Source organism: Xenopus laevis, chromosome 3S (genome assembly GCF_017654675.1).
Source record: "Xenopus laevis strain J_2021 chromosome 3S, Xenopus_laevis_v10.1, whole genome shotgun sequence".
NCBI lineage: Eukaryota > Metazoa > Chordata > Amphibia > Anura > Pipidae > Xenopus > Xenopus laevis.
Window position 1 is genome coordinate 88066559 of NC_054376.1, and position 144179 is coordinate 88210737.

A 144179-nucleotide genomic window follows, 5' to 3' on the forward strand; every position below is an offset into this window, starting at 1 on the left:
CAACATTTATGGGCAATATTTGATGAATATTTGATGTTTTTATAAACCTCCCCTGTAATCCTTATACATGACTTAATGCCACGCATCGTGATTTTGGAACTCATCCATTATAAAGAGCTAATCTGTGTATATCTAAAGACATGTATTTAGTTTTACGCCAGACGAAGCATCACTCCTTATGACATGATTGCACAGAAGTCAAAAAATTCTTCGAAGGCCTTTTTTTTGTAGTCGAGCGATTTCTCTATACCAGATGCCTAGAGTAGTTCCTCTCTTTTATTCTACAATTAGAAACAAATGTAAACAATTACACGTTCACCTTATAATATGCAAATACAAAATTAACAATTAAAAGAGAACTAAAGTTTAAAGGAGAGCTAAAGTTTAAATAAAGACATAGGGAGTCGTAACTAACATACAGTATAATTAATCCTTATTTGAGGCAAGACAATTAGTATAAAAAATGAATGTTTAATGATTCTTGAGGAGACAAGATATGAAGATTTAATTTACGTAAATAGCCCTTATCATTAATACCCCAGATAATTCTGGATAACAAGTCTTATACCTGTAGTTTCTACTCTCTTTGTGTCACCTTTTACTTTCATTTTCTGTAGTTTCTACTTTCTTTGTGACCCCTTTTCACAAATTGGTAATTGTTTGAAAGATTATTTGCATTGGAGATCATCATTCAATTTGATTCCCATTTTTGGACCAGCTCCATTTAGGCAAGAAAGACTTATCTCCCTAGATTTTCCCTTATACTTCAATTGACTTTTCTTGTGATCAACAATGACATAAAATTTTCTCATCAAATTGAATCTGGTCCATTATTTGAAAAGTATTTATTGTATTACAGTACCTGTACTGTGTAGTTTGCTTAACTGAAAGCATATGGGTAAAAAATAAGGAACACAACTTTAGAATTGCTTACTTAATCTTTTTGAAGCCAGGCATTGCTTCTATTCAAGAAAAAGTAATAAGTCATTTTGAAAGGACAACTGATAGGTCAAATTATTTCATTCTTTATTGATTTCCCTTAAGTATACACCAAAGCAAATATTTTAAACATAATATTTATGTATTACCAATAATTCTATGTCTTTTTGTTCTGGAAATCTGGATGTGTGGGAAAAAAAGCATCAGCAATTACATATAATTTGGGGATTAATGCAGAAAATATACATCCAGGCCAGCTCAATATTCAGGTTGCGGTACCTAAAAACTGGTTGGGAATTGTCAGTTTTTAGTTGTCATCTCTGGTGTGGGTAAATCTATTCATGTAAACATAAGGCAGCCTGAAGCAATTACACACTCACTTTAATCGTTAATTGTCAATCATTTCTTCTCTTACACTACAGCTGTGTCATAACATCCAAATGTGTGTGATGTCACCGGAGTGAACTATTACATAATGTATGTGTGTGTGGCTTTCTGTGGTTTATCAGCAACTGTCATGCCCTAGTGGAGAATAATCAAGAGCTACCGTGACAGGTCACCTGTACACCACATGATGGTCAGCAGGCAAAACTGTTTCTAAATGCAACCAGGGTGAGTAGAGCAGATGTCTGATTGAAGGGAATACTTACAGTATGTACCTTGCTTTTGTTTTCAAAAACACCTCCATACAAAACTACAGACCTACCAACCTCATATGCCTTATATGAGTTAAAGCAATAGTAAACCTTGATATACTGTAACAAGTTGTTAACAGAATAAGCACTTATAGATGTATTCAAATTCATTATCTATAGCTATTATATAAAAGTGTGTGAAGAAAAGGCAGCAGCTGCCATTTTTTTCCTTTGTAGATAGTGACTTTCTTTGGCTAGTGAGATTACAAACTAGTATTTCCACGTACAAAATAAACCTATGTTAATGAATAGAGTTGAGACCAGGTTGCTTGTACGGAAAATGTACCAGTGCATCCAGCCTTACCTTGTCTCAGCTGGCAGTTAGTTTGCACAGCAGGCTTAACATTTTATATCCTTTGCTTCTCTCTCAACAGCCCATATTGGAAAATACATGTACCTGTGCTCATCAGAGATGTGTTCTGGTTCTATTTTGTTATTGTGCCCTGTAACTTTTACATGGTCTAAATGTTTTCCTGTAGTCTATGGTCCACCCGATGCCATGTCTGCCAGTTCATACTAAAAATGGGTTGGAAAACAGTGGAATAGAAGTCCACATATGAGTACAGAAGAGCAGAACTCAGAAGACTGAGGTAAACCTATTGTAAGGCCTCAAGCATCAGATTACACAGTACTCCATCATTAAAAGTCATCCATCTTAAAAGTATAACCCCTAAAAGTTACAAAAGGTACTAAGTTTGCCAAACTTGGTGCCTTTTAATAGTGGCCAGCCTGCCTACCCTTTTAAAAAATATTCAATAAAAAGAACAAAACCCTTAATATTTTCAAATCCTAACAAATGCTTTATTTTTAGTGTTGTATATATTTTCTTTGGTTGTAGCTATTTCTCCTCCTAGTGAGCAGTAATACTACTGTGTATCACCCGCAATCAACTTTCATATTGATATCCAGAAAGAAAAAAAAAAGAGTACGTGTATTTGGATTATCTTGTAAGAGTCAAGAAGAAAAACGTTTTTTTATTTCATCAGATATTTTATTATAAATTGTATATATTTGTTGTATCCAATAAAAAAAAGCAACCAAGCATATCATCTATGTACAGCCACTAGACTTATATATATATACAACATATACACATACAGTAACAGCCTCAAATAGAAAGACTGAGCAGAGAACACATTTTGAAGATATCCATTCCATGTGTGTCTTTTGATGTTAATGCACCTTTATTAAAGTAATAAATACGGTTCTATATTTACAAATCCCATAAAAAAATTCTGATTTTTTTTTTGTTATAACATCTAAGCACAATACTTCAAACATGCTTATAAAAATAAAACTTAGAGTATCTATTTATATGAATAGAGCTTAAAGTGTGGTACAACTTTAAGTGATTTACATGTTTCTACAAAAAAGTTAATCCTGTTTACATGGCGTAAAAATGTTAAACGATCCCTTAGCTTTGGATTGTATCAAACAGCAAATCCTCCAGTACCCTCCCTATATTTATTGGGGTTCTAAGTTTCCTTGCAATCTCCACATTTGTTTGTCTTATACCCCTGCAGAATAAGGTTTACTCAGCCTTTAAGGTCTCTGTGAGCGTACTTATACTTATATTCCAATTCTATATTATGAAGTAGATGGCCAATCGTCACTGACATTGGGGAAAATATTTCTACAGTTCCAACCATGCAGGACATACCAGATGGCCACAATAATTTCAACTCATATTATATGTCCCACCATCCAATAACTGCAGCTTACAGAGTGACAATAAACACTGAAAATTGGATTCTATTTACAGAAACCGTAAAATATTTCTGGTTAATTGGCAATTTGCTAACATTACTAAGGACAGACATTCCATGATAGTCTCGAGGGGGTTTTGACATTAAATGTTCAATAAAAAAGTGGTTTTGGAAAATATTTAGTAGGACCCATGAGATAAAATAGGAATTAAAGCTTTCTACCATTGGTAAGTATTCTTTAGTGCTGGAATAATGCAACATGAAACAGGATTACAATACAAAGTACAGCTAAATGTTGCTTTGAGGGATCTAAAGCAAATAAAACATGATCTTAAGCAATCACTGTCATGAGCGTAATAAGATGAGATCATCAGTGATTACAACCTCAAGGCATGATTTTCGAACTACATTGGATGTTGCTGTCACCAGTGGACAGAGTTCAACAACTCCAAAGTCGTATATAAAAAGCTATAGGTGTCATCCTTCTGACTGGTGGAGCCAATATTTCATGTGTTAATAATTTTACAGTGAAGATTAATTAGCTTTGAAACAAATTAGATTGCTTCAGTTTTTCTCTCTGCAAATATCTAAACAATTAAATAGAAATTGTTGAAACATTCTGTAAATATTCTAAAGATTACAGAGTCTGAAATCGCGGGCGTCCATTTTCAAAAGCCAAAACTGTTGTTACTTTACTCCTATTTCAAAACATTTATGAAATGCACTTTTTTTTTGGGAGGTAAATACGCCTTTTTAAGGAGGAATGTGAATATGATCAAGCCACATTCCTTATTATTTATACAAATATGGAACATTTGAAATATGCAGCAGAAAAGGAACTTATAACATATTAAACAGATGGACCATGTTAAAGTAAAACTAAACAAACAGAGCAATATATTTGTGCAATGATCTGTTGAGCACACTCATTACCCAGAATTATTTCTAGAAGCATGTTCAGTAAGGCACAGAAAGCTCTCGTAGATCCTGCTTTTCGAAAAAGTGGAAAGCCAGGCTATATTGCATGTGGTCATTTTGGTTGTCCTTTAAAGCCATAATAAAAGAGAGCAGAATCACCCACGTTTCAAAAAAAGGATTTCATTAATGAAACCTTAAAGTGGATGTATCCTGTTTTGTTTTTCTATATCCATAACACTTTAGATAAATAAATTTGATGATTAATAGCAAGATACATAACACCTGATGGTCATGTGTTGTGTGAGGAACGCAAGTACATCTTTTGGAACCCTCCATGCACTCAACAAGCAACTTACCAAACAGTCAATCTGTCCCTGGCTACAACATTTGGCAGTATTATTGAGGTTCAACTGTGGAGAGCAGCACATGCATGAATAAGTTAGGCCCCATCTGTTTTGTGTCTACACTGAATTGCGACCTCTCTGAAATGCCTAAGGTTTAATTTTATTTCATTTCAATTTCAGGATATTATTTAACTCCTCTGACACTCAGAGATGTGGCAGATGGAGGAAGCAGTGTAGTGTCCTAAATAGTTGGCCAAAATGATTTTAATCAACCACCATGCTTTGCACAGTAAGTTGAAAGGTTTTTTATTACTCCTGAGTAGTAAATGTTGCTACTAAATTATATTTTGAGTGAATAACTCCCTTAGTGTGTGTAAAACAAACTGAAACAGTTATTACTCACTTAAATTTGTACTTTTGTCTTTTCACAAACTTGGATGCAGCTAACCTCTTCCAAAAGATTTTATTGTTGTTATTATTATTATTATGGGGCCATGTCTATCTAGCTGGGTGAAAACTATGTTGAGAAATAGTATGTAGAGTCATGTAGTGGTTATCTTATTTGTTTTATAATATAAAAAGTCAACACGTTCAATATGAAAACAACACTGGAGTTGCAACACCATTATTCTTCTGACCAGAAAAATAGAAATCAGAGTCATAGATATTCTATTAATTTTCTGGAGATCATTTTTGGTATGCTTTACTTCAATAAATGGCAAGGTGAAACGCAAGCTAAAGCTGAAAAACAATGAAGAATTCTAGGTGTCAGATTGTGAACCAATTTTAACGATGACTGATAGGAGAAGGAAAAAGGCGTTCTTGATATTTTTCCCCAGTGGCATAACTATAGTGGAAGCAGTCTGCGCAGTTGCAGGGAGGCCCAGTCTGCTTCCTCTATAGCCAACAAGAACCCTTCCTCAGCCGTTCTCTTACCCGCAGTGGGGAAAGAGAGCGAATCAGCATAGTGGGTGGAGTCTGGGTGGGGCGGGTGGAGTCTGGGTGGGCAGGTAAGGTCTGGGCATCGACAGAGTCTGAACTGTGCAGGGGCGGAGTCAGGATGAGAAGTGGTTGGAGGCAGGAAGTGGGCGGGAGGATGGGGATTGGAGTGCGCTGGGTGTAACTGGGCCAGGCGCACTCTAGTTACGCCACTGTTTTTCCCCATTTATATTTACAGGCACTTTTCTGCAAGGCATTCATTATACTTAGCATGAGCACCTAGGAAACAAGTATTATGGTAACTCACAACTGATTTTAGTGACAAGGAACAAATGCCACTGCTGAAAGTTTATAGTTGTTAGACGTTTGATAGGAAGATGATTTGCTGCTTGCTGGCAAATCATATGATATGCTGGAGCTTGCAAAGGTTACAAGAGCTTGTGTAGAATCACACGACTGCTTTTCAGCATCTTCAGAACTGACTGAGGCCAAACTTGTGTGTGTAGATCTACTCCACAGCATGTCTTCATTTTTAAGACTTCCAATATCTTCTTTGAAATGTGGATTAAAAAGTATGTAAAGCAGAGGGTTCAAACATGCAGGGAGTGGGATTATCAACAACAGTATTGACTTATTCACTTCCGGGCTGATGAATGTTAGATTTAAGAGTGAGGAGAAAGACAGTAAGGCTACAGGGCAGTATAGGATGCAGTTTGAGAAGAGCAGCAAAGCTATATGTTTTACCATTGAGCACTCCCATACATTTTCCAATTCGCTTTTTTCTAAAGAGCAGTAGAGTTTTGTATAGGCAACAGTCATCACAAGAAAGCATAATGAGTTTAGAAGAACCAAAGCTACCATAAAGCCCATAGAAGAGGAATCCCCAAAGAGCAAGGGAAAGCACAATGGAGAAGTCCCATAGGTACTTCCACTCAGCAATGGTGAAACTGCAATAACAATGGATAGGAGAAAGCAAAAGACAATAGAAAGTTTGACACTTATGAATGAAGATTTTGTTTCAAATTTTGTCGCACATTTAATGGAGAAACCCCGCTCTAATGCTGCAATGGTAAGAAGAAAGATTGAGGTCTCTGCTGCGAAAACTGACAGAAAACCAGTTATCTGGCAGCCCACACCACTTTCCCACCATGCACCGTACTGAGCAAAGTTGCCAAAGGTTAAGGCATCAACAGTTGCTAGCACACCACTGGACAAGCCCATCAGTGTATTCATAACGGCTATTAGGCCAATCAGAAGCTTTATGGAAGGTACATATGATAGAGGTCGGAAGACTGTAGCAATCACCAAAGCATTACAAACAAAAGATAGGAGCACTATAAGCCACACTCCAATTCGGGTCAGCCAACTTCCAAAAAGGTGATCGCAAGGCTTGAAAGGTCCTATAGAGAAAAGGAAATAATTAACTTTAGAAAGCCTTTAGTTATCTAGGGGTAGTAACAATATTTACAAATATATCTAGTATAGGTAAATCTAAAAACAACTGGACTTGCTAAGTAGATTACTCAGCAAGTCCAGTTGTTTTTGATTTACCTATACTAGATATACCATGACCTGGATGAATGAAAATCTTCATAGTAATATTTACAAATATTTATATTTCTCTGTAATAATAAAACAGTACCTTGTACTTGATCTTAACTAAAATAACTAATCCTTGTTAATTTTTTATTATATGATTTTTTTTAGCAGGCTTAAGAATGGAGATCCAAATTAGGGAAAGACCTCTTATATGGAAAACCCTAAGTCCGGAGCATTCTGGTTAATAGGTCCCATACTACATGTCCCTTATCTACTTTTACTTGCAACTGTTATTTGAAATAACTTTTTTATTTTTTTCAAACGGATTTATTGGGACATTTGCTTAGTGTTAGAAAACACGTTGTGTATGTCAGCTTTATTGATTATGCTTAAAATTATCATTTTTAATCAGTAGCCTTGCTTCTCTTATCTGTTTACTATTGTGGGAAATTCTGTGGTTCAAGGTCCATGATTTGCGATTTATGCTTCCAATGCCAAAAAACCCCCAAAAAACCCTTTGCCAGTCTGACACAGGAAAAATTAAGCAATGTATAAAAAGATGTAGAAATTAGCCTTTATTTTTGACACATTGGGACAGATTCAATTTGATGAGAAAAGCTCATGTTCTAATTGAGTTCCAGATTCAGATTCCCATAGAGCCAAAGGCAATTAAAAGAGAAAAACTTATCTCACTGTTTATCTCATGATAATTCTATGAAAGTTTATGGGGGAAAAATTTGAACTGAATTAGGAGAAAATTAGTTTTTCCTCAATTTGAATCTTGCCCATAAGTTTTCATGTGATAAACTATAAAATAAAATTTTATTTGTATTAAATCTGGCCCTTTCATCTTTCTACTTAGTAAATGTATCGCTACCTGCACTGTTAAAGAGCACAGTTTTTACGTTTCAGATTTGGAGTTTACCTGCAGAAGGTGTGCATTGTACTGAATGAAGCACTTTTACATCTTCTTCAAAGTCGAGCAGAAAATCCTCAAAGTCTCGGTCATCTGAAAAGATAGAAATGTTGCCCGTTATTCTCTCTTCCTTGAAGTTTCAACATACTTTATGTAGTCCCTGACCTGAAACTCAATGCAGGTTCATCTAAATAAAGGATGAACGTAAATAAAACCAGACCTGTGACTGCTGTACAGTAAAATGCTTAGATTGATGAAATGAACACATGATATCTGTCAGTCTTAAGCTGTGGACAATTTTACAGTTATAGAATGCAGGTGCAGAATGTATGCAATTGCTATTGAATGGATGTGAGTGGGCTAACTGTCGATCTGTTCTTACATGAGTGGGACTATTAAATCCACCCTACTGCTCATCTCAGAGTCAACCAGAGCAACTAAGAAAATATGTCTGATTGCTGAGCAGCTGAAAATCTTCTTACAGACGCAGAGGCTTATTTGTTGAGGGTCGGAGGATTTTAGTGGTTTAAGAGGTCTTTGGAACCACAACTAAACTCACAAACTCTAAGGGGCAGATTTATCAAGGGTTGAATTTTGAAGTGTAAAATACTTCGAAATTAGACCATTGAATTAAAATACTTTGAATATCGAAGTATTGTACACTGAATTTGGGCATCGACCAATCGAAGTAAATCGAACGTTTCGGACGATTTTAGCGTACGAACGAACGATTTAACGTCGATGTGTAAATACTTAGAAAATGGTTGTAGAAGGTCCCCATAGGCTTACATAGCACTTCGGCAGGTTTAATTTGGCGAAGTATTGAAGTCGAAGTTTTTTTTTAAAGAGACAGTACTTCGATTATCGAATGGTCGAATATTCAAACTATTTTTACTTCGAATCGAATTCAAAGTAAATTCAAAGTCGTAGTATCCTATTCGATGGTCAAAGTATCCAAAAAATTACTTAGAATTTCAAATTTTTTTATTACGAAAACTCCCTCGAATTCACTTCGACCCTTGATAAATCTGCCCCTAAAACTACGAATGTTGTAAGATTTATAAAAAAATTTATAAAAAAGTACGAATGAAAAAAAAAGCACTGAACGATGCGCTAAAGAATAAGAATACCTAAAAAACCTTAAAAAATTTAAGTTTTTTAGACAATTTCTAGTGGAGACATGGCAGTGGTTTGTAGACTAATTCAGCTGAATATCCCCCCTTTGTGGTACAGATATGGGATCTGTTATCCAGAAAATCATCAAAACAATCCTATTGGGTTTATTTAATGTTTAAATAATTTTTAGTAGACTTAAGGTATAGAAATCCGCATTACAGAAAGACCCGCTATCTGGAAAACCCTAGGTTCCAAACGTTCTGGATAACTGGTCCTATATCTGTACAAATAGTACAGCCCCCACATATTAACAGTCACCAAAACATATTATACACCATATATACCAATTATATGACATTTTCTATTCGCTGGAAAGCATAATAAACATTATAGACAGCACACACAAGGGGGAATGTAATTAAAAATCACAAGTGAAGTTTTTGCAAATGTTTAGCGCTGCTCGCAATGTAAGATCATTCGCTGGTGAATATTACATCGCTAAGCAACGGTTAGCGTTAACACCTGCCCTGGACTTTCCGACTGTGAAATATTATTCAATACACTGCGTATGTTCGCAAAAGCCATTTGATCGAAAACTTGGTAAGGAAGTTGTTGAGGTCTGGAATTTGTCAGAAAGGACCAAACATGGTCGCTAAAATTCACAAAGGTCGAAACATATTATATTCCCTCCAACAGAATTTTATATGCAAACCACAACAACCCATAGTTCCATTTTCTACCAACAGCTGCTCTGACTAGTCTGGTTCACTCAGCTTAAAAGGAACAGTTCAGTGTAAAAATAAAAACTGTGTAAATAGACTGTGAAAAATAAAAAATGTTTCTAATATAGTTAGTTAGGCAAAAATGTAATGTATAAAGGCTGGAGTGACTGGATGTCTAACATAATAGCCAGAACACTACTTCCTGCTTTTCAGCTCTTTAAAGGAAAACTATACCCCCCAAACAATGTAGGTCTCTATTAAAAGATACTGAGTAAAACAGCTCATGTGTAAAACCCTGCTTCATGTAAATGAACCATTATCATAATAATATACTTTTTTAGTAGTATGTACCATTGGGTAATCATAAATAGAAAATTGCCATTTTAAAAAATAAGGGCCGCCCCCTGAGATCATAAGATTCACTGTGCACACATACAGACCACATGTAAGGTCACATGAGCCAATTAACAGACAGAGTTCTGCCTTTTGCTTCCTCACTTCTTCCTGTTACAGTTAGTGTTGTAGTATTTCTGGTCAGGTGATCTCTGAGGCAGCACAGATAGAGTCACGAAATGGTGGATTAAGGCAAGAGATGTAAAAGGGCAATATTTATGTAAATATATATTCCAGTTTGGTAAGATTCTTTAATATGTCATTCAATTTGATATAAACTATCTGTTGCTCAAGTATTCATTTTGAGGGTATAGTTTTCCTTTAACTCTGAGTTAGTCAGTGAGGGGGGACCACATGGGACATAATTGTTCAGTGAGTTTGCAATTGATCCTCTGAGCATTCAGCTCAGATTCAAAAGCAACAGTTATGAGCCATGTGGCTCCCCCTCAAGATACATCTCAACATTCTGGAAACAGAAAGAGGGACAAAAATATTTGCTGCAACATTTTTTTGACCGCACTTCTTTGGGCGGCCGCACCACCTAATTACCATGCCCATTTTACAAAGTTTGCCAGGTTATGAAAGTTTGCACACATTTCTGTAGTTTTTATGTTTTATTACAGTTTTACTAATGAAGGTGAATTGCTCTTTAAGCTGTGAGTCTAACTTTTCCCAAGAGACAAAACTGTTACAAATGTATCTTAAAGGGGAAGGAAACCTAGTTGGCGCAAAAACCCTACCCCCCTCCCATGTGTTGCCCACCCTCTCTCCTCCCCCCTGGCCTACCCGTACCGCTGGGCAAATGCCCCTAACTTGTTACTTACCCTTCTGCGCAGGTCCAGTCCAGGGAGTTCACAGACGACATCTTCTTCCACGCGATCTTCTTCCTGCTTTGACCGGCGCATGCGCAGTAGGAGCATTTCGCCGGTACGATCTACTGCGCATGCGCCAAAAGTACATCGTGACTTTTGGAGCATGCGCAGTAGATCCGTACCAGCGAAATGCTCCTACTGCGCATGCGACAAAACGCCTTCCCCTTTAAGTATCTACTCTGGGCTCTCTGCCAATAACCAATTAAGTTAGAAACATTCTATCTTTTTTGGCTGTTCAGTTCAGAGAAATCTGGACTTTCCAGTACAAACGCGTGACTGCGGGTTGAGCTGTCAAAAGAGGGACTGTCCCGCTGAAAACAGGACAGTTGGGAGGTAAGCCCTCAAATCACTGATTGGTTACTGCTTGGAAACCAAGAGAGCTGCAAACCAGGAAGTAGTGTTCTGGCTATTATGTTACACATCCAGTCACTCCAGCTTTTATACATTCCATTTTTGCCTAACTAACTATATTATACACATTTTTTTATTGTGCACAGCCTATCTATTTACCTGGTTTTTATTGTTATACTGAACAATTCCTTTAACTATGAGTGAAGCACAGAGTAACTGTAAGATTAAGCACCAAGTATTGTGCCAAACAATATATATGTATACTGTGGCACAATACATGGATAATACAGAGCAGGGATCATTTCCTTAAATAAATGCAAAGGCATACCCCAGGGGGACTGACCGTGCTCTGCACTTTGTGGCAAGTTTTTTTATATGGTTTGTGGTGCAGAACGCAGAGCAGAGTGCAGCATTGGCAGGAGCAAGGCAGTTCGGTACTTTTTCCCTGCATTGCAGAGTTACAAAAATTATGGGGCAGATTTACTAAAAATGTTCTTTTTTCTTTAATGAATCACATTTGTTCTCTAAAAATTCATGTTTTTTTTATTTCTCTAAAACTCTAAAAATTTTAAATTTATGAAGTGTAAAGACCACAAAAACCTTTAATACAAAACTGCTCCAAGTAAAATCTGTTGAGGCCCCATATAAGTCAACAGGAGCTGCGCTGATCCTATTGGACCAGTTTAAATTCCGATTTTTAGAGGTTTTCTAATAATTTCTAATAATTGCCCCAAAAAACTAGGTTTAGAGTGTTATGTATTATTTAGCTCATCGTTCAGCCTTTTTTGCTGTTCTTACTTTTATATTTGCATTTTTTAATAAATTCCATGGCATTGGTATTTTTAGAGGAATTGAGTTAAATGGTAGTTTCAAACACCTCTAGAACCACTAAAATGTGAGCTTTAATAAAGAGGCCTCCACCTGTTTGTTCAAACTTTTGCTTAATATATTTAACGCTTCCTCTGGATTAACACTTAGGAATAATTCATTTAGACAAAAATGTTGAACTCAATGGACGTGTCTTTTTTGAACCTCCTCTACTATGTTACTGTTTGACAGGTTTAAATGTTACCTTGAAGGTGCAGCAATCCTATGTCTTTGCGATAGAAATCATCAGCACTGCTGTTTTCATCTTTGTTCATCTGCCCTAAATGCTTTAGATTTTCACAAACTGCAAAGGCGCAACACTGGTAGGCATACGGCATCTCCATGACCCTGTTGATAGAATTAATGTCAATTATTTCGACTAGGCATGGTAACAAAATAAAAGACCTGGGCTTATGAACTTATGACACTATCAATGCAAATTTAGCTTAAAGGGGTTGTTCACCTTTAAGTAAACTTTCAATATGTTCTAGATTGGCTAATTCTAAGCAACTTTTCAATTTGTCTTCATTATTTAATTTTCTATAGTTTTTGAATTATTTGTCTTTTTCTTCTGACTCTTTCCAGCTTTCAAATGGGGGCCACTGACCCCATCTAAAACAAATGCTCTGTAAGGCTACACATGTATTGTTATTACTACTTTTTATTACTCATCTTTTAATTCAGACCCTCTCCTATTCATATCCCAGTCTCTTATTCAAAGAAATGCATGGTTGCTAGGGTAATTTGGGCCCTAGCAACCAGATTTCTGAAACTGCAAACTGAAGAGCTGCTGCATAAAAAGCTAAATGAGTCAAAAACCACAAATAATATTTCAGTCTATGGAAAAACGGTGTTTTCAAAGGAATGCAAACAAGTTGCTTTGATGGATTTATAAAAGTGTTATAAATAGACAGATAACAGGGTAAGAGTGTTTTTTAAACCATAAGTGGACAGTAAATGGTTCCTGTTGGTTACAAGACAAGTAGCAAATTTTGCACCATTTAGTACATACCCCCTTGGTATATTGCTGAATTATATACAGCAACGTATTTTGTTATCCTGGTTCTTGTGATGGTTTTGTCATGGTGGTTCAGATTTTAATAAACGTAACGTAAATGGACATAAGGAATGCATAGACTTACCTAATTGAGTTTTTTTGCAATAGAATATGTGAAACCTCCCCTTTGATTTTTTTTTTAAACTGTGACTTCCATATGCCCCTTTTAATTGCAGCTATTTTATGTAATCTGTAGGTTTAAAGAGCTGTAATAACTGCTATTCCGGTTTCAAGTTGTAATAAATCTCAGCCCTATCTTTTACATGCTTTCAGCAAGTGGCTGATTTACTGTATCATCATTTACTTAAATGTACAGAGGCACAGAAAGAATGTGTCCATCTTGCTGCATTCCTCGTCTGAATTATGGGTCAGATCAGATAATTGCAATGAATGGACACAGGAAGCAATTATTCTGATTTTACAAGCCCTCCCTCTCCTACTGATGTTATTTTTTCTGTGTTACCATTATTAATAGGCTGTGGGACTATAATACAAGATTCAGACAGCAGTTATCTGAAGCAAGACCAGTGAGACATCCAATAAATCAACCACATCATTGCAAATACCTTTCTCTAGCAGGTTTTTTTTTTTCATTTTTGAAAGAGCTTTGCCTGTAGATTACCAAGGAGAAGCTTCTGCTAGTGCATTTGTGGGTTTAATAATTTATTGCACCCTCTATAAAATAATCTCTAGGCTTTTATAAGTGCTGAAAAGCAATAATTTTAACAAATATTTCACTTAATAGGGTAATACCATATCATAACAACTAAGGTGGCATTGTAGTAAACAGCATCTCAAAGAGTAAAAGGCGACCACTATATAACAAGTGTTCCAGTTGCTTAGGTGAAAAATTTAACCAGTAAATGTTTTTACGGCATTAGCTCACAAATATGTTAGAAACTAAAAATCTAAAATTATAAAATAGTCTCTCTTGCTTTTAATGTGTGCAATCTCAACTAATATTTGAACAATCTTAAATTGAGCGTCAAAACCCCAGTTTGTTGTTGGGTAGAAAAAACCAGAAGGCTCTGGTGTTACATGGTATAACCTTTAGCTTTAGTAGCTATTTTTCTGCAGTTCAAGAATCCAAATTTGTTGTGATTTTAAAGTAGGACAAATGAACACATGGCAGCAGCATAAATGGAATTTAGCTTTTCCAAGCTAAAAAAAAAACTTAAAGGAGAACTAAACCACCGGCTATGTTAAGTCCTGACTGGCCCCCCTCAGTTGGCCCACTTCCCTGCCTCCCCTCTGCACAGTCTTACCCCTGAATTCTGTCCCCTCTAGAAATAGTGACCGCACATTCAGAGTGAGCGCTGCGGAGCTCACGGGCGGCATCTTCTTCGATTAGCTTCATGAAGTGAGAGGCTTATTGGCACATGCGCAGTTGGAGCAAACATCCGGTTCGCAACAACTGCGCATGTGCCAAAAGAGACCAAAATTGCCAAAGGGGAGGAAGAAGACATGAAGATTACAGAAAGCCCGTGAGCTCTGCTGCGCTCGCTCTGCATGTGCGGTCACTATTTCAAGAGGGGACAGAATTCTGGGGTAAGACTGTGCAGAGGGGAGGCAGGGAGGGGGGCCAGTGGAGACTTAACATCGCGGGGGGTTTAGTTCTCCTTTAAAGGCTTTTCTCACTTTATATAATGTCATTGATTTTGGTTGGTCCTTATAGACAGATTAAAAAACACAATTTCTTTGCAAACTCTGATGGATCTTTTCACACAATCTATCGGGACTCTGGGTGCATTAGTCTGAAAGGATGTATTGCCTTCTCATCTGAATCAGATGTGACCAAGCTATAGAGCAGGGGTCCCCAACCTTTTTTACTTGTGAGCAACATTCAAATGTAAAAACAGTTGGGGCGAAACGCAAGCATGAAAGAGTCCCTTGGGGTGTCAAATAAAGTCTATGATTGGCTATTTTGTAGCCCCTTTGTGGACTGGCAGCCTATAAGAGGCTCAACTTGGCAGTATACTTAGTTTTTATACAATTAAAACTTGCTTTCAAGCTTGGAATTCAAAAATAAGCACCTGCTTTGAGGACCATGAGAGCAACATCCAAGGGGTTGGAGAGCAAAGTAAAGAGTAAAGATCCATTTTTGGCTGCAAAAATGCTTCCCTCATCCATTTCCCCACACAAAAACATTTGTCTTTAGTCTCTTGTCTAATAACCAACTATGCTGGAGAGATCAGTTGGATGAGCAAATCATTATAAGGGCTGTTTAGCATAAGTTGTACTTTTATTAATATTGAACACAATGTACTTGTCTACACCTCCTTTCTAATTACCACTCTTCTTTTGCATGAAGCCGTCCCCCACTCCACAGCCAACCAATAAGGATGACAAACAAAACACTACGTTGTGAGATACTGCAGTGGGGTTTCAAGGTTAATGTTCAAGAACTTTGGGATTGTGCATAGTGGGGTAGTTTAGTGGAAAAAAGGTTGCCAAGGACAGCAAAATAGTCAGCACTAGTGTGCAGTGGCATGATTACCATTTATTGCACCTATGGGTATTCAGTTTTATAGCATAAAAACAATACTGATTTTTTTCCATCGATTTTTAAAATATATTTATTTGTATTGCGGTGTGCTGTGATCTGTTCAGGCTGAAAACATTCCACATTCCACTTCTTTATATTTGTTTTGATCTCATCAATGCTGGAAGCAGAACAAACTGAGTGAATTTCTAAAGTGAGTAATTAAATGGAGTTTCATTTTACCTAATTCATCTGATTTTTTTGGGTCCAATGAAATTAGACTGAGTAAACCGCCAATGTGAGCACACCCTAAAGCTGAAGTTACAGATGAAAATTTGTGACTGCCTAATTAATGTTTCAAATACGGCACCAAGAATTTATTTTTTCTTTTGTGCTTTGTGTTTAGACATATAACTTTACAGTATATTAAGGAAGTATATTTTAGAATGAGACTATAAATAAATAGGCGACAGCTCTATGAATAGTATATGTTTCCAAAAAATATTCTTACAGCATTCTACAAATCATATTATTAGAAACCATTCAACCCTATAGTTTTAGGCTTTTCTTCTTTTTGGAATAGTTCCATTCTATTGTTTATTCTTCTTTTCATTGAAACAAGCCAGGTAAACTGCGTAACTGGATTGATCCATTGTACCATTTGCACCATAATTTATCACCTTTATAATACTAGACTACATATTCCAAGAATAATGTGCTCCAGCATATCATTTTATGTGTATGCTCATGAATCTACAGCATCAGACCCTATACTCACCAAAGATTCTTAAAATATTCATTTGCAGTAGCTAAAGGGATATGTAGCTGAAACCTACTGAAGAGTTATTTGAACTAATTATGAAAAGGGAAACATGCACGCAGGGCACCATTTATATAAAAAATAGGAATATATAATATATATTACTCTCTGCTGTACATTTTCTTTTCATGGTGGGTGGTTCATAGATTCTCCATAAAGCCAAGGGTATTTTTTTCCCTTTAAGCTATAACAATATTAGATGTTTTAGCTGATATATTCATTAGCTGAGGGCAGTGTCAGCACTTACTTTGTGCAAAGTATGAACAATTAAGTAAACCAGTTTCTATGGCTTCAATATGTAAATTAAGAACACATAGAAATCTTTCCTTTTCTTTTAATCTGTCTTCATCAGTGACATTTAAGGAAGTATAGTAGGATGGAGGGTATGGTATGTTAAAGTGATACTGACACTAAAAAACTACTTTTTAAAATATGAATGTACATTAAGGGGGTTATTTACTAAACTCCAAATGCAAAAATCACGAAAAATTCCTGATTTTTTTTTAACAAAATCTGACTTTTTAAAAAATCAATAATTTTTTGGAATTTATTAAACCCAGAGGATGGAAAAGTCAGAATCTGAAAATCTGGCATCTCAGACCTGTCGAGGTTGATTTTTTGATGTGCGCTGGATTTTTGGCAATACCCTGAAGTTTTCCGAGTTTTCGGGTGAAAAGTTTGAAAAAATCCTGAAAATCGGATGACAAGTCCTAAAAAATCATGAAAATCGTATTTTTCAAGATTTTTCCGGATTTTTTCCCGCGAACAAAATTTTTGGGAAAGTGTATTAATAAATAAGACCAAAAAACCTGGTCGGATTTGGTCAGAGTTTTTTTCAGAAGATATTGAGATAAATTCGGACTTTTATAAATAACCCCCTAAAAGTTACCTATAGGGCTTGCTGTTACTTTATGAGAAAATTATAAGAAGCATGCAAAGTCAATTTATGATAATCTTCAATTTCTGGTGTCAGTATGTCTTTAAGGTAAGTGTTCCTCTATAGCAGTTATGTGAATTGAAAGGCAGAGTTAACCTGAGTTATAAAATGCCCCCCCCACCATTCCCATTACTTTTGTTTGAAACAAGATTTCAATAATATTAAGCTTACCTGAGCTTTGGGAAATGTTCAGATGGAATCAGATCCTGAAGGGCAGAGTTTCCTGTGAGCTTTAGATGAGTCAAACCATGAAGGCCTGTCACAGGGAATGAGGTCAGATGATTGGATGACAGATCCCTTTATAGAAATAGGACAACATTGTTAAAGACACCTCACTATTATCACCTTTATAACATTTAACAATATTGTCAATACAATCTTTCTAACCAGTTGTGTGACATGTTTCCATGAACATGAATGTGTATAATATTAACAGTTTAGTAGAAGGAGAAAGTTTGATTGTCTACTTTGTGTCTAACAGAGTCACTACTTGCATAGTGCATATGAGAAGCAGTCAGAAATGGCAGAATCTTTCCTATGCTTAACCAGTAATCTTATGTTTCACATAGATCATTTCCATGCTTCCAAAATTTCCTCCCTAATTTATAAGGACAGTTCCAGTTTTGAAAACTGATCCGGGCTATTATTTTTCATTGAAATCTCCCAGGTTTTTAAACCAGATAATTGCACTGAAGTATTTGATGCTCCTTTGCCTAAAGGCAATTCTCACATCTACCCTCTTTCTAGAATCTATGTTCTTCTGTGTGTCTGTGACTGAGTTATGGGTGTGAGAAAACTAATGATAATGTGCATGAGAGAGACAGGGAGAGAGCAGGTGTATGTCTGTTGAAAACATGAGCAAAAAACAGCTTTGTGGGCAAGCGTCAAGGCATTTGAAATCACTCCCCATTGATTTAAACACCAATTGCATGAAATCATGGATGCACTAGTGTGTCAAGTGATTGCTACAAGATTGCAGTTCAAATGAATGGGAAGTGATTCCAAGCTTGTTTTTCCTCTGCAAATAGAGCTAGTGCAACTTTCAGACTTCCAATGTTGACAGACATCCAGTTGGTAGGGCTACCCTAGCAACTAGGTTGAACTTGTGAAATCAATAAAAACAACTTGACAAAATATAATAACAGAAATAATTTAAAAGTTGCTTAGAACAGGCCAACCTATAACAAACATAATATTTAATAAATTGACAAAAAAAAGGTGAAGATCGACTTTAATGAATTATTCATAATAAGATCTATATTTGAGATCTAAAAGTAACAGGAAAAGCAGAAACAAAATCAAAAACACAATTATAAGACTGTAATGTTGCAAATGACACATGATTACTCACAATTTGACTAAAGACGGCAAAGAAGAAAAAGAGTTAGGATGGATGACAGCGATCTTGTTCCATGCCAAGTCTCTGAGGATCAAAGAAATTATTGTAAATACTTGCTGATTAAATGGGTGCCATCAAATACATTACAAGCAGTCTAATTTGAGTAAAAGGAAAATAAAACAATATATTAACTGCTGTGTCAGCCTTGCATTGTATTGAACCTTGGTGAAGCAGACACAATAAATAGCAAGAGGGCTGCATTTATCATCCTCTCAGGTCCACAAGGCAGTTCCCTTATGGGTGAGACAATAATCTTCACCTCCTGCATGTTCTGTATAATTCTCTATAACAGGCCAGCGTTCCTGTGCTGTTCAGCTATGATAACAAACATTCATTCAAAATAGCTGACTCAATGTGGCATAGAGAAAGGCTGCTCTGTACTATGTGGCTCACTGGAGATCTAATACAGGAGTTGCATTAAGATGCCTGGCGGACCTAACAGAGGTGCAGTTTCCCTTTGGTTCTGACAAAAAGACAGCTGGTAAGAAGCAGAGTAGAAAGGAAAATGTATTAAAGGCCGCACAAATAAAAGGTCATAGCGCAACATGTGCACAGAATCTTTCTTTTCTGATTTTATATTATCTATAAATGAGATGAGCAATACTAGGGCTCATTATTTAATTTTTGCGGGGCAGGGTGCAAAGTGCAAGAAATGAATGCAAGCTGTCCTGTTTTTCAATCTTTGTGGACACAGACCCTCATGCTCCAGATCTGCGCTTTTCAAATACATAGAGTGCTTCCAGTGCTGTATTCACGAGCAGTAGGCTCATAGATGCACATAAGTGTCCCCCATCCTGATCCCTGCTCACTCCCTAACTTCAGACCTAAATATGTAGAGGTAGGTGTAGGGCGCAAAGGAGCTTTGCATTTACCACTGCTGCACTCTGAGCCTTGTGCAACAATGACCCAGATGTTGTGGCCATTAGTAAATATCATGCACTGTTTTTAAGGCCATTCTGTAGTTATAGACACTAATATCAACACCTAATAATGTTACTTTCTAGATGTATATAAAATGTCCTTATATATACTGCTATTAAAAATAATGTGACTTTTACAAAGATGAGTTGTAGAATAAGAGTAATTGTGCTTACAAGGCAAAGGCAACGTTATACCTTTGTATTAGCCCTTGGAACATTGAATGATAGTGTTTAGTTGACAGGAGCAATAGAAGGATCAAGGAATTTGGGGTTAGTGGAGTACTTACAGGGAACGAAGGCCAACCAGCTGCTGAAAGGTGGTGGATCTAATTTCATAGACTTCGTTATGACGCAGATCTCTGAATAGACAGAAACAATATGAAAGATTTCAAATTGCATGAAATTGTGTGGCTTTTAAAGAGCAAAACAATCCTTTTGTTTTTAACCATCACATAATTTGACCCCAGACGAGGCCCACCATGCTCAGTTCTCTGAAGCCCTTAAACCCCATCAAAATGAAGCTATTTAAAGATTTGATTTTCAAAGCCATTTGGCATAACAAACTTCAAATAACTGAAATCTCTATATGAATACAACTCCCGCATATGTAATAAAATTAAGAATAAAAAACGTTTCAAGATGGATTCCACTTGGAATGCCACGACTCATTTATAAACACATATATGTAATACTGTCTAATACTTACATTTTCTGCAGTCGCTGACAACCAGAGAAACTTGGTAAATCCTTTATGAGATTGTATGACAAGTCTCTAAAACAAGAGATATGTATAAGTGTAGGGAAATGGAATAGTGCATTATAATGTACAAAGAACATAGCCCCTGCAAAACAAAATTGCATTATAAACGCTAACGAATGGTAAGGGTAACTTGATAGGTATTCTGGGAAAAATGGAAAATCTGTAGTCACGATGTCTATCAATAGGAAAGTCACACCTGTGCTTTATATAAAAAATGCACTGTCCGAAATGTACCACTAACATTTTGCATTTAAAAAATGTATTGGTACAGTATCTGTATCAATTGGCTAATGGTTTTGTAAAAGGTATACTATCATTATATAATTAATGGTTTTTATTGTAACACCATATTTTTTCTTTATATACAGGATTGGGACCTGTTATCCAAAATGTTCAGGTCCTGGGGTTTTCCGGATAAGGGGTCTTTCCATAATCTGGATCTCCATAATTTAAATCTACTAAAAATCATTTAAACATTAAAGGAACCTAATAAGCTTGTTTTGCCTTCATTAAGGATTAATTATATCTTGGTTGGGATTAAGTACAAGCTACTGTTTTATTATTACAGACATTTTATTAAAATGGAGTCCATGGGTGATGGCCTTCCCCCAATTCAGAGCTTTCTGGATAAAGGTTTTCCAGATAATGGATTCAGATGTATTATACCTATAGACTGTTAAACCAACCACAGATACCGCATACAGTAGTGTAGTAAATGTTAATGAGCTATTCAATGGCTTTGTCTTGAGGGATGCTAGCTTTGATTCTGAGAAGGCTGCCATAAATCTAGATAAGATAGGACATATAGGATGTATTGGTTGCTGCTAGTTGTGGAGGTGATCAAAGTGCAACTATTCACCCCCAATTTCTGCCCACTCACTTGAATGTAATGCACTGTGGGTCCTCCGTCCACACACCATTGGGAAGAAATTGGGGGTCAAGCAGCTGCCTTTATATCAGTACAACAAATGGAGAACATTTTCTATTGCCTTGGAGTCCTGAGTTTGATTCTGTCAGGGGCACTATCTGCAAGGAGTTTATATGTTCTCCCTGTGTGGTTTTCCTCTGGGTACTTTGGATTCCTTCCATAATCTCAAAATTTAAAAACAGGTTGACTAGTTCCTTATGAATTAGACCCTTATGTGTGATATGCAAATGTGTTTAGGAGCTTATATTCTACGCTCCACTGGGGGGCAAGGACTGATGTGAATGAACAGTCTCTATAAAGCGCAGTTTAACATGCTGGTGCTATATAAATGAAGGATAATAATAAAACAATAACATTTTAAAAAAAAAAAGTAACACAAATGGAAATAGGCTGGCATAGATTCAAACTGTTATCCTTAAGTGCTCAGGTTTTTGTATTTTTAGTACTATATTGTTTTAATAAAAAATGACACAGCCTTTTCAGATTAGACAATTTAGGGCTTCCATACTGATTTATTTTCGTTTTTAAGAACTTGATTATTTATGGTCTTATGTTACCAGGCATATTTTGTGTATGCTGTTAACTCTTAATCAAATAATACATTTCTACTTCAGTAACAGATTGTTTTAGGTTTACTATTGAAATGTGTTCTCCATGTGTTCTCCATATGGGGCTTAAAGACAAGGAAGCTATATTCTTAAGAAAATCTCACTTTTCCTCTCCTGGTTTAGAGATGTTAAACCTTTTTCCATCCAGTTGACACTGCCCTAGAACTTTGGCAAAGCCTGGGATTGTCGGGTGAAACGCGCATCAGACATAGACAGGATGTCAGAATTTTATTTAAAATGGGATGGTGATCGGTGGGAGGTGAGCTACTAGTGTTGGGTGGATACAGGGTGCTTCAAAGGCAGTGATGGAAGATTACTAGCCTCATACTCTGACAATCAGACACCGCTATGCTGCAGAAAAGTTTGTAAAAGATCTGGTTAGGCTCAATTGTCACCACTACACGGTGGTGAGGGCAGGCTACTGTCGGTGGGAGGCGACGGAGAGATCCGATGTAAGGGGTTAAGAAAATATTAGCCTCACATTCACTCCAATAGATGCTGCCGATGCTGTAGACATACACGCTTAATGAACCTGTCTGACTTCAATATCTATCACCAGTACATTGTGGGAGGGCGAGCTACAGGTGGTGGGGGGCTACTATGTGAACCATTTAAGGGTACAATTGATTATTAGCCCTGTGCCTACCCTGTCAAGTGCTGTAGATACCGCTCACTAGCACAGCTGACCTGGGAGCTGTGTACCATTCTTACATGTTCCTGAACACGCCACTGCCTATGCGATTCCTTATCTACACATAATAGACATCCGGTTTTTAATACATTAATAAAAGTTACGTTTTATTCATCCAATATAAGCAAATAAGGTGGGGTGGTGCAACTACAATGGGCCGCTCCACTCCTTTCTTTTTTTATTATTCAGTATATCTGACCCTGCACACCACCTGTGCTTCTCCCGATGATTGGTGCTTTATTCTGCACTAGAACTTTACCTGCCAAGAGTCAGTCTTTCTAATAGATGTTGATGAACATCACTTGTCCTAATGAATATATAGCAAATCATAGGTTTCCAAAACAATTCATATTATAGAAAACTGGTCAGACAAGTGTAGATTAACAAATTACAACTTCATCTGGACTATTTACTTACTTTAAAATTATTAAAACATGTATATGAATACATATAATTACAACTGTGTTTTTCGTTATATATAACCTATGAATTCAAATAAAGTGCATGTGTAGTGCCGCTCTAGAAGATCCATACTTCTACACAATGTCCATTGTGTACACAATAACTGTCTTTCGTGAGGTCACGTGACTGATAACTCCCATGAAGCAAAGACTAATAACTCTCACGAAAACAGCAGTTGATCTCATCTGGGCCAAAATATGAAATAAAATGCATCAGTTTATATGGAAAACATATGGTGTAAAGATTCGGAAGCCCGTGAAAGCAAGGAGCCTGCCTTTCTTCAAATAATTGCAGTTAAAATATAATTTTGTCACTTTTTGTATGTTCACTCCACTGGCAAATGTAGACGAACTATAAAAAGATGTGCGCAAGTTCAATTATTTGAAGTGGAATAACTATCTCATGATCATTCTATTGTAAATAACAGTATCCTCATATTTAACAGCAGGAATAATTCTATAACATAACTTTTGCTAGTACAAAAAAACAAAGACCTAAACAGCATGCGGGGGGGGGGGGGGGGATAAATATTCCACAATAGAAACATGCCAGCTAGGAAAAAAACAGCATGATACCTAAATGGATTAGATAACTTTTGATGGATATTAACAGAAATGTCTAGGCGTGTATAGAATCTATTATCCATAATGCTAGGGATTCTGGATAAAGGTCTTTCAGTAATTTATTCTACTAAAAAAGCATTAAACAATAATTAAACCCAACAAGATTGTTTTGCCTCCAATAAGATTAATTATATCTGTTTTATTATAAGAGAGGATAAGGAAATCACTTTTTAAAATTCTAAATATTTAATTAAGTCTATGGAGGGTGACTTTCTGGATAATGGGTTTCCGAATGATGGACCCCATACCTATATAATCTTGGGAAACCACACTGATTGAGACCTGTTTTTTTTTTAATATTGAGTAGCAACAATCCTTATTGCTCAGTAAAAAGATACAAGCGCTGTCATACATAAGAAGTTCTACTCCATAACGTAACTTGAAAATTAGAACTAAAATAGCAATGCTTTAAAAAAATAAATAAATAAATAAAGTTTTTCAAAACATTAAGGGAAAAAATTCATCTGAAAGTGGAAGTTTAAAGCTTCCCACACAGAGGAAGACCTGCCAGCTTTTTAAGGTCGGCCCAAGTGGTACACTGTCATCTCTTATCGCTTACCATACTACTATGGCACATACTATTCTACAAATTAAGCAATCAAATTAAATGCATAGTTTTTTTGTATAATTATCATAAGCACAAGCTTGACCCAGTAGGCGATCCCTTACTCATCAGCAATAAACTCTGATCAGCTTAGAATGCTGAAAGCAAACAATCCTGCTTGTTCTAGGTCACTGGACCTGCAAACATTTTTTAACTATGTTACTATTACATAATTATAACAGAAATCAGCTCCAATGTATTATTGTCTGTATATGGTATATGCACAACATATCACTGCTAATGAAAGCAAGAAAACTTGATCTGCCAGGAAATGCAAAAAAAATAACAATAAAAGGCATCAGTAATAAAAGCGTTATTTAAAAGGAGAGCTCGACAATAAAATTAAAAAGCAGGGCTATGATCTCCTCCCAACTATTCCCAGTTTTGTGAACGTTCCACGCTTCTAACTGGTGCTATTCATCTGATTTTAAAGTTTTATTTACAAAGTTTGTTTTTGATTTGGGATATGGAATTTAAAAAGAGACAACTTGCATTTTTTATTCAAATACAAGAGGAAGACAAGGGAAAAACACTGCAACTATAAACATAAAAATTCTTATAAGAAAGAAATGTTTATGATATATTAGTGGAAAGTTTTTACAACATTCACATTGGTAATAAAGCAATAAATTGTAATCAAGTGTTAATATACTGAGAGCTAAGTAAAAAAAACATCTCACCCATCTGCTATGATCTAATAGTTGCTGTTATAAATTACACATTTTATTTTTTAAGAGCAAATAAGCCATAACTTGGTGGTTTAAATGGGATGTCGAGGCTTTAGTCATGCATGTCTAATTCTTATCAAACGTCATTTGTACTGGAAAACCCAAGTACATTGTGTACTCAGTTTCAATCTTTTCCCAAATCCGGGTCACCAGGGTAGAATTTTGTGTAGCTTAAATTTGACATACATATATTAGAGTCCTGAATCGAGTTGAGTACCCACGGAATACCCTCAAAGTAGTCGTGTTTTGGGCAGTAAGTTCAAATTTCCTTTTTGTGTGGCTAGTCCACGGGTTACCAGCATGAATACTATCTAATTAGGGCAAGGAATGATGTCACTTCCGGTCAACATCGGTTCACTTCCAGTTTATCGACTCCTGGGTTGGTATCAAAAAGTTGGTAACTTTTATTGGCTAACTGTGGTGGTTGTAATTGCAAGCCTTCAGGACTAAATCAGGCTAAACATGTATTTCGTTTAATACAGATTTTCACACTTGTATGGTGGCCTACCCATCCCAAATGATATTCATCAGGGGACCAGACATGCTGCAACATTAATCTGCTAATGAACCATGTTTATTGAAGGCTGTGCCTGAGACAGACCTGCAACGCACACAATTGCACAATGTTTGATAAACAGGCTGAAACCTAATGGATACACTACTTTCATCATCATCTTTTATTAGTGCTGCACTTGAATAATGCAGAGTAACTCAGTTGTACATTTTCTTATTTTTAGGTGTCAAGTCTATCAACTGTCACACAAGTCCATTATATAAAAACAGATGTCTTGTATTATTATTGCATGAGGAATATAATAAGCTGTTTTATCAATTTTTTTCAGCAGTTCTAATCTTTTTGAGGAACAATAAATAACAGAAGCAAAATGTGCTTATGAGATAATAGGTCTCCGTAACAGATGCAGCTGTGGTCACGCAAAAATAAAACTTGCACCTAAACACCTGCGCAAATCTGTTTGGATGAAATTCATGCAAGTGCGCCAATTGACACAGAAAAGCACTCAAGCGGCCACCTGCTCAGAGGTGGTGGTATTTCCAGCGTCCCCACTATGGGCTGCGTGAGATCGTGCTTGATTGGTTAAACTGTGTTCAACAGTGTATGTTTTGATGCATAGTATACAATTGTGCAATATACATGGAATTGTGCGGGGAACAATTTGCATATGGCTAAAAAAACATGGCAAATTGTGTCAGAAAATGCTCTTTGCAATTAGTAAATGAGCACTTTTGACTTGTAGTTACAGTTAGAACATTTCAGCCATGAATAACATGCAAAATATCTTATATATTAATGGTGCTTAGTGGTTGATTATAATCACTGGTTATCAGTGAACCACAAGTCACCTACAGTGGTGTAACTTTAGAGGTAGAGGACCACAGAGTCTGCTTCCTCTGTGTGATACTTATATATATATATATATATATATATATATACTGTATATATATATATAATATCTCAAAATGATCTCGCACCATGCAGCTCTGCACCCATCTCACATACTTTACAATTGTAATATTTATTTAGACACAGTTTTTTAAATAGTCCAATTACTTCAAAAATATAATTTTAATTGCAACATATTCAACACCCCCAGTGCAAATAGACCATAGTGCAACCAATCCCCCAACCTCAATTAGTACACACTTGCCCTGAATGCCATTCAGTAGAGCAGAAGTATGAACATTGTTTTCTTCAATCAAGGTTATTATAACATGTACTTCTCCGCTAGAGACATCTGTCCCAACTGAGGAAGGACGGGGATCTTGCAAAACTCAGGATTAAATGTATAGATTAATACAAAATTGGATCACCGTACCAGAGGTCAGTGAGGTTGTGGAATGCACTGCCGGGTGATGTTGTGATGCTGATTCAGTTAATGCCTATAAGAATGGCTTGGATGATTTCTTGGACAGACATAATAACAAAGGCTATTGTGATACTAAGCTCTATAGTTAGTATAGTTATGGGTATATAGAATTTATGTGAAAGTAGGGAGGGGTGTGTGTATGGATGCTGGGTTTTCATTTGGAGGGGTTGAACTTGATGGACTTTGTCTTTTTTCAACTTAATTTAATTATGTAACTATGTAAAAGCTAAGAATAACATGTAACAGAGCATGTCATGATGTAATGTAATTATTATGTAATGAGTTATGATCTATTCTTACCTATGTTTCTTGCGCCAAAGAAGAAATATTGATTAGTCAACACTAAAGTGCCATGACACTGTCTCTCATATATAGTAAAAGGCATTAATTTGCTCATATGCAGTAAGAAATCTCAACCAATAAGGTGTTTGCTTCTAAAGAGGTCACCAGTTAATGCTACCTGCTGTTTGGTTGATGTGTGCTACTGCACATGGCCAAATGAACGCCTTTTACTACATATCCCCATTTGTGCCTAAATAATGGTCATGAAACTCCATCGTGAAATGTCTTCCAATATCTTTATAATTTACAATAGCTGGTACAGTTCTTTATATAATGCATGGGTCAGGGCTAGTTTCATGTTCGCAGACTTACTAAAACATTCCAGTTAATTTAGGGCAAATATATTTATATGAGTTCTGCAGCTGGAAAGTTGCATCTCCAGAGAATTTTAATTGCTGCATAAGAATAGCAAATGTCACCATGGAACAAGTTACAAAAAGAAAACTTTATGATGTGGAGAAAGCCCAGTAACAGTCAATGATTTTCATACACAATACTCTTTAGCACACAATATGTCTCCAGTAAATGAGCTACTCAGTCTTCTGCATCCTGTGCTACTCATTTTCTTGCTTTTAATTGCTTGGAAGAAAGAACAAGTTATGTCCTTTCATAGCTGCTCTCAACATTTCTTGGCCCATTCATTGCCTTTGAACCGTATCTTAACAAGCAGAGATAGATTCCATAAAAAGATTTCCCTGCTCCGCTGAGACTTTGCATGCATGTAGTAGGGCTTAGCATTTAATGGAGGGCAGATATTTTATAAAACGTCATCAGCGAAGCTTAAAGACAACCTGCACCCAATAGAGATTCCCCACTCTTGTGTAGCCCACATGCCAACTTCAGATTATTAGAAAAAATTCTTTCACATCAAACCATTTGTCAAATAAATTGGATCTGATGATTTTTTATTTATTTTTGCATTTTTTATCAGGTAGCAAGAATTTTACTGTCTATTTTTTATGAGAATCACAAGCAACTCACTGCTAGAATATACTCAGCGATTACTTTTACTATTCATTATTCCTAAAAATTGACTCCAGGTTTATTTATCTGGAATAAGAAACCACTGAAAGCACGGGGCTCATTTCTCATCAGTTATTTATATTTAGCTCACAAGAAAACTTACAGCACTTGCAGGTTAGGCAGCTGACTGCAGACTGCGCTGGGAAGGTAGACAAGCTGTGCTCCTGTCAGTGTCCTGTGGGAAGACAGGGAATGCAATCAAAATTACTGATTTAAACTTTATATTCCCTTTTGATTTTATTACATGAAGAAATAATAACGTACAGACTTTCCAGGCTTGTAGTTCCAGTCAGATCAGGAAATTCTGTGATTTGTGAAGCCCCATTAAGAATCCTTAATATAAAAAAAAAGCAGAAAACAAAAACAATTTTCTCAGTTAAAGGACGAATAATAATTGTAGTGTTAATTATAGGCAAGTGGGCCTAATTAATTCAAACTGAAAAACATGTGGAAAGGACATGCTAATTATGTGGTGTGTAATAGCCAACTGGTTATTTTGTTTAACTAATGTGCATTAGATTAGGCAGCATCAGTGTGCATAAGAAAAAGACATTTTAATAACTACCTTTATAGTGCCATCGCCTGGAATGCTCATGCATTAACCCTAGTGATGAATTAGTGGAGATGTGTGGCTGTTGTTCTGTGTCAATACCAAATCTGATATCGCGGCATACCAATTAGTATCTAAATCATTAATATAGATTCCTTTAGAACCTGACAACATAAAATGCCCTTGATCCACAGAAATCACCTTGTTGTGTTGAAAAAAAAAATGAATATATTACAAATTTGGAGTATTATGCCTATGACCCTACTGCCTACTGGTGGTAATGATATAAAAGAGCTGAAGCCCAAGGGAGCACCTGTCTCCACAAGGGAGATACAGTACTCTAACAGAATAGGCAAATGTGGAGTCAAAGTTTATTTATAACAGACACTCTTTTGGGCACAAGGTATTGAGCTGGCAGTCCAGGGCATGACCCCAAGCTTAGAAAATATGGTACCAAAAATCCAGACGGCACTCGGGTAAAAAGAAGGCAGATTTAATGTAGTTACTGCCTTCCTTTTAACGGAGTGCCGTCTGAATTCTTGGTACCATATATTATGTGCAGTGGGGATTTAGTTTATTAGGCAACAACAAATAGACATCCTGTTTATGGCACCTAGGGGCTTAATCTGCATGATGGATTTATTTACAAAAACACAATAACATAACAATACAAAATTAGCCCTTCATTAGCAAATGTTATGTTTTAAAAATAAGAACTCACAATGTTCTAAGCTCGGGCAAATGTTGAAAGGCCGATCTTCCCACATGTTGAATAGGGTTGTCATAGAAGTGACTGTAAAAAAAAAAATATTTTAATATTAAAAGGACGTGGTTGGTTACGATGTTTTCAGTCAACACTTTTAAAAGTATGATTTGCAATTCATGAAATAGCTTTATTACAATATTTGGGAAAAACAAAGTAATATTTAGCCGCTAACCGCACTTTCTAAAATGTCCACTGTGTCCACAACCCCCCTCCTTATAACTTTCTTGTTTTCCTTCAATAAAAGCAGAGCCTTCTCTGCACTTCATGTATGTAATGGCTAACAAACCCTATCAGGAAAAACTTAAAGAGCATAACATGTAAAGCTTACAAGAGAAAAGGATGATACGATAACAGTTTGAAAGGGCAGCATTTTCAGGATGTAAAAAATTGCAAGAACCATGGGACATTATATAAGAGGGATAACAGCGTAATTTTGTAATATTCAGAAAGGTAAATACAATAAATATGCTTTCAGTGCACACATGATGAATATACACAACTTTAATCAATTAAAACTGGATTGGAAGGACCAACTGCTTCTGTTATGCTGCCAAATTCTACGGTTTGTACTGAACTCTATTAGTTCATTTTCTCTTAATAATAAAACACATTTCACTTGATTCTAGCTAAGATGAATATACTGTAGCTCCATTTAAAATAAAAACTATTTAACAGACTTAAGGTATGGTGATTCGAATTACAGAAAAATACACCTTGTATGGAAAACCTCAGATACAAAGAATTCCTGATAATAGATCTTTTATCTGTGTATGGTTAATGCCACACCTTGGGTTCCACGGAAATGCCAGAAACCACCCATGTCACCCGCAAGTGGTTTAATAAGTTGTTTTAACTAAAACAAAAATGCATAAACACCATTTTTTCTATAAATACTGGGTAGATTTGCAACTGTCAGTAATGGCAATGAATCAGATCTTTGCTTTAATTGTTTTACCTGCACATGGCTGAAAAATAATGATCACTTATTGGTTGAGATGGTTTATTGCCTAGGTGCAAATTTGCCTATTGTTTATAAATGACCGTCTGTAAGGGTTGTTATAATGGTGGCTGTAAAATTATTATAAAGACAAAAGTGTGAGCTTTACACAATCTACACAATCTAATTTAAAGAAGAGAGATAGCCATTGGTTATGGGTAATCTTCTCTAAAATCTTAGGAGATCATAACACTTGAAAAATTAGGAGAGAATCAAATAAAACTTTTTCAGGAAAATGCTAAATGAAGGGTACCACTATAAAGATAAGTTCCAGGTGAATGCAAAAACAACATTGTGAGAGAAGGCATGAACAATAATAATTGTTAGGGTGCATGCATATGGTGTGGCTAAAAGAATACATTAATTAAGGTTCCAAATGTTTTGTAGTGTTTTTCATAGGGCCAGTATTTTGCCACAAACTGTTTCACCACAGTCACTGATAAATTAGTAGAACATTATAACTGCATTTAAAGAAAAGCTTAAACTACCAAAAAAAATTATTATTCAAGAAAACACACAGAGACTCCCAATTTGGTATATCTATAGATAAAATTGCTCAAAAATCTGTAGAAAAAAATGTCCACTGTGTCCACAACCCCCCTCCTTATAACTTTCTTGTTTTCCTTCAATAGAAGCAGAGCCTTCTCTGCACTTCATGTATGTTATGGCTAACAAATGTATAGCCATAATGTATGTTTCCTTATTTTTGTAGACATATTACATTTGAGAATTGATATCAGCACATGCATAACATCTCCAATGGGGAATGTTTTCTTAAGACAGGGTGCAGAGAGAAATGACAGCTGCAGCACGCGGCTATTTGATAACTCTCAGGTGATGGAATTCACCAAACACATATGATACAATGTGGGAGTCCCATTTTTTTGATGGTTTGTGTCATTTTACAAAATAAAAAACTATTTTAAACTTTTACCATATGATCTATTAAACATTAGAATGCAATATCAAGCTTAACATGCTCTGCTTCTGTGGGGAATCAAGTCTGAGACAGTTACAAATGGTTGAGTTATCTTGGCTATATATTATAATTATAATAGAGTTCAATAGGATATATTATAATGATCTGTACAGGCTTTAAATGTGCAGTGTGTAGCCCTTAAGATGACCCACACTGCATTGACTACTAAGTGGACTAATATATTGGGCTCATGTGCTGATATCTTATGTTTTCTCCATTTTCCCAAGGTTCATTCGCATGAACAACTTTTCTTTTAATCATATTGTTAAGCTTCTCTTTTCTATATTTATACTGTATTAGGAATTATTTATAATTCAATGGAGTTTTATGTGTATGAACTTTCTGTGCAATTCCACTGTTTTAACCAGTCATGCAGGCATTACACAACAGTAAGCTTTCACTTTTAAGCTACCAGGAAGTATGCACGGTATAAGTCTGAGCACAGTGACATCTACAGGCCATTTGTATAAACACCACATATTCCCCCTATAGTAGGAAAGCATTTGGACAACTATAATAAACAGCAATAATTAAACAGTATGCATTTTAAAACAATATTATACATTCTTCACATAAAGTCCTTGGTCCATGCAGGTAGTTTTCTGATCCTCTCAGTAAGCATTATAGGTTCACTTTCTTCAGACCTATTGCAGTTGATACCAGGAGTAGGAAAATGTCCTTCATCAAATGGAGCTTCTCCAAAGTCATTCCTAACAGGAGCAAGACGACTTGCATTCCATATGCGACCATCAGACAGTTCATATGTGTATGGTCCTCGCTGGCGTCTCACTTCAAGTGGTGTAGTAAATTTAGATTGTCCTTGTTTCAGTATTCCTGGTTTCTTAATTCTGACTAAAGATCCAGGTTGAAAGTGTACTTCTCTGGCACCATGTTTTGTGTCAGTATAAGCCTTGCATTTGGCTTGCTGACGTTTCACAATGTCAGCAGTAGATGATTTTGTAGGCACAGTATTTTCTGGAAGTTTGATGTCTGCAACATGTACCTTAGTGCGCATCTGTCTGCCATGTAATAATTCAGCTGGAGATGATTGGGTTGTTGCATGGCGCATTGCTCTATAGTTATGTAGGAACTCTGTTGTAAATACTTTCCAAGATTTCCCAGTAAGATTTGCTGTCTGTAGTGCTTTTTTGAGACTTCTGTTGAATCGCTCAATTTCTCCATTTGCTTCTGGGTAATACACTGAAGATTTCCTATGCACAATATTCCTCTCTCTCAGAAAGGATTCAAACTCATATGAGACAAACTGTGGATTACCTACTCTGCTGAAGACTGTAGACAGAAATGTTATTGCTGGAGCTTTCCAGGTAATAAAATGGGCATGCCCCCGAAACATTGTTTTTTGTTTGGCTTGACATATTAAACACAGGGTTTATCCCCATTCTGCAATTTTCCTGTGTGCTGGAGTTTTTTTTTTTTGCTCTACCGGTAGGGGTGCCATCCCCCTAGAATCCTTTAGCACTGGGTATATTATTTAGAGAGGCCAGGTGTGCTTGTGAATTCTCCTTGAAGCTTTCCAGTTAAGAGTCAGATCACAACTTTGGGAGTGCAGGTGGTCAGAGCAATGACCACATCAATGAACCAAAGCAGTCCTCAATCTGACAGGATTTTTAAAACTGCTGGATCGACATCTGGGCAATTTTCAATTAGATATCGATTGGGGAAGTCTGTCCCCCATACACTGGCCAATAATCCGTAGACTTGGTCTGTCGGCAGCTTTATTCGGCCTGTGTATGGCCACCTTTAGTTGGAATCAAGTACAAGCTACTGTTTTATTATTAAAAAGAAAAAGGAAATCATTTTTAACATCTGGATTATTTGTTTAAAATTGAGTCTATGGGAGATGGCCTTCCAGTAAATTGGAGATTTCTGGATAACATGTCCGGATAATGGTTCCCATAACAGTATATGATCTACTTGAGTGTTTAATATTATATTTTATATAGAATCATTGAATGATTTCCTTTTTGTGTGCATGTGTAATATTTAGTATGTCGTTTAATTTCAAAGCATTGGTGATCTGTTCATTAGCTTGTATGCTTTTTTTTATAATAAGATCCTCAGGGTATACACAGAGCCAAGTTTTGTGATGGAACATACTTAAGTGTATTTTCTAAAGTTGATTTATATATTGTTTCTATATTGTGATTAGGCAGCTTTATATTTGGCGATTGGTTCAATATTTTTATATTTTATTTCATTACGTGCAATGATTGCTAAAAACTATGGCAACATTTAAAGGAGATTGCAACATAAGGTACCCACACGCCAAGGCAATTTAAATAGGACACCTAACATTTATTGTCGATCCAAAATTGAATCATCTGATCTGGTGCACATCTCCATTTGTAGTTTGATTTCCGGTTGCCTTAATAAACATGAAAGTCTCTTCCCCTTTTTGAGTTGCTTTGGAGTGCGGGTAACTTATTTTGCAAGCAGGGTCTCCCCAGAGGATTGCACATTAAGCAGTATATTACTTTAGTTGACATTTAACAAAGCAGCCATATGCAACCCCTGTGTATATTTATGTTAAAATCAATAGCAGCCCTTGTATTGATGGGCTAAAATGGTTTTCAATTTACATTTGGGTGTTCTGACCTTGGGGTTATACTTTTCAACATTGTGTGCTGTTCAGCATCCGAATTACAATTGTCTTCTTTGATTTACCAGTATTGTGAACTGTTTAATGTCTTGCTCAATTGTCTAATCATTCCAGTGTGGAATGTGGTTTTGGTTATAGGATAATCCAGCCACACTAAGGCAAATTTATTGTTTTTTTTTCTTTTGGTTTCTGCCTCAGTCTCTTAGAGTTGTGTTCATGAATAATGCAAAGCACGCGTTTATTGTCATTAAGATTAAATTGAATATGCCATTTGTATTTCCTATTTGTCTTGTATGCCAGTTAGATTTCTATTTAACCCCTTTTCATACATAGATGGAAATCAGCCTAAAACATTTAAAATTTTGTTTGGTTATGCACCTATGGCATATGTATTATTCTAGCAACTGGACTGGCTGTTCCAATATAACAATTCTCATATTTTTCTCTACTCTGCCTTTGTCCCTTTTTCTTTGGTTGTCCCCTTGTGTTCTAATTTCCACATTCGGTTTTCACATTTACTTGGTAACTGCATAGATGCAAACTCCATTCATTCCAACTATATTTTGTTTTACTTACATTGTGATTAGCCAAGGGTTGCCAATGAATGCTTGTTCAGGGATAGATCTGATGTTGTTACTATGAAATCCCCTAAAAAAAGATGGATGGTAAATAATGAAAGTAAAATTATATGTTGAGAAATAATGAATGCAGGTATGGGACCTGTTATCTAGAATAGGGTTTTTCAGATAAGGGATCTTTCTGTAACTTGGATCTCTGTACCCTAAGTCTACTAAAAATCATTTAAACATTAATTAAACGCAATATGATTGTTTTGCCACCAATAAGGATTAATTGTAACTTAGTTGGGATCAAGTACAAGGTATTGCTTTATTATTACAGCGAAAAAGGAAATCATTTAAAAAATATATATTAATTATTTGTATAAAATGGAACCTATGGGAGATGACCTTCCTGTAATTCGGAGCTTTTCTGGATAACAGGTTTTCAAAAAAATGAATCCTATAACTTTATCTGAAAACTTTATGGGGCAAATTTACTAAAGGGCAAATTTTCGCCAGGGGGCCACTTTGCCACACTTCGCCAGTCGCAGATTCATTACTACACTATACTAATTCACTAAAATCCGAAGTTGCGTCTCCGAACACTGGTGAATCTTCACTAGTGTTACTTCTGCAGTGCGAGAATTTCATTGCGAAGTTTCGCTAGTGTTCATTTCTGCCTAGAGAAACTTCGCTCGCACTCTTAGGCCACTTTTTCAAACACATGTACAATGAGCCATAATAAAGACAGAAGAGATCCTGTAATGCCCTAGACATGAACCCACCCTTAAAAAAATGTGGCATGCCCCTCAAAGTAGTTTTAAAAAATTGCTCACACATAAATCTTTAATAGTCTAAATAGTTCGGACTTTTGAAGGCAATCCCGCTTTTTTACAACTTAAATGCATTTCCGGAATACCGGATATGATGTCACTGACAAAAGATTGAGAAAGATGTAGCTTCATATTATCAGGTTCGCCTGGTCTGAGGTTGCGAAGTAAACTCTGGTGAAAGAAGTAATGTTCAGTAAAATTCGCATGTTAGAGAATTTGCGGAGTAACGACCGTTCGCCAGAGCGCAAAGTCGCTTGGCGATAGGGTGCGAATGCTAGCGATGGTCTTGTTCGCTAGCGAATTGTCCTTTACGCCTGTTAGTAAATTGGTGATGTCCCTGCAGATGAAATTTCTGGCGAATTGTCGCTAGTGATGGCCACTTCGCCCTTTAGTGAATCTGCTCCCATGTCTGATACAATTGTACTCCTTGTTTTTTATGCTTTGTAATGCTGTTTATTTCTGTTATATATATTATAATTTAATCATATATTATCACTGAAATCAAGGCCTGAGTTCCATAACAATACATACAGTAGTTTGTTTAGCAATTTACACTTACAGTTCCTTAAGGTTCTTCAGGGTTTTGATAGCAGCAGGAAATTCATCTAGATTATTATAGTTCAAGTCTCTAAAAACAGTGAAAAAAGCATAATGATAATCAAGTCATTTTAAACCCAAAGGAGTCATTTAACATAGAGTATATCAACAAGCAGTAAGTAAATTTCAAACCTATCCCTGGCTAATGTGAATAAACTCAAAAGCTGATAACTGCTGCTATGTCGTTTTATGTAGCAGCAATGTAAACTAAAGTACTTGCTGCTTTTTGATAACTAACCCTAATCTGTAAGAGTTTCAAAGCAAAGCAGGCCTGTGCAAGGTAAGTTCTACCTATGGGCATGCTCTTTCCGGCCATCCCCTTCCTATATCTGTAGATCCTGAGTGCAAGCAGTCTCAGCAGCATAAGAAAAGCATAAGAAAAGCTAAAGGGCAGAAGGTTGTTCACATAAATCCCGCTTGAGCATTATATATTCTGAGCACTAATAACTGCCTCTTGAATGGTCCCCACATAGTTTTTGAATGTCTGTAGATACCATCTCCAGAATTAATATACAGAGAGTAGTTCCAGGATGTCAAGCTATTGGCTCACTTTTGAGGATCTGAGCAGTTTTAACTAGTCAAATCTGGGCCTCAGCTCATTGCTGTTCCATGAAGTACTGCACCAAAGTATTGAAATGGATGTATTTCAGTAGTGTATTATTTTTGTTCGAATACAATTAACATACTAAATCCTTATTGGTGAATAAATACTATAAGGATCTGGGATGTCCAATTATATGAATTATATTAAACAACACCAAAACACATTAAGGACTTAAACCCCCAGATGCTTACACTTAGGGGCAGATTTATCAAGTGTCAAATTTCGAAGTACAAACGACTTCGAAATTCGACCATCAAATTGAAAAACTTCAAATTCGAATATCGAATTCAAATTTTTTTTCACCGAATTTGGCAATCGTACAATCGAATAAAAATCGTTCGACCGAACGATTAAATCATTCGAATCGAACGATGCGAATGATTTTAGCGTACGATCGAAGGCTTTTTATTCGATGTGTAAAGACTTTAAAAAAGTTTGTAGAAGGTCCCCATAGGCTAACAAAGCAAGAAGTATTGAAGTCGAAGGCTTTTTAAAGAGACTGTACTTCGATTATCGAACGGTCGAATATTCGAACGATTTTTACTTTGAATTGAAGTCGAAGTAAATTCAAAGTCATAGTATCCTATTCGATGGTCGAAGTATCCAGAAAATGACTTCAAATTTCGAATTTTTTTACTTAGAAAATTCCCTCGAATTCACTTGATAAATCTGCCCCTTACATATTTATTGTTAAAGAAATAGTCATATTTATTAATCATTTATACCTTTAGCCATAATTAAAAACCCCCTAAACCATACAAATAAAGACAATGCAGATTCGATTGTATTATTTTCGTTATCTCTTTTTATAATAAACAAGCATATATTGTAAAGCTGAAAACGTTTGGCTTGAAATCAATGAAGCTTTTAAAATAAATATGTGGGTATAAGATTTGTGGGGCATTATTTATAAAATACTGGATGAAGCTGCAAGTAAATCATTATTGCAATGTCTTTCCCTGCTTCAGCTAATTTTAGGTTAGAGACTTGAAGTCTCTAATATTACATAAAGCTTTCCCGTTGTACAGTGAGCTTACCATATGCTCCATAAGGAAATTGCAGACCAAAACTAACCCTGTAATTTTTTTTTTCCTCTCTTCTGGCTGGCTTCATGATATTTTTACTACACAGGAAAACACTAGTCATCTCTGCATTTAACTAACATATTATTACGAACATGGTTAAAAACATTACTTTTCAAAGTCTGTCAGAAGCCTTGAAGAACTGTCAGAGGTTTTTTTATGTGCAGAATCCTCCTCAGGAAAAAATGTGAGAACGGAGGACAAGTTGCCAAATAAACGAAATATGTACTTTCTGTTAAACCTTTCTAAGCTTACTGGTGCCAGTTTAGAAGACAGACCCAATTATGAGTATAGATATTAACTGTATCCCAATTCAACATGTCTGTTTTTCCATAAGATGTAAAAAAGGAAAATTATTGCTATTGTACGCCAGCACTAAAGACAAGTCAAACAAGGAGGAGAGAGGAAGATATAAGTAACACGGCACATAGAATGTACCTGTGCACCACTTCTCACTTGCATATGAATCTGTTTTTCGTACAGTATGGAGAATAAGTACCCGATGGTGGTTGTGCAGCTTGTATGTATGGAATCTGCACTAGTGGCGAAACCCAGAAAACCCAGCTGATTCCATTCATGCAAATGACAGTTTGCACTGCCATATTCAGGCCATGTGCCATTGCTCTTACAAGTCAATTCTACACAAAGACTCACACTGGGCAACAGAAGTGTGGTCCTAGCTAAAGGAAAGACCTTTAAAGTATCAGTATATAAAACTGTAAAAGAGTGTATTAAAGGACAAGGAAAGGCAAAACATAATAATGGGTCTATGGAAAGGAATACTTGAATAATGTGTAACAGTGCTATTTTGCTCAACCTCTAAGCCCTTTACTAGATCCAAATCTGTAGTCTTCACTTAGTACAGAAAAAAATGCTATGCTATAAAGTATCAAGAAGACCAAGACCAAATGAATGCGCAGTGCATAGTCTTCAGAATTGGCGCATGCTCACATCATCCTCGTGCACTGCTGCTCTTGCGCTGTTGCTTGTGCACTTGTTGTTTCATCAGCTATAACAGCTCAAAGAAGATAGTATGCGCAATGGAAGTGAGCACGCATGGGCAGTTCAGAAAACCCATTGCTCATCGTGATGTATGCTCTATAAAGATGGCGGCCGTGACTGAAGTGTGCATAAAAAGTTTAATCAATTAAGCAGCCATTATGGGAAGATGAATTTAGTTAAACATAGGGATCTGGGAGAGGAACGGGTAACAACTTATTGTGATTTCTTGAAAAAAATGTGTTTCCTTCGATCCATTTTATTTTCTTTTCTGTTGTTCTATTATGTTTTCTCTTTTCTGATATCTCCTCTCACTCTGCTTGTTGATTGTGTAATTTGCTTATGATGGTACTCGATGCTTGTGTCATTTGCGTTACTGACCTGTTTATACTTTCTCAGTATGTACATTTTGACTCTTGCTGTTTCACAATAAACTTGCAAGTTATAAAAAAAAAATGTGTTTCCTTGTTGTTAAATCAATTCACTTTCTCAAACTATATTAGTAGATGTCAATGGAAATTGAACACAACCTCTCCTGCAAAAACAGTTTTTCCTTAACACAAATATAAAATGTATACAATTTATATTTTTTTCATGGAAGCTTGGAATTTCTGCAGATTGTGATATTAAGTTAAATTGTAACACAGAGGGGCCGATTCACTAACTTCGAGTGAAGGATTCGAAGTAAAAAAACTTTGAATTTCGAAGGTTTTTTTGGGCTACTTCGACCATCGAATGGGCTACTTCGACCTTCGACTACGACTTCGAATCGAAGGATTCGTAGTAAAAATCGTTCGACTATTCGACCATTCGATAGTCGAAGTACTGTCTCTTTAAAAAAAACTTCGACCCCCTAGTTCGGCATCTAAAAGCTACCGAAGTCAATGTTAGCCTATGGGGAAGGTCCCCATAGGCTTGGCTAACTTTTTTTGATCGAAGGATATTCCTTCGATCGTTGGATTTAAATCCTTCGAATCGTTCGATTCAAAGGATTTAATCGTTCGATCGAAGGAATAATCCTTCGATCGTTCGATCGAACTATCTGCGCTAAATCCTTCGACTTCGATATTCGAAGTCGAAGGATTTCAATTCCTAGTCGATTATCGAGGGTTAATTAACCCTCGATATTTGACCCTAACTGAATCAGCCCCAGAATGTATAATACCCCTCCAAATCTATACATAGAGGTCATATTTATCAAAGGGAAAAAATAGAGCTCACCATGCTTTGCCAGAGGGATATTGCAGAGTTGTCTTTTCACGTTTATAGGATTTATAGGGGGAGGGGGTGAAAACAGAGCAAACTTTCTTTTCATCCTTTAATAAATAAACCCTGAAAATCCTATACAGGTGAACAGGGAGCAAGGGAGTTCCCCTCTAGGAGAACTGTATTAAATTCTACTTTCACTCTGATAAATATACATCAGGCAATTAATAAAAAAATATAGATAAATCATTTCAGAAACTGAAAATCAATATTACTTACATAAATACTGGCACAGAGCATTTAATGTGAGTGTCTCTTCATCTCCTCCAGTTTTATACACATTATTAAAAGGTTTGTAAAGTTAAATGTCTAATCTAATTTATAGCATACCTTATCCCTTAAATATTAAATTACCATATATTAAGACATTGTTGTTGTTCATATGATGAGAAACAGGCAAATAGGGTTACAGTGGAACATTTTAATTTATTTTCTGGCACCACATTGAAGTACACAAATACAGTATACTGTTTCTACTTTTGCCTTGATAGACCTTCGTAGGGAACATCATATCATTAAGAGCAGAAAGAATAAAGCATTGTAACTGACTGGTTAACTTTTTGAAACATAAGCCTCTAATGGAATTAGCAACTAGACTAGTGTATTGACTTTTCCATTAGTCACACACTATGGGGCTAATAGGTAAAATAGTACCAACATGTAACATACTCTTCATTTACACCAGCTAAAAAGTCAATTAGGTGGAAATGTATATAGTTGTATGTGGGGTTTTGTTGCACTAATGGACCCTTTTTAGCATGAATAATGGTTGAGATAGCTAGAGAAGGCATAACTCAAAGGTACTGTGAATAGGTACAGCATTTGTTTTATACAGTCATCACAAGAACAATAATAACAAACAGTTGGCAATTAGGCAAGCCAGAAAGCACATTTGCCTTTTGAGCTATTTTTTATTCTTTTTTTGAATATCAATGAAAACAGTGAAAAGGTTGAAACAAATAAGAGGTCAACTCACAAAGTCTCCAGACTGTGGAGCCCGTCAAAGCATTTCTTTCCCAGGGAGTAGATTCTATTGTTATGGAGATGGCTGCAGGGGAACATTAAAAGCACAGTCAGAAAGCATGCTGCGCACGGTGAACCTATGCAAACTTCCTCAATGGATGCTTCTAAAGAAACGTGTTTTCAAGCATGCATGTATTGTATACAAGTCAAGCCCTGCCAAAGAATTTATTAGAGGGCAAGCACCTCAGGTTTTCACGTTCCTCTGGCAAGAAGATTGGCAGCTGTTTTATGATTTGGAATTGCTGCATAAGATGCCTTTAATGTCTTCTGTTTTTCAGCCACATCTTTAATAAAGAGGTAACCTTGCATGCTGCGTTGAAGCAGAAGGCAGATGACCATGAGACCACAGAAATCGGGATACTAGTTAGCTCACATTTTAGGCATTATGGGCTTCCTACTGCTTTTTCTACATTAAGAACTATAATTTTACACTGAATTTCACATGATCAATACAGAAGATGTTAGACTTGCTAAACAGAAGACATTCACGTATTTTTATATATATATATATATAATTATAAGTATGATTTACTCTGCCAAAACTATTATACAAAAAAGTACTTAGATAAATTATTCCACCCTTGAATATACATTAAGAATACTATTTAGAAAAAAAACCCAGCAGTTAGAGAAAAGACAAGCTCGTTCACTTCATTAACAATCCAACACTGTGTCTGGTTTTCCAATCTCAACCTCTTTTATTAAGAACTTATTAAAGTCAAGTGTTAAAATACTCTGTTATGGTATTTGGAGAGAGAGGAAATGTTGTTATGCCGTGTTAAAAAGCTACACAGAATTATTATGTGCCTCATGGGACTCACTACAACAAGACATATTGGGAATTTATATGAGAAAGGAGATGAAAAAAAAAATCAAATGTAATATTTGCCTGTGGCACATTTTACATGGTGGACTATTTCCGCCAGTGAGAGATGGAAATTCCTGCTAGGCATACAATTTCCTGAAAGCTGAGAAATTCGGATTTAAAATAAAGCAGAATATTCTGCAAGCCAGCATGTTCTGCAGTTTTAAGGTGCAGTTTTATTTTACTGGTCAAAGCAGCAATGTTTTCATCCTATGATTGTCAGTGGTTCCCTTGGAATTCTTTGTGTGCTGGTAAAGGTTCAAGATTTAATTGAATGACAAATTGGATTTATATCCAGACCCTAATGCTGAACGCGTGTATTTTGTATATTATCCTGTACTTCCAATTACAAGACTAACACAATTTGGAAATTTCAGCTTTGATGTCCCCAGGAACTGATATCTTGTGGATGCCACATTTTTGTTCAGAGCATCATATTTTTGGACTAGAGCCTCACAAAAGTCTACGTCTAAGTCACTACAAAAACACCAAAAATCATGCTGCTGCTGTTCCGCCCACAAAAAAGTGTGAGCCCCAGTAAACTGGGCTGGCACAGATGACATTTCATAATTTTGAACGACAGTATGCCATTAAAATGGCCCGAATAAAAATGGCCATGCATGCTATGATCTGCTCAAGGGTCATGGAAGGAACAGATATTTGTTTCCCAAGCCTATAACAACATAAACTGTTAGGGGTCTGCACAGTATGGTTGACTACACCTGATCATACAGTATTTTCCACACAGACCTATGAATATCTGTACCATTCAGAATAGCTGGATAAACAATTATGTTGCCCACTTGGTCTGGAGTATTTGTAAAAGCAATATTTCCTAGTGGCACATGCACCTTTACTCAAAGAGTAATTCTGGTTTGTATGGAAACCAGGAGCATTCCACTTACTGTTCCCACTATACTTATGGTGAGGCTTTTGTACACGACAGGTGATTATTAATCTAGCTGACATTGAGAATGGTGCATAGATGGTTAAAGGAAGCATATTTCTAAATCTAACAAAAAATACACAGTCAGTAAGAAATATAATACAGCATAAAGCTGGCCATAGACGCAAAGATCCGATCGTACGAATCAACGTACGATCGGACTTTCCCATCTCCCGACCCTCCACTAACCATTCAGATCAAAGTCTTTACCATTCCGATCAAATAAGAACAGATCACCCAATGTTCTGCCCCTGACAGCAATCGTACGATACTTATGTCTGACAACACTAGTGACAGTCTCCCACTGAAAATCGTACGATCGGCAATACACGCAGAGATATTATCGGCAGGCGACAGAAATTTTCTAACCTGTCCGATCGACCAAACGACCGATCTCCGACGGACGAAAAATGTCGGGACTCTCCACACACGGTCCGAAAATCGTACGAATCCACGATTCGTACGATCGGATCTTTGCGTCTATGGCCAGCTTAAAAGGTATTTTTTTTATTTACATCTTTTCTTGGTGCCCTATCATTAAGAGAGATAAAATATATGCAAACTGGAATGATCATGGGAAGATAAGCAATCCCTTTAAAGGAGAAAGAAAGGCTTTGTGCACTTGGGGGTGCACCCCCAAGTGATTGTATTGACTTACCTGAAACCCCGGGCTGGTGCTCCTATCAGCAGAAAACGGCACCAGCCCGGGGTGAAACCAGTGAGCATCACAGAGTGATCCTCTTCCGGCTTCTTCTTGCTTCAAATTTCCCAGGGCAAACCATGCACCGTTGAATGAAATAGCCGACTTTTTAGTTAAAGCAAGGCTTTTCGTTCTACTGAGAAGAAGCCAGATGAGGATCGCTCTGTGGTGCTGACTGGTATAACCCTGGGCCAGTGCAGTTTTCTGCTGATAGGAGCACCTGCTCAGGGTTATAAGCCTTAAATATCTCTTTATTTGTGATGTTGTGAAATTGGCTATATTATTAAAAATGTTCAAGGAAACAAAATAAAGGCAAAAGAGAACCTCTATTGTCCTAGACATGAGCCCAATCTAACACAAATGTGGCATGCCCCTCAAATGGTTAAAAAATATATTAACAGATAAAAAATTTTAACAGTTACAATTTTTTTTAAACTTTTCGGCATATAGGATATGATGTCACTGACATAAGATTAAGTAGGATGTAGCTTCATTTTATCAGTTCACCGGGTCTAAGCTGGTGAAAGAAACTCAGGTCAAAGGAGAACGTTATGGAAAATTCGCACTTGTGAATTTCATTGTGAAATCATTCACCGTAAGGAAAATTTGCCTTTTGAAAGGGCTTGAATATCTGTTAGTGATGTACTCGAACACTAGCGAATTGTCCTCTACGCCTGATTTCCCTGCGGATTGGATTTCTGCTGAATTTTCGCAGTGAGGCAACTTCGACCTTTAGTAAATCTGCCCAATTGTTTTATTTCAGGTAGGTATCTAAAGCAAAACATTTAATTCATGCATCTGTAATGATTATGGTTAATATACTTCACCAAACTACACTTCACTACATTGATATTTTCCCTTTAAAGAAAAGTGATATTTTGAACCAAACAATTACATTTGCATATAAACAACCACAACCCCCAATTTCAACTTACAGAACTACCAGGCTTGAAAGGTTTCTGAAGGCATAATCTGGTATATGATGAATCTTGTTAAGTGCCAAGGTCATAGCCTGTAATGCAGACAAGCTTTCAAGTGCTCCCATGGGAATCTCAGTCAAGGAATTGTCATCGAGCCAGAGGTGACGGAGGGAAAATAAACCATTGAAAGAGTTTGGTGGAACATAGCTGATATGGTTTGCATCCAACCGCCTAATAAAAAAATACATATAACATTAGTATTGCTATAGAGCTTGAAGAAAATGTTGTATGCTGCATGCATTGTGTTATATTTTATCCACGTTGATTGGGTTTTGCTATCTGTATGAAATTTAACCATTAATATGCCCGTGGTAAAATGCCAAAATGTATTTCTCCTACATCTAATGAACATCATCCAAGTGTGACTCACATAAGGCTGAAAAAGATAATTCTGGTGGGAAGCCAAGCACCTTACTATGACATTCCCATTCAGCAATGATGGAATTAATAAACAATGACATTAGCCCTGGCAAGAGTATGTGTCACTAGATCTGTCTTAACAAGAATAGGGATATTAGATATGCACACTGATAGGTGCAACAATTTGGCTAAAGTATAAATAAAGATTTTTCTGTTCCGCATGGGGACGGGTTAAAAAATGATGTCCTTTATGGGTTAAGAGCTCACAGAGGCTGAAACTAATGTTATTCTACACAATTGTAGTGCAGGTGCTGTAACCAGTAACTTCTCTTAAAGTAAATATGCTTATATTATAACAAGGGGCTTGCTATTTCCTAAAATACACGACCAAACAAACCGACAAAATTATTAATCACTGTATTGTTTTGCAGTTTATTCATGAATGTCCGTATTATCAGAGAGACAATAAAACATTATACAGGCAAAGGCATGATGCTTAATGATCACCTTCTGTATTATGCAGGGCACAAGATTATTGCTACAAACAGCCCATTGGTTTTCTTACTAGGCTTGAGCAAAACAAAATCAAATAGCACAAGGTTAACTAAGCAATTACATTTTTTAGGAAGTCTGTGTTTTAAGAAAAGACAGATGGGCACACAGATAATCTAACACCGTATGGCTGGAAAGCTCGCACAGTCTCGCCGGCAGTTCTATTGTAGTCGTCAAAATTCTGACACTGTTTGCAATGAAAATGCAGAAAATAAAGCTAAACAAGTCAAAGTTCTCTCAGCAAACAGCAAAGCCTGAAATGTTTACAGTACATGTCTCCATGAGACTAACCCTGAGGCAAAGACAATTTTCATTTGAGGTAATGGATTTTGCATGATGTTTTGGACCAACTGTAAGTAGGTTGGAATACATGTATTCTAAACAATGAATATGAGCAAGCTAATTATGCTCACATTTTACCTGAATGTTTAAGAGGTTGATGGGCTTTTTCCAAAATATTTAGTTTCTCAGATTGGTATATTGTAGACAGAGCTGTTAACTGATTACAATATGAAGAATGCAATTTCTGGCAGATGCTTCATTCACAAGTTAGCTGAGCTTAAAGGGGCTAAAAACTGCTCAAGTTGACTGTTTAATAAGTTGTCACTGCACTACAAAATCACTGCATGTTAATATACTCACAAAGAGTTATAGCACGCTAAGAGCTCTAGTCCGGTTGTATTCTCAAGCAGTACTACTACTTTATCCCCTGCTCCCCAGAACTAGTGGTTTCTTCATAATGCAAAATATTTCCCCAACAAGAATCTTGTCTGATTTGGAGCCTTTATCATGTTTCTGTCATGGTTGGCACCCTAAATTCAGAACCAATGCTAAGCACCCTGTTCTCGGCTCTTGCTTCTGCCTTTAACAGCCGCCTTTCACCTCGGGAGGAGCCCTCGGCTAGTCGGATGCCGCCAGGTCTTATTAAGAGAGGTGCAAAGTGAGGGGTTCTGAACAAGCAAAGGGGCACAACAGCAATGCAAAGTCTTTTAGGCAGAAGGTCGCGCTACAAGGTGTAGACAGAAAACGAAGTCAGATCAGGCCGGGTCGGGGCAGGCAGAGTACAAACGGAGTCAGGCAGGCAAAGGTCAAACCAGGAGATCAATCAGCAAGGATAGGAATAAGTGAAGTTGATTACCAGGCAAGGGTCAGGATACAGAGGTCAGGATCGTCAGAAGCAGGCAGGGGTCACAACAGATAGTCAAATCACAAAATATCAGAAGCTCAAATAGCACAGAAGCACCAGGAACTCGCAAGGAGATAACCTATAATTGGCAAAGTTCTGTAGCCCAAATGCGCCTTTTAAACTATTTGAATTTCATTCCATTGTGCAATGACGCAATCATGCCAGTGTGATTGCGCACAGAAAACCTGGAAGTGCGCGCCGCGCGCGCCTTAAGCCAGTGCATCGCAGGACACCGGAGAATCAACACCGCGCGGCCGGGCATCCCCGCCAGAAGAGCGGCGGGTGTCCCCGCCGGCCCACTGGACCACCAGGGTGAGTGGCCCTTAGTTTCATTACAATGTAATATCAAGTCAACATATCATAATCATTTTGCTTATGTAAGGCAAGAGAAGATGGCTGATAAAGTGCTGCTAAGAATTTGAAATTAAGTTTTTGGTCTGCAGAATTCCCAGTAAGTAAAAAATGCAATCTTTGTCAATCAATTCTTGTATTTTGACATTATTGATCCTCTGGATTCTTTCTTTTTTAAAAGCAAGTGCTTGATTCATAATGTTGTAACACTTTTTCAATTTGATATATAAAGAATAATAATAATAATAATAATAAAAGAAGTACTTTTAAAAACGACAGTCATTTCATAAACGATAAAAAAAAGAAATAAAATACAGAAATCCTAAACATGGTCTTAAAATAATGAATGACTGCAGAGTAGACAGCAGCTTGCTTCTGAGTCGGCCACAATCAATCTTTATTAGGGTAAATGGTACAGAACTTCTTTCCTCCTTCCCTCTATAATGGAGAAAGGCTCAAGCAATTTTAGTTTCTTAATAGCAGACAAGATAGTGACTGTGGTGAGGTATGAACTATTGTCAGCATTTCCCATTTAACAGCTGCTCTTGCCTTTTAAAGAAAGTTACCCGATCTCCATGTATCCTAGTTCACAATGGACACAAAACATTACCGACTTCAAATGCTGATAGGAACAAAAGGTTCCATTTGGGTGAAAGCTTTGTGAAAGTTACTTTGTTGCCTTAAAGCTCTTAACTCCATCCACTGTCTTCCTAATTGTTTAACTTGTTTCAGAAATGCATTCCGTGTGTGTATATCAGAAACGCAGGAGACACCTGGTGAACAGAAAATTGCTAGACGGCATGAAAGAGGAAACTAAAATTCAGCACACCTTTATCTGAAGGCACAGCGCGGCTCAAATGAACAAAGAAATCCTAGTTTTCTGTTGCTCAAAGACATCATTTGTACCAGTGGTGTTTGCCTGACCATAGTGCCTTCTCTGTCTTGCTGCTTATCATCCCATCTCATGTCTGATTTCCAGGCATTAAAGGCAACCATTTAGAGCTGTCATGCTTCTTATGTGCTTAATGGCTATTTTTTTTAACTCTGCTGATGTAACTAAAGGGGTTTCTTCTCCACTTCATTAAAGTGGACCTGTCACCCAGACACAAAAATCTGTATAATAAAAGTCCTTTTCAAATTATACATGAAATCCAATTTCTATTTTTTATTAAAGCATTTAAAGCTCATTTAAAAATCTCAGCTGTCAATCAAATATTTTCTGCCCCTCCTCTATGCCTTAAGGTGGCCATAGATGCAAAGATCTGCTCGTTTGGCAACATCGCCAAACGAGCGGATCTTTCCCCGATATGCCATTAACAAACATGGCTATATCGGGTGTAATCTGATTGTTCGGCCGCATGGCCGAACGATCCGATTACGATGTGCCCTGGGTTCCGGCGGGATCGGTCGGGTCAAAATCAAACCTGACCGATCGACCAAACGACCGATCTCCGCCGGACGAAAGATGTCGGCACACGCCATACATGATCCGAAAATCGTACGAATCCTCGATTCGTACGATAGGATCTGTGTGTCTATGGCCACCTTTAGACATAGAGGCAGGGAAGGCAATTACTTTCACTTTCCATTCAGCACTTCCTAGATGTCACTGCTCTCCCCACATTCCCCCAGTTCTCTTCACCATTTGTGTAGCCAGGGCATGGGGATGGACATCAGGTCCCCCATTCTGGTGCACAAACAAGATTCTGAGATGATGCAAGGCTTGTCTTAATAACAGTGTCCACAAAATGGCTAGTGCCTGCTTGCTATAAATATGAATTCCCAGACTGAAGGAAACAAGATTCAAATAATTTGAATAGTGTAATTAAACTTCTTTTTGCTTGACTAATGTGATAAAATAGGATTTTGAATAATTTTTTTGGGTGAAGGGTCCCCTTTAAGTGAACCATTTTAATAAACGAGAACACAAGATATCGTCATGTTTAGGGACTCAGGGGTAAAAAAAAAAGAAATAAAAAGCAATTTTGGCAATTCTCTATCTCTTGCATTTATTTGGTGATGAGTACATTTCAAGAGATACTAGCTACAGAGGACAAGCTTCCAAAAAGATATTGTGTAGGTGTAGGTTATTATAGAGATATTATGATAATTTTGCAGTTTTATCAAATGCTTACACTGAAAATGACACCGTGCCCATATTACAGATTCTGGGTTGGATATGTTAGCATTAGTGTCCAACCACACTTCAGTCATTCTTCTGTAAGGGAATGTATAGGGCAAAATATACTCTCAGGAAGAGACCATAGGCCCATATGGCTAGAGATAATTTTCTACTGAAGTCCATTGAGACTACCACAGCAGTGGCAATTATTCATAACCCAATTTATTTTCATTTGAATGAGCACAGACACGCTATCACTATGCTTAACATAGCATTCTTTTAGAGTTTGCACATCTAAAGTTACCACCCAGTAGCTTTGACAAGTATTCTGCACTTACAGTGACTGAAGGCTGCGGAGGTTGTGAAGAGCTTCACTTGGTACCTGCCTTAACAGGTTGTTCTGTAGCATTCTAAAAAAGAGAAGAACAAGAAATAAAGATCAAAGAGGATGATTTCTATTTGTATGACAATACACTATAACACCTCCACAAAGAATTTAATTGTACAACAAAAAGAGACAAGAAATAATATATACATTGTACTACTATAGCGCAGATCCCACAACCTCATGCCCAGTCTGCTGTATGGCCCTGCAAATTTTTTTTACAGGGAGGGACCGGCTTAGTTACTTTACACCATAGGGGTTGTACTTTAAAATTTGCCATAAATACAATGTTAATAGCTGAGGGCTACATTGGACCAATCGGCCACAGTGCCAGAAAGCTGATTCCTACAGACTTTCAAGTGTTCAACTGTTTATACAGGTAGTGTTGCCAGTCACCCAGTGGCATCCTTATTTGCTCAGCTGCACACACAAAGAAAACAACCTGCTGACACTGTGTGCTTCTGTGATAACATTTACCAGGGCCGCCATCAGGGGGGCACATGGGGTACTACTGGACCGGTCCCGGGCCTTAAGGGAGGCCCGGCTGTGCTGCACTTTCCGAAATAGCTGGCCTCCCGTGCCGCCACTCTTCCGAAGTCCGGAACCGTCGAAGCCCCGAAGAGGTGAATACACTCAAAGTCACGAAAACTTAAACTTAAAGTCCCAAAGCCACGAAAAGACCCAAAGTCACGAAAAGAGCTGAACTTGAAGACCTAGAAGCCTTGAAAAGACCTGAAGTCACGAAAAGAGCCAAACTTGAAGTCCCTAAGCTGCGAAAAGACCCAAAGTCATGAAAAGAGCTGAACTTGAAGTCCTGAAGCCGCGAAAAGACCCGAAGTCACGAAATGAGCTGAAGCTAAAGTTCTGAGCCACGAGTTCAGTTCTACTGAACACCAATGTGTGTTTTTTTTAAAAAAATACTGAACCTCTAGCCACCAATGTATTATTTTAATACTCTATAGGCCCCTGCCACCAATGTTTTTATTTTTAAAATATTCTCTGCGGCCCAAATGTTTTTTTTAACTTGTAAGGGGGGCCCTGGCACCAACATTTTTTTTTAACTTATGGGGGTGCCTGACCACCAATGATTTTTAAAAACTTTTATGGGGGGCTCTGGCACCAATGATTTTTTTTAACTTATAGGGGGGCCCTGGTCACCAATTAATTTTTTTAACTTGTAGCGGGGGGCCCTGACCACCAATTTTTTCAAAAAACTTTTATGGAGGGCCCTGACCATCAATGGCTTTTTATAACTTGTGTTTGGGGGGGTTACCGTTTTTAGCGCTGATGTCTGAGTGGTCTTTTAACTGGGGTGTGGGCAGGATCTAGGGTGGGGCTTGGGGGTGAGCGGGGCCCAGGGGGCCCGGAAATTTTGTTGTACGGAGCCCCTTGATTTCTAATGGCGGCCCTGACATTTAGAGTATCTTATTAGTATAAGAGGTATTCTGCAGTGGGCCAATGTGGAAAGACAGGAGGAAATTCTGAAGTAGCAATAGTAAAAGAAATAACAACAATCCTAGTCATAATAGTTATTTAACGCAACAGTTGGATGTATTAACATTTTTGTATACAGGCACTTTCACTACGTTGTCCCTATTGGAGACAGATAACATTGGACACATAAACTGCAAATTTTCTAATGCTCTCATTAGTTACAGATTTTCAGCAATTGCCTCCAATATTTTCTCCCTTCTGATGCTCATATACAGTGTAATTTCATGAAGTCCAAATTTCCCAATAACCTCTATAAAGTAGGTTAACACCAAGATGACTAACAAAGTGCAGCATTCTCCCAGGTGATTTCTCGTGCCTCTGTTTTTATGTTTTGGTCAACCTCTTTAGAGAAATAGGGAGTATAAATATATAATCTCAAATCACACGAATCACATACTGATTCCCATTGAAGCATCTTGGAAGACTGAAAAGAGCTCCTTGGGTGAACAGCTGCCAGTGTGAATTCATTGCTGCCAATGGTCAATGAAACTCCAGGACTGTGCTTCAAGGGGCAGCTTCTTTATTAGCTGCTCAGCTATGGCTATTCCCTGCATATGATGTATGTAAGTGATAGTTTTACTTTGAAGATGATATTTAAGTATTTTCTTATTATAATTGTAGGGATCAGTAACACCACAATGTATCTTCCCAACAATGTCTGCATTCAGCTTTAATATTATTCAGAAGCCATTTCTAAATTTCTAAGATGTACATCTTAGAACATTGAAAAACTTACTATTATACCTATAGTTAAAATGTTCTGCTTTCCCCCCCAGTAACAGTTCAATTAGAGACCTGAAGGAATTGAGAACAGTAAATGGAAATATAGACAACAAATGCTTAGTATACTTACAAAACTTTGAGGCTGCCGAGCCCAGCAAAAGCTCCCTTGGGGATGTATGTCAAGTCATTTCCTGCAAGACGTCTGCAAGGTTGAATTAAGAAAAATAGTCAATACATTTCTCATCATGTGGAACTCATTTAAACAAGATTCATCTCAAAACAGCATGACTATATACTGACCAAACATGCCAGGGGTAATTGTTTAACAGTCTTGTTTTGTTACTTTTAAAAAGCAGAGACGTAAATACATTTTTAAAAAAATCGCACCACTAGCTAAGCAGTTGTCTAAGAAATGTAAATGTTTCAGGCCTCCTGTAATTCTGGAACTCTGTGTAGCAACATGTGGCCTTTTAATGTGTGCCAGGAAAAGAAGTCCGTTTCACTCCACTAGAACTGGCACTGCAGCAGACAGCGAGTATTTCAAGGATGAGTGATTGGCAATAGCCTCCCCAAATTTCAATTTCTTTTGTAGCATTTACAAGTGGTGCTAAATTGTCAAATAAATGAGTGGTTTCATTCTAGGTTCCAAGGGACTGGTAAAACAGCATATCATTGCTTGGCGTGTCATGATTAGGAGTCAGGGTGGCACAGGCATAAATTCCAAGGCATATATATTTCACTATATGTACAGTATATTTAAAGAGTTTCTCTGTTTACAGATTATGAAAATGTGCAGCCAGGCTCTATCTGTCCAGCTTTCACAATGGTTTAGAACTGTGCAGTCCAACCTGCAGACCAAATGTGGTCCTCTTTGATATGAGTATGGCCTCTGGAATGGTCAAGACCTTCACTGATGAGACCTTTGTATTTGGATGTCATGATTATTTATGATAATCTTTGCCCTGAACATAGTTTAAGAATAACTAACCACTATATACTAAAAGACAGCACTGATTTATAATTTATAATTACAGTGCTAAAATATCCAAATAATGTTTTGCTTTGGTATTTGACCATATTGTCTGTGAAGGCTTATTTATCCATTTAAATCCCCAAACTGCTAATTGACTGGATCTCGGCATTCAACCCCCCAAAAAACTGTGACGTCCTTTCAGATGTAACAAACTACTAGTTAACTTAGAAAAACACTCCCTCAAAGCAAAAGTCAGCTGTGCCCATAGTTTGAAATAAAATAAAACATTTTCCTAATCCCAATAAGAAAATCTAATTTTTCCTTGATCTATATTCAGTAACTTCTACAGTAGCTAGAAAGTCTGCCTATAATACAGAGATGCTTGTTCTTCTTGACCTAGTGGTCCAATTCCATACTGAAAATCCAAACCGAAAAATTTGCCGTGAAATTATCAAAACGTGAATTTTTCGCGTCCGCCTCAATTCTGACGCTGGCATTAAAGTCAATGGGCGTCCAAATAATGTTGATGGGTGACAGTTTTGACACAAGCGACTATACCGACGTGTGTCCAATTTAATACTCCCCACGGTTTCGCTAATTTATTTGCCGGTGGCGAAACACGGAAATTAGCGGCAAATTTATTTTGCACAGCCTATCTATTTACCTAGTTTTTATTTTTACACTGAACAATTCCTTTAAAACCTCAGTAGGCTGGAAAACAGAGCTCATTTTGCCTATGCTCCTAGCTTGAATGGACTGTTGATTTCCACTGAAAGAAACAGACTTTGATTTTCTATATCATATTATAAGAGTAAATGTGTGAATAGATTTCAAACAGACTAAAGTGCAGAAATGTTTACACCTTCCAAAACCTGATGTGACAAAGATGAAAGCTTGTAAAGCTTCATTTAACATTTCAATCAGCTATGACTCTTTTCCTCTTGTGCTGGCAGCCGCACCATTGCAAAGCAAGTGCATGTACATGGCTAGTGTAAACAAGACTATAAATGTGTAAGTTATAAGTCTAATATTCATATAAAATGCCTGCCATTTAAACAAATATTACCATAGATAGAAGTTTAGATTGAGTTTATTTCCCTTATGCAGTTGGTAACTTCTGAAGGAACAGATTAATTTGTCTAGATGGAACTGTTTGAGCATTTGTACTTTTAATATAACAACTGACTAAGTATTAAGCGGTCCCCACCCTTCTGTAAATGCTGTTTCCACTTGAATGTGTAAATGCAAATTTGCTCTAAAGGATTGTTGTGTACCTGGAATGAATGATGCCTCAAGTCTGCTCAATGTAAAGTTAATAGAATGTAACCCTACCTATAAACATGGCACACTTTCACTTCCTGTTAAAATACATTAGCATTTTGAATGTTTCAGTCTAATTGTTTATTAAATTGAACTCTATGTACCTTACACAACTAAAATATCCTAGGAACATCATTGTTAAATTGTTTTTAAAAAGCTTAAATTACAACATGCGAATATGGCATTAATTACGGATGGAATAATAAACGTCGATGAACACTGCATTGCCTTTCATGTTACATACAAAAATGGGTACTTTATTCCAGGAAGGTTCTCCCAGGCTATCTTGTTAAATACCAAAATGATTTCACAAGTGTTTCGTTTTTCTCTAGACACAATTCCGCACAGTTTGCAGCCAGCACTCATTGGCTAATTTCTACTGAACGTTCAGGGAGTTTTGCAGGTCAGTTATTGACGTGTATTGTCGGAGCTGTGTGGGAAAAGTCTGTTAAGGGCTGCCCGTGTTGTTACTTGAGTGATTTCAGTATTCCGCATATTTTATCACTTTCTCAAACCCCACTTCATCACTTTCACAGAGCTGTAGAATTTCAAAATGTGCTTGTTTGAAGATTATAAAAGCAAACTTATTCTGTGCCACATGGTCTTTCAAAATTCAAGCGTTTTCTAACACTGGGCAAAAGAGTCCAAACCTGGAACTAGACCAAACATATTGTTTTTCTCAACCTAACATGACCTCAGCTAATAGAAAGACTGGATGAAACAGCTGATAATTCAAATACAGGACAATCCAGGAACAAGAAGTGTATTTAATAAATCGACTCAAAATTTGACACTATCAATGGCAGTTGCTTGTTAGTATCTTCCAGCCACTCTACTGAATCTGGAGCAGCGATGGCCAAGCACTTGACCTCAAGCTGTTGAAGAACTAAACTGTCATACCTGGCTATTGAGCGATATCAAGTTTCTTCCTTAATAGATACAATTATGATCTATGATTCATGGTGAACACAAACAAAGCAAACACACCATACATGTTGGGTCACATGAGGCAATTACTGAACAAAGTTCTTTCTTTTGCTTCCGCACTTCTTGCTGGTACAGTAGTATTTCTGGTCAGGTGATCTCTGAGACAGCACAGAGAATGTCATAGAATTGGGACTCAAGGCAATATTTAGTTAAATAAAATGTCCAGTTTGGCAAGATTCTTTAATGTGTCACTTAAAGGAGAAGGAAAGCTACGGAGGCATTGTATTGCCAATAGATTAGTTGCAATAGTGCAAGCTAGAATGCTATATTTATTCTGTAGAATGTTTTACCATACCTGAGTAATCAGCTCTTGAAGCTCTGTATCTTTAGGATAGGAGCTGCAGTATTAACATGTTGTGACATCACTTCCTGCCTGAGTCTCTCCCTGCTCTGGGCTCAGATTACAGCAGAGAAGGGAGGGGTGGGGGAAGAGAAGCAAACTGAGCATGCTCTTGCCCAGGGCAATGAGGTTTAAGCTGAAGGCAGGAAGTCTGATACAGAAGCCCATGTGTACACAATAGAAGGAAAGAAATGCAGTGTTTCTTTTGCCATAGGACTCAGAGCAGCATTACTTTGGGGGGTTACTGGTATATTTAGATGGGCCTTTCTGATAAGGCTTACTTTGTTTTAACCTTTCCTTCTCCTTTAATATGATATAAACTGTTGCTTAAATATTCATTTTGGGGGTATAGTTTTCTTTTAAGTGTAAAAAAACATGAAAACCTCTAAGGCAAAACTTTGCCAAGTAATAGTTGTCAAGATCCTACAGAAGTCAATGGGAACTGCACTGATCCTATTGGACCGCTTTAAATCAATTTGGACTTTTTTTTTTTTAGAAATTGTCTGAAACAACTTTTTCAAGGTTTTCATATTTTTTACGGCTTCGTTCAGTGCTTTTGTTTTATTCGCACTTTTTATATTCAGATTTTTAATAAATTCAATGACAATCTTGGAATTAGGGTTTGTGTTTAACGTGGTTTCAAAAAACACAAAAATCCACCCTTAATAAATAAGACTCCAAATGTCATTCAAGCCGAAAGTTTGTAGGATCTATCTGTATCATTTTTTTTAAAAAAAATGTCTCACACTAAATCCAAAATCTTTTTTTGGATTAAGTTAAATATCTGGATGTTTTATTCAACAAAACCCTGAGGTCAAGCGAATCACAGCAAAGGTTCATTTGACAAAGTGATTGTTCAGAAGACAACACACAAAATCATACACAATTTCGAATTCATGTGAGTTTTTTTTAACTCTATTAAATTCAAATATACTAGAAATTCGATTGGGGCGTTATATGGGGGAAATAATCGAATTCAAGTTTTTAAAGGGCAAGAGTGTGATAAATCTCAAAATTCAAATTAAAACTTGAATCGAGTTTAGATAATTCACAATTCGAATTTGAAAGTTTTGACCAAAAAAAATTCAAATTCGAATTTCACTTTGACCGTTAATAAATTTGCCCCATAAATAATAATTTTTTCATCTAGTTTCCACAGAATGTTTTCTTAAGGCACATTTCTTTTGCCACAACCTGTTGGTTAGCCTACGTGGAGGTCAGTAATGCCCTGAATTGGTCAGATGTTGGGTGGATTGTTTGTGGATTTTTGGTTATCATTTTGGATGCATCCACATCAGGTTTTGTAGTACAGCCCATGTTTGTTACCTGCTGTCTCTAACAAAGGGAGTCATTGAATTCTCTGTGATTTCTGCTGCAATAATCATGATGGTAAACTGTAACTTGTGACAATAGGGGTGGGTTTATAAAACTATGGTTTAGGTAAAAGAAAAATCTAGCATTTAAGACGTAACCAAGTGTTCTACGCTGAACAGAATTGTCCAAATTGTTATTCTCCACTTGAAATTTGCATCAGTGATTAAAGATTCAGAGGGGTGTTAAAACACAGAGCTGCTCCTGAGCGCTAACAGCCCACATAGCAAAAAGAAAAATTGCCACAATTATCTGCCTTAATAAATGCATCAGTTCCCTAATTTCTGCTGGGTATCCCTATGGATATTGCTGTAGAAATGATAGCAAATGATATAAATGTTTGTTCACCATGTATTTAACGGTTCCCTAATTCAGCACTTTCCAACCAATTCAATCCCCAAATAACATATAAGAAATCCCATTAAAAGAAATACTTCTAATCACATTGGACCTACAACAACAAGTACAAATGCAGGGGGGGAATGGCCTGTCCACTTTTTAAATAAAGGTTTGTGTAAGGATCACTCTTAAAATGGTTTCCACTTGTTTGCTTAGCAAAGACAGCTGTAAAATATCAACAACAAAAAAAAAATCTGGAAAAAATGTATCTGTAGTCGTAAATTTAAATCTTTCCTGAGAATTAAACCTGCTTTGGAATACTGCAGTAATCTAGAAGTGTGAGCTGCAAATGATTGAATTGTAAAGGGCATATTGTTCCTGGTTTGTTTTATGGCGGAAGGGAATTGTTTCTTTACACAGTTGAGCTTTATTATGTCTGGTTACAATGTGCCTACAACTTTACAATCATATTGAACTTGTGAAATTTAACCTTTTTCATACCGTGTCACTAATGTCTAGGAAAGAAAATCACATTATTTGCAAATAGAGGTATATAATAAATATCTCTTGAAAACTTAGACCTCATAAAATGCAGAACTAGGCAGCATATGTTTTTTTGAGCAAAGTTATATTAACTGTAATGATTACAAACAATAGTCACTAAATATCGCTTATTATTTTTGAACTTGTATAAACAATTGAATAACTGGACCCACTAATTACTACCATAACCACAGCATGAGAGTTACAATGAAAAAGGGGTAAGCCATTTTTTAAATTTATGTGATACATTTTGTTCTGTAAAGTAAATTTACATATTTTGGAGGTGATTCAAGTGGGTCATATGGAGCAAATTCCCTAAGCGGTGCAAATTCGCTAGCAACCGCTTCTCTCACTTCACAACAATTCGCCTGGCAAAATGTCCTACACATGAACCCTACACATGAGCCCAGTGTATAGTTTATATGCCATATGTTAGGAAATGTAGGGGGGAACCCGGGGACCCAAAAATATTTTTATGGTCTTTTGCTGGCTATCACCGTGAAAAAAGGAAAAGACGCCAGCGTTTTTTGGGAGTCCTATCTATGCTCTCTATTGCACTTAGCCTGGTCTGAGGTGGCGAAAGCTAATCTGACGCAAGAGGTAACGTTCAGTAAAATCCGCATTTGCGGAGTTACGTCCATTCGCCAGAGTGAAAATTCACCTGGTGTTAGAGTGCGAAGCAACGCTAGCCTCTATCTCCTTCGCTAGCGCAGTTGCGCCTGCGCCAGTTAGGGAATCAGTGTTGTGACGAAATGACGTCAAATTTTCGCTAGCGTTAGTCACTTTGCAATTTAGGGAATCTGCCCCTAAATGTACCAATATAACAATGTCGTACTCAGCTGTTCTGCCCAACCATTGATAGATCTATAACACCCTCAAGTTTGGACACAATATCTCATCCAATCACATTAGGTCTGACCTAATGACAGAAAATCGGATACAGTAATCATCAATTATAAATACCTAATCTGTATCTGAATATTTAAAAATACATTATGAATTAATATAATATACTATATATTATATATCATATAATATATTAAAAAGTTTTGTTCATAAAATCCTTACACAGCATTATAAATATGATGCATATTACATGCTATATATTAAACATGCATGTTTGTTTTACACATATTTATAAGTATTTCCATTTTCTTCAATAGTGGTCATTAAATCAGGATTCTACTTTTTTTATGGCTTTTTAGCTTTTACAAACATTCAGTGATAGCCGATAGCTGGTTGGTGCTGCAAGCTGTTCTGTAACTTGTATTTCAACAATTAATCAAAAACTAAGACTGCAGATGACAAGATGCTTCTCAAGTTGCATCTCAACTGTTTTTTTATCTGTTTCTTTCTTTTTAAATATTTTTAGGAATGTCATCATTGTAAGTTTTTTTTCTGATGAAGGGAGGGCTCATCTGCCCCCTCCCCCCAGAAACATTGAATTCACTACAAAAGTCCATCTCCCATAGACTCCATTTTAATCAAATAATTCTAATTTTTACAAAGTATTTCCTTTTTTTCTTTAATAATAAAGCAATACCTTGTGCCTGATCCCAACTAATATATAATTAATCCTTATCGGAGGCAAAACAGTCCTATTAGGTTTATTTAAAGCAGACTTAAGGTATGGAGATCCAAATTACAGAAAGATCTTTTATCTGGAAAACCCCAGGTCCTGAGCATTTTGGATAACAGGTCCCATAACTGAACAACTAATGTTTCCATTGTCTAGAACTACCACCTATGTATACGTTTTTCCTGCTGAAAATGATGTGAATTAAATGTAAAATGAGTTCCATAGGTGTATTCAAACTTATATAACTAATGCTAAGATGATAAAAAACAATAATTCCTGATGACTTATCATGACATATTCTGTTTCCTTGCAAGTTTCTAGATGTGTAACTCAAGCCTATGCTAATTGGCAGACATAGAATAGGATGATTTATGAATACAAAGTTTCGTATTTTCTTTTATGAGTGGGTGGTTAACTGAACAATGACTTGTCTTGTTCTTCTAGCAAAGGATTTTGTGTGTATCTTGTCTGTTTAAAAAAGTAAGTTGTGGGGCACTGCCTTGCATTATCACAAAATTCTGTCTGATGATGAAAGAATTTACAATGCTTCTGGTTCTCTGCCAGCAGAATGATATCGCCTAGCATGTACACTAAGTAAGGCTCAAATAAAGAACAACGAATAAGTATGGCAGTTTGTGCCTGGAAGAAAAATTGCTATTATGTTTTTTTTAGTTTATTTCTCTGCACACCTGTTCTGCACTAACTAGAAATTAAGAATACAGGTATTGACTGTCTTTATATTATAGGTGAATGCAAACACTGAAAACAGTCATTCGGTCAATGGAGGCATTCACTAGTTTTGTAAATAATGTAAAGAATATGCACCTATAATTAGCTTTTTGTTTCAAATTTGTATTTAGGCCCTAAGATTGCCAAAGAATAGAAACCCATAGCATCCAATCATTTGTTTAAAAGCAAACATCTTACTGGTTGCTATGGTTTACTGATCCTATGAAATCTTAATTCATTATATTGCTATGGGGGGGTAAGTGTTTTAAACAACGTTTAGGTTCTGCCTTGGCTGCAAAGAGTCACCAATCATTTCTTAGTTTGACTATCCTTCTTGGTTCCACGATTAGGTCCTTGGTACATTGTAATTGGGGTATGGGGTGAACTGAAGCAACTAGAAATAACAAACAAAGGGAATTAGACATGTAAAGCTGCCTAACTTTGATAATACCATTCCATTGTAGTATGCACATGCTGCCTCCAGTGTTTCTTAACATGCACCACTGAATATTTGTAACTGTATATATTCATTTGTCATTTCTGCATGTCTGTTCCCCTGTTTGTACTATAGGTATGGGATTTATTATCAAGAATTTTTGGGATCTGGGGTTTTAAAAATAATTGATCTTTTCATAATCTGGATATCCATAAATTAAGTCTACTTAAAGGAAAACTATACCCCCAAAATGAATTCTTAAGCAACATATAGTTTATATCAAATTAAGTGACATATTAAAGAATCTTACCAAATTGGTATATATATTTAAATTAATATTGCCTGTTCACATCTCTTGCCTTGAACCACCATCATTTTGTGATAGTCTATGTGCTGCCTCAGAGATCACCTGACCAGAAATATTATAACTGTAACAGGAAGAAGTATGGAAACAAAAGACTTGGCTCATGTGGCCTAACATGTATGTATGTGTGCACCGTGAATCCTAGGATCCCAGGGGGCTGCCCTGATTTTTTAAAAAGGCAATTTTCTATTTATGATTACCCAATGGCGCATACTACTAAAAAAGTATATTATTAAATACAGAGGAGCTAAGTGTGTATACTATTGCCAGATGCTGTAACTCCTATGTTTATTGCCTGAAGAAGCGGGTCTGAGCCCGTGAAACGCGTTGTACTGATTGGAGTTCGTTAATAAATTTTGACTGCTTAATTAGTCGTTTTGTGTCTGCTTGGAGGAGGTAAGTCCACTACTGCCTCCTCTGATTACCAAATTTTGGTTTTTAAACTCGTTTATATCCTTTTATTCTTTTGGCGCCTCTGTTCTTTTTATACATTATTATGAAAATGGTTTGTTTACATGAAGCAGGGTTTTACATATGAGCTGTTTTATGCTATATATTTTTATAGAGACTTCCATTGTTCAGGGGGGGATAGTTTTCCTTTAAAATTAAATAGTAAATAAATGAACTTTTGTATCCCTCTTGAGATTGCTACATTTATTGTCTTGTTCTGGTTTATGTAGTTCTGGTACATAAAAAACTATCCTAGGGTCTGGTTGGTGCTACAAATGAATACAGACAGATATAAAGGGAATAACAATGGAGGGGAAAAAGATGAACATTAAGTCACGTGAAGCTGGATAAATCTGAAGACATTTTAATGGAACACTTATCACTGCTTGATGATGCCGTCCACACAACCAAGTTTGCTTTGCATTCGTACTTCCGCAGCCAGAGCGGCTTTGGATGGATCTCTCTGATTACAGGCCCAGCATTCTCTCTCCCATTTGCAGCGACGGCGTTTGCCCATATAACACTTATCACTGCAACATGCAAAGATATTATCTGCTCATTCTTCACTAGTCCTAACATATGAAGTCATCTGCTGGAGTCCAAAGGACTGCATTTGTCTTCCAGAAATGATCTGGAACCTATTCATTAGCCTTCAACAGCTCTGCAGGAATTCTGAAATGTAATTCTTCATTTGTTTTTAATAGGATGCTGGCCTAACTCTCCAAGATGCCAAATGTATCTTTCTTTTCATTAGTGCACTAACATACCACACATAGAAGCAGAAGCAATTAAATAATTATTAGTTTTATATATTTTCCAATGGACTTAGAAATTCTTATCCATTAGCATTTTAGTACAACCTTTATTAAATAGCTGAAAAGGATGATAATACAAACCCCAATGCTCAAAAAACAAATGTGAACGCTCTCCTTGCTGTAGAACAAAGTTTTATTTTGCCTATAAAAACGTATTTTCTAGTTCTTGTCTTTTTCTGTAGAGAGGATAAAACTGTATATACTTTCTGTTAATCATAAAAAATGCTTCATTGTTCCTTGAGGCGAACGGATTTTTAGAAATGTAAGTCAAAATTAAAGCAGGAGCTAATTAATAAGATATGTAGGGAAAGAAGAGACATAATAATGTTGTTTCTTACTATTTGGATTCACAAAATACTTAATTGATTACCACAAAACTTATATTCGTGACCCTTAATTGGAGCATAGGTATTGCTTATTATATACCCCGTGTGTAGTAGTAGAAAGAAACTAAACAATCTTACTTGTGCATTTACTTGTAGGTGTTATGAAATAGAAGACATAATTGACAATGTTTAGCCATAAAAATTTTGATTTGGGGAAGCTAAAAAAGAAAAAAAAAAAGGCCGCTAGTTATTCATCTATTTCTTACCCCTTACCTCCCAATGCAGAATGGAAAAAAATATATACTAGTTTGGTTTTTGGCACCCAAATCTTCCATTAATTGTCATTTAACATAAGAATGTATAAGGCCATGGCAAACCCTACAAACAGCTTCAGGAGTAGCAGTAAAAGCCCAGTCTAAAAATGTAGAGGGGCAAAAAAAAAAAGCCAGGCAAATGAGAATGCCAAATTATAATCATTATGATAGAAGTGAAATAACTTCAATGGTTGTATGTAACGATGTGAGAGACATCAGCAAACTATCGAAAAGCAAATAAAGCTTTTTATTTGGTGCAAGCGGCTGATTTCCTTTAGACTCCTGTAAGGCCGGGCCAAATGAGGCAGCTTTTGAGTGAGTAATTCCCTCCTTCCTCCTAAAATAAAAGCTTCAAAGATTTCTCTGCACTCAATTAAGATTAAATGTTGATTCCTTATCTTGCTTATAATATCAGAAGGGTGATATCTGGAACGTTAATGAAATGAATTTGCATTAGGATTGCCTGTGGCACAACCTATTTGGATCCTCTCACATCTCTCTTGTTCTGTAAATGCACCTGCTTTTAATGACTAAACAATGGCAAAGAAGAACACTGAATCGTCTGGAGTCTCGCCAGCTTCGCCCTACCTTTGTGTAAGCAGAACAAACTCTTCAATATCGCAGAAGAAAGAGGATATGTCCCCTTTGAACAATGCTCAACTGTTTTTGGCAGCATAATCTTTTGGCTTTCTCAACTGGACTTCACAGATACTCTCGTTCCCTTAGTCAAGCTTTTGCAGGCAGTGTTTCAAAGTTTCAGTTACTATTGGAAACACTCCGGCAGTCCTTCCACCGCCTTTCTTCCTAGCGCCTTTCTAATCAGACAGGATATCAGCGCTTTGTTTAAACATCAGAAACAAAGAATTTTTTATACAAACCCAGATCTGTACAAACAAGTACTTGCTACTGTTGCCTGGGGCCCAGTTAAGTGCTGCACCCTTTTAAGTACTTTCATTGAGTTTAAAGGAGAACTAAAACCTAATAATAAATGTCTAATAAAACACTGTATTTTATTCAATATACCAGCCCAGTGGTTAAGCAGCCCCAAACAGCAAAGACCCAGGCCTTAAAAATTGTCAACAGGAGCTCCGCATCTTGGATCTTTTTAGGCCATCTTTTAAGTGTCAGTGACATTGCACATGCTCAGTGTGCTCTGGGCAGCTCTTGAGAAAATAAGCTTAGGGTCTTATATTGTGAGTTGGTCCCTAAGCTCAGGTAGCTGACATGAAGGGCTCTGGTTGCCTTGGGCTGATATAGAAACCCAGGGTAATTTTCCTCTGAAATAACTAAAGTCTCATGGACTGTTCTTAAAGTATCTTACACTGTACTTAAAAAAATGATGTTATATTTCATGAAAAAAATGGCTGTGCAATGTGTTGTATCCAGACAATACCTGTTTATGCTTCCAGGCATTTTCGAATTTTAATAAATAACCCCCTAAACGGTATGTACCATTATTCAGTATAACTTAGTATATTTGGGAGAAGAGGGGGTCACACTTTTTTTATTGATATAACATGTATACAGAGTTAAAGCTGAAGTTTTGCTCATATATGTTTTTCAACATTTTTATAGAAAAGGTATCCTTCATTTAATTAGTTTAATGTACCAGTTCACTTGGCTCTTGGTTCACTTGCGACTATTGAGGGAACCCTGGAAAAGCAGTCAGATGCTTACACAAAAAATTTAAAGGAACATGTATAGATACCAGTACCTTTATGAATAGCACCAATGTGTGCTCACTTCTGTGTCCATTTTTGTGATGCATACCTAATTCTTGTGCAAAAATCATCGCCACCCCACATGCAATAATCCATTGTATCTTGCTCCTATCTGCAGTGTTGTTTTGTGTTACTACAGATCATTAATTTGGGCACTGTATGCAACAAAACTTTTTAAGGACCATCTGCTCACGCAGGACATGTACAAGGTAACTGGCTTTAACACAGGTAGGCCAATCCGGCCTATAATATTGCTCCATTCCATCTGTACCTATTGGTTTTCATACATGCTGTCTTTGCTTTAATCTGCTTTCCATATACCCCAAAACAACAGGTTTGCTAATCTGACCAACAGGATTGCATCATTCCAAATGAGATTGCAAACCTGTTTGATACTGATGTTTGACTGCCCCACCTCTATGCTTCAGGTATAGAGGTGGGGCAGGTAATATTTGATTGACAGCTGAGATATTTAAATGCCTTTATAACAGGTATGTATGCTTTAATGAAAAAAACAATATGGGTTCCATGTTTAATTAGCAAACGACTTTTGTTATACAGCTTTTTATGTTTAGGTGACAGGTCCACTTGAATGACTGAAGAAAAATACTACATGCTAGAAATCCCTCTGAATTTCCATGTTTTACTATTCTAATGTTTAGTATATATGCGGCTATGTGTTATTTTATGGGCCAACCTATTTATTGCAAAAATATTTTCTGACAATGCTCTTCACTAGGGCAGCACCCTGCTGACGTCGTGTTCCCTGGGTGCACGGTAAAAAATCCAAATACTTCAAAAAAGACCAGCAACACCAGGATTTCTGTGTATCAAAACAAAGTGTATTCAATTATTGAATGAATAGCCGACGTGACGTTTCAGTCCACGCAGGGACCTTCCTCAATATATATATATTTAAAACTAGATATGGAGTTCTGAAAGCCAGCATAACTCATTAAGCAGTGAACGTTGCCTGGGTGCAACAAGCCAAAAAATGTCAATTTAGAGCAAAGGAAAAAGCATTTACAGGACTTACAAAAAAATAAAGATGTTTATTTGATCAAAAAAGAACAACTAACATTTCGGCTAGCATTCTAGCCTTTCTCAAAGTGTTTTTAAAACTATGTGGTGGTGGATGGGTCTGTGCAAGAGAATACATTGCTTGGGACTAAATGATCATTTTACATTTGACAATTCGAAATAAAAAAAAGGATTTTTGAGCACACAATACATTGTTCTAAATTATTAAAGCTCTAAGCAAACTGACTACAGAACTGGTACCACCCTGAATTTTAAAAAGAGGGTGTGTATTTATAGAGGTACTAATGGCACTCACTAATGCAAATTAGAAAGGCAAAGTAAAAAAACACTTCTTTTGCTATTTAATAAATGCTACAGGAATTTCAAATATATAAGAACAGTTGCTTCTCATACGCAAATGTCATCTTTCCCTAGCATGTGAAAATGCTGGGAACTGTGAAATTCCTCGTGATTATTTTGTGAAATTCCTCTGTATGCCAAAGAGTTGCTCTGATAGACTGGTGGCATCTTTTCAAATTCATTGAGAAAGTAAATAAAGGCACACACAATCTTAGAAAAATATAAAATCAGGAAGAAAATGTTTTACATGTAAGATAAATGACATACTCAGGTATGAAGTTAATAACTGGTGTCACACAAAATATTTTTTGGACAATTTAACAAGCTCTCAAACTATAGAGCTTAGTATCACAATAGCCTTTGCTATTATGTCTGTCCAAAAAATGATTCAAGCCATTCTTAAAGGCATTAACTGAATCACAACATCACCCGGCAGTGCATTCCACAACCTCACTGTCCTGACTGTGAAGAACCCCCTACGTTGCTTCAAATGAAAGTTCTTTTCTTCTAGTCTAAAGGGTTGGCCTCTGGTACGGTGATCCACTTTATGGGTAAAAAGTTCCCCTGCTATTTGTCTAAAATGTCCTCTAATGTGCTTGTAAAGTGTAATCATGTCCCCTCACAAGCGCCTTTTTTCCAGAGAAAACAACCCCAACCTTGACAGTCTACCCTCATAATTTAAGTCTTCCATCCCTCTAGCCAGTTTAGTTGCACCTCTCTGCACTCTCTCCAGCTCATTTATATCCCTCTTAAGGACTGGAGTCCAAAACTGCACTGCATACTCAAGATGAGGCCTCACCAGGGACCTATAAAGAGGCATAATTATGTTTTTATCCCTCGAGTTAATGCCCTTTTTTATGCAAGACAGAACTTTATTTGCTTTAGTAGCTACAGAATGACACTGCCCAGAATTAGACAACTTGTTATCTACAAAAACCCCTAGATCCTTCTCATTTAAGGAAACTCCCAACACACTGCCATTTAGTGTATAACTTGCATTTATATTATTTTTGCCAAAGTGCATAACCTTGCATTTATCAACATTGAACCTCATTTTCCAGTTTGCTGCCCAGTTTTCCAATTTAGACAGATCACTTTGCAAAGTGGCAGCATTCTGCATGGAACCTATAGTTCTGCACAATTAAGTATCATCTGCAAAGATAGAAACAGTACTTTCAATGCCCACCTCCAGGTCATTAATAAACAAGTTGAAAAGCAAGGGACCTAGTACAGAGCCCTGCGGTACTCCACTAACAACACTGGTCCAATTAGAAAATGTTCCATTTACCACCACTCTTTGTAGTCTATCTTTTAGCCAGTTCTAGCCTATCTATCCATATGGTCATGGAACTCCTCTGTGACTTATAATATCCTTATATTTTACAATAGGGGGTACTTTATTCACTATATATGGCAAATAATTTACTAGTAGGTGCAGTAGAGTAATAGAAAACCAACAGCAACAATAGCCACGACATGCTGCTGATTCTGTGTAACTGAATCATTAATTGTCAAATAAAATAATAACAGTGTTCAAAATAATAATAGCTTGTTCCAAATAATAGCAGCGTGGAGTTCAATTAGTGAGGTCATTCATTCTGTGAAACAACAGGTGTCAATTACAGCTCTAATTTAAGGAAAAGGGCAGCAAATGTTGTTGATGCTGGTTATAGTGCATTTCTCTCTGAATATCTGAGTACAATGGGTTATTCCAGACATTGTTCAGAATCACAGTGTACTTTGATTAATAAATTGATTGGAGTGGGGAAAACATATAAAGAAGTGCAGAAAATTATAGGCTGCTCAGCTAAAATTATCTCAAATGCTTTAAATTGGCAACCAAAATATGAAAGACATGGAAGAAAATAGTAAACTACCATTCAAATGGATAGAATAGCCAAAATGGCAAAAACTCATCCAACGATTAGGAAGATCAAAGAAGGTCTAGTACTGTTACAATTAGAAGACACCTATGTGAAGCCAAACTATCGGCAAGAAGCCCACACAAAGTCCCATTGTTGAAAAAAAAACATGTGCTTAAGAGGACACATTGACTAGCTTAAAGAGTAATGGCACAACATATTTGGAATGATAAAAACAAGATAGTTATTTTTTGGGACTAGGGGGTTACAGACAGACCTCCAAAAATGAATTTAAGCCACAGTATACTGTGAAGACAGTGAATCATGTGGCATAAGCATCATGATATGGGGATATCTAGTATAAGTAAATCTAAAAACAACTGGACTTGCTCAGATTACTCAGCAAGTCCAATTGTTTTTAGATTAACCTATACTACATATACCATGACCGTCATGATATAGGGATGTTTCTCATACTATGATGTTGGATTTATTTATCGCATACCAGGGATCATGGATCAGTTATGCCGAAGAGGAAATGCCCCTGAAATGGGTGTTTCAACAAGACAATGACCCCAAACACACCAGTAAACCAGCAACATCTTGGTTTCAGACCAACAGGATTGACGTTATAGAGAGTCCAGTCCAATCCCTGGACCTTAATCCAATAGAAAACTGGTGGGGTGAAATAAAAATGCTATTTCAAAGGCAAAACCAAGAAATGCGGAAGAATTGTGGAATGTAACAGGTGCCAGAAGTTGGTCGACTCCATGCAACACAGATGTGCAGCAGTTCTCAGAAACAGTGTTTATACAACTTAATATTAGTTCAGTGATTCAAAGGAAAGAAAAATCTTGAAACATTTTTAAGTTTATACAGTGAATGTTTTAGTTTGTAAAGAAGAATGCAGACACCGCTATTTTTTGGAACAGCCTAATATTCCCTTTTCTCCACTTTCTGTAAAGGAATAACACACATTTGATACTTTTTTAGGAATAGAATGTGCAGTGTTCCCAATGCATTTGTGTTTATGGAAATAAAAGCTATTATAAGGATTTTGAGCATATTCACTTTTTTAAACACACTGCTATTATTCTGAACAGAGCTGTAGGTACTGATACTCCATGTGATATATCGGATAGAGGAATTCCGGACAGAAAATACATATGTAGCTAAAAATGCCACTCCCTGAAGGTCCCAGAGAAAATTCTAAACTCACACTTGCACCATGTCAACAGAAAAATGAGAGCAAGTATCAAATTAGCAAAATATACTAATGGTGAAAACCTGAGAATGGTATAAGCAAGGCCACACATATAATTTGTATGCACGCATACCTTAATGGTTGTTCAAACCTGTGTGCACGACTACAAGAATAAAAAGGGAAAGATGAATTCTACCTCTGTATCCAGAGTAAAAACAGCTGATCAAGAAGCTTTTCAGGGTCCTTATTAACAGCCCTGCACCACACATAACTTAAGGTTTTTCTGGAAACCATTTAATACAGTGAACTTCCAGGCCTCGGAAACACTGCTATCCTTACTGGATAACAATAAGATTATTTGAGGTATCCTGGAGCCATGGCAATATTCAGACCATTTTTTTTTAATAATTGAACTTATAGTCAGAACTCAGGACCACAACAATTATGAGACGGGAATGCTTAGGAAGGCAAAAGAAAAACAGCTCCAGACTATCTTAAATACACTGAAAAAACGTTATTACTATATTTAGTAACAGGTGAGCTAAGCACTAATCAATGCCTACGAATGAAACAGAAATGTTTTTTAGTAAAAAGAGGAAATGTAGCTAAACTATTTATTTTATGTTGTCTACATGAAACTATTTGAGATGTATTTATCACCTTATATGTTGCAAAAGCTTACTAGTCTAATCCAAATCAATGGCCAAGGCCTTACGATGCTCCCTTTCAACTGGAAAATAATATTTTCTTTTCACAAAGTCAGATAGACTGCGAGTGGAATTCTTCTGTTTCACTTTTGATAAAACAAACCTAATTACACAAATCAATAAAATGCACCATGACACAAGAGCTGTCCTTACTATAATGAATACTTTATTTAATTTCACAGAACGAGAATTGCCACATTTTTAACAAAAACGATCCATTGGTTAGTTCTCATGTTGCAATCATATTCACCATATCAGTTGCACAAATGAGTGATGGTCTGAACTATTATGGTATGTTTATACAACCTTTTGTGCCATAATCACTCACTTACTTCATAGGGAAGGAATAGTTCTCAAGGATTTTCATTTTTACATTGCAATACTGGTAAGAAAGTGTATGGAGGACAAAAAACAATACTCTAGATAGGAGTACAACAAATAAAGTGCTCTTTCAATGATGTTGTAATTTTTAACCTTTTTTGTGGCTGCCATGCATGTACACTATTACATACCAGACTCCCTTTTAAAAATATGTGTATATGTATGTGATCAGATGGAACACAAGCAAGTTTAATACCACCATGTGCAGTGTTGGCTGGAGTGAAAATTGTGCCTGTGAGCTGCAGGTATATCTGAAGATAGGTAACTACTGTATGTTGCAGTGCACCTGTCCTTGCACTTTGCAAATGTACCCTTGCATTGCATGCAACTGCCTACATGCCAGAAAAGCCTGGAACTACCAGCAGCTCAGACCTGGCTGTAATTCTAGGCTTATTCTAATGGGCTGCGTCCATTGATACAATGAACATATGACAAGGACTAATACTGTTCTGCTTGCATGTGCTGGAAGGACTCTGTGCCTACATGTTTTGTGATTCACAAATGCGGGAGCAAACTTGTGTCTGTATTGGTTAACTGCATTAAATTATTGTTGGAATTCTGGAATTCTGGAAGAAACTTAGACTAAAACGGTCATATGAGACCAAAAAAGTTTGTATTCACTGAACCTTTCATAAAAAGTGCAAATACCATACATGGTCCCAATTTTTCCTGGCAAAATCAGGCATAGGCAGCTGATTTTTGCCATTGAATATAATACCACATATGGAAACTTGAGGTATGTTGACTGCCAAATTTTTAAGTACCCCAAACAAACAATACCAAATCCCCTCAGTGCATTCGATAAGGCAAAAACTCTTTTTGAAAATTGGCACTAGGAAACGGTCAACAGCATTTCAAGATGTACATTGACTTCAAGAAAATTTTCAGGAAATACATTTTTCTCACTAAATTGCATCTGCAATCTGAAATAGAATAAGAAGATAAGATTGTCTCATCAAATTTAAATGTGATGTTTGCATTGTTTCTCATATACTGTTTCTCATATATGTTTAGCATATACATTAAATTATACATTTTCCCCACGTTCACTTTATAGATGTATTGATAACACAGAATGAGTATTAGATTAAACATTTACTTACAGCTCTTCTAAGAAGTGCAGGTTGTGCAGTGCACTGGAAGGCAGCTTGGTTATGTTGTTCATACTTAGATCACTGTTGGGCAAAATAAAACACTAAAATTAAAATTGGTACTCATCTACTACTATTTTTGGAGATGCAAAACGTGATATTAATTAATACAGTAAAAAAAAAGAGAATAATAAGTGGTGCACATCTGGATTATTTTTTGTTGTTTTTTATATGCTTGATCAGTTTAGGAAGATAAACTTATTTATACAATGGACAGTGACTTAAACGTTGTGCACTTGTAGGGAACATCATAACACATACAAACATAAACAACTGGGTCAGAAATGGCTGTTAAAGGAAAACTATACCCCCAAAACGAATACTTAAGCAACAGATAGTTTATATCAAATTGAATGACATATTCAAGAATCTTACCAAACTGGAATATATATTTAAGTAAATATTGCCCTTTTACATCTCTTGCCTTGAACCACCATTTCGTGACTCTATCTGTGCTGCCTCAGAGATCACCTGACCAGAAATACTACAACACTAACTGTAACAGGAAGAAGTGAGGAAGCAAAAGGCAGAACTCTGTCTGTTAATTGGCTCATGTGACCTAACATGTGGTTTGTATGTGAGTACAGTGAATCCTACGATCCCAGGGGGCGGCCCTTATTTTTTAAAATGGCAATTTTCTATTTATGATTACCCAATGGCACATACTACTAAAAAAGTATATTATTATGATAATGGTTCATTTACACGAAGCAGGGTTTTACACATGAGCTGTTTTACTCAGTATCTTTTAATAGAGACCTACATTGTTTGGGGGGTATAGTTTTCCTTTAATGGAATAGCAGCATGTTACATTTGGGGGAAAATAAATTCATGTTGCCATGTCCTGCAATATGTTTTGTTATACAAGGAGTATGTTTTTCTAATCTAATTTAGTTCTGATTTTCTGTTTATATAGTGCATGTAAGCAGTGTTAGGTATGAAATCAGATACACAGCTGTAAAACAGCTATTGGAAATCACAGCAATAACCATTAAGAGAACTGGAGAATATAATTTTACACTGACACTTCATAGTGTAATTTTACACTGACACTTTAATATACACTAGATAATTAAAAATAACAATACAAAAATTAAGACAGTTTAGTAAAAAGAGAACATGTTATGCTGTGTTTGCAGCTGGATAAGAATAATATGAAACTTTATTAAACCATCATCAAAGCTACACTTTGAAGTGTCATCAATTCTATGTTTTTTCCCTGCTTTCTTTGTAAAACGTTGAGTCTGCCCACAGGAGCAATATGTCAGGAATAGTTCAGTCACATACAACAAAAATACATGTAGCTAAGATATATAATAATAAAAGAGCACACTCATAATTTGATCTGCCTGGGAACTAGTGTAGCAGAATATAAATTATGAATGAAAATGTTAAAAGACCCCCAACCAGAAGGTATAACAAAACTTTAAAAACTCCACAAGATCATTACATTCAAAGAAGCATATTCAACATAATTCAACAAGAACTATATATATATATATATATATATATATATATATATATATATATATATATATATATATATATATATATATATATATATATATATATATATATATATATATATATATATATATATATTGGAACATTTTGTGCCTTAAGCTACTAAAAAATGCCTTACCCTTTAAACAAAACAGAGATTGTTTGTCCATATATTGCAATATATTTAAGATGATTATTTTTACATAGGGACTAAGCTTTACCTGCAACATACTTTTTCAAAGTAAAACTCCCAAACTTGGCTGCCCTTTTATTAGACACCAGTGGGATCACCTGACTATAGTTGGAGGGGGTGGGAGCTACAACATGGAGCTGGTCACTGCTCCTGTATAACTATAACAAACAAGGGAAAGTTGTGCTCACCACTTATTTTTAAAAACATTAAGTGGGGGGGTGCAATAAGGCTGTGACCAATATATATATATTTTTTTTTTTTTTTTTTTTTTGGTAAAATTCATATCTTAATATATTCAGCAAAACATGCAATTGTGTGTTGAACATGCAGTTTTATTCATGTCCTCTATAAAAACATTTTTATAAATCCAAAAGGACATTGAACTATATTCCCACTTTTACTCTGCTCTTTTTAAAGGTTTTTAGATTGTATTAAATAAGTGAAATGAACCATAACATAAGAGTATAATGAGATCCTGCTCTGGAACACACTTCCTGATGGGGCCAACAGTAGTTGCTGGCAAGGGAAACCATTTATTTTCTCCACAGAACGCAATCAATTTCTGGTTCTTTTGAAAAAGTTCCTGCTCTGTCTGCCTTGTAACATAAGTAATAACCTCATAGCTCACACAATTCTTTGTTGTTAAACAACATTAATACAGTATGTACTGCTCTAAGAACGGATTTCTCCTTGTTGCCTTGTTATGAAGATAAATTGTGACATACAATTGTCACAATTTATATTTGTATGATACAAATATAAATATAATATAATGATTGTGAATTGGTAACTAGAGAAAAGCAGTATTTCTTTTAGGAAGAACTTTTGCTATGAAACGATTTTTGCCGTGAAATATTTACATTTACTGGGGATTTCTCTGTAGCAAAAATGTGAGTCTTCAACAAAAAATAGCTTAATTCGTAACTAAACAACTGTCATTCCTAAATATATAAATATAGAAGCGCTGCTGGTGAAATGCTTTGCTGCCCTGAGTGTTCGGGTACTCACAGAGGCATGGATATGTAGACGCTCATACTAGGCTCATTTTGATAATTTTAGGAAAAATGGCAGGTTTTTGTCATTCCATGGCATGCTGCCCTGTGCTTCACATGCCCCCTAATATAGTTTCTGGATGATACCGCTTGATCTTCCTAAGCCTTTAGTAAAGGGCATGTGCACTAACACACTCTGAGGTGCTGGGTATGTGATGCCCATTCCACTCTGGATGGCCCACTGAGCATATATAACCCAGCAAGGCCCAATCAGCCAATCTTTCCTACTACTAAATGCTTATAAACACAGCTAGGGCACATACTGATTCCTTTCTAAAATAGGGTTTCACTATTGTTGCACTGAGCACACATGAAATGATAAGAGCATCCTATCCTTTTTCTGGCTGATTTTTGTCCATACTGGTTGACCATCAATCATTACCGCATTCTGACAGACCAATTTAATTGTGATTGTTCACACAAAATTCCTGGATGGTTATTTTTTCTCCAACTGCTATTACAATAATAAGTACAATTTGAGTGTCACCTATCCATCTTTATCAGTGTAAAACAAGGATTAGTAAATGTGATGCCAATTCACATAGCAAAACGAACCTGGGGTATAATCAGTGCCCAAAGCTGTCTCTATGTTAAATGAACTTGTGGGCATTCATACACAGTTATCACACTGATCAGAATGTTAAGCCCACAGAGGGGATAAAACTTTGTTTTTGTCTTTACATGTTCCTCGCAACGTTAAATCCCAGATAATTTTTTTTATATTGTATACCTTTGGTCATCTTAATATACTCCTCAAACAAGTTTTCCCACTTTTAACCCCCTACAATCTGATTTATGGCCTTTCTTTCTAGAAAATTATAGAAATCCCATTATAGTCTCTCCAACAGCATCATGGATTGATATGCTTTCACTTACCCATGTTGGTGCCTTCTTTTAATAACTTCATGCTAGTCACTTTTTATCTTCACCTACCCCACTTTGCCCTAGTACTAGTCTTCTACTATCTTTCTTTCCAAACAACCAATCACTTCCACTTTATCCACACACACATCACATTATCTTTTCATTTATGATGGGTAACTGTCCTATCTCCTTAGATCTCCAAATATAGATCTCCTGATTTTTCACCCGAAAACTCAGAATTCTGCCCGAAAAACTTCGGGGTATTGCCAAAAATCCAGCGCACATCGAAAAAATCATTGGAATTTCTCCCAATGACTTATATGCAACCTGGACAGGTCTAAGATCTATAATTTTTTTAAAAGTCCGATTTTATTTAAAAAAAATCACAAATTTTTCATGATTTTTGCATTCGGAGTTTAATAAATAGCCCTCATAGTGTTGGACACAACTAACAGACTGAGCACATTTTCATTGGTACCTACCACAAACAGCCATACTCTCTCTTTCTATAAAAGTATGGTGTGACGTGAGCCAGATGCCCACAAAGAATGTTCTATTTGTATATATACATCAACCAAACCATACTAATAATACAAGAAGTACTACATATATTACTGTATATAATTTAGTTCATCAGATATTTTATATATTGAGCTGTTAAATCCTGGTATAAAATAAAGAAAGAATATAATATTTATAAAACAAATTGATATTAGAAAGCACATACATTACAGTATTGATATATAGAAGAAATATTGCTTTTTAACTGATGTAAAAAGGATGTGCTATTGGCAATTTTTGTGTAGGCCTTTGAAACTTAAGGAGTTTTAGGTAGCAGCATGGACAATAACAAGGTGAATGCAAACATTCTATCAAGGCAATCGAATTACCTAGAGGCGGAGAGCTAAAAATATCAGTTACACTCATATATATTATTGTGAGATCTCTGCTTTTTTCTCAAATGGCAAAATGACAACTTTACAAACCCATGCAGTGAGAACCAACGCCTTTATCTCATGTGTCATATAGATACAAGAGTATCAATTCCTTTACATTTTTTCTCATAGGAAACATAGGGCCTTGTAAACACGCACATTATAGTAAGATGTCAAAACAATGAAAATAAAAGGAACCCATTAAAGTATTTACAATAGCGTTTTGTTTCATGGTAGTGAAATGGAATATGCTGATATAAAGAATGATAGCGTGTGTAATGCATGATGCTAACAGATATATGGGATTGTACTTTGTTGGCGGGAATGGATGAGAAAGGAGTACAACTAGATGATACTTTTACTGACTAACCATGTTAGGTAATATTACAACATTTTAGGGCAGGCCACTTTTTTTTTTCTTCAGGCTGTACATTACAGAAGCTTAAGCTCTAGTGATGGGAAAATAATCCTTACTGATGCAATTACAATAATGTGTAATTGTTATTTTTTTGGAACAAGTATAAGAAGATGAGGCCAAATCAATCTTGAAATATAGCAAGATGACACTGCTGCATTGTGCAACACAGTCATTTCTTTATACAGATATGGGACCTGTTATCCAGAATGCTCAGGACCTGGGGTTTTCCAGATAACTTATCTTTCTGTGATTTTAGTTTGGAGCAAGTCCAAGGTACTGTACTAGAATGGGGCCTCAGAATGCTCGGGACTTGGGGTTTTCGGGATAAGGGATCATGCCTTAAGTCTACTAGAAAATAATTTAAGCATTAAATAAACCCGATAGGCTGGTTTTGCTTCCAATAAGGATTAATTATATATTAGTTTGGATCAAGTACAAGCTTTTTTATTATTACAGAGAAAAATTTGGATTATTTAATTATAATGGAGTCTATGTGAGATGGGCTTTCCATAATTTGGAGCTTTCTGGATAATGGGTTTCCAGATAACAGATCCCATACCTGTAGTTTATTTTATAAACAGAACTCAGACATTAAAAATTAAAATATAAAGACATTACAAAAAAAAAACGAATTAATCTCACCCTCCATTTTTTGTTTTTAAAATGTGTAAGTTCCCAGTGTAACACAGTGAAATCATTTCTGATTACATGTTTATAAAATGACCATCTGTTGAATACCAGCGGTCTCTTTAAAACGCCTAAAAACGTTAATTGCTTTTTTTGTGTGAAATAAGCTCGGAAAAGTTATTTTATTTTCATAAATGATACACCTTAATCACAGCTGTAAGGAGATTAAGTACTTTAAACAGAGACATGCCAAAGTTTGTGGGACAGACACTTCTCTCATCAAAGGTTTGCACATGCCGCAGGCAATATGTCTACTCCTGCTGCGTACAGAAGTAAGTTTTGTTTTTGTCAGACAAATTGCAGGACAGAAATGGCTGTACCTGTATTTTCAGGTAGTCAGGTTATGTACAGTTCCCTAGAGAATATCAATACACAGAGCTCTAAAGTGGGAAAGTAATAAACATTAATGAGGAAACATAACAATTAGGACAGTGCACCAACACTGCATATTAGAACATATATCAAAACCAAAAGTATTTGCCACTGGATATTTCTTTAAAAAATTTTCAGTTCTTACAGGTCTTAAAAAGTGCATTGCACAATTAAAATTAATAAGATTAAATGGCAAAATACAGATTTTTTTCCCTACGTTTAAAGATTGTCATTCCGCTGACAATTTTTCTCTTTGTTTGTTCAACATTTTGTGGCAAAACAGTTTTTCAGTTTGAAGAGGAAGGGGAGTTAGAACTACCATAACGTAGAATATGTGATTTGTGCCCGTGTATTGTGACCATTGGCTCTGCTGTATGGCAGTTCACCACTGTCTATTAAGTTATTTTATCATCAATTATTATTCTCACTTCCCTGGTCCACATGGCCCTGGTAACTGCTCCTCTGCCAAACTCATCCCCACTCCACTGCACCCGAGCCATGTGCCTCATCTGCCTACCCCTAGTTCTGAACCTGGCTTAGAAGGGAATTATATTGTTACTTATTAATATTATATAAATAAAACCCCTTTCAGGTATAAATCTTGTACTGAATGTAGTATGCTATCACATACCATTAACTGCATTTGTACAGTTGCCTTAGTGCCAATTGTCCTGGGGGGATTCCAGGTTATGGAATCGCCCTTTTGGTGGTATTTCCAAATGTGTTCTTAGGCCCTACTATGTCACCTTATGCATCACCGAGCTGAGGGACCAGTAGTCGGGTTGGCAGTTTTACTATACAAAACTTTCTGGACTCTAAGGCACATACAACAACTTGTCAGCCATTTTGCTGTTTCCTGTGGTCATGCTTTACATTACATTCTACATTTAACTTGGTAGTGAATATTGGTGACAAAAGTTGGAAAACCCTATCTAAGCTTAGACTATATCAATAACAAATGTTACCATGAGTTAATGTGTTGCATAAGGAAAGGGAACCAGACATGTTATTATTTGTGTACATAAACACTTTGCACACACAGATTATAGTAAAATCAATGTTTTTACTATCAATCTCTAAGTATGCATTGAAATGAAAGATATTATAACTAGCCATGGCATGCACTTACTTTATTGATTTTTGTTGGGGAACACTCCCCATTTTGCAGTAGGCACAACTTACCCTAAGGTCAGCCCTGTTTGCATCTAAATACCTGCTATATTCAAAGGTACTAAACATTCCTTGGAATGAGTCTGTTGTTCTTCAGAATTCCATCCAGTTGGCAAATATAAATTGTTTTTCAGACACTGATAGCCCATCCAAAGCAACCCCATGAAACTGTCTGACTTTGCAAAAGAACTGCATGGTTTACCTTTTGTAAAAACCATTAAAAAGGAGGAGAAAAAAATAACTCTCTTTGAACATGAAAGACTGTTTGCATCAAAGAGCTAGTAGTCCATGCAGAATCAAGATCTATTTGCAAAGTAAATATCACCTAACTAATCTAATCTTTAGGAAGAAGATTTTTATTTTATTTATTTTTTAGTTGAGCCAAGACTCCAGTAGAGGGAGCAGGCTAACAATCAAATGAAATGATGAGTAACGTATTCTCCTGACAACGTGCAAGGGAAAAAAGTAATTAACATTTCACAATAAAGCATGAATAGGAATCTATTTAAAAAAAATTTTGGGGGGTGCGAAAGTGCAAAGTTTGCTGAGGTGTTGCACACCATAGCAACCAATCAACTAGCTGTTTGCTTTCAAATAGGTGACCAATTAATAATACCTGTTGCTATAGGCAACCTATAGAAAGCTTTGCACCTTTTATTACACTACTGCCTAATATTCATAAGACAGAACTATGCATGTCTGTGTTTCAGTTTTCAATTGCTAGTTGCGGAAAACCAGCCACAGTGCTTGATGTTTGCATTTTGTCTGAATTGAACTGGGGTAAATGGACCAGGATGAAGATTGCAACAAAATGATTTTAGACAGATGGCTTGTTTTTTTGTTGGGTGAGTCTGGGCTAGAATCACATAACTGGAAGAGTATGGGCAGGCCAATGTACACCAAAGAAATATGCAAGCAGAATTTTTTTACAATGACTATCATATGCTGAAGGTTCATCACAGGATTACACTAATTATTACAGTAATTATAGTAATCCCCTGTCAATAGAAATTAGAAATTGTTACATTACAAAAAGCCAAATATAGGCGATGGTGGCCAGTTGAAATGGAAATGAACAGCTTTGCTAAATAATAAGAAAACATCTGAAAAAGGTATGGAATATTTGGCTGTACCGAGAGGGCATATCACAAACACTCTAAAGGTGGCTAGAGACGTTAATGGGGCAGATTTACTCAAGGGCGAAGTGGCTAACGCTAGCGTCAATTCGCTAGCATTACCACCCGCAGGGACATTGCCAATTTACTAAGGTGTCATTTCACTAGCGAAAGAGATAGGCGCTAGCGGTCATTCACACTCTATTGCCAGGCGACAATTCGCTCTGACTCTTACTCCGCAAATTCAATGAAATGTGGATTTTTTTGAATGTTACCTCTTTCGCCAACTTGCCCTCGCCAGCTCAGACCAGGTGAAGTGCACTGGAGTGCCAGTGCCGGATTTCTTTGCCGGCCGCCCCTAGGCCGCGCGTTCCGACCAGGGGGCCGCGCGGTCCTAGCGCCCGCCTACACTTCCCCTTCCCAGCGCCACGGCGAAAAAACGCCGGCGCAGCTGGTGTAATTGAATGGGGACCCACACGTCCCCAAAATGCGGCTGGGCGGCATGCCGCCACTATTTTTTGCCGCCCTACATCATATTTTTTAGTGGAAAAAGATTCCAAAAAGTCCATAAAACTGCACTAAACACTAACATATATGTAATGATGACCCCAAGACCTCCAAAGGAATTGTTTCAATAAGGCACAAATAAGGGAAAGGGGTGATACAAAGATGGGTCCTGGGCAAGCATTTTAATTGTGTGATCCACTAGGTGCAACACTCAGGGTCTAATTTAAGAATGCTAAAGCCTTCAGGTACTAAAAACATGCAACAGTACCTAAACTCTAGTTTCTTCATGTGAATACTTCAGATTTTTTCCCTGACAAAAAAGAAAAAGCTCAGTGCAGGAAGCTGAAGTATTTGAATGAAGAAACCATGTGAGAGTTTAGGAACTCTTGTGTGTTTTTAGTAGCCAAATGACAGAATTTTTAAATTGGGCTCTGAGTACTTATAGGTGCAACTTGCAAGGGAGCCTTGTACTTGTGCCAGTGCTTGCTGGGCCTTGTAACTTATGGACCAAAGTAGGCACAACTGGCAAACTCACTATAGTAGAGAGGAATCATATGCAGCTGAAGGGCACAAAGGTACATGCCCATATCTCATTCATGTTCCACCCTTCCCATGCAGACAAGTTGCCACTAACTGAGGTGGATGCATATATGCAAGAATTCTGGAAAAGCATGTTGTGTTAAGGGTAAAAAACATGAGCAATTGTGCAGCTTTTTTCTTCCCTTAGTAATTGAGCGCTCTGAGCATTTTGGCTTTATTAGTTCTTCCTCATAGATTACTGATTGGCAAGCCTACTTAGAAAACGTATTTATGCTTTTACTGTAAAGTTCACCAGTTTAGGAAATTCTTGTACACTACAAACACTGCAATAGATCAAAAAATGTTCAGCTTGGATCAAGCACACACATTAGCTTCATTTCCTGATATCATTCATCTTTTGCTTGACGAGAACACAGCCAAATCTTCAGCGCTGGCAAACCCCAGAGGCAATTCAGTCTTGAAACGGAAAACAAAAATTCAAAGCGTTTACACAATACAGTGTATTTTCTCATTCACAAAAAAACAGGCCTCCTATCATGTACCTTTTATTAATCACCTCCCTGACTTTGATCAATCATCACTTGCCGTGTAGTGCTGTGAAACAGAAAAGACATTTTTGATTGCTTTACCTGGCAAGCAATAAAACAAATAATGCGTTGGTATGCCTTGTTTGTCAGTAAGTCATTCTAATTTCACTACAAACTGAGGTCCCTGGATTCTACGTTTCAGCATGCAAAAGCCACGCTTTCCACACAACCCATTTTGCCAAATGTAGCTATTTTAACTTCTGTATGAACACATAATTATATTCTTCTTTACAATGGTCTAGGTGAAATTATTTTTTTCATGTGTTTACATCTTACTTTACATTAAATACAATGCACTGAAACCATGTCTGTTAATCAGCTACTCAGTTCTGCTTCAAATGGTTCAGAAGTCAGAACCAGTTGTACAACCCGCAGATAAACAGATCCTACTTATAATAGCAAGTATATTTACAAATAACTTTAAAACATTTGAATCAATGTATATTGTTAAGTTGATTATTGCTAAATTTTTTTTGTAATGCAAAAAATGTTTTTTGGATGGATTGGGTTAAGATAATTAGCCGTATATGTGTTTGCATGTTAAATTCCAGTCAAACAGAGAGTGATGTCCTGTTGCATACATCATTTTCCATTAGAATATATTCTATTAGATTATGTATTGCTTTATCACATTCAATTGTAAGTTCTGCACTCTTGTATAACATTCATAGGGCCAGTAATATATCTTTATTATCCTTAGCCACGTGTTTTGAATCCCAGGCTCTGAGGGGAACCAGTGAAAAGAAGCTACCACAGAAATCCTTTAAAGTTGTTTTTCTACAGTGGGTGGGTGTTCCCTTTTCAATTGCATATTGATAGCATCGAAGGCTAAAATGGCATTTGCTCACAATCAGAGAATCCTTAACATTTTTCCTTGCAAATTTCTCCATTCCTTCATCTGTACTTAAGGCCACTGAATACAGGATAATGCTTGGATTAGGGACCTCTTCTGAAGCAAAGCTTTAGAATTAACCTTGTGTACATAGCCATTCCATCAAGGGCATTCACAGTTTATTTTAAATTGAAGGCAGAGCTCCAAACACAACGTTCTGAAACAAAGGCCTAGGAGATACATTAGTGAATTGGTAAATCCTGAACCACCCCCATCTCTCAGATTTTCTTCTTTCATTCTTATCCAAGGCATCCAGTCAGATTTTAGCAATCACATCATCAGTTTTGATCAGAACACAAAATCTTTTTATAATTTATGAAGTTCAGTAGATTACCATTCATGGTATTTAGTAGAATGGGGATTGGTGCACAGGAAATTTAAAAAACTATTGTATCTCCCAAGCAGCCCCAGAAATGTTGAACCAATCTGGATGTGGTTGGGCAGCATGCTGCCCCTAAAAGTCTGCTGCCCTAGGCCCAGGTTAGAGCTTTTAAGAAATATAGGAAAACCAAAAATTTTTTGAGATTTGTAAAAAAACCCAAAAAAAAACGCAATTCGATTGTTTGTAAATGAGCCCCTAGTGTCCACAGTGTTTTTAAAGGGACCTTGGACATTTGTGTGTTTGAGATGACCCAACATAATGTATTTTATGGCATGTATATTCTTGTTTACTGTTGTCTTTTAAATTATTTTTATTATTTATTCAAACCTTGCAAATCTCTAACTGTGGCTTTAAATGTACTCCTTTGGGACTCCAGTATGGCCCTGGAACTATTGCTAAGTAAGGAACATGTATGGATTGATAAATAGTTATATGCCACAGAGAATTCTGGCATGGCCATGTTGCCTAGGCCTTTATTTATCTGTCCCATGTGCCAAAGAAAGACTCAGCTGCACTTTGTCCAGATAATAGACATCTCAATGTCCGCTGCTGATGAAGGTCAGTAACCGTTTTTCAGTTCTGCATAGTCCTTCGCCTGGTCTGTGGAGTAACGACCTTTCGTCAGAGCGAAAAGTCACCTGATGACAGAGTTGCAATGAACGCTAGCGAAGGTCTCCTTTGCTAGCGAATTGGCACCTGCGCCTGTTAGTGAATTGGCAATGTCCCTGCGGGTGATAAGCCTGGCGAATTGACGCTAGCGTTAACCACTTCATCCTTTAGTGAATCTACCCCTTACTGCCCTTCAGCCTAGCCTCACCCTTCCACTTCTAACTGTCCCCTAGGGGACTAGCCCCATAATTTGGTAACCGCTGCCCTAAGGTTTATGTGTATTTTTGAGACGTTTTGTTGCTTATGATCACAAAAGTAAATATTGCTAAGAGATGTGTTAATGGTGCGGTGTTCATTAGGCTGAATGATGTTCAGAAAAAATGAATGTCAAGAATTTGACTCTGCTGCAGAGAAACACTGGTCAGAGGAACAGATTTCTGCTCAGGAAATTGACTTGTGCTTAGGGAAATAGAATGGAAATAAGCAAGTAGAAAACTGCCCAAGGACTTCGTGATGTGAAATGTTGATCGGCAAAATATCAATGTTGCTCAGGAAGCTGAAAGTTGATCAGGAAATTTAAATGTTACTTAGGGAACTGGAAAATGAATATTGCAAGGGAAGTGGTTTTGCTCAAGAATGCTGAATGGTTTCGTGAAGCTGGATGTTGAGAAAAATAATGGAACTCGGGAAGAAACATCTTGGCCAGTAAAGTTAATTGCTAACTGGAATCAAACAGTGCTCAGTACTGAGTGGAAAGTTAAATGTGAAATGCTAAAGGCAGTGCATGTTGCTCAGGGAAATTGAATATTAACAAGATTTGCCACTGCTGGAAGACTACAACATATTTGGGTTAATTTATGACTACAAGAGCATTGAGTAAAGTCAACAAGCTTCTTCTTGTGCCTTTTAAAGGGGTTGTTCACCTTTGAGTTAACTTTTATTATGATGTAGGGAGTGATATGCTTAGACAATTTGCAATTGGTTTTCATTTTTTTTTATTTGTGGTTTTGAGTTATTTAGCTTTTTATTCAGCAGCTCTCAAGTTTGCAGTGTCAGCAATCTGGTTGCTAGGGTCCAAATTACCCTAGCAACCATGCATTGATTTGAATAAGAATATGGAATATTAATATGGAAGGGTTGGAACAGAATGATGAGTAATAAAAAGCAACTACAATAATGTGTAAATGTGTAACTTTAAAGAGCATATGTTTTTAGATGGGGTCAGTGACCCCTTTGGAAAGCTAGAAACAGTCAGGAGAAGAAGGCAAATAATTCATAAACTATAAAAATAAATATTGAGGACCGATTGAAAAGTTGCTTAGAATTGGCCATTCTATAACATACTGAAAGTTAACCTAAAGGTGAACCGCTCCTTTAATGCAAATCATAAGCAGTTATGCTAAAACTCTTCAGTTGTTGCCTGTTATCGTTCTAGTGTTCAATGTTAAAATTCTTTAGAGGCAACTAAGCTGCCGCTATTGAAGTAGGCTGCTGGGAAACCCTGGAGCTACCAGCACCTTCTAGGTGGTGGTAGCTGCAGGGTTCCCATTGCTATGGAGACTTGGAGAATTCAACAAAAACAAACAAAGAATCAAAGCTTTCTTTAAATTACAGAATAAATTATGTCTATGTGACCTTATTGGCAGTTTATAAACATTATTTATATTCTAAAATTCTATTACCCTTTGGTTGTATCATGGGTTTCCATATAACACACAGTGCTAATATCTGCAAAGCCAGTGTTGTGTCATTGTGTCTTGAATATTTTTTCGTCCAAATGAGACTTTTATTTACTTAGAAAACAACCCATGAATAATCATACAGCTTAGAAGTTTTGAAAGGATATTTTGATAAACGTGACCTATTTTTATAACCAGGCCATAATTCATTTAAACTGTGTGCCAGGACATGGAAAGGGCTACAGCTTGGGACTACTTTGTCGCAGACGTAGTGCTTTTCCCTAACAAAAAAGGTCTGGAGCTGGAAAACATGTACCGTACTTTGCTCTCACCATTGCTGTTCCGACTCTCCCCTTCTGCACTCTTTTCAAACAACATGAAAGCACTGGATTGCTAATTACTTTGATCCAACATATAGCAAAACGAGTTTATCTTCCTGATCAAAGCAAATTACACAGATCATGGCTGATTAGAATGCAACAGTAAAATCTCCATACTTTCTCTGTTCTGCCTCCTTTTCTCTCCAAAACAGGGCTTGTGTCAAATATGTAGGTATTTCCCACGGCCGGGCCAGTCTCTGCTTCCAACAAACTCTGGCTTTGAGACAATGGTGCTTACAGACACTAAAGTTCTTTAGTTCAGTCATTGTATAAAGAAAGAACTGCTAACCTTTTAACCAGTATTCGATGAAAAATCGAGATTTACATATTCTTCTTACTGCATTTTTTTTTAAATGTAAGATTTATCTCTGCAAAGTTAAATGCCCTCCTTTTTCTTTACTAAAACTGAACAAATAGGGTAACGGATTTACTGCAGTCTTGAGCAGGATGACATCATATGCCCGAGTTTAGCACCAAATAAAAACAAAGGCTAAATGGCCGTTCTAATTCAATGGAAGGTGGTGTGGTGTGTGCAGGCATGTGTCTGGTAAGCAGAAAGCTTTTGCTGTACCTTTGTCCACTAAAGTGTTACTCTCAAAATAATGATTTGTTTCACTGTGAAACACACATGGGACCATTATATTTTTATAAGTGAAAAATGTTTCCTGCAACATCAGCGTTTTAGGTTGTAAAAAGCCCACAAAAATGATATGCCCCTTTCACTCAGGCCGAATTCAGTTGTACCTCTGCCAAAAGGATGTGGTCTAGATTAGCACAACCTTTATTTATAATCAATAACTAGAAATGAATGGCAAACTTACATTTCATTCCATTTAATGTACCCTTGCCAGCTGCCTATTTGAAAATTAAATTGTTGCCTTTTTTCATGTCTCCAGTCTCAACACAAAACATCTATTGAGCACTGCTTTTTATTTCAGCTGCTGACTTTTAACAAACCAACCAAGCGGAATAACAATGCGCCGGCAACATTTTATGGTATTCCTGTTTGTCTTTTTCTTACACTGAAGGTGTTAATTGGGAATCAAAGTCTACGACCCTGCCAAGGTTTACTTCACAAAATACACACTAGCTTCTGCGGGTTTGTAGAATAAAACATGCTAAATTTAATTGAAAAAATGAGTTTGTAGCAGTGGTAACGTGTTTAACACCATTTTGATCTGCAGGTCTTTTGTAGCAAGCTCAAAGCTTTTGTGGCCTTTGCTTTTAAAATCTTTAAAGGAAAACTATACCCCCCAAACATAATACTTAAGCAACAGATCATATCAAATTAGTGGCATATTAAAGAATCTTACCAAACTGATATATATTTAAGTAAAGATTGCCCTTTTTCATCTCTTGCCTTGAACAACCATTTCGTGGTGGTCCCTGTGCTGCCTCTGAGATCATCTGACCAGAAATATTGCAGCTCCAACTGTAACAGGAAGAAGTGTGGGAGCAAAAGACAGAACTCTGTTAATTGGCTCATGTGACCTAATATGTATGGTTGTTGGCTTGTGTGTGTGTGCGCAGTGAATCCTAGGATCCCAGGGGGCGGCCCTTTTTTTTTTTAAAAATGGCAATTTCTATTTAGGATTACCCATTGGCACATACCACTATAAAAGTATATTATAATGAAAATGGTTTATTTACATGAAGCAGAGTTTTACATATGAGCTGTTTTATGCAATATGTTTTATAGAGACCTACATTGTGTGCCTTGAACAACCATTTCGTGGTGGTCTGTGTGCTGCCTCAGAGATCACCTGACCAGAAATATTGCAGCTCCATCTGTAACAGGAAGAAGTGTGGGAGCAAAAGACAGAACTCTGTTAATTGGCTCATGTGACCTAACATGTATGGTTGTTGGCTTGTGTGTGTGCGCCGTGAATACTAGGATACCAGGGGGCGGCCCTTTTTTTTTTTTAAAATGGCAATTTCTATTTAGGATTACCCATTGGCACATACCACTAAAAAAGTATATTATAATGAAAATGGTTTATTTACATGAAGCAGAGTTTTACATATGAGCTGTTTTATGCAATATGTTTTATAGAGACCTACATTGTGTGGGGGGTATAGTTTTTCTTTAATCACTTCTGCTAAGCATTGCTTTAACAATCTCAGTACATCAGAGGGGTCTACAAGATGGAGTACCACTCTGGCTTAACAAGGTGAGCAAAGATAAAGTTTATTATTTTAGACTGCCTTTTATTAATAGATAAGAGATTATTCATTACAGTTTCTTCTTATGCAAATGTAAAAGTTAGGCCAATTAGTGAAAGTGGTTATATGACCCTATATTGAAGACAGAGTTCAGATTGGGCAAACTTACCTACTGGTTTTTTTACTGCTTTTCAATGGAATATGTAAATATATTTGTGTTTTTTTGCTTGCTACATTTGCTGAAAACTTTGTAGAGAACAACCTATAAACACATATTTTTAGATTGAAAGCTATTCTTATTCTTAAATTGAGCAAGTACACTCCATAACCTGTACTGTAAATAATAAAAGGTGTTACGCAAGTGTCTAAAATGCAATTACAGGGACATTTTCTCGTATGCACAAATTGTGTATGCTCCATGAAACCAGATATTTTGAGGGTAATCCCACATACCCAAAACTATGTGATGTGAATGTCTGTGATCATTCACTGAATAAAGATTGTATTCACCCTGATATTTGCTATCTGGAAGCCTAATATTGGTTTGATTTGGGCAGTGGACTTATTCACATTGGTGCCATATTCATTGTTCAAAAAATGCATGAGCTCCTTGTGCTTGTGACCTAGATTCAATTACCTTTTCTGTCTGACCCCTTAAAATAAACTTGGACTTTAAACCCTATAAGGCTAGTCCAGCATTGGTCAACATGGTTAAGTTGTGGCCAACCACATATCATGGGTATTCCATAAGATTTGTGCAAATGGGATTTTAGTCCAGCAAACTGGCCATACAGGTAGATGGTGGTAAACGGTTCTACAAAGCCATAAAATCTTCTCATAATCTCATACTGGAGATGATATAAATACAGTACACAGACAGCTCTGCTCTATACACTATGATCATGTGATATATTTTTTTTATAGATACAAAGTATATAAAACAGAACATATGTATATATTGTAATAGAGTCTCATCAAAACATGATGATAGTCCCCCATGCTCATTTATACTTTATACAAATTTTTTTTCATGGTCAAAACGGTCAAATTCGACTAAGGAATTATCCAAACGCGTTTCACGTTTTTTAAAAAATTCAAATTCGATTTATCGTTATTTATCATTCTCTGGCCCTTTACGAATTCGAATTCAACTATTCCCCACCTAAAATCTGCCAAATTACTGTTTCAGTCAATGAGAGAAGTCCAGGGATTAATTTGAAGATGTTTGCAGCCTTCCTTCGGAGAAAAAACTCGAATTGAGTTTGATTGAATTCGATTTATGTTTTTGGGTAGTTTCCATTTGTTCGAATTTTAATAATTCGATTTTATTAATACATTTCGGCAAGTCGAATTTTGAATATTCAAATTTATGGGAGTTTAAAAAGTCTCACATGAATTTGAAATTCGACCCTTAATAAATGTGCCGCTTAGGGGCAGATTATCAAGGGTCTAAGTGAAAATTCAAATTTCAAATTTGAAAATTCAAATTTTCGAGTTTATTTTAGTGTAATTCGACTAGGGAATAGATAATATTCAATTCAAGTTTTTAAAAATAATTTGAATTAAAATTTCGAAATTTATCATGTACTGGCAATTTAAGAATTCAAATTAGACTATTCGTCACCTTGAACCTGCCGAATTACTGTTTAAGCCTATGGGGGACGTCCTGGAATCAATTTGGAGTTGTTTGGAGACATACTGAAAATCAAGTTGTTTTGGTGAAAAAACTCGAATTTGATTTGAGTTTGCAGGTCGATGCCATTCACCCGAATTTGAAAAATTAAATGTTTTTTTTAAATTTCAATTGGTATCTTTTTTTCAAGTTCATGGGAGTTTATGGGAGTTTTTACAAACTCGAACTTCAACTCTTGATAAATCTGTCCCTTAGGGGTTTATTTACTAAATTACTTATTATCACGAATAATTTGTGATTTTGTTTTAATAAAATCAGACTTTTAAAAAAATCACAAATATTTTTCGGAACTTATTAAACCCTGTGGATGGAAAAGTCTGAATCTGAAAATCTGGCATCTCAGACCTGTCGAGGTTGCCTATAAGTCAATGGGCGAAGTCCCAATGATTTTTTGATGTGCGCTGGGTTTCGTGCAATACCCCAACGTTTTCAGAGTTTTCGTGTGAAAATTCCGGAAAAATCGTGAAATTCATGAAAATCGGATGAAAAAAATAATTTATCAGATTTTTTCCCACAAAGCAAATTTTAGGGAAAATGCAATAATAAATAAGTATAAAAAACCCGAGCGGATCTAAGTTTGTAGCAGAAATATAAAGATAAATTCAGACTTTGATAAATAACCCCTTAAATGTCCATTTGCTTCTCAGCACAGAATAATCATTGATAGCTGTTGAACCAGTTATTTATAAATAAATATATAAACTACAAAGAATTTTCACAGGCTCAATTCATATGTAATGCCAGAATTTGTCTTCCAGAAATTGAATTGATGCGTACATTTGCATAAATAAATAATATTTGATAGTATTGTATCGCAAAAGGTAGCAGCGTGAAGTCATTAACTTGCAACTTTAAAAAAGTAAATATAGTAATGAAGATGGCACTACTGTGAATAAATGAAGCTTGCTCATTTTCCCTGTGAGAGGCTGTGTCGCTAGTGGTACAAGTCCTGCCAAAATCCATTAACCTAGCCACAGTAAGATGCCCAGAAGCTCTGCTTGTTGATTTAATGTTAACAAACAGATCGGACATCTAAAGCTTCCTGCGGAGAACACAGAATGAAGAAAACAAATTAATTCATTTGGAATAATTGTCAAAAATGTAAATATTAAAGGAGCAGGGGTAAAAAAACAAACAGAACAAAACCCCATCCATCTTTAAAAAAAATCAGCCTAATAAATATGTTACTCTTATAGATGCATTCTACAGTGCAGTTTCTAGTAATATATGGCACAATTTAAGAAGCAACACATTTACATATAGTGAGAATGGAAAATGCTCTACAGATTCCTCCACCTCAAGAACTATAGTTATTTTCCCTTCAATTTTCTAGTTTTAAAAATGAGTATTTTGGCAATAGGGACTTGTTTACAATAATTACCCTAATCAGGCTCACCCATGTCCCCCTCAGCTAGGAAAAGTCAGGGCAGCATAACGCCCATGTCTTACTTCATGCTTAGCATAGCATTAATTTTATTGAATGACAATATGATTTAAATTATGCAGATACGTGAGGAACGGAAGGGTTGTGCAAAGAATTCATGCTGCCTGGATTAAACTCTGCTGAACTCTGCATGAAGGTAGTGGAGGAAGGGTCTGCAAGCTCCAACTCCAGTAGGACTTTGCAAAATACCAAGATCGAGTAAGTTCAGTTTTTATTAGAAAGTTTAAACAAACGGAGATTTTGAAAAACAGTTAACAAAATGCTTAAAGGAATAGCTCAGTGCAAAAATAAAAACTTGGTAAATAAATAGGCTGTGCAAAATAAAAAAAATTTTCTAATATAGTTAGTTAGCCAAAACTGTAATATATAAAGGCTGGAGTGACTTGATGTCTAACCTAATAGCTAGAACCCAACTTCCTGCATTTCAGCTCTCTAACTCTGAGTTAGTCAGTGACTTTAAGGGGGGCCACATGGGACATAGCTGTTCAGTGAGTTTGTAATTGATCCTTAGCATGAAGCTCAGATTCAAAATCAAACAGTTATTACCCATGTGCTCCCCTTAAGTCACTGATTTGTTACTGCCTGGTAGCCAATCAGTGTAAACTAAGAGCTGAAAAGCAGTAGTGTTCTGGCTATTATGTTACACATCCAGTCACTCTAGCCTTTATATATTACATTGTTGGCTAACATTTTTCATTCTGCACAGCCTATCTACAGTACGTACCTAGTTTTTATTTTTACACTGAACAATTCCTTTAAGACATATGAGCAACAAGTTCCCAAAATTGTGTACTTTCCCTTTAATCCATGAGGTTTTACCAATTTGCACTATAGATCCAGAAGAAAGCAACAAAATAGTGAAATAATTGTTTCTCCTATAAGAAATCCCCTTTTTTGGCACTAATTCAGAACAACTTGCTTGTGGTCTAAGACAAGCTCTTTACTTAATACAAGTCTGTGACTGAATAAGTCTCCAGAGATTGGTTTGTATTGACCTCTAACATATTTGCAGAGTGTTACCATATCATTTTTCAAGCAACTCTTCTCCAGAGAAAACAAACTCAGCAGATCAAACTGAATGAAACCCCTGTCGCTGTAGTACATTCTCCCCCTAGGTGCAAAATCCATAAAGTCTTTTCCTGTGTTTCCCTGCTTTTGGGCAAAGTAACTTATTAGGAATCAAATTGTTTGAACCTCAGAGCCATTAGGCCATTATTTTAAGAAAAAGAATGAATGTAACAATATTTAAAAAAACAAAGGTTCCCTAACAACCACAGCTGTTATGTAGTTAAATACAAGAAAGCAACTAACAAGACTGCAAGGCTGAATCTGCAAAATAATCATGGATTATCCTCTTCAGATTCTCAAATATTTTCTATGTAAAATGAAACTGAGGAAAAAAATGGTAGGTTTAGGGTCCCTTTAAAGATACAGATAATGATGTTAAGATCCTAAGTAGCACTTCCTGGAAAATCAATATCTGCGTTTGCAAATATTATTTGGACTTGCATGAGAATGTGTATTTTTCCATATGAGGAGGTGTGAGTTTTATGTGCATATCAGCAATTAAATTCTGCTAAGAATATGTAACTGTTTTTCAAGTAAAACTCTTACCATCCACAGGCAGTCACTAGGTTCTGTAGCGTTGAAATATTTATTTTTTATAGATTATTCTGAAGTGGATTTACCCCCGCCCACAACTATAAAGCTGCAAAGAATCTTTTCCATTACAGTCTGTGTTTTTAGTATGCTCATTGTCAGCTGTATTCATGTCAGGGCCTGTGCTGCATTAGATAGCTATCTGCTCCTAATTTCCTTAGACGGGCTAGTCATAGTACAGCATAGCACTGTAAACTGTGTAGGGTCCAAGCGTATTTCAGAATGACAAATAGGCCAGGAGCTGATATATTGCACAGCAGAGGGTGAAATCATTAGCTGGATTTTATACAGATTTTTTTTTGTAATGTTCTTGTTGTGCTAGCCTTCTGATTCAGTGCAGCCCTTATTTATTGGAGGGGAATTGCAAAATATAGACATCTGCTATTAATAGTCTGAGCAAAGGTTTAGCAATTTCTCAAATGTACAACTTTTAATTAATATGTCTTTTTCTTAATGAAAACAAAATCCATTTAACCACAGCTAATAGAGGAAAAATTATGAGGAGCAGTCTTGCAGCAGTTTCCAAATTCATTCTAGCAGGCAAAATGGTTTCTAGGACTGTCCTTAAAGTAGAAGGCCATGGCCATGATGGTTTTATTTTCAACTGATCAAATGTGTTCATATACATGAAGACAGGGTTGGACTGGCCTGCCGGGGTACTAGGTAAAACCCCCCCAGGGTCCTCTACCAATATTAATAAAGTGAGCGATGATTTGGCCAGTTGACCCACCAGCACCCACATCGCTCAAGTAGTGTAGGAAACTGCAACAGGGCCGTATCTGCCTTACTATATTTATTGAAAAAGCAGAGTGGGATTCGTCACCTTGATGCTAATGGCTGGCCTGCCTCTGTATACTACGTGCCTGCGTGTGCACGTGATGCTCCTCAACTGCGTCTTCCCCAGCACATCTGCATCAGTAGAGGTGTGGCTGAGCTGCTCTCTGTTAAAGGAGAAGGAAAGTCTGTTTGCACTTGGGAGGCCAAATGTTAGGCAGCCCCAAGTGATTGTATTGACTTGCCTGAAAACTGGTGCTCCTATCGGCAGAAAACTGCACCCGCCCCGGGGGTTATACCAGTGAAAGCCATGGAGCGATCCTCTTCCTGCTTCCTCTTTCGTTGCGGAGTTATGCATGCGCAGTAGCCAAAGTTTAACTAAAAAGTTGGCTATTTCCTTCTACTCCGCATGCTTTTCCCCCAGGAAATTTGAACAAAGAAGAAGACATATGAAGTTCTCTCTGTGGTGCTCATTAGAAAAAGCCCGGGCCGGTGAAGTTTTCTGCCGATAGGAGCACCGGCCTGGGGTTTCAGGTAAGTCAATGCAATCACTTGGGGTGCCTAACATTTGGCACCTCCAAGTGCAAACAGACTTTCCTTCTCTGGACTGCACCCTGTCGGGGGCTCACTCTCTCAGGCACCCCCCTAGGGTCCTGACCGGCATTCTCAGACAAACCTAGCCACTTAGATCCTGACTGGTGGGTATCCCGCTGGACACACTGTGCCCACTCACTCCTTGTAGGGGCCACAGTTGCCCATGCTAGTCCCTGGCTAATTTACTCCAACTATAGTGTACTAGTTACCACAGCTTCCTCACTGTCTAAATTACAATCATTGCCAGGGAATGACTCAACTATCAGCTGCTGCTCTTTTTCTTTCCCATGAAGCCTCAGCAATATTTCTGCTTGTAACTTCCCCTTTTATCACTTCCCTTCCTCCACCCACTGGGGACTTTCCCTAGCAATAGTTCCCCCGGTGGTCAACCTGAAAATACCTGTATTAACTATTTATTACACATTTGTACTTAAACCATTAAACATTTTATCCTACTACATACGCAAATCGTGTCGATTAAGATTTAGATTTCTTTTAGACCTTTAGTATAAACAATATATTGGTCTACTTCTATAAGAAAGAAAATTCAGGCTATAGGGTTAAGCACACAGTCCCCATATTTTTATACAAGCAGCCAGGTTTACAGAGCATTTTACTATGTAGCTTATTTACCTTCTTTTAGGATAGTGCCACATATGGAGTTTTTTTCATCAGAGAAAACATTGATCATCTCTACTAATGCTTCCCTATCAGAAATGTGTTTAGGTGCTGTGCAAACAGTTCAGATTACTAACATACAAACAAACAAACAAAATTATTAATGGGAACTTCCAAAACTGCATGTGGCAGAATTGTACAAATTGTGGACCCCAAGAAGAAGGCATTTTGGGCATATGAGTGTGTGCCTGGGTGTAACTAAGCATGGCTATAGCAAATCCAGGCAAAGCATAAAATCTCCACATTTTTCATTTTCAAAAGTTAGGAAGTATGAATGACATAGTTTATTTACTTGAATAATAGTTGTAAAATGTGGGTGTGAGAGGTCTAATTATGTAAAAAAACAATATGTTCTTTAATCATAATATATGAGGTACAATAATTATCAGCTAAAACTTTCTCCACTGTATTAATAACACACATCAATCATCTGTGAATACAATTATAACCTTGAAAGAAAACTAAGGAACATGTTGCCCCTTAGAGAAAAAGTATTTGGTAACTTTCATAATTGTTTATGAAATAGTCTTCATGCCCTTGCAGACATTTCATTTGCATATTAAATGTTTCCTATTTTTACTTGTTGACTGTTAAACTGGTTAAGACTTTCCATAGTAAAATGAATTATTCAGTCATATTTGACTAGAGCCTTACAATATCAGCCAGACGTATGCAGCTTTCGCTGTAGCTGATCAAAAAAAAAAAAAAAAGAGCAATATGAAAACAAATATAATTAGTCCTAGGAGAACCAACGGGGTTTATAAAATGTTGAGATTAATAGTTAATTTAGAATCACAAAGTAATTGGTGATTGTTGTAGAATAATACAAATTATAAATTCAGTTAATAACAACAGCGATATTTACTAGTTCTCATATGAAACATAATGCAAGGACAGTTTAACAGTTTAATCTCTGGATTAACTGAAAAGCTTGAAGGCTGTTTTTGTCTTTTCTGTGCTATTTTTCTTGTTCCCTTTCACCAACATCCCTTGATTTTTTTTTACTTCAGCTATAAGGCACCAATCTAGAGGAACTTGGGGGCAGCTTTACTAAGTTGTGAATTTCCCCAGAGTCCATTTCGCACCCATCGCAACACTTTGCCAGGCGCAAATGCGCTCAGACTACGCCAATTCACTAATATGGGGAGTTTTGTCCTGGGCACCGAAGCTGCTGACTTTTCGCTAGCGGTACTTCGGCAGTGCGAGCATTTCATAGCTAAGATGAGCTAGCGTTCATTTATGCCTAGCGAGATTCTCTAGTGATCTTGTCAATTTGCATACGGCGAGAAATTTAAAGTTGTATGGATGTCTTTATGTTAAATGTTGGTGCAAATACTTACAAATTCCACTTTTAAAAACACATGTCCAGGGAACCTTGATAAAGACAATAGAGTTATAATAATGCCCTACACATGTGCCCACTGTAAAATTAAAGTTCCATATGTTTGAAAATGTATGGGGAAAATTGGTTACCTAAATAAAGTTTGTTAGGACTTTTGCAGGCAATCCCGCTTCAAAAAAGGAAAAGTTGCCAGCGTTTTTTGAACTTAGATGCATTTTCGGCACACAGGATATGATGTGACAGAAGATTGAGGAAGATCTAGCTTCTTTATAGCACTTTGCCTGGTCTGAGGTGGCAAAGGCAACTCTGGCGAAAGAGGTAAAATCTGCATTTTAGTGAATTTGCGGAGTAACGTCCATTCGCTAGAGAGAAAAGTCGACTGACGATAGACTGTGAATGACCGCTAGCGACAGTCTCTTTCGCTAGCGAATTGGCACCTGTGCCTGTTAGTAAATCGGCAATGTCCCTGTGGGTGGCAACCCTATCGAATTGTCGCTAGCCACTTCGCACCTTAGTAAATCTGCCCCTTGGCCGTTGGATAAGTGATTAGCACTTCTACCTTGCAGAGCCCAATTCAATAAATTCAATTTCAGCCTGGACACTGTTTGGAAGGAGTTTTTATGCTCTCCACATGTCTATGAGGGTGTCCTACATTTACTCTGGTTGAGTTAAAATTAACCCTTGTGTGTTTATGCAGGGCCGAACTGGTGGGTGCAGGGAATACCAGGGCTGCCGTCCCAGGGGCCCCCTCACCCCGTTGGGCCCCGCCAGCTGCAGGGCCGCGGTCACCCGCCCAACCCCCTCCCCTGAGTGTGTGTAAAATCAGGGGGGGGGAGATCAGGTACCTGGGGGAGCACCAGCGAGTATCTGGTCTGGGCCCCACTGGTTTTTTTCCTGTTGTCCCGCCGGCCCAGTATGTATGTGTGTGAATTCGATGAGGATCTTAGATTGTAAGCTTTATATTAAAGCACTGGGTAAAAGTGGCACTATATAAAAAAGAGATATATTACCAAGTGGCGTATGTCATACAGCATGTGATGCAAGAGGAGGCAAACACCTGAAAAAAATGCTAGGCATTATGGGAATTATCTGCACCCTGTATATAGAATAATGAAATCATTTTAAAAGGTCCATCTTCAAGCACTAAATTGGCAATATTTTAAGTGGTGATTTAGTGCTTGTTGAAAAAAAAAACTGTTACGATAACATGCAGCCTTCATTTATTTGCTTAGATACATCATTTATATTCCTAAATTGTTATATATAAAGGTCTTGCTTTTCATACATGCTGAAAAATTAAGCTGGTTTCTGTAACTTCTTCTGTCCTTGTCTGTGTCACCTGTGGATCCACTGCTAAGCACAGGGCTGACCCACAATGGAAGATGAAAAGGACCACACAAGAGCTTGTTTTCTCATGTTTTTGTAATTTGATGTTAACACCAACTTGGGAACTAAGAAAAATGTCTGGTTTGTGTCTTTCCTCTTATTTGAGGAAATATGATGGCAATATGTTTTCAATTGTAGCATTTTTCCACTATTTAACAGCCAAGCAAATATAATGCAGATCGCTAATCTATATAAACAGGTTTACACAGACATCAGGGTGCGGTTACACTAATTCTAAGGATGGCAGAGACAATCAAGCAAATCGTATTGTAGTGGGGGAATCCATACATATTTAAATGCTAAATTTAATTATATTTAATGTCAGGATAGCTAAAAAGACCAATTACAATCTGTTGCAGATTTATAAAAAAAAAGGTTGTAAAATAAAATGATTTTTGTTGACTTTGGGAACGCTATAGTCAATTTGTTTGCTTCCAAGTAGAGCATGTGATCAAGTCATTAACTGTCTTATAGTATGAAAACAAAATGCAGTAATGGGGTATGGCCAAAACATAGAGTCATATGAAAAAGTTTGGGAACCCCTCTTAAAGGAAAACTATACCCCCAAAATGAATACTTAAGCAACAGATAGTTTATATCAAATTGAATGACATATTAAAGAATCTTACCAAACTGGAATATATATTTACATAAATATTGCCTTTTTACATCTCTTGCCTTGAACCACCATTTCGTGACTCTATCTGTGCTGCCTCAGAGATCACCTGACCAGAAATACTACAACACTAACTGTAACAGGAAGAAGTGAGGAAGCAAAAGGCAGAACTCTGTCTGTTAATTGGCTCATGTGACCTTACATGTGGTTTGTATGTGTACACAGTGAATCTTACGATCTCAGGGGGCGGCCCTTATTTTTTAAAATGGCAATTTTCTATTTATGATTACCCAATGGCACATACTACTAAAAAAGCATATTATTATGATAATGGTTCATTTACGTACATGAAGCAGGGTTTTACACATGAGCTGTTTTACTCAGTATCTTTTAATAGAGACCTACATTGTTTGGGGGGTAAAGTTTTCCTTTAATTCTTTGAAGTTTTGTTTATCATTGGCTGAGCTTTCAAAGTAGCAACTTCCTTTTAATATATAACATGCCTTATGGAAACAGTAATATTTCAGCAGTGACACATAGTTTATTGCATTAACAGAAAATATGCAATATTAATCTTAACAAAATTAGACAGGTGCACAAATGTGGGCACCTCAACAGAGATATTACATCAATACTTAGTTGAGCCTCCTTTTGCAAATGTAACATCCTCTAGACGCCTCCTATAGCCTTTGATGAGTGTCTGGATTCTGGATGGTGGTATTTTTGACCATTCGTCCATACAAAATCTCTCCAGATCAGTTAAATTTGATGGCTGCCGAGCATGGACAACCTGCTTCAAATCATCCCATAGATTTTCAATGATATTCAAGTCGGGGGACTGTGACGGCCATTCCAGAAAATTGTTCTTCTCCCTCTGCATAAATGACTTTGTAAATTTCGAAGTGTGTTTAGGGTCATTGTCTTGTTGGAATATCCAACCCCTGCGTAACTTCAACTTTGTGACCGATGCTTGAACATTATCCTAAAGAATTTGTTGATATTGGGTTGAATTCATCCGACCCTCAAATTTAACAAGGGCCCCAGTCCCTGAACTAGCGACTCAGCCCCACAGCATGATGGAACCTCCACAAATTTGACAGTAGGTAGCAGGTGTTTTTCTTGGAATGCGGTGTTCTTCTTCTGCCATGCAAAGCGCTTTTTGTTATAACCAAATAACTACATTTTTGTGTCATCAGTACAAAACACTTTGTTTCAAAATGACTGTGGCTTGTTTAAATGAGCTTTTGCATACAACAAGCGACTCTGATACCCTGCCATACATATGTTCTTTGTGCAAATTGCACTGAATCTGCAACAAGATGTTCTTGCAGGTCTTTGGGTTGTCTGTAATCATTCTCGCAATCCTTCGCATATGCCGCTGCTGTGTTTTTCTTGGCCTGCCAAGGGTTTTACAGCAACTGTGCCTGTGGCCTTCCATTTCCTGATTACATTCCTTACAGTTGAAACTGACAGTTTAAACCTCTGAAATAGCTTTTTGTAGCCTTCCCTTAAACCATGATACTGAAAAATCTTTGTTTTTAGATCTTTTGAGAGTTGCTTTGAGGATCCCATGCTGTCACTCTTCAGAGGAGAGTCAAACAGAAGCACAACTTGCAATTGGCCACCTTAAATACCTTTTATCATGATTGGACACACCTGCCTATTAACAAGCTAATCCAACCAATTTCATGTTGCCAGTAATCAGTATTGAGCAGTTACATGCATTCAAATTAGCAAAATTACAAGGGTACCCACATTTTTGCACAGCCAGTTTTTCACATTTGATTTAATTTCATACAACTGAATACTACTTCACAAAAAATTTGTTCAGAAAACACCCCAGTACTCAGATGTTTCAATCTTTTTTGTTGAAAGTGGAGTTAATTATTATGTAGGCTGAGAGGGGTTCCCAAACTTTTTCATATGACTGTATGATTGCTAGATTGCACCAGTAATAACAAATATAATTTTTACTTTCCTTTTCTAACTGGTAATTCGATTTTCGAGATTTATCATACTCTGGCCCTTTAAGACTTCAAATTCGACTATTCGTCACCGAAAACCTGCCGAATTGCTGTTTAAGTCAATGGGATCAATTTGGAGATATTTGCAGCCTTCCTGACATTCAAGTTTTTGTCGGAGGAAAAACTCGAATCGAGTTTGACCGAATTTGAATCTAATTTCAGGTCGTTTAAATTCGTCCGAAAATTAGATTTTATTATTAAATTTTGACTAGTCGAATTTCGAATTTATGGGAGTTTAAAAAAACTCAAATGAATTCGAAATTCGACCCTTGATAAATGTGCCTCCGAGTGTAAAGCTTACACATGTTTGTTCTGCATTTCTTATACATCCTAATTAATGTATAAAAGCAGCTGGAAACCAATTCCATGGTCAGAGTTGCCCCGAGTGATTTCATTGCAAGATTCCTTTAACTAATTCCTGCTATGACATCTTTAGGAAAGAGTTCCAAGCACTCCTTAATTGTTCCAAATACACTACCATTAAGATTAAAAGAAAAAACATGTGGACATTTCAAATGTTTAAACAGCGCACTAGCACTTGCATAAAAAAGCTGTTGCTGGTTTGTGTTACCCTATTTTATGCTCTGCTGGCAAAATCACCTAAGCAGAGTTGACATTGCCACTCTTGTCCTTTTCATTAACGGTGAACAGAACCAGAAGGGAAAATCCTATGCAAAACTACCCACTTGTATGTGACTACAGTCAGAGCAACAATCTTTAAAAAGGAAAAATGGAAAAAGTTTTAAAGGGAAATCCTTTTAATGGACATATAATGACTACATATTGATATACAATCAACTTTTTTTAGCTTTGAAAGGAAAAATATACCCCCAAAATGAATACTTGAGCAACAGATAGTTTATATCAAATTAAGTGGCATATTAAAGCATCTTACCAAACTGGAATATATATTTAAGTAAATATTGCCCTTTTGCATCTCTTGCCTTGAACCACCATTTCGTGATGGTCTGTGTGCTGCCTCAGATATCACCTGACCAGAAATACTGCAACTCTAACTGTAACAGGAAGGAGTGTGGAAGCAAAATACAGAACTCTGTCTGTTAATTGGCTCATTTGACCTAGCATGTATGGCTTGTTGGGTTTGTTTGTGTGCTCCGTGAATTCTACGATCCCTGGGATCAGACCTTATTTTTTAAAATAGCAATTTACTATTTAGGATTACCCAATGGCACATACTACTAGAAAAGTATATGATTATGAAAATGGTTTATTTGCATGAAGTAGGGTTTTACATATGAGCTGTTTTATGCAATATCTTTCTATAGAGACCTACATTGTTTGAGGGTATAGTTTACCTTTAAAATGAGTAAAATGGTGAAATTTTCTATGATTTCCCTTAGTGTTAACTTATCTCTGAGCTACTGTTTAAGCAAAACCCATGTCTATTTAGGGGTACCACTTTTTGGCCCATCCAAATCTGGCAGGGGGTGTGGCAATTGTGTAATTGGGAGGGGCTATGATGTGGCAATCGACGATTGGTCAATCACTGCATCAATCATATGCAATCTAAATTAGGAAAACCGGGCTGTCCAGGTCAAAAATGGACAGGTGGCAACCCTAGTCTCATTTTGTATCAGCAAAAATGGCAGCTCTCAGTACTTCTCAGTTCAGTCAAAACAACTAGTCTTGGTAGTCTACAACTAATGTTCAGGGGCATAACTGCATAGGAAGTAGAGAGGAGGCAGACCCTGCGGCTGCAGGGGGGCCCGCGGGGTATAGGGGGCCCCATGAGGCCCTCATTAAAAGCAATTTCAACATCTATTGGTAAAACAGGACAACCTCTGGATATGTTGGGGCCCTAAAATGAATTTGCTGTGGGACCCAGTAACATCTAGTTACGGTACTGTCCATGTTGAAAACCAAATAAAGTCTAACCTCTGGCTCATATAAGGTATTGTGCTCACAAACCAAGTACACACATACTGTTAAGTCAGCCAATAAAAGGACAGAGCTGTATCTTTAATCCCACACTACTTCCTGTTAAAGTTAGAGCTGCATTATTTCCTGTCAGGTGATCAGTGAGTGACACACAGAAGATGTGTCACAGAAGATCTAAAAGGATAATATTTACTGGTACCTATGTGCCAATTAGATACAGACCTTGGTGATCAGTTTTTACTTATCCAAATAATCCAAATCAATTTCCGTTTTCTCTGTAATAATAAAACAGTATACTATACTTGATTCCAACTAAGATATAATTAATCCTTATTGAAAAAAAACAGCTTATTGGGTTTATTTAATGTTTTCATGATTTTTTAGTAGACTTAAGGTATGAAGCTCCATATTACAGAAAGATCCATTATCCAGAAAGCCTCAGGTTCCCAAGCATTTTGGATAACAAGTCCCATATCTGTATCATCTTTCGAGTCCACTTTTTATTAGTGATGACTGAAACTGCCTGCTTCATGAAAAATGTGTGGACATTCACCAAATGCATTGGAGTCAATGGGTGTTTTTTTGCTGTTTTTTTTTCTTGCGCTACATACATTGGAGCCAATGGGAGATTTTTCTTGTGCAAAATGCATTGAAGTCAATGGCCATATTTTTCTGATGCCAAAATGCATTGGAGTCAATAAATGTTTTTTTTTTCCTGTACCAAATGCATTGGAGTCAAGGGGCAATTTTCAAAATGAAATGGACAAAATCATTTTTTGTTCATGCCTGTAAAAAATTTATTTTTTTCTAGAAGATATGTGACAAAGACATTAGTGATGTGAACATGCCTTCAATAATTCCTGTATAGAGGCTTCTCTCTTTAATCAATTATCTTTCTTCCAGAAAAGACCCCTATTTCATTTAAGAACATATGATGCCTGAGTGGTTCCACTGGGAAACAAAATATAAATCAATTGTTAAGTCCCCATTCCTAGAGCTGTCTCCTATATAAGCATTGTGTATACTCGTGTCAGTATAACAGTTATTTACATTAGCACATTCTTCTACCCCACAAAGATTTAAAAGACAAAAAAAAGCAAATGGCAAATAAATATATCTTAAAAATCAGTCCAGGGTTCTTACATGAAAAATGAAAAGGCAGCAAACAAATAAGAAAAATATATACTAAGACCTATATACAAATGATAGACAGCGTTCTAAAAACAAACACATACGGCTCAAAAAGAGCATAGAAAGAAACAGTTTGTGTAAAAAAAAAAACCTCCAAGAAATTGCTAGAGAGCAGATGAGAAACGAGGAGTAAATATGTCAAGCTAGGACAAATATATTTAGAGATAAATTATAGTATTTGTCATTTTATTTTTATTCTGAAAATTACTATTTTTCTTCAAGAGTCCCTATAATTGAAACATTCCCATTTTGCTTGTTACATTTTATAAAGTATACCGTTACCATCTTCACTTGAAAATAACATTGCAGGCACTACCGCAATATAATAAACACAAAAGCAGTAGTAAAACAAAAATGGGTATAATAAAGAAATGAAAAAATACTCACAGTTCACCCCAGTCTGTGGGTGCATGTATACAGTACAACAGCAAAAGATGCGAGTCTTTTTCAAAACAATAAACCAAAAATGGTTAAAAGTTCAAATACATTTATTAAGATAATACAGGTGACGGCCTAACGCGTTTCATGCCTGCTGGGGCACTTACTCAAACACGAAACACGTTAGGCCTTCACCTGTTGTGTTGCTCAACTGTTTTCCTGTATCCACTTTTATTCATTCACTCACTCAAACTTATTAATTATGTCCATGATCAGGGAGAGGGGTTTATTTAGTTACCCAAACAATCAATGTCTGCCATATATTGCTTCAGATGTACAGCTATTTTAATCCATAAATATTAACACATCCTTTAGGTTATGGGCACACAGGCAGTTGGCTCTGGCTGTTGTCGGCCTGCATATTTGTAAATAATTTAAAACATTAAGGGAAACCGTTACATTGTTGCTCAGTCTCACATTACTCATGTATTGCTACAAATCCCAGGGAAGCAATGCATACTTTCATATGTATGATATAACGAAGGGTTAATGCAAACAACATCACAATATGTCCTCCCTTCTAAAGTTGTATTACAGGTCAAGACCATCAATCCAATATTATGCAATAATTACATAGTAATATCTGTATATTAAATTGCAAGATAACTGACAGAGTACTTGCAAGTAGCATCCTCACTGGTCATCTAATTTAGTGAACTAGGTGATATAGAGGGTTTATATTGCCTTTAATGTGGACACAGATCCAGGTGTTTGCTGAAAAAGTAACAGAATCTAATAAAAAGGGATGCTTCTGCCATGAAACAACATACTGGTGTTTTGGCAATATCTGGGTGAGCTCTGTTGGATCAAAGTGTATGAGTACCTCAAGCCTTATTGGACAGGTCAAAGGGATAACACATTAAGTAAAATCTCCTTTAAAAGGCTAGGGACCAGGGTATCCAAGGTAGCCAGTGCCAAACTAGATGACTTTCAGTCAATGTGTGTCCTATTATGCATTCAGTACAATGTTTACATGTGTGTGGTTTTGATTGGCCCTATTTTACAAAATATATATTGCCATATTGGGCCATCTGTCTGGGTGTAGCACATATTGTCTTTATTTTACAATGCACATTGTGTATGTTCTGTTCTATTCATTAATCACGTTGAACAGTGGCATTTGCAAATCTTCAAAGCAAGCATAAGTCAATGTAAGCATGTAGCACCATTTCAGTTATACTGCTCGTTTGGGAAGTACGCTGGATATTTTCTGAAGCCTGTAAGTCATTATTTCACTTAGGACATTAAAGGGAGTTTATCATGAAATTGTGGAAAGTTTTACCCTATAAAACTGAATCCATTACTTTCATCTTGAAGAAAAGGAGGTGAGGATAAGAAGAGCCTGGCTTGCCATAGAGAAGTGACGCTTGCAAAAAGCTAAGTTAACAAGTGAGTACATTATTACAGCCTAATCTTAGCTGGCATGTAGACTGAAAAGGTCAGCTTGGTGCACACGTTCTCAGCTGGATGCATGCTCCCTATGTCAAGGGAACTGTACTCCAAATTTAAGGCCCCAAAACAGATTTAGTTATCCTTTTGTCATGCAACCTCTTAAACAGAGTGATACAAACAGGCCATAATTATTTCTGCAATATATGTATTTTATAGTTCACGCTTTTGCATTACAGCACAAGTCATATGAAACAAGCTTGTGCCTGGCTTGAGTTAGCGGAGAACTTCCTTCCACAAAAACCAGACAGAATAATTCTCAGATTCTCAGATTTAAAACAATTATCTTGCTTCAGTCAGCTTTGGAGATATATAACCTCAAAGCATCTTTGCTCTGGATATAAAAACATAAAAAATAGATCTGCTGTTAATTAGTATGCCCCCCTATTATTTAGATCTCTGCTTATATATAAAAGCCCAGCTACATTACAGAAATGGCTCAACCTAGGCTTTAATTCTAGTTTCCCTGTATTTGTTCCCTGTCTTTTCTATAACTGTCTGTTTTCTTCCAGATGATGTAGAACTACATTTCCCAACATCCCACCCACAGAAGAAGACTGTCAGTGGGTGATGGATGAAGTTGGTTTTAAAACTATTTAGAAGGCTAAGAGGTATTTTTATTGTAAGGGAGTAGAAAATTGTTTTCTTCTCTCGTTAATAAATATACTCAACATGAGCAAAATTGAGTATGTTTTATATGTGCAGAAAATAACACAATCAGGTATTAAAAGGATCAAAGGAGGGTTTTGCATCTAAAAGGAATCTACACCTACAGCCAAGAATAAATCTTACTATCCAAAACCTTAACAAAAGTAAATTGGAGTCAAATTTTGCCAAAAAAATATGAACTCTCTGCCTACAGTCTTTTCTTGGCAATATATACTTCACTTCTCAACTGCCAATAAATACACAGTAGTTATCAAAAACTTAATTACTTAGCAGAGATTTTTTCTTTATATCAAAAAACTACAGGCTTGCAAATGTCCAATTTGATGGGCTGCTTTATATTTGTTTTAAAAAAAATGAAAGAGAGGGTCTTTCTGAATAGGGTTGACAAATCACCTCTTTAAAACCAAACATACAATCAGTATCCTGCATGGTTAATTACCAATGTATTTCGATACAAGCTTCATGGCTACTCATTAAACCACTCTACAGCGTGCATCATGTATCTTCATAGATTTCTGTTTAGACTTACATCATGTGGATTGAATATGTATCTGTTTTAAATGTGTACGATGACAACATTATTATGAAATCATACTTTCGATGACATATCCCTATATCTCCCACCCAAGCTGCTTTTACAATTTTTTTTTCTGCTATGGACCAAAGGCCTGTTTTAAACCATAGCAACTGGTTTAAGAAGTGGGTGTCCTTGTATAGGCAGCAACATAGTTTCCAATTTGTGTGCTTTTTATGCAGAAGCTTGAACTCGTTTTAGGCCTTTTACTATTAGATAGAAAAGAAAATGTATTGGTGTCTGAGAAGATGCACCAGAACTGATGGGAGGTTGTAACAACATATATGCATTTCTCCTTATTTGAAAAATTTCTTCGTGAAAATCAGATAATTTTTTTTTTTATTTTGTATAATCCTGCCTGTAAACTACAGATAATTCCATGTAAAATATAATCCTTGCTATCAATGTTATCATTCTTGCCTATTAATAACATTGGCTTCAAATATAGTTTTACTGATATCAGCCAAGAGGTGACCCTACTGCACATATGTAGTACTTTAAGACTAGTATACCCTGGAGTTCCATGACCTGTATAAAATTACACAGGCTATGGCAGAGCTCAAAGAGCTCTTCAGTGAAGTCTAACAGCAAGAATAAAGAAAGTATCTTTCATACAATATAAAAAGAAAACCCGAACTTAATTTGAAAAACGGCATTGCCAACTTTTCAGCAAAAATAAAACAAAAAATAATGGTCATTTATAAATAAGGCAGTAAATTGCTACAAATGCTCACATATTTTGGGAAATGTCTTGAATTATTAGAAATTTGTATCTTTTCACAACTCATTGATCTAGACTCACCAGCAGGATTGATGTTGCCTGAATCTACGATTAACTCCTGGTATAGAAACACCCTGGGATAGTATATGATACCAAGGAAATCCCTAGTGTGAAGTAAAAATAAGCAACATTTTGACACTGCCACCCATACAGGTGGCTATCATAAATAAGGTAACTCCCCTTTGTACCTGCCAAAATCCATCTCTGCAAACTCTATTCAGGCTGTACTTATTTGATAGCAATTCCACCAGATACACAGCGTTTCCAGACATCTGATTCAGAATTGTTTTATAATTCTATGTATAAATGATTTGTTTCGGTTGTATCTTGAATATGTGGTACAATTTTGGGCAACCATACAAATGAAAGAAATTTGAAAACATAAAGTAAACAAGAAAAAAAAAAACAATTGCAGACTAAATAGAAAAAAATGACCCACTTTTTATAAAGATACTGAGATCCCTTTACTAGTTGTTCATTCTATATTCTTTGTATCCCTCCTTTACTTATACATGGCAATACTTCTATGTACAAAAAAAACCCCATAATAACGTTAACTGTAGAAAAATGTCAGCTCCATGCCTAAGTGGACATATTTTTCAGGCAAGCTGCTTTTTGATTTGACCGTTGTTATAACATCAAAGATATAATAATATGCTTGCCCTTTGTGAAATAATATACACTTAGGGTATGACAGTCCTCTGCACAAGGTCAGGAAGCATTCATTTAGTTTATTTCAAACATTCAACACATTAGTGTTATGGCAGCGACTCTCCAAAGCATGTGAAGCAAGGAAAGAAAAAAAATCGTACTACTGCAATACAATCTGAAAAAAGCGGTGTTCTACAAGGTAATAAATTGTCATTCATTAACAGTAATCTCTGCATTTAGAGGTATGATCAATAACCCTGCCGAGCCTCTCCTTACTCTTAGCAAACACATGGAAATACTACAAAGTAAATGATTATGCAACTTACTATGAATGCTGTGAACTCCAGAGAAAAATTTACAAACAAAAGGCAGCTTAAAGCACACTTTGACAGAAGATGGAATTTGAGCCTGCTGTTGCACAAATAACAGGCCTCCTAAATGAGTGGATAAACATAATAGATGTCACAATGATACTTCCTATTTTGGAGAATGCCCAAATAAGATGTTTGCTAAAACAAGTTGCATTATATGAACCCAGCACAACTAACTATAAGAGAATATGTTGCATTGCACAAAATTGTGCTGAAATGGTGGTGTTTCCGGTGTTCATCATACAAGTGGCAGTTGGTGCCTATTGATGCAGGGTGCTGGGGGAACCCTGGAGCTCCCATCATGTCCAAAGGATTTGGTAGATCCAGGCTTGTTTTGTGTCAATAGCTGTACCAGCGCTCAATTTGGAACAGGAAGGCAGCTATATAAATTAATTTCTTTAGATGCAAATGTGCCCACTGACATAGGGTGCTGAGGGAATCAAGGAGTAGGGTGCAGTAGGTCCAAGGCTTTGGATCAATAGACTCAGCAGTCTTGATTCAGAACAGGAAGGCAGCAGCTGCAAGCTCAACTTTACAGAAATAAAAGGATACGCATACTTTTAATGAATGAGGTTCAATGAGAAATTGACTGAGGAGAAATATGCATGAATGCAGCTGCATTTGCAGTCGTAAATGAACCATAGAAAAAATGGGACAGTACATTCATACAGCCTGCAGCATGCATGTGAGCAGCTATGTAGCATATAGATAATCTGTCATTTTTTTGCACTTTGCATGCTTCAGAGGCTTGGGCCTCTGCACTCTGCTTTGGACCCCAGAGATCTGTGACTGTGCTTTCAATCGATTTGCTTTTCCATCCAGGGGTCAGTGCAGTGCAGAGCGCAGCCAGCAAGTGCTTCTTAGTGCTCTTACACTTGTGCCCCCTGAGGTCAAGAATCCCCTTCTTTGTATCAAGGTTTGACGTTATAACCTCAAAGCACAATGAAAGGGTATATTTGATCACATCTGTGCTAGCATTCCTGTGGAATGAGGACCCATTGCACTAAAACCCAATGCTCAATGGGAACGCTATTCTGAGGGAAAAAGTTATATAGTTATGCAGCACCATGTTGGACTTGTTGCTGAAGAGGTTAAATAATCTGCTCGTTGATGCTTTTTAGATTTGATGCCTCTGAAAGTCACACAAGGCTCCCAAGAATTTGTGCTGTCAGTTTCCATTTCGGTCACAATGACTGTTCTATTTTGGGTTTGGTGCTAAATTCTAAGTAACGCAGATACATTCTTCCTGCGAGTAGAAACAGATTATTTTGGAAAAACTGAATCTGACCACCATCTACTTTCTGAAAAAAAAGTGAGGCAGGCGATGTTTGTTTGGGAATGAGTGATATTTAAAACATGGAATACAACAAATTTCCTTCCAACACAAACAAGCAATGTCGGCCATCGGACCTCCAGTAAGGTTATTCAGCATTCACGTATGATAGAATGTTAAAGAAAACCAGCTTTTCAGGAGATGTTTTAGCTTTCTCAGACATGAAAATGGTTTCTCTTGAATACCTTCAAATGTACCATATAATTAATTCACTGTGATGTGCTGTTTTATATCAAGTTGGATTAATAACAAAAAGTTCAGCTGAATGCTGATTCACACACAGCAAAGTACAAAGTTTTGTGCAAAGGTGGTCCATTCCATTTTGCCCTCTGCATGGGTGGGGGTAGACAAATATTATACACATAAGAGTTCATCCTCTGCTTGCAGATGGATATTTAAATAAGTCTTCATATTAAAGGCTACAAGACAAAAAACAAAGCAACAAATTCTATAGAGTGTATGCTATTGAATATATCTGTGTATTTTTCTCTGTTACCTGGTACTTCATTTTCCCATACTGGAGAAAAATACAAATTCTAATAGAAGGAGGTATTTTATATGATGCTATGGAATCTTCCATTTACATTAGATCTGAGAGCTTGTTTTGTTAGATTTGTGTTTGTTAATAAGGAAAGGAACTGATTTACAGTTTCAAGTCATTAAATCAAAGTGCTTCAGGCTCCAGTTATTAATCTGCGCCTGATACATACTTTAAGGTAGGAATTTCTTTATATATGCTGAGAGAAATGTTAATGCTGGGGCATTAGCACAAGTAATGCAAATCTGGAGCTCTGCTGTCCTGTACTTACTGGTCAACATTAGAGAAAGACAGTGGGTTCCTGGAGAAGGATTATCCTTATAGAGAAATCCATAAATTTGTGGTAAGTAATAATTTTGCAGGTTTTCCACGTCTTGTAACTGAAATAAATAATATTTATGCTTCCAACAGCAAACTAGCAAATTCTACTGCTTACTGGAAATCTTTAGGTGGTGGTACCCAGCAGAATTGCCCAACCTATAACCCTGCAGCTCCCTTTATCCTCTAATTTTTGGGATGTGGCTTTTGATGGGATGAAGAGATTTGGGGTTTAAAAGCTGTAATATATATATAGACTTCCTTGTAATCTACTTTAAATAACTAATGAATGTTAAAAAATATATATATATATAAGATATATCAATTGCTGTTCTATTTGTCACCTATACAGCTGGGCGGCAATTCTTTTCTTTTGGCTGGAGCAGAACAGTGTCACAGACTAGAATTCTACTGCAGGCAAAACATCTGATGCAATAACTTTTCAATGTAGCATGTCCTAGAAAATAGCAGTTTCCTTATTTTAATTAGCGGGAAGAGTTCTATAACATGTCTTTTTCATAAAAGCAGTAAATCGTCTCTTTAATAAAACTCGTTTGAAAGTGAATGAGTTGTCTCCTGTGGGGGAGAACTATTCGAGGAAATTAAGGGCAGTTCAGCTCCTGGCTCAGGGCTTTTTTTTTTTTTTTTTTCAATCAGAAAGCAATTGTAATGCCTATAAGCCATTACTTGGAAACCTTATCAATAAAGATTCATATTCACACAGATTGTCAATTAGACACCACGTTAGTTTGTCAATCTGCAAACTGAATTTCATATTTCATTATTAAAGTGCTGTCGCAAATAGTTTGAAATGTTAATATCTGTACTCTTGGCAATGATATTACTAAAATAGTACAGGTAGAGACTGCAAACAATTCCAGTGTTATAATTTCAGTGTTACAAAAGCTGTTTATACATATTATACAAGCTTACATGGCAGCTATAATATACCTTTAGGAAAGAAGAATGTCTACAGAGACACCTGAGTATCTTCAAAGTACTTTAATCCATTTGTAAGCAAATGTCTAATATTTACTCTGCCAACTGTTATTCTTGTCCTGACTAATGAAAGCCCTCTCGAGTCTTTGTACCAGTTCGACTGAGCTCACAAGGAAAAAGGGGAGAAATAATGAAACAATCCTGCATAAACTAGAAGCCACAGCATCTGGACTTTTCAAAGTTTTTCAGCAAAAAATACAGAATGATAGGATTAGGGAATTAAAACAAACACATAGCATTTAAATAGGATGCTAGGAGCAGCCACGTATGCATGAAGGAAGGGAGCTGATAGCCTGATTGCATTCCAGATCACAAGGTGTCCATTGGCATTTGAGAAACAGCACAAGGTATAAAAACTGCCTTCGTGTATTCAGCAAATTGCAACTAACTAATACAATAAACAGCCCAGGGCTAGTGATGGGTGAAGTTGTCCCGTTTCGCCAAAAAAATAGTGTTTTTTCAGTTTTTGGACACTGGCGTCCGTTTCTGGACGCCGGCACACATTTGCTGGCGAAAATGCGCAGGCGTCCAGAAATAAACGGCGAATTTTCGTGTCAGTTTCACAATTTTATTCACCAGTGGCAAATCGCGGGAAAGGGGGAAAGTTGGGTTTATTTATTATTCACTATAATCTGTTATTTATATAGCTCTTAAAGGAGAAAGAAAGGCATATTTAATTGGGGGTACCAAAAGTTAGTGATTATATATACCTACCTCACACCCTGGGTCGGTGCTCCTATCAGGAGAAAACTGTACTGGTCCGGGGGTTCTTCCAGCGAGCACCATGGAGCGATCGGCTTCCTCATTAAAGTTAATTTTTTCGAGCTACTGTTCATATGCACCCGTGCGATGAAAGAAGAAGCTGGAAGCCAATCGATCAATGCTGCTCGCTGAAAGGTTAGTATATACAATCACCTGGGGTGCCTAACTTTTGACAATGGAACATTTGAAATGGCAGTGAACAACCCTTGGCCTGTATTTGCTGACCAAATTTGCACAATACAAAACACTTTTCCAAAAAAGTGTATTTGACTTTTAATAAAACTTAATAAAAGCACAGAATACTTGGTAAAGGGGGATGGGCATTAAAAGTTTTTTTTTAGGAAAAAGGGAATGGAAATAAGGTTGATGATGCATTCAATATTCTGTGTATCTTCATGTTTCACCAAATAAAAATTCCAATTCTTCTACGTCTGCTAGTTATCAGTTTGAGTGTTTTAAGACATACTGATATCATGGCTCCTTGGAATTACATAACTATTGGCTCCTGAAGGGAAGTTTTCACACTAGCTGAAATATAATAATAAATGCTACGTTAAATCCTATGTGCTGTTCTATGGGTAAGCGTAAAAGATGGCAATGCAAAACTACTGAAGAAAACAAAGTTACAGCCTTTAAAAAAAACCTTTACACAGGACAGAGAAGTTATGGGCAATAACAAATATAATGTAGAAATATGGGAATAAATCAAAGTTTGCAGTAACCACAGAACAAGTTCCATCTCCCGGTAACCTATTAAAAGACTATATCTAGTTGGTTGCTACAGGTTACTAGACCAGGTGGGAAATTGGTCTTCCTCTTAATGATTAAGGCATATGAATGCTGATGTATAGCATACAACTCCCAGCACTTCTCTAGTAATTCAGCTGTTAAGAAAATGATGGGAGTTTTTCAAGAGATATTGGGGGAGTTAAGGTGGCCATAGACGAAAAGATCCGCTCTTTTGGCGACATCACCAAACGAGCCGATCTTTCCTCGATATGCCACTAATGGGCATAGCTATATCGGGGGTGATCTGAACGTTCGGCCCTATGATTACGATGAGAGCACAATGGGCTCCGGCGGGATCGGTCGGGACAAAATCAAACCTGTCTGATCGACCAAACGACCGATCTCCTGCGGACGAAAAATGTCCGGGACTCTCTACACACGGTCCAAAAATCGTACGAATCCTCGATTCGTACAATAGGATCTTTGCATCTATGGCCACCTTACCTTCTGCATTATCTGCAGTGTCAGTAGTTACTTATTCCTGTTCTAAAGCTGTAGTTAGATTGCATCCTAACCAATGCTACTTTTAAAGTATAACAAATAGGTACTGGAACTTGGTAAGTTGATAGTGCTCAGTAGTTGCCACAGACTGTTTCACAGCCTAGTTTGCATTTCCTAAACACAGGTCTTATTTCCCGCCAGATTTACAGCACTGCATGTTCAATTCAGCCTTTGTTCTTCCTAAGTAATTAAGTTAAATATTACTTCCACAGTTCAAAGCCTTGTTCAATAAACCAAAGGTACAGATAAACACGTTGCAGCTCTAATCAATGTTTCCTCTTGCCTCACTTTATATAACTCTAGCAAGGAGACACCATAGTGCAGCTCACAGACAAGTATCACACACCTGTGGTATAGAAACACTGTCATGCCACTATGATGGGTAGGATAATAACAAGGAACAAACTTTTACTTAACTGGTCAATGGAAATACAATTTCTTCAAAATGTACTCAAAAACCACCAAAAAGCCTATAGAAGTGAATTGGGTGTGGAAGTATTTTTATAAAGTATTTTGTGCCGAACTGTGTTTTCTGTACTGTGGTATATATACCCCAGGTCTCTTTTTTTATTCTGCATACTTATAGGTGACATGTACATTCAGCACTTTTACTTTTCAAGTTGGCATTGCTTTAAGCCATGAGGTGGCAGAGACATCTTAGCAGCAAGACAAAATGACTCTTTCCATCCCTCATCCTCTCCATGTTCATGTTGTACATATTTTTAAGTTTATATATATGGCAGTTCACAGAAGGCAGAAAATCTTAGCTGTTGAAATCATGAACACAAATCAAAAAATCCACCCCGATAGGGGGAGGGGTCTGATTTTTCGCGCCATTGAGAGGGTTTTTAGAGGTGGTTTGCATAACATTGGCTGGGTCACAGCCGAAACGTTAGTTTATAAATAAAAGCATTTATACTTTGGTTAAGTCCTGTGAGTGCGGCTGCTTTTTGGGAGGACTACATGTTGAAACAACGTGGCATGCACCCAGGCAAGGTTAGTCCATGTATCGTGAGTGCTGTGAGTTTGGGGAATTATATATATATATATATATATATAAAAAAATCTGTGCGCATGCAACTATGCCCCCCAAAATATCAAATATCAAAGACAGGTGTTTTTAAACAAAGTATTGTAAAAGATCAACTCCTTTAAATAGATCACAAACTACCAACAATGGCTTAATCTTAAGGCATTATCATTGCAGAAATACTTGAAAGTGGAAAATGTGACTATTTTAGATTTGGGCACGGCTTCTTTATTTACACAGGGGGTTGCTAGTGAACGTGACCAATGATCAGTAACTTATGCAGTGCCCCCCCGTTTACTGTGACGAACCAAATTATCCAAGTGGTCCACAAAGCACGTATCATTCTGGTTTTGGTGACTGACTGGCACTTGATTTACACATGGACTTTCGCTGATTTCACTCTCTGATCTCTTGATTTATTGCAAAAATTCTTGGCTTAATCAAATACTCTTCTTGGATCTGCTTTGTGATCCTATCCCTGACCTACTGGGGCAGCTGTTGTGTAGTAAATACAGTATGCCTTGTAGATTGAGAATTATGCATTTGCTGTCAATGTCAAACAGTATCTCTCTCTCTCTCTCTCTCTCTACACCAGTGGTCCCCAACCAGTAGCTCGCGAGCAACATGTTGCTCCCCAACCCCTTGGATGTTGCTCTCAGTGGCCTCAAAGCAGGTGCTTATTTTTGAATTCCAGACTTGGAGGCAAGTTTTGGTTGTATAAAAAACAGGTGCACTGTCAAACAAAGCCTCAATGTAGGTTGACAATCCACATAAGGGCTACTAAATGGTCAATCAGAGCCCTTATTTGGCACCCCAAGAACATTTTTCATGCTAGTGTTGCTCCCCAACTCCTTTTACTTCTGAATGTTGCTCACGGGTTCAAAAGGTTGGGGATCCCTGCTCTACACACTATCTTACAGGGAAATCCAAAAATGTCTGCTCCTAAAAAGACCTTACCGGGATTTAAAAGCATCCATTGGATATGCAGCCAGTAAAATGCAATGTTACCCTTACTGTGCTAACAGAGCAGTCAAGAATGCCTAACAAGTACACAACAATTTAGCAAGCAGCAGCAGTGTTGACAAACATTTACATTAAGTATTGTAACGGTTGTTGCCCTGCAGTTAAGCATGAAAAATGTGACAGGTTCATCTGTGCCAGAGAAGTCCACCTTTGTTTAATAATAATAAAATAATAATAGCTTTATTAACTAACAACTTTTTGGAGGGAGTGGACAGCCACATTGTCCCAAGCATGATATAAATCAGCCCCTCTTGCGATAACATTGCTTGTCAATTGTTATATAATCAGCACAACCAGTTAATCACTCTCGCTCTTTCTTTGAAGCTGCTTGCCCAATAATGACTTAACCACTCAGCTGTAAACAGAAGTAAACTTGCTGGAATCTATCTGAAAGGAAACAACTCTGTCTAAAATCACAGATTATGTTGATGATCTTTATATAAACCTGGAAAGTAGGAAAGGGAAAAGGGTGTTAAGGTCTATAGCCAATAGGAATATTAACAGATACCTGGGTAGTAAAGCCAAAAGCTGTGTAAAGTCATGATGGTGCGGCTCACCTGGGCAATCTCTTCTTCAGGTAAATGAGAGTTATAGATCTGCCTCCCTAGAGTTTACAATAGAATTACTCTTGTTTAGACAGGTGCCACAGTAGTGCTTTTATTGTTGCTATATAGAAAGTTAAGAAGGAATTTACAGCAAACCAGTGAAGGTATAAAGTTTATAGAACTCAATTTACTCTCTATTCAATATACAATATAGGACACCTATCTTGCTTACAAACAAGCTTAAAAACAAGCACATCCCAAAGCTGCCTGCTCTATTATTGGATTTGCTGTAGAATTCAATAATTCAAGTGGCATCAGAGTAAAAGTCAAACAATTTATTTTAACACACAATAATCCTCTCCTGTTACTGGAGAATTTTAAATTTCCACTGATGATTTGGTAAGTTTTCTGACTTGCTAGTAAAGTCAGATGTGTGCCCCATGTGTCTCATCATAGGCATGCCCAGTCTGCCCCATTCTGGCTGCATCGCTAAACGTGTAATTCAGCTACAGATGCACAGCTGTGGGTTAGATCTACAATAAGTCACGAATAAGGATGATATGAGTTACAGGACATACAGATATTTCTGAGAAGACCGTATGTGAGCTAGGTGCATTGTGAGTGCAAGCAGCGGTGCAAGCAGTGTTGGACTGGCCCACAGGGATACCAAGAAAAATCCCGGTGGGCCAAGGTGTCAGTGGGCCCTCATGCTGCTAGACATTTGGCCTATTTCATGGCCATTCCCTATTTCTATGAGAACAAAGTGGCTAAACAGATGGAATAATAGATTATAATATGTAAAGAAAATGAGAATAGATGAGTGAGAAAAGGAAGAATAATAGTACTAAGAGAGGGCCCCTGGTCTAAGATTAATTAATGGGCCCCTAGTCAAAGGTTTTTGGGTGGGCCCCTGGTGTCCCAGTCCAACACTGGGTGCAAGGTAACCAGAGGCAGTGCAAGTGTAAGTGGATGGAAGTCTGAGCTGCACTGAATATTCAAGTTCCCAGGTGAGCGCTGAACAAGTTTGTACAATGTATATCAGCCTGTAGCCTTATCACCCGGGCACTGCTATCCTGCGCACTCATGGATGATTTGTAGGGCGCAGATAAAGACATACATGTAAAGTTATGAGCCCTGCCCCATGAACCCGCTGACATCTGCCCAGAGCCCACTGCTGTACTTACAGGTAAGAAGTGAAGATGCTGAGGTTCCTGGGAAGACCAGTCAGTCCCCGGTCGGAGCAGTCCACTCTCACCAACATCCCGTCCTGCTCGCACTCACATGGGCTCGGACAGCTTCTTTGCTGTTTCCCGGGTCGGACAGAGCCGACCAATTGCAAGCTGTACAGCACCGAGCACAAGAACAAGCTGGTCCTGGAGGTGTCCATGGTGCCGATCAATGATCCTGGTTAGTGTGCGCGGCGCTGCTCTAATGGGACAGGCTAAATTGCATCGCCCCTCTGGGGATGGGGGTAACACTTGAGAGCAGTAAGGGGTAAGCAAGGGTTGGGTAAGTATAAGTCAGAGGAGCGCACGAAAGTCTGCTGCACAATCGCTGCTACTGCTACTGCTACTGCTACTCCCTCTCTCTCGCTCTCTCTCTGTCTGCTCCTTCCCTCACTTTGCTGCCCGGGAGCATCCCACGCTGCTTTAAAGAGCTCAAAAGGCTGCGCGCTTGGTGACGTCACGTCAGGCTGTTAGAGGAGCGTGTGCTGCGCGCGGAGATGGAAGTCTTCAGGGGCACCAGAGTCGCCTCACAACTGCTGTATATACAGTTCAACCAAGACTAAATGTTTAAAAATGTTAAACCAGGGAAATGGGTTAAAGTAACTTTTACTTCAAGTACTGAAAGGATATAAGCAAAGGAGTGTGTTTTACTTTTCCATACAACATTTACTGCATAATGTACCTCCAACATTTTGAAAGTAAAAAGATGGACAAAAAAGGTTCGGTGCTCGTAGTGCCGTGATTTTTTTTGACCAGGCCCTTTCTGTGGCCACACCCTCTAATTACCATGTTCATTTTACAAAATTTGGCAGGTTATGAACGTTGGAGCATATTTCTGTTCAGTTATTAGTTTTGTTACTAAAAGTGGATGGCCCTTTAAGCTGTGAGTCATAACTTTTCACAAGGTACTGGTTATCTAAATTGATTTACTTATTTGCTGTCTCAAAATTGTTTCAAAAGTATCTTATCTGAACCTCTTGGCTGTTCTGGGCTCCCTGCCAAAAGCCAATTAAGTTAGAAACATTGGGGGTCATGTATCAACTCTGGGCAAATTTGCCCATGGGCAGTAAACCATGGCAACCAATCAGATTGCTACATTCATTGTTCTACTTGCAGCTGGCTTTAAAAAGTTAATCACTGATTGGTTGCCCCGTGTTGATAAATGAGCCCCACTTTTTCTTTGTTTAGCTGTTCAGTGCAGAGAAAGTCGGGACTTTCCAGTACAAACACGGGTCTGCGGGTTGAGCTGTCAAAAGAGGGACTGTCCCGCTGAAAACGGGACAGTTGGGAGGTATGTTTACTGTGTTAATAACAAGGGTTAAACGTTGCAGCATTAATGTTACACTATACACATACACAACCTAACTAAAGTAATAAGTGATTGGTGCAGGACTGTATAAGGGGCAGACTAATTGGAATTGACCATTTACAGGCAGAACCAGGGCAAAATATATAGATATGGTTAGTATTTTAAAGCTCTTTATTTCACAAATAATAACATTTATAGAGGGAAAAAAAGCTGTTTTTGGAAACATCAGTACAACACTTTGATGTAAAATCCAGGAAAACATTACTTAAAATCAGTGAAATTCACCCATTGAAATGCATTATAAATTAGTGGGACCACAAATAAAAATGTAAAATGCGGGAAAACTTAAAATCAGGGTGCTTAAAATCTTGGTTTCACTGCATACATAGTCTATGCAAGCTTAACCAAGTCACCTCACAATGCTTGCTTAGCCATAACGTAGAGCAAATATCCTAAGCCACGAAAGCCAATTTTATAGTCCTTACAATGGTGTTATAACATTGCACCACATTAGCACAAAGTGTAAAGTAAGGTTTGTTTACACAAAGGCCATTTTCTATTACATCTGCTGGTTGAGTCAGCCAAAATGCAGATACAGCTCATATGCCAATCACCCAAAAAGGGGAGTCCTGCTTAGGGTCACAGGCGTTCATTTTGTCACCGGAGACTATACTCTGACCAGGTGATATTAGCCGTGTATGACATATCACTCCCTCATGTGTCAGCTGTAGCTCTCATTTTCATTACTGTGGTTATGTGTGTTAAACAGTTGCAAATGTGAGCTGATATAGGTGCCAAAAAAGGACTTTTGTTTGGAATGCACATGGCTGCTGTGCCAGCTTATTCCCAGCTTATTCTCGCTACTTTTGAGAACTGAAATACAGCCCATTGCAATCAGGGTTGTCATTTGGTATACAGTACAGTATATTGATTTTTAGGTGAGTTTACAATGCATTGTGTGACTTACATTGTAAATGAACTGAACACCAATGTTTTTTTCTCTGCAGCCTGTTTGAGACCCCCGCACAGAAGTGCTTCTCCATTTACCCTTTTCCCCTCCCTCTTTTCAGCTGTTTATGTTTTCCAGTTAAAATGATATGAAAACACCTGCTTATTAAAGCAATAGACTATGCAATTAAATATATAGGTCCTATCTATAGCTGGCATGGTTGTATAAGTAATTACAAAGCCATGTCATCTGAAAAGTCAAGTCAGTTTCACTGCAAAATCATAAGATCATTCCATCTTTCAAATTAGTTAGTAGTTCAGCAAATGTGTCCACATCAACTGTAGGCAAAGTTATCTGAAGTGAAGTGGAGGCATTTAGGAGCGACAATACCTCAGTCATGAAGTGACAGGCTACATAAACATTACATTGAACACTAACTGCTGAGTTCTAAACTCTATTTTAACTCAACTTTCAGCAACTATTCCTCAAAAATTAAACTAGATAGATCTCCAAGAAAGAGCAACCACACAGAAGCTTAAAGGGGCTGTTCACCTTTAAGTTAACGTTAAGTTTGATATAGAATGGCCAATTCTAAGCAACTTTTTAATTGGCCTTCATTTTTTCTTTTTTGTAGTTGTTGAATTATTTGAAGCCTTCTTCTGACTCCTTCCAGCTTTCAAATGGGGGGTCACTGACCCCATCTAAAAAAATAAATGCTTTGTAAGGCTACAAATTTACTGTTATTGCTATTTTTTATTACTCGTCTTTTTATTCAGACCTCACCTATTCATATTCCAGTCACGTATTCAAATCAATACATGGTTGCATTGGACCCTAGCAAAGGGATTGCTAAAATTGCACACTGGAGAGCTGCTGAATGAAAAGCTAAATAACTCAAAAACGACAAATATTAACAAATGAAAAACTATTGCAATTTGTCTCAGAATGTCACCCTCTACATAATACTAAAAGTTAATTCAAAGGGGAACAACTCCTTTAACATCACCTTAAGGTGATCAGGAGCCCTGAGACTGCTTGAAAAACCCCTTTTTAGTAAAGACAGACCAACTGCATATACATACCTGGGGTTTCCAAATGTAATGTTAGATAAGCAGTGAAGTGCAATAAGCAGAACAGAAAGCATTACTGCATCAATGCTTTATAAATGGGGCGATCATCAGCCTCTTCAAGTATTTAAAATATCCCAGGGCACTAGATTTTTTTTTTATTTACCCACAATACAATATTATTTTCTAGAGTTCAAAATATTTGTGGTTGCAGCAAGCAGTGAGCCTTAATCAGTTTACTACCAGTTAGAAAATAAAAGCAAACATCTGACTGGTTGCATGGACCAAGGCTGTCTGGGTATTTAGCACTTTCTTTTTTAGTAGATCCGCCCCTGGGGGAAATGGGGGCAATAGGTTATAATGGCACTTTAAATTATTTTTATAATTACACTTTAAACTACTTTTAGCTTGTGCTGTATCATTTCTAATGTACTGCAGCTTTCTGCAACTAATGTTCTGACTGCAGATTTTTCTTGGCCACCTTCATTAGAATTAACCTTCTGGCCTGCCTGCTGGGTGGAGCAGTGTGGTACACATTTATGAGTATAGAAGCCAGAAGTACTTAGGGGCTTAACTACAGAAGAAGCAGTCCCTGCAGCTGCAGGAAGGGGGGACAGAAGATATAGGGGCCACATGAGGCCCCAATAAATGAGCAATTTCAATATATATTGGTAAAATAGGTCAACCTCTGGACATTTTGTGGCCCTGAAATCAATGTGCTGTGGGGTCCAGTAACTTCTATTAATGCCCCTGGAAGTACCCCAGATCAGTGAGTTTTTCACAAACAGGGGCACTGGCCCAGGTTATCAGGTAAGGGGTTATAGTCACTGGAGCTGCCTAACATGTGGTACCCCACCCCCAGTAATAACCTCTCATTCTCCTTTAAATACATTTAAAGTTCACAAATTTAGCATAAAGTTGTTCAGGGAAAATTGTATGATGTATGAAGGGGCTGTATCCATAATAACTAAACAGAGATCTTCTATATTTATAGGGTAATGCTCAGAATGGTCAGTTATACACTGTAGGACATAATATCAATTTAATTAAATACAAAGCAGCCTCTTCCAAGCCAAACAAACATACTTTACTTCACTCATTAACTCCCTTTCTAAAAAACCAGCACAACTTTTCTCAACCCTTAACTCTCTCCTTTCCCCTTCTCCACCCCCTCCGTGCACATCTGTCTCTGCTCGAGATATTGATGAGCACTTCAAAAACAAAATTGACACTATCAGAAGGGACATTACACTACTCAACCCCCCTAGACTTCCACCACCCTCCCTCCACACTCCCCAGTCTCTCCTGTGCTCCTTCACCCCTGTCACTGATGATTAAGTCTCAAAGCTTTTGGCCTCTTCTCACCTTACCACCTGCCCGCTTGATCCAATTCCCTCAAAACTTCTCCACAATACCAATCCTTGTCTAATCAAAGCCTTAACTCACCTATTTAATCTTTCGCTCTCAACTGGGCTGTTTCCTTCTCAACTAAAACATGCTCTTGTCACCCCCATTCTGAAAAAACCCTCTCTTGATCCCTCCAATCTTGACTACCTCTGACCTACAGTATCTCTCTGCTACCTTTCATCTCTAAACTACTTGAGCGCCTAGTCTACAACCAACTAACCTCATTCCTCTCTGACAATAACCTGCTGGACCCCCTACAATCTGGTTTTAAGCCACAACACTCCACGGAAACTGCCCTAACTAATGACCTTTTAACCGCTAAAGCCAACAATCATTTCTCACTACTAATACTGCTTGATCTCTCAGCCGCATTTGACACTGTAGATCACCCTCTCCTCCTCCAGTCCCTCCATTCGCTTGCCCTTCGTGACACAGCCCTGTCCTGGTTCTCTTCTTACATCACCAATCGTTCCTTCAGTGTCTCCTACAACGGAGTAGCATCTTCTCCCCTACCTCTTTCTGTTGGGGTTCCTCAAGGCTCTGTCCTGGGACCATTACTATTCTCCCTCTATACTTCCTCCCTCGGCAAATTAATCAACTCGTATCTATCTCTCTATCACATACATAAGTATTAGTAGAAAGAAATAGAATTACTAAAGTTTCTGTGTAAAATTTTACAAAAATACAATATATATATTTTCAAAAAATTTAACTGCAACATGATACATTTGAAAGGAGATATTTATGGGATGTGCAGCTTTTTTCTAGGCTATAAATGATATTTAACATCTAATACGTATAAGCTTCACCAGCATCTAAATAAAGTGACTTGTTATGAAAGTTGCACTATCAACTAAAATTTTATTACATTTGGAATAATATTTGCCAGATAATGTAGAGAAAAATTAAGCTTTATATAAAATGTATATATTTAGTAGGCAGTATATTTTATTCTAAATATTTTCATTTAATAAAATGTGATTGCTTTGAAAGACAAATTTGTTTAAAAAACATATAAAACCCTTAAGGCCACATTCCATTCCACAGCTTCATAGCTCTTGTTATAAAAAACAAACCCTTTTTGCATTTTGAGGCCTAAGCATAAAGCATTAAATAATTTGTTGTGTGGTCCCCTAATATATTTATCTAATAGATAATGATCATATCTCCCCTTAAGCGCTTCTTCTTCAGTATAAGCAATCCTAATTCAGACAACCATTCCTCATAGAGCTTTGTCACTCTGCTCTGGTCATTTTTTCAGAAACATCCATTTTGAGCACTGGAGACTAAAACTGCACATGCACTTTTAGATAGGGCCTTATCAGTGCTTTTCAAAGAGGAAAAATTACTTCCCTCCCCATTTAAATGCAGAAAATGGGACTGCAGGGGAGCCTACCCCATTTATTGTGTTAGTATATAACCAAAACTCCCTTCATCATCCTTCAAAAGGTTATTTTTCTGCATTTAAACTGTTGATAGGACAATGCCATATATTCAGGGACCTAGCACCACTGTTCTATTTTGGTGATGTTATGGGAGGGTGAATGTGAACCTCCTCTTCCAATGTCACCATAATTACACTGAATCAACATTTTCTTGATTACTTGATTTTTTTTTCTTGATTCTAGATTCTTCTCTACAACTTGAATTTATTCAGTGAGTGATTCAGTATAACGTTGGGCCAACTTGTTTTGCTTTGGCACCATTCAGGTTCAGAGCTAAAAAGGTTCTTTTATTATTTGTAACTGCAAAATTTAACTCAAAACACAAGGTTGTTTCACATTCATAATAAAATAAAAAAGAATGTATTTGGCTTCACAGTGAACATACTTATATTTAATCTAAACTGAACTGCTTTGTGTCATTCAATTCCCTGTATCAGAGCCTAGTATTATACTCACAAAATCACATCAGCTCAATAAATATTGCTAACTAGAGACTATGTCACAAATTAAAAAATGTATGTTGCTTTAATGGAAAACAAAAGCTTAAGAAAGAACTAGAACACTTGTGTTAGAACACTAATGGGCAAAACATTGCACTCCTTAGGCTTTATTTACCCAGGGCAGCCCTGTATTTACTGCCTTCCATAGTTGGATGCCTGTCCCTCATGAATGTTGAACACTGTATTACTGTGCAGGTTCCTTGCCCATAGGCACTTGCTACAAGGCAGGGTACAAAGTAAGGAAGAAATGGTGCTTTGCATCTGTTTTTTGCTCTTTGCACCTGCCCTGTCAATGATAAATGGCCCCTAATTGTGATTTTATATGAGTGCTCATCTAAAAGAGCCTAGTGACATCTGCAGTTTTCCCATTTTTCTGTAATGTTACATGCTTTAATTGTGACTAAACCACTAAACAGTATTTAGAAGAAATACAGTATATGAAAGATGCTACACTGTAAGTAGTTAATGATGTGTGGATATAAGTACACTTATATAATTTATTATATTTTTTTTCTCATTTTGTAAGAGGTTAAGAACCATTTATGCACACCATGGGACTGCATGACTGTGGAATAAGGATACAAGAAAATCAGGAGGCTGTGTTGTGTATTCTTTACTAGGGTATTGTTAGATTTTTTAACCTATGTCATTTGTTTAGTGCAGTGTGATACATTTTGTTGAATTTTAACAAGTAGAATTCACAATTTCCTTTCCATTCTTTCTTTGTAACCATGTACAGTCACCAAGGTCATCTGACGGGATATTTCTTTGGTAACCAACTATGAAATTGGGCTTCTCCCCGTATTCCAGTAGAAATTGTAAATATGACACGCATTTAGCATTTTTGGTGCAAGGCTACTAAGGTCTGACTCTTTGGCCATCCCCTTGGGGATCAAATGAATGGAAGTAAGAGGGGATATTGACCACTTCCCTTCACAAGTACTCATGAAGTTTTAATTTATCAGCCTTGTTGGTTCATATTAACTACACTTTAGTGAAAAAAATGCACCCAGGGAGCACACACTTATAAAAGTTAAAAAAAACCTAATTTGCACTTTAATTCAAAAAGATAAAATGAGAGATATTTCCAGTGATCCTGCACTGTATGCCAAATTGTCATAAATCCTTCAGGAAATTGCTCTGGCTGAATGTAGAAAAAACAGTGCATCAGACTACATGCTCTTGGAAAGAGCCCCAAACAATATGAATTAGAAAGTCCATCGAGAATTCTTAAAAGTGTTGTTATATGTTTGTGTGGATAAACTGAACAAGAACTCAATTTTTAGAATTCTTCCTTGAAATGTGTAATTAAAGCTTTTTGCACCTTCATCAACTGTGCATTTTATGCCAAGTTAAGTATTCATGCGTGTGTGTTTACATAGATAGATAGACAGATATATCTGTGTTTGTTTGTGCGTGTATAGACATATTTATTATTCTGCACACCGCCCATATTCACCAGAAATTATCATTCTTATGTAGGGTTTCATTAGCAAGGTTATATAATATCTTGGCAAGCCTATATTCTGAATACCATTTCCAAACCAATTAAAGGCTGCTATCCAGGAAAATAGTAACAATCATTATATGAATGTAACACCCAACATAAACATCAAAACTAATACTCTTACATCCACCAATAGGTAAAGAAATCTTTATCCCTTAAAAACATGGAGGCAAAACTTTGTGAGAGGGGCCTCTTATCATATAATCAGAATATAGTATACTATCTGTGATACAGCACAATGTTCGTTCCATCCTGCTGCAGCTTTAATAAGATTGACCAAATTATGCAAACATGCCTTTATACGACCACATGGTATACATACAGTATACATTTATGAAGACATTGAGGGGGTTATTTATTAAAGTCTAAATGTCGAAAACTCAAACAATTTGAATTTCTAGTCGGAAAAAAAACTAAAATTATTCTAGATTTATTATACCCAGAGGATGGAAAAAGTCAGAATCCAAAAATCCAGCATCTCAGGCCAGCAGAGGTTGTATATAAATCAATGGGAGATGTCCCTATCCTATTTGGAAGTCTCTGTGGTCTGCACTGAAATTAGCTCGACTATTTCATACTTTACGTGAAAAATCTGAAAAATTCTGGCTTTTCAGGAAAAAGCCCAAAAAAATTGAGTTCAGAAAAAATCGTACGTTTCTGATTTTCTCTCGACATTTCATGTTAGTCCTCGATCCGATTAGTGCTTTTTAAATATTAAATAAGGTCCAATCGTGGATTCTAATTTGGTCAGACTTTTTTTTAATTAAAAATTCGGATTTTGATAAATAAGGACCCCAATGTCACCAAATCCATAAGCATAAGGATGTTATTCTTTGGGTATGTGGACAGTCGCGGAACTACCAGGGGAGCAGGGGGTGCGAGCGGGCCGGGGCCCGCACCCCCTCAGGGCCCCCGGCAGCTTGCGCGCCACTGGAATCCGGGTGGAAAATTTCATACTGGGGGCCCAGCTGCGTGTCACGCACCAGGGCCCGCCCCCCTCTAGTTACGTTACTGTATGTGGACAGCAATTGAGCTGCTAAATAAGGTGCACACTAAATCTTCATCATAACCTCACTATAACCTCATTCATTGAAACGAAATGAACATTATGTCAAGGTAATAAATGTTTTACTGAGTGAGGTAATGATTATATTCTTTTTTGTGCTTGTTATTTAAATTGGGATCATACATCATTAGAGGTGTTTATTTAAACCATACTCATCTCTAAATATTTTCTTTTATTCCACTTACTTTTTTGTTTGAGCCCCAGTAAGAAAACTGCCTATGGGTTCTGAGATTCCAACTGTCTATTTGATAAAATCATATTCATACAGTTATGCAGCCTTGTTCATCCTAAAGGACAGAACTAAAATCAAGATATGACGGGGCTGTCATAGGCATCAAATTACTTCCACTCAACTGTACCATGTCACTTCCACTAAAGAAATGCTTCTTGCTGATATCAATTGATGTGTACAGTAAAGTTACATTGATTGTTACAGTTATAATAACTGTAAAACTGGCAAAACATTATTAGTTATTACTTCTTTGTATCTAAAAAAAGAGATGGCTATTTGCTTAGGTTATTTAAAGGAAACTATACCCCCTGAACAAAGGTTGAGTAAAACAGCTCATATGTAAAACCCTGCCTCATGTAAATAAATCATTTCCATAATAACATACTTTTTTATTAGTATGTGCCATTGGTTAATTATAAACAGAAAATTGGCATTTTAAAAAATAAGGGCTACCCCGTGGCATCCTAGGATTCACGGTGCACACAAACAAACCATGCATGTTGTTAGGTCACATGAGCCAATTAACAGACAGAGTTCTGTCTTTTGCTTCCACACTTCTTCCTGTTACAGTTAGAGTTGTAGTATTTCTGGTCAGGTGATCTCTGAGACAGCACACAGACCATTACAAAATGGTGGTTCAAGGCAAGAGATGCAAAAGGGCAATATGTACTTAAATATATATACTAGTTCGATAAGATTGCTTAATTTGCCACTTAATTTGATATTAACTATCTGTTACGTTTTCATTTTCAGGGTATAGTTCTCCTTTAAGAAAAATATCGTATCCATAGGTAAGGGCTTACGTATTTATCTGTTGCTTTGATAGATTTATTTGATTTTATTTGCTATATTAAATTTACACTAATTATATCCTTTATTTATTCAGCTATGTCATGTATAGGCACGTACCTGCAGTTGCAGCTCACCAATCTCTGATGTCACCAGAGGGTATATATAGAAAAATAAAAGTGGCAATCACTTTTAATGCCAGAAGTGGAAGTGGGACAGGGCAAGAAGGTTATGAAGGGACTGAACTGGCTAAGAATATGGCCCACTACCTTCCCAAATCTACTGCAGTGGGAAATTGATTGACAAACAATCTGCCTGACCCTCTGCATGTATAGCAGTAGGTATGCTTATGAAGCCCGATCCTATGGTCATTAGATATATTAAAAAAGCACTTCACTAATGATATAAGGGCTGATTTAGAACCTATAATCACTGTTGTGGTGCATCCATTGCCCTAAAGGGGGATCCTAAATCAGACAGCACCAATAAACTCAGCATATTGTTAATAAATCTCCCTCTTGTGACTACAATTACACTGAAATGATAGGGTTATATGTTGCATGGCACTTTTCTATAAAAACTTGGCAAATGTGCACCGGGACAGAAACCCATAGCAAACAATTAGGGATTTGTGTTTTCAGACAGCTGCAGGAAGATCAGTGAAAGCAAACATCTGATTGGTATCCATGGGGGTGCAAATTTAGGCAGGGTTCATTTGATTTGAGATACATTTTTTTATTGTCTCTAATCTGTTGGGAAAAATGTAAGTGGAATACCTCAGGTTTCAAATATTTTGTATTTAGGGTGTGGCACAGTGGCTGGGAAAACAATAGAGGGAAGGGTACATGCTGTATCTCCCAAATTGCTCTATGAGCATAATAATAGAGGGTGGGGAATCATCATGTAATCTAATGAATGCAGGTGTGGTGTGTGATGTCACCATCTGAGGAAGGGAAGCTCTGCCCGGGGGAGACTATGAAACTGTGTGAGCTTGCTGGAGAGTTAGTGTGGAAAACTGATATAAACTGTATACACTGAGGTATGGACTAACTACCCTAAGTGGGGCTAAAACCGTGCTGCAAAACACAGGACCTGTGAGGCCAGCCTGTCAGTGGAACAGAATATTCTGGTGATTGAACAAAATCTGTCATTTGCTGTTGCTTTACACACTATTACAAGTTCTTCTGTCTTGAAAGTTCTGTTGTGAATAAAATATAAACACGAAAACATAATTTTTTATAACTCAGACTTGAAAGACCTCCAATTTAAATAACTGCACAGTTAACAGAGTTCCTGTGATCCTGTAAGTAACACACATACACAACTGCATGTTAAAATTAATTTATACAATTATAAAATTGTCCTTTACCTTAACTAAACAATTAGGACGTCTACATTTAGAAAATGTACATTTTTTACCATTACAGGTATGGGATCTATTATCCAGCGACCTGTTATTCAGAAAGCGCCAAATTATGGGATGGTCATCTCCCATAGACTCCATTTTATCAAACAATTAAAATTTTTCAAAATGATTTCCTTTTTCTCTGTAATAATAAAACAGTACCGAACTTGATTCTAACTAAGATATAATGCATCCTTATTGGAGGCAAAATAATCCTATTGGGTTTAATTAATGTTTAAATGCTTTTTTTTAGCAGACAAAGTATGGCGATCCAAATTACAGAAAGACCCATGAAAGGCCCAGAAAGACTTTCAGATAACCCCAGGTCCCAAGCATTCTGGATAACATGTCCCATACCTGTATATGGATCAGTCACAGAAATTGTGAAATAGACTTTCGGTCCATGTTGATATAGAACAAGGAGAAAAAATATAGTAAGAAGCAGGCCCGGATTTGCGGCAAGGCCGCATAGGCCCGGGCCTAGGGCGGCAAAAAAATAGGGGCGGCATGCCGCCCAGCCGCATGCCGCCCAGCCGCATTATACGTCCCCATGCAATTACAGTAGCTGCGCCGTCGTTTTTTCGCCGGCGCGCTGGGAAGGGGAGGTGAGGTGGGCGCTAGGACAGTGCGGTCGCCTGGTCGGACCGCACGGCCTAGGGGCGCCCGAAATTGAAATCCGGCGCTGGTAAGAAGAACACTTACATATCAATGAAAATGGCAGCTGGGCGATTTTCAAGTATGCTCAGGTACCTAGGCAAACAATGAGATTTATCAGGAATAATTCTTATTGTGTGACATTGGGTGCTTTTACCATCACTCATCATCCAAATCTACAGTCACACCTCCGTCCTCTTCCCTCCCTTCTCAGCCGTCAGTCATGATAACTCCGCCCTCAGCCCTCAGTCCTCAGAAGAGGACTGAGAGAGGCTGAAGGCTGAGGGCGGAGTTAGCATGACTGATGGCTGAGAAGGGAGGGTAGAGGACGGAGGTGTGACTGTAGATTTGGATGATGAGTGACAGTAAAAGCACCCAATGCGCCATTTAGAAGGCATAGGACATCACAGGAAGGAAGGGTATTTCGCCGCAGGATGTCCTAAAATGCGTTCCATATGAGCTACCAGACTGAGACGTCAGAGACAGGATTTAAACTTTAATTCAGGGAAACAGTCAAAAATAAAACATGGAAAGCAATTGGAATGACTGACGGCTGAGAAGGGAGGGTAGAGGACGGAGGTGTGACTGCAGATTTGGACGATGAGTGACGGAAAAGCACCCGATGCGCCATTCAGAAGGCATAGGACATGGCAGGAAGGAAGGGTATTTCGCCACAGGATGTCCTAAAATACTTCCGTAAACTCAATCCAGGTGCAGATTCTCAACTGTTATAATTTGCAACATTCATTTATACATTTCTCAGGAGTATCTGGGGAATACTAACACCTATTGTATCAGTTATAACAGCTGCCTTTAATGAAACGCAGGGATTCTGCTATGCAGGGCCAAAGATAAGAAATATATCAACTCATGTATCAGTTTAGAAAAGTTTACAACGTCCGTGACCCCCCTTCCCCCGGGGCTTCTTAAGAAAGACATACGAAGGTGAAAAATTAAACTTTAAACTTTAATATAAGAAATTTGGTCACACACAGAAAACAGAGAGTCATTGAAAAAGGTCTTTATTTCTGCTGAACTATCTAAAAAAACCAGAACAAAAAAAAGTGTTGGAAAGTGTACAACCCTTTTAACTGTGCTTTTTATTATGAAGCCCAAAACTCTGCATTTTCTCGGTCTCATCCTATTCATAGCATTATGGTTGAATATTCCTTTACTGCTCTCTGTAAACACATTCATTTTATCTATTTGCTTTTATTAGCTTTATGTGACTTCACACATCAATTTTTCGATAGGAATTGTGTATAAGGGGCATGTTTACTAACATTGGAGATAAATATCTGGAGAGATTTCTGGAGATGTTGCCCATAGCAACCAATCAGATCTTTGCTTTTGTTTTCTAACTTGGCTGTGGCTGTTTAAATCTAATTGCTGATTGGTTGCCATGGGCAACATCTCCAGAAATCTCTCCAGATATTTATCTCCAATGTTAGTAAACATGCCCCTTTATGTCATATATACCATTACTCTTACTAATTTATGGTTCAAATTTTATAAACCGTATCCTTATAAACCTCAATAGATAACATCATAACTTGCAACTTACTGTTAGGTAATGTAATCTTCCTTATACATTTTTGCAATATTTTAGGGAGTTTTTGGAACAGCTATGGTGCTACAATATGTCTCTTTGCAGTTACTGTATGTATACTTCTTCTGGTCACAGGTATGAGGTGCAGACTCTATAGCACTGCAGTGGTTCACAAATGCTTCCACTGTCCATGGTGCTGGACAGCTGATGTCTGAAACCTCCCCCATGATTGCAGAATAACCCTAGTTTAAGTATACTGTAAAAAAGTACTTCAACAATTACAGAGTACCCCAAAATGCTTCCATAGACACCAACTTAAACGGCACAGATAACGAAAATATTCCACCATAGGTCCTAATTTCTACCCAAAGACTAAAATATATTTTTCTCCTTTTTAAGCATCTCTCAGATTTCCTTTGTAAGAGATATAATATTTTAGATATAAATACTGGTTATTAAAATAAGCTGAGTACAGAAGCAGCCTGAGCTTTCCAACAGTGCAATATAATTTAACTGTTTTTTGTTGTAGTAAATAACATCATCTTTTTTACACTAATGCACATCTGTTTTAAAGCATCATCTATTAAACTTGTCATAAATAAATAAAAATATTTGCAGACACCATATAAATGTTATTTCGAAAATCATGGAAATGTTCATCCATTTCGATTCCTTTGATTTAAATATTGTAATAATGCCCTAGCAAGGGAAAGAATCCCAGAGGCATATCTGCACATTTGGAAAAGCTGGACAGATTTGACTATTGTGGTGTTTACTAACTGGGATTTGAAGATGTGGGTTTTTCTGCTGAAACACCAGCAATGATCTTAATCCCCCCTGTAGTAATCAGTCACACCAAGTAGAGCAGGGGTGGCAAAGAACAAAGAGTAAAATAAAGACAAATCAAAAGTAATGGATTTGTTCCCGACAGGCAGCTAACAACAAATCTTATAAAAGGACAAAGGTCAGGACAAAATTTCAAGGTCTAGAATCAGGCATGAGGGTTTCCACAGAAAGAACACTTTTAGCAGGATCTATAATAGAAGTAAGTGTGGTCATAGACAGATGCCAGATACAAGCTTGAAATAGCCAGAGCATTGAGAATACACATGAACAGTATATATTGATTGATGTACAAACCTGGACATGGAAACCGATGTATTGATACAAATACCAAAGCATGAACTTATGAGTTTGAGAAAAGACAAATCATAAAGAGGATTTGAATGTGATAGTAGTGAATGAATTTAAGGGTTATAATCTCTGTGGGTGATGTTTTGTCAGTAATAAAACTTTCACTCTTCATTTGAATCTTTGTTGGGCTTTGGATACTGGAAAGAATAGATGTACTGTGTTACCCTTCAATTCAAACACTGGGGCTGATTTCCTTCAGGAAGGTCATGCAATAAAGATACTTGGGTTTTTTGAGCACCCTCCCAATTGAAAAAAAAAAATGCAATGGCTGTTGTTTAGATAGGTTAACTATAAACTACCACAGAGCTTGAAGCTCTAGAATGCTAGTATACACAAACCATTTCCAACATATATTTTTTTCTGGAATCCTGCTGGCACCATTTGCAATTAAATAAGAAAAAAAGATAAAATCAGAGAATTATATTTATCACAAAGAAAAAGCAGTAATGCGAGTCATGGGAATTGCATAATTTTGAAATCAAAGTCAACTCGAGAACCCTAACATTTAATCTGGGTTTAGTGCGGTCACTGTAACAATAGTGCATCGATCCCAGCGCGATTCCCCCTCCATAGGCTTTGCTGATATGGCATCTCTCTACTAGATACCAGCTCAATAACTTCCTTGTATCCGTTGATAGCGGGGGTTCCTAACCTTTTATTACCCATGAGCAACATTCAGATGTAAAAAGAAATGGAGTGTAACGCACACACCTACTGTAAATGTTGTAGTTGACCATTTGGTAGCCCCTATGTGGTCTGTCAGCCTCTGGGGGCTCTGTTTGGCAGAACCCCTGATTTGTATGCAACTAAAACTTGCCCCCAAGCCAGGAATTCAAAAATAAGCAAATACTTTATGGCCACTGGGAGCAACATCCTAGGGGGTTGTGAGCAACTGGTTGGGGAACTCTGCTTGTTAGTATGTTGTATACTCACCATCTGTTTAGTGTGTTGTTGTAGAAGTAAAAACATATCCCTCAAAGGAGGATAGTAATACTAGACATTATCAGATTGTGGTTATAGTCGATTCAATTATTAGGAAAGCGAATAGTGTAATCTGTCATCCAAATTACTACATCTGAACAGTTTGCTGTCTTCCTGGTCCCAGGGTTAGGCAAATCTAACTAAGCCAGATTGTTACCCAATTGAACAATTGTAGTGCTGATGATCCTTCCTTCCAATGGCAACATTGTAACCTTTTCGCATGTAACGATAAACTAACAATTACTTAATAGCAGCTGTCGCTCTTCTGCATCCAGCAATTAAGTAACTACTACAGAGAAGCAATTGTTTCATTTAAGGGTTTGTGGGATTTCAAATCAATTTATAATAAAATATTAAAATGGAGGAAATTACTGAGTGTGGTTAGTGAGCACTGTAGTAGTGTATATTCCAAATAAATTAGCAATGTGCGCGGCCACCACGCAAATTAGTACAGCCTTTTTAGGAGGCTGTACTAACTTTAAAAAAGCAGAGAAATCTGTGTAAAGCCACAATTAAAGCTACACACTAATGAAATGACCAAATAGCACTGGAAGTGCTGGGTAGAGATTTCAGATGGACTTAAGCTACAAAGAAAATTGGCATTGGTGTATGCTACAAACCACTCATTTTGAGTTTGGAGAATGAAGCCCAATTACTTCTACAAATCTAAGATACTTCACAAGTAGGTCAAGTAGTTATTACAGGAGACCTCAGTTATCCAGACATTGACTGCTAGCTTTTTATTTTAGGTAGTTCAGGAACCTACTATGAATTATTCAATTTTGGACCTGGCAATAACTAAAATACCAAATGAATAATTTAGGGAATATTGATAATAACATAATCATAACAGATTATGCTGCAGAAACAACTTTAAAGGAGTAACTAATACACAAAATCTTTTGATGTGCAAAATTTTGCAGTATCAGTGCATCTCTGCAATACATTAACTTGGAGAGGCTTTTCACAGGGTTAAACACAGAAGGAAAATGCCATGTCTTTAACATGTTAAATACTGTATCCTCCTTGTAAGCAAGGAAGATGTTGAAAAGCAAAACCTTTAAGGTTTGATATAAGAATTAGCTTAATGTGTATATAGCCAGGACAGCTGAAACGTTTAGTTACAAAAAGGCAAATAAGAAAAAAGTTTATAGACAAGATAAAGTAGAGAAAGAAAGGATCAATGAAGCGAGGAGTAAAATGAATCCAAAATAATTTTTAAATATGTAAATAGTAAAAAACTAAGCAAGAAGAGGTGGTAACCTTAGTATCACATGGAGGACTTTAGACTGATGAAAGCAGGGAAAAAAGTGAAGATTCTTTCAACTGAGGAACCAGAGATTGTGAGTTGCTAATGAAGAGCGGTGACGCCATTACCCTCCCTGCGGGGATGCTTGCAGACATTGCCTCCTCTGCACACCGCATCCCAGTTTGACACATGCACATTTGTACATCCTTTTATATTTGGTGCTCTGTGGATGACGAGATCGTTGGAGCAAAATTCAATTATTTAAAGGGGCCACGGCCATTTACTCATTGCCCAACTGGATCTATTTCTGATAGTTCCTGGGTGCACATCTTGTCTTTTTCTCTGTTCCTTGACCCTTGCCTGTATTGTTGCCTGACCTGCCATTTGCCTGTTTTTGACTAATCTTCCAGATCCTTATTTGGTACTGCATTTACTGATTGATTTGACCCCAGCCTTTGCCTCCTGATTCTGTACTACACCATCGGAATGGTTTTAATTACAGCCTGTTCTACGACGCTTTTCCCTACTCCTGTTGTACGTTACAGTTCCCTTGCCTGCCCAGAAATCTTGCCCTGGTTCTCTCACTTTAAGACCTGGCAGCATCCGAGTAGCGGAGGGCTCCTCCTGTGGGCCCTGTTAAAGGTGGAACCTTGGAATCTGTTTTGGGTTTGGGAAACCTTATGTGACATTACATTGGGCCTGGCATTGACACTGATGGGGCAGCTGCATCTCCCGCTACAACTAAAGCAATCCTGGCAAGTCTCGTCCAGCGTCTCTGGGAATAAGAGGCAAAGCAGGATCAAATTGTCCAATGCCTTCAAAGTCTCTGTTCAAAGTCTCTGTGCATGGTTGGACTTTATCCAGCAACAACCTGTTGCTCCTGTCCTGGGAAGCAGACTGCTGCCCACTTCTCCGGGCAGCTCCGTAGTGGAATCTAAGATCGGACTGTAGTAAGTTTTAGCCTTCCAGGCGATGTGCAAACTACTATTTGGGTTACTGCCCCACTCCTTTTCCACTGGCCTTTTAGCTTATTCCCTTCTGATCCAGCCAGTCTCCCTCTTGACTCCTTTTTAAGGCCATGGTTATTATCTATGACGACCCTGATCATTCTGCTCAGCAGCAATCCATAGTCCGTAATTTACACAGTCAATTCAGAGTGGGTCTTTCAGATGCTATCAAAGATAGCCTAGTTAATTGAGAGGGAGAGACACCATAAAAGAATCCTTGCAGTTAGCCCTTCTAATCTTCCCACTGAGTTGGCAACTAAACCTCGAGTTTCTACACCTAGACCTTCTGATGATCACATGCAATTGGGCTCTACTTGTTTGTCCTCTAAGGAAAAGGGTTGTAGGCAGTCTACTTTTAAAAAGGTATATAAAAGTGATAAATAGTAAGCCTTCTCACAAATCTCTGGTCCTATGTACTTGGGTACGAGGAAAATAAAATAATTCCCCTTGAGATCCTCTTTGTCTAGACCATCCCTTTTATTCTAATTTGAGATTAAATAGGATTTGTTTGCTTAACATTTTTGTGGCTGGGGATCTTTTTCATTCGATATATTATATTTTATTGACAGACAGATGCACACTTGAGCACTTTAGGGGAATTCTTTATTCTCCTTGTACCTGGATACTTGAGGGCTTGCTATTAATCACTTTTGTAAGTCTTTTTAAAATTGTGTATTTATCCATTGTTGTTACCATTCTCCTGTGTGAGACCTCATTACGGGATTTCCTCTGTTCTTATACGGTTTCTCAAATTTCTCATGTAGTATTCATTCTTGGATTAGCTCCCACTGTATGCGCAGTGTGAACAGGCGGTGTGTACATTATATAAGTGCCAATGTAATATAGGTGAACTCCACACTCGATGTAATGAATTATTCAGAAAAAAAGCTCTGTATTTAGTGCAAATATTTCTAAAGCAGCACCAGCATTAATGTGTGTGGACCCACTTGTCCACGGTTCAGAAAAAGTAAATGTGTTCAAGGACTGATGCTCTGTCAGAAAAATACATATATGTTCCTCAAGCCCTAGGGATGAAAATATATTTGACCTTTAAACACCAATATTAGGCAAAATCAGATCTACTCTTTTAGTTGTTATGCATATTGCAGGTGCATTGTCTCTGAGCAGTTGTTGTGAACTGCCGCTGTGCAAAGCCTGTATGTGTGAGGACCTTAAGGCAGCTCCCGGTTCTGTTCTTTCTTGGCTGATCTAAGAGTCTTGTCGGCCATCTGTGTTAATCCCCATGAATTTCAGTGGTGTTTCCCGTCCTCCGTTTGATCCTCAGGGTGGTTCCTGTTCTTTGGATACTTTGCCTACTGTTGATATTTAAAGGTTTAATACACTATTTAATGTATTTTCATCCCTAGGGCTTGAGGAACATATATATATATATTATTTTTTTCTGACAGTGCACCAGTCCTTGAACACATTATATAAGTGTATCCAGCTTTGGTTATAGATGATCCTGAATACGTTATGCAGTTTTGGTCTCCAGTGCTCAGACTGAATATTATTGAGATAGAAAGTCCAAAGAAGGGCAACTAAGCTGTTTACACTGGAGATAAGGCACTTAAGGGGGACAAAAGTATGTATGAATATATATGGGGACCATACAATAAACTCTTTGATGCTTTATTAACCACTTGATCCTTCTAGCAGACACAATGACATCCTTCGAGAATAGAATAAAAGAGGTTCCATCTTTATATGTGAAAAGGTCTTTTTTTTAACAATGAGAGCTGTGACACTGTGGATTTGTAAAGGATTTGTACTGGCAGATACATTGGATATCTTAAAGAGACTGCTGGATGGATTTTTATCAAGAGAGAAAATACAAGTTTACTAAAATTAACTCTTAGCACAAAGTTGATCCAGGGATTGGTCACTCTTACAGTCAGGAATGTTTTTTTCCCCCAGCTGAGGCAAATTTGAAAGGCTTCAGATGTGTTTTTTTTCTTCTGAATCAGATAGATGTTAGGCATGTTTAATTTATATAAAAATGTTGAACTAAATGATGTGTGTGCTTTTCCAACTACATTACTATGTTACAATGTTAGATGGCAGTACATAGTAGGCAGGCATACTGTAGACAGGGCAGGGAAACCATACGAATAGAGAAATGTGGCAGATAAATTATTATCGTTAAAAGGGAACTCCACAAAAACATAACCTAAGTTTTTTGAAAAGTAAACATAATTTCAACCAACTTTGCAATATACATGATTTAAAAAAATATGCAGGCTTTTCATGATTTTTAATGGTTTCTGACAGTTCCCTAAGCCTAGACCCCTGCTCTTCTGCTGATCTCTCTGACTACTTTGCTGAGCTGGCTGACTACTGTTACTTTGTATCAACGGCCAGCTGTCCTCAGCCTGCATCCTCCAAACCCCACAATTCCCTGCACATGTGATTTCAATAAGGAAAGGAACATCACAGTGCAATGCATTGTGGGTTAAGTAGTTCCTGCATTCTGTCTGTAAGCTGTGGAGAAGTTGTTACAATTTGTAACATCAGTGTTTTAGTCCCTCCTTCCCTGCCAGGATTTGCAATTGATGCAGAAAGAGAAGAATTGTTAAACAGTTGGATTTCAGCATAGAAAATGGCATTTATTCATAGTTTTTGAAGAAACAGGTAACTGTGATGGATATATTAGGGGTTTCTATGTTATGTGGGCCACTTTATCAAATTTTGGTTTGGAAGCCAGAGTTCCCCTTTAAAACTAAATGATTAAAAAGAGCTAACTTTTGAGCACAGGTTCTGGATATTGGTATATAACATTGCCTCATGCTATGTGAACTATTGCTTCTTTTGACAGGAAAATGGGATCTCTAAAGCTTATAAATAAAAAATAATCTTTTTACTATAATGGTTAGATCTGAGATCCTGACATCTGTATTTAGTTATTTCTGTCGCAGTTTGGATCTTGGATAATAAAGTCCTTTTTCCCCTACACATTCTACTGAGATTTATATGTGCATAGGGTATACAATTCCCTTCAAACATCTGGATGTGAGAAAAACACTGTGAATATAGCAATCCTTAACAGTAAAATTAAATTATAAGCCCTAAAACACATCCACCCATACCTTCAAATGTTCCCCTTTAAAGAGTTACAGACAATAGAAAAACTGCATATGGATTTAACTACTGTAATATGTTCTGTTACCCAGCACTTAATTCAAACATTTGAGTATGCTTTGTATAAATAATCTGCAGTTTGAATATCCCTTGTACAAATAATCTTCTGTTAAGCAGTAGAGGGAGCCATGCAGGTCTGCAGAGCCCACTTTGTTATGCAGATATTGAATTAGCCACATCATTTAGTACACAATGGGATTAGTTCTTCAGTGCAAAAACAGCAATCCCAAAAGAAATTCATTTTTTAAAATGAATTTCAATTAGGCTGAAAAATCATGAGAAAAATGGAGGAATGCTGAATATACAGTATACTTCCCATTGACTGCTATTTCATCTTTGCAGCCTTTAGGTGGTGTAATTTTTCGTGCACAAGTGGCACATTATATTTAGTGCATGTTGGAGTATTGTTTCAGGGGTTGTATGTTTAAGATTCTCACCTCTACAGAGATAGGGAGTGTAAAGTAAGGGGGCTCCAATACAAGTGCAGCAAGTGGCATGGTTATTATGTTTACACCTTGGATACTGACTGTGCTGTTGACGCCAGATGGTTGCCTTATAATGGGGTTTAGTGCCATTTTAGGGACTTTTCAACATTTATTTATTAAATGTTGTGGTTTCCATGATCAAGGTTTGGATTCAATAAACCTTTACTTTTGAAATGTTGCTAAATCCTGTGGGTGGAATTATTCTACATTCTCTAATTATGATGGTTGCATTAGCAGCCAGGTTATGTATGCACTTACAGTGTGCACAGTACAGCAAACAGCTTTTCTGTAGCTTTCCTGCATAGCATCCACTTATTCACTTATCAAAAGACTGTGGATATGTTTTGAGAAAAAATATATTTTCATTTCTGGGCTTTACGGAGTCTATAGTGAAATTAAAGGACATACCCATAAAGTTGCATACCCAAAACAAGAAACAAAGCAAAGGGAACCCTGTACTTAATGCCTGCCTCAAGCTAGCTTCCCAGCATATTCAGGTAGCACAATTGCACCTGTAAACAGCAAGTACAACTTGGGAAAGATTCAACATATCTCTTGGGCTCCTTTACTTACTGCACCACACTGTTGAGAGTGCAATTTTCCCACAATGCATAATTTTCCCCCACAATCCTAGAGCTGTTGCACTCACAACAGAAGCTGCAACTAATGCAATTAGGTGCAGCTTCTGTAATGCCATTGTCAAGATTTACACCATTGTGCCTGCACTTCATCGTTGCCATTGTGTCTGATTGGCGAAGCAATAATTTATCAAAGTGCCTATACTGTATATATGTATATATATATATATATATATATATATATATATATATATATCTATATATATATATATATATATATATATATATATATACGTGATTTCTTTAGAATTGTGGGTTTATAGATGCAGAGGGTACATCAATGGCATTATATTCTTTGTATTTGCCTTGCATGCATTGACTATACTGCAAGGAAGAGGACAAAAATTATATTTTTTATGTATTTAAGCAATATCTTTGTCCCGATGGCATTCCAGGTGAATGGTATAAGCAGCACAGTAACCTGCTTGCCCCCAAACTAAATGCCTGGTTTAATGATATTACTCCAACCACAGCACTGCCCGACTCCTGCTACCAGGCTTATATAACGTTAATCCCTAAACCTGGTAAAGCACCTGATCAATGTGACTCGTACCGCCCCATTTCCTTACTTAATTGCGATCTTAAAATATTTGCCAAGATTTTGGCTAACCGGCTCAAGGGTGTGATTGAAGATCTTGTCCACCCAGATCAAACTGGTTTCATGCCCAATAAGTCCACCAATATTAACTTGAGACGTCTCTATACTAATCTGACACTTCAGCATGAAAATAGGGGGCAGAGGGTGGTGGTGTCGCTTGATACGGCTAAAGCCTTCGACACTGTGGATTGGTCGTACCTATGGGAAGTTATGGCGTGCTATAACTTAGGTCCGAGGTTCAGGACCTGGATTCGTGCCTTATATGCACGTCCTCAGGCGAGAGTTTTGGTGAATGGGGTTCTGTCCAACGTGGTGCACTTGGAAAGGGGTACGCGGCAGGGATGCCCCTTGTCGCCATTATTGTTTGCTCTCGCCATAGAGCCCTTAGCAATACAAATCAGAGCTAACCGGCAGGTTGAGGGGCTTAGGTTGGGACCGGTGACAGAGAAATTGTCTCTCTATGCGGATGACATGTTAATTTACCTGGCGAACCCTAATCAAGCTCTTACAGCCCTCCTGCAAACAGTAGCCACTTTTGGCGACTTTTCCGGACTTAGGGTCAACGAATGTAAATCGGTTATTTTTCCTATTGATCCGCTTCCAGGGAATTGCCCCACGAGAATTGGGAACTTGCAAGTAGTTGATACTTTCAAATATCTGGGAATAGAGATCCACCGGGACCTGCAGCAATATACTGCTCTCAACTTAGACCCTATAGTGAAGGCACTTTCTGCCAAACTAGATACGTGGCGTGAGCTCCCACTCTCCCTGCCCGGTAGGGTGAATATTTTCAAGATGGTTAGCTTACCGAAATTTCTTTATGCCTTTCAGAACTCGCCTATAACTCCACGAGCAGGATGGTTCAAACGGGTAGAGGGTCTGCTCAGAAACTTCCTATGGGCGGGGGGGCATCCACGTATAGCATTCAAGACACTTTGTGCCCCCATAACAGGAGGTGGTTTAGCCCTACCGGACCTCAAATTGTACTTTCTGGCTAGTCAACTGGTCTTTGCACATTGGTGGCTGAATCCAAAACTGGATAACCAAGCTGTGGTTTTAGAGGCAGTGGCAGTAGGCTCCTTTGAAGGTCTGGCTCGGTCACTATATAGGGGGCCGTCCCTGTACTATACCGCTACTTTGCCTATGCTAACTGTGGCTCGGGCGTACCAAAAAGCACTGCAGTTGGTAAAGACAGACCCTTTATCCTGGTCCATTTGGACCCCCTTATGGGGCAATAGTAATTTACCCCAATTTCAACTTGTCCCCGATGTTAGTTGTTGGGCCAATTATGGTATCAGGGTTCTGGGGGATATTGTGGCAGGGGGAGAACTTAAACCGTTCCCGAATCTAAAACAAGAGTACAATCTCCCTTCCAACATGTTATTCCGCTACTTACAACTTAAGCATGCATTCTTAACACAATTCCCTATTAGGCCACTACCGACTGTGGAAACAACGCTAGAGAAGTACCTACTCAAGGCAGGGCTGCGGAAACCATTCTCTATGTGTTACACTCTACTATTGAATGCGGGCACTAAGCCCTTAGATAAAATTAGACACAAGTGGGAAAGGGACATCCCTGAATTGGATGAGGAAATGTGGAGGGATGCGCTGAAACAAGTGCCTGATATAGCAATTTCAATGAGGGATAGATTTATCCAAATAAAGTTTCTAAATAGAGTGTACTATACCCCATATAGATTGGCTAAGATGTTCCCCAATGCCTTGGATGTTTGCCCTAAATGCGGTAATGCAACAGGAACGTATCTTCATGTCTTCTGGGAATGCCCAGAGATCCAGCAGTTCTGGGGTGCTGTAACGCTATACCTGGCGACAGCTCTGGATCTCCCGGGCATTTGTTCTCCTCTTACGTGTCTACTGGGTATTGTAACAGAAGGTACTATGAGTAAATACCAAAGACTGTGCTATTTACAATCACTATATTATGCCAAGAAGGCGATCTTGCTGCAGTGGAAGTCGATGTCTGCTCCCACCCTCACCTTCTGGAAACAGTTAATCAATGACTCTCTCTCAAAGCTAAAGTTGATTTACATTACGAGGGGATGCCCTAAAAAGTTTGATGAGATTTGGGGAACTTGGGTTTCAGCCCAAGCTTAACAATGTGACGTATATGTATTTGTATTGTATTACAAGTGTAACTGTTTTGGCTTGAACGATGTACTTTATGACATTGTCCGCTCTCACCGACCCTTGAGACTCTTCTTCTCTTCTTCTTCTCTTTCTTCTCTTCTCTCTCCCTTTCTCTCTCCTCTCTTTCCCTTTTTTCTTGTTAAAATTCCAAATAAATAAAATCTTTCAAAAAAAAAAAAAGCAATATCTTTGTACTGAGAACAGGGCCTTGAAAAAAGACTTAGGCAGAGACCGAAACGTCAACCAGTTCCTTTTTAATGTAAACAATAAAAGATGAAGTTTTAACACTATTTCAAACCCCAGTGTGCACCTCTATTTTTTGGATTTATATATATAGTGAATAAAGTACCCCCTCTTGTAAAATATAAGGCTATTATAAGTTACCAAGGAGTTTCATGACCATATAAAAACACGAGGCCGAAGGCCGAGTGTTTTTATACAGGTCATGGAACTCCGAGGTAACTTCTAATATCCTCATATTTTGGAACGGGGGGTACTTTATTTATTATAATACACACGTTTCAGTGAGTCATGTGACAGAAATGACATCAGAACTCACCGTTTATAAGGATATAATTTACAAGATATTCATGGCTTTTGTGTATTATATGTATATATATGTATATATATATATATATATATATATATATATATATATATATATATATATATATATATATATATATATATATATATATATATATATATTATGCTGTGTAAAACAAAATTTGCAGAATTTTTTTTACGACAGATTTGATGCCATTATTTGACATTGTTTCCAGCAAAAGTCACATAAGAAAAATGTGTTAAAAAAATTTCACAGTTTTTTTACACTGAGAAGCATGATGTGTGAAGTATTATCCCGCTATATATTTTACACAGCATAATAAATATGCCCCTAAGTGTAAGTAACCACAAGCAATAATCAGAAACCGTGTTAAAACAGAGTGAATACACAGAGTGAATAAACAGATAAGAGTTACAATGTTGCCAAGTATTATTTTAAAAAATCCGTTTACTAGCTTTGTAGCAAGATGATAAAGTGCATGGAAAACAAATAAACCAAAATATTGAGTAATTGTTAAAGTTTACTATATTAGTCTCGTAAGCTGGCCACAGACTGAAAGATCCGATCGAACGAATCAACGTATGATCGGACTTCCCCATCTCCTGACCTGTCACTAACCATTCCAATCAAATAAAGTACAAAAGAACAGATCATCCGATGTTCTGCCCCTGACAGAAATCATACAAAAGTTATGTCCGACCAAAGCTAGTGACAGTCTCCCACTGAAAATCGTATGATCGGCAATACATCCAGAGATATTAGCTGCAGCCGACAGAAATCTTTTAACCTGTCCGATCGACCGGACACGGCTTATTTACCTCTGCGACTCCTGTCTCATCAGAGCTGTGCAGACCTTTGAGTGTTCCTATTAAATAGACCAAAAAACATTTAGGAGAGTGTCACATGTGTTCTACTAGACGCACCAAAGGTTTTCATCCGAACTGGCTCTCTGGGTGCCCATCTAGGGAGACAAAGCCAAAAGCACTCTATGGAAGGAAACAGTGTATGGGTTATGTGCCATTGCTGTTCCAACCTGTTCTCGCTCTCTCTCTATACAGACACAGCGTGAGAGTGGGGGGTTTCTCAGTTGGAGAATTTACTGTGCGCCACTGCTTCATCTACAGGTTTAGGAGGAAAATATTTAGTTGGTTTGAGTTAGTACATACACTTATGGTTGCTCCTAGCCTTACTAACAGTAACCAAAAAAAAGGCCATATTTATGCACATTATAAAGAAACATGTTACTTGCATATTGACAACACTTTACATGTTTGTGACATAGGCACTGTTCTGGGAAGAATAAACATTCTGTCCCCTAAAACACATTTTGATTTTTACTGTTTAACATTTATAACAAAGTCAGAATTCCGCCTCATAAATTCTATGGTCTTAAGTCAAATGATCCAAATACAGCTGCAAATGTATATCCCTTTGATTCTATCATATGATACCCTTACAGAGATTTAAAATTCGGTTTTAACTGAGTTGTCTTTTTGAGAACGTTCAAGACAACAGATCTTTTCTCGT

At 37.2% G+C, this 144179-nt stretch overlaps 1 protein-coding gene across 1 annotated transcript; it reads right to left on the reverse strand.

The window, feature by feature from the left end:
• Window positions 1-2603: 2603 nt before the first annotated feature.
• lgr5.S (leucine-rich repeat containing G protein-coupled receptor 5 S homeolog) lies at window positions 2604-117172 on the reverse strand. The gene is made up of 19 exons (XM_041588604.1): window positions 116723-117172; window positions 71372-71443; window positions 52258-52329; window positions 49864-49935; window positions 44910-45125; window positions 41417-41488; window positions 36452-36520; window positions 35076-35147; window positions 29859-29930; window positions 28852-28920; window positions 28691-28762; window positions 20639-20704; window positions 20220-20291; window positions 18965-19036; window positions 17785-17910; window positions 12523-12665; window positions 8006-8089; window positions 5751-6941; window positions 2604-5697 (listed from the first exon to the last, which is right to left on the reverse strand). Exons 1-18 carry the CDS (start codon window positions 116923-116925, stop codon window positions 5857-5859), a joined length of 2709 nt encoding a protein of 902 aa, XP_041444538.1. The 5' UTR covers window positions 116926-117172; the 3' UTR covers window positions 2604-5697; window positions 5751-5856.
• Window positions 117173-144179: the final 27007 nt, after the last annotated feature.

Bases quoted from the DNA above. Each gene is read 5' to 3' on its own strand.
- lgr5.S (XM_041588604.1), bottom strand. From the start codon at position 116,925: ATGGACACCTCCAGGACCAGCTTGTTCTTGTGCTCGGTGCTGTACAGC. The intron at 29,931-35,075 runs GTAAGTAAAACA...TTTTTTTTACAG, and splicing joins AACCCTTGGCTAATCACAAT to TCACTTCTATGACAACCCTA. The intron at 6,942-8,005 runs GTAAACTCCAAA...TTTTCTCTATAG, and splicing joins ACAATGCACACCTTCTGCAG to GACCTTTCAAGCCTTGCGAT.